Raw genomic sequence first — 128,242 nt, forward strand, 5'->3', positions numbered from 1 at the left:
TTAAATTTTCTATCAATTTAAATTTTATTGAAAAACTGAGGAAAATGTTTTTGAAAAAGGTCATATTATTTTTAAGCCATTAAAAACTTTTAACTCGAAGAAGTCTAAGTACCTTTAAAATTTAGATATATTTATGAAAATTAAATACACGTTTTAAATAAATAATTCGAAGAAACTGAAGCGGTAAGACATTGCTTGATTGAAAACGTCATTCGTTTCAAAAATTTATTCATGTCCGTTAAGTCTTGAAAACGAGTGCCTGTTTTTAAGTGCTTGATAGATGTCGACTGTTATTTCCAATTTGTATATTTTTGATGTGAAAGAAGTTTTTAATCAAGTTATAGATACATATTTGCTGTTTTAACTTTTGGTCAAACGGTAAGTCATACTTAAACGACATATTTTGTTGCATCACTAATCTTCATAACTTTTTTTAAAATTCATTATTTGAGAAACAAATTTCTTTATTCGTTTATTTATTTATTATTTATATTACATCATTTTGGATTAAAAGAATAGTGGTGATTTTGATATAATTACAATAATGTAATAAAACTGACAAACACAAGTGAAAAATTTGAAAATAAGCTTACGAGGTAACAGAGTCAGCGAAACGCAGAGTCAGCGAAACCCGGGCAAATTTTTAGCCAGATGCTCCTGATAAGTGGAGTAAAATCATTTAATGGGGAAAAAAAACTAATTTTTTTATTTTAAATTTATTTTCATTTAATAGGTAGCTGAAACTATTCTATGATAGAGAATGTATAATTTACAACAAAATGTAATTAATTTTTTCTACGATGTAAGGGATACTTATAATTTTAATGACTTGTAACTATGCTATATAATAAGTATAAATTCATAACTTATTATAAATTTATGTTAAAAATTTCAATTTCGTAATAAAAATTACAGTGATATAGGCTTAAAGATTTTGTACCCTTAGTCGTCGACAAAGCTAAAAAAAAGTTTTACGGGACTTAGGACAAAATTTATTGCGGGTTCCTTCTTCCAAGTACAAAAAGCCTTATTTTCCATATTTTGTGGAATTTTTGAAGACTCATTTAAGCGAAATTGTAGTTTTTTTTATAGATATAAAGAAATTATTTGCAATTTTCTTTTAAAATACTAATTTTTTGAACACTATATTTTTGTATGGGAATTTTACTGGGCTCTTCTCTTCTACCCCTTGAGTATAGTCTTGGTAATCGAATGGATGCTTTCTATGGCTAGATGCCTGTGCCCTCATCCTCATCACCCTCCACAGAACTGAATGGGACTACATTTACATAAAAACAAACTAGAGAGGGAGAACGAGGGAACAAAAGACTAACAAAAGAAATGCTGAGTCAAATCTAATCAGGAAAACTACCTGATCATTTTAATCTGATGAGGAAAACCAGAAAGATTTTCAAAAAAGGAGTTATGAGTACGATATTCGGCTTCCCTTTATACATCGGATCTAATTTCACTTAAACAGTTGATGTAGTCCTTGCATACGCATTTTTATTAAATCCAAATTAAGTTTCGTCATCAAATATTCGTTGCACTTTTTCTCTCTATATATATACAGGGCCCGCGCTAAGGACTTCAAATTATTAGCCAGTAAATTAGCTAAATATTAAAAGTATTCACCAATTTTCGAAAGTCTTCGCCAAATGCAAATCTTAACAATTTTTTAAGACTAATTTTTTTGCCATAGAAAACTATTTTACAGTAGTTTGTTTCAAGCTTATATTATTTGGACTCAATTCTAATTGGTTATGCGACGCATCTACCGAAAATAACTGTAATCGAATAAAAAATACTGATTTGTTTAGAAGAGTTCCTTTTGAAGTAATTTTAATTTCTTTCCAGTGGAAAAAATCATTCGACAATAATTTCGCCATAACACAATTTATTAGCCAAATTTACGATTTTATCGCATTTGGCGAGGTCGCGAATGCTTAGTGCTGGCCTTATATAATACGCAAACAGTGCTTCTACGTAAGGGCCGCTTTCATATTATGAACTTATAGGTCAGTAGGAACTTTCAAAAGGAGTTAAAAAATAACCTATTTTTAATGCCTACAATCCAAAAAAGGTTGGAATTCTATGGTTGATAATGGGTAAAATAACATCAGTTTTTGATCTAATGATTGTATAAGTGGTGCATTTTTCGAATAATTTATTATATATTATGTAATTTATTACATATTTTTTGACCTAATGATTGCAAAAATGGTGCCAATTCGAATAGTTTATTAATTATCTGTTTTAAAATTTCAGAATCGAATAACATAATGCATACGCAGACATTTAAGCTAAACTTTGCTCAAACAGCAATCGTTTGTAAGTACTGAAAATTTTGAAGACTGCAAAATTTAAACATGAAGGCAATAACTTCTTTAATCCGCTGCCTTATTTTCGTCTCCTTAAAATAATATAAATACATGACATAAACCACTATTAACACCCTTTTAGGAACAGAAATAATTTTACATCAATAGCTCATAAGTGCAAAAAGATTAATTTCGATACAGATTTATATTTATGGAAAATGCAAATTTTGTCTACATTTCAACATTAGAAAAAGACAATCTTAAGTAATATTAACAGTACATAAAAGAAAAATTAACAGTTTTTTTTTGTGTAATGATAATGTTTTTTTTTCTTGCTTGAATTGAGAAGTGCCCTCCCATTATGGTCTTGTTCCAAAGCTGAGAACCGAGATTAGGTTTTTATTCAGTGTTTATGTCTCCATCGATGACGCTGGAAGCTCATCTTTTATATGAAGAATGATGGGACTGGGAAAAACCTCTTGAGACCTGATCTAACGTCTCGCGCTATTAGCTTTCGTTTTTCCACCCCTTATTTTCTAGCAAATAAAAAAAAAGTTATGGTTTAGAAAAAAAAATTGACTTATTTTAAGAAAAAGGGGATAATACTGTAGGTTTTTCAACCTTTTTTTCTTTTCTCGGTAGTATGAGCAATAATTTTTTGTTATGAATGATGGTGCGACTATATAAAAATATATTTGAAATTGAGTTTAAAGCTGCGCTTATGGAAGTTATAAAGAATGTACTTTTATACCACATTTGTTCTTCATTAAAATATAGAATATTTAATGCATAACAGATAAATAAATTTAAAAGAATATATTTACACGAATTTCAGAACAAAACACGTTACACTTTCATTCTTTAAATTGAAAAAAATGAAGTAATCTAATGTCGTTAAACGAAAACACATTTTTAAGTTCTCACCCATGTGAAAATGACCAATTTCGATGTACCATTTCTCAGAAAATATGGAATCGATTTCAGATTTAGTTCCAATTCTAATGGTAAGATTATTCTAATTTCTAATGGCAATATTAAAAGACAACTATAGCAACAAATACGAAGAACTATATTGAGAAGAAACAAAGGGGAAAAAAACAAAGAGAAACAACTGTACCGTCATGTGGGGCTACTTTGTGCAAATTCGAATTTGGCACTTCTCAAGTGCTGCTATTCAGTATTATGCTTTTTTCACGTTAAAAATGTGCGGAATTTGAAGATAGAAGTCTCCTCTATTACTACAAAAAATTTTTCGAATTTTAAAAACAATCTCAGAGTGTGTTTTGTTCATCCAATGTCAACAACTTTCCAAGAACGTCGAAAAGTGTGCGTGGAAACTTTAGCTGTGAAATGCAAAGACGTTGATATAACAATTGGCGTAAGTGCAAAATTTTTTATTTATATATTAATAAACAATTATATGATGTTAGCTTTGAGAAAATTTGAAAATTAATAACAAATAAACTGAAAAAAAATGCACTTTGTGCAAAGTTTCGTTCGTTTTTTTTTCCGACAGAAAAATTGTCAGATGTTATAAAAAAAATACCTGGAACGAGAAACTACCGTGATTACACTTTAGAAAAGTTGCAAAAATGTTTGCAACCAGTTGCTGGTGGTATGTCGATTGCAGAAGCTTCTCGGAAATACAAAATCCACAGAAATACTATCTCTAATAAAATTCACAAGAAACACGTGCTGGTAAACTATTATTTTTCTTCTTCAAAGATTTTTCTAATGAATTAATCAAACCATTTAACACATAAAAATATATTTTATAGGACATCAGGTGATTTTGACAGAAACTGAAGAGCAAGTTCTGTCATGTTCATTCAAGCATGCTATGTTCAAATTTATCAATATTATAAATGTTAATGGATATGTAATAATTATTATTTTTGAAATTTCAATGCTCAAAAATGTATATGGTTTCCTTTTGTTTAAACTCAAATGTTTTGAAATAAAGATTCTTTTTAAGAAAAAATTCTTTATAAAAAAATGGTTTTTTAGCGCTGAAAATTATTTTTAAACTAATATCTGTACACATCTTGATGTTTTCGCTATTAAAAATGTCAACAATTAACTTTTTTAACGATTTTATATCAATATTTTACTAAAAACATGATTATTAAACTGAATTCCTATCGGTGCACAAAGTAGCCTCACTTGGGGGCTACTTTGTGCAAGGTATGTTTTGACTTATTATTTGTAAATATTACATACAAATAATGCCAATATTGATCAAATTCACTCGTCTGAGTCCAGTTATGAATATAATATCGATAAGTTTTACTAAAGTTTGAATTAACATAGCTTTTTTACATGTCAAAGTTCAAAAACTGCGAAATCCTGCACAAAGTAGACGGTAGCGATAGTCTGGGAATCCAAGATGCCTCTAGCCTCACAGTAACGGTCCACAAGAGTAGATTTGGAAAAGTTCGGCTAAGGATGAGATGGTCACCATTCATGACCCGTTTCAGATTACAGAGACAGCAGATAGGATTAGAAACTAAGAGGAAACGATGCACGTGTTTCGGGAGATAATCAGTGACGATGCCTAACACAGCCATTTTAAGTTAGGGCCATTTTGTGACATCAGATAACTTATCTTTCCCAGACTTTTTAATTTTTCTAACTGCTAGGTTCTTTTGAACTTCTCAGAGATGATACATTTAGCTAATCGTTTTATTGTTCCAAAAGATACACAGGAAGAAGAGGTTTGTAGGGTCAAGGCACCCTTTTTGGTCAGTGAATCAGCAAATTACATTACCATGGATTCCACGATGCCCACGGATTTACAGTAAAGCAATGACTTTTCGCCGACAGATAAGCTTTGTAATGGTCTCCATCCAATATTCAAGTATTGTAAAAGAAGAACTTGAGGTTGACATCAGAGATTGCAATGCAAGCCTATAATCAAAAAGTATGAATGATTTGGAGAATTTATTTAAATGGCGGGTCAGTCGAGAAAAAGTAATCTTGATCGCCATCAATTCCCTATCTAATGCAGTTGCAAACGCACCAGCTAGGTTTAAAAAAAAAAAAAAAAAAAAAAAAAAAAAAAAAAAAAAACGTTGTGTTCCTCCAGCAATCTAGAATCATCAATATAAATATTCAGCCAATCTGGCTCTGTATAAAATGTGTTTAATGCTCTCGCAAACGAGAACCCTTTAGGGGTGCGCAAGCTTTTTGAGTGAAGGGCCACTTGCACAGCAGGTTGGCTAACGATAGGGCCGCACGCGTATTTAGACATATTGGCGGAAAAATATAGTAATATTTTATTTAAACATTGGTGCTCTGAATGCTAATTTTTCTTTTATCAGTAATCTTAGTAATATATTTACAGAAAATTAAATGCTTTAATTATTAGAATTCGATCAATATAGAAAAAAACTAATATTTTTTTTAAGAACTAAATTTCTATTTTTATCTTATCAAAAATTATAAAGTGAAAAACAATCAATAAATTGTAATCTCTTGTAATACTTAAGTTCATTAAGTTTAAGTAAATTCTAATAACAAAAAAAAACTGTAATGCTTACTGATTGAAAGTACATAAAAAATTAAAATCAGATTAACTGAGAAAAATTCAAATGAAATATTTTAATTGAATAAAATTCATAAGGTTTAAATAACAGCCTAAAATAAAACCGCTAATAGTTCAAAATAAGATTCAAAATTCATAAGGTTTAAATAAAAGCCTAAAATAAAACCGCTAATAGTTCAAAATAAGATTCAATACTTTTTTGAGAATACCTATACTTTAGATATTTCTTTTTATTGAATTATTTCATTTTTAATTTAATAAACGTTTTCGTTTTTTTCTCCCTAAAAATCATTTTCGCAAGAAAAAAATTAAATCAAATTTACAAACTGTGAACAGTTTAAAAATTCACGTTTTCTTCCACTTTGTAAATTTCTCACGTTATGATGATATTGTATCAAAATTGGGGATGTAACGAGTTTTCAGCCCTTTTGTCAAAAATTCAACTGGCCGAATGATTGGCAGAATATTCAACAGAGTATTTAAAAGAAAAAAAAAATTCGGAATTTGTATAGATATAATAAAGAATAATCTTAATCGATTTTTAACTATATTAGATAAAGTATAGTTTATAATTAGAAATAGATTTTATAAATATTTGTTAACTTTGAAAATTCCTGTACTCGAGCACAGCTTTCAAATTCATTTTCTAGATCACAAATGGAAAAACGAAATTTAAGAATTGTGAATAATTTGACAAAAATTCTTGAAATTTCGTAATTATAGTTTTATTAATTATAGCTAATTTTTCGACACTTTTTGTTCAAAGAATTGAGAATGATTTTATTTTTTCTTTAATTTTTGCTGTATAATAGCGTGGCACTTTAACGGAACGCTTCAGATAGACTATTTGTTCATTCTAACCTTTTTTCCTGTATATATATAACCGGTAACATAGAAAACTGTGTTTTTTAATGTTAAAGTTTTGTTCAAAGAACAATTTTTGTTGTTGTTCTTTTTAATTAATTTTTCTTTTTATCGGCGTTTTCATTATGACACAGCAATTCTTAAAGAGCATTTCAAATAAACTTTATTTTATATGAATTTTTTTCTAAAAATACGACAATGTAGAAAAGTTAAATTGAAATTTTCAGCATTAGGATGTTCATTTTAAAAATTAAGAAAGTTTTTGGTTTTTGTTTCAATCTAACGCAGCAATTTTTAGAGTGCTTCTGTTATACTTAAATCTTTTTTCTTCACTTTTTTTTTAAAAAAAAAATACGTTAATTGGAGAAGTAAAATGTTCAGCTTTAAAATTTCCTTTCGAGAATTAATATAGATTTTTATTTTCCACGTTTCATGTTCGTATATAACCTATAGTTTTTCTGGGCATTTTTATGACAGCGTGGCAATTTTAAAAACGTTTTATGATAGGCTATATTTTTCAACGTTTTATGAATACGTTTTTCAGGAATATATTATTTTTAGTATTAAAATTTTGGTTTAAATGTTGCTAAGGTACTAAAAAATGTTGTTATTTAGCCCCGAATGAACGGCATTAGATTTTTTTTTTTGCCGAATATTCAGTATTCGACCGAATTACAATTCATTCGACGACCAAATTACAATCGTCGCCGAAAAACCGAAGGTGAAATAACTTGGATTTACGATAAAATCGTACCGAACGATTTTATCGTACGATAAAATCGTACCATGAATTCTATCAAAAAGTAATTATTATTTAAATCTGAACCTCGTAGGCTGAAGACTCAGGACGGCTACCTTCAAGCTGTATTAAAAGTGATGGATGAATTTGATATACTTTCCCGGATTGAACCTTTGCTTCCCCCCTTAAATCCTATGGAAGCTAGCAAAATATTATATCACCTGGATCTTATGAGTCCTGTCTTAAAAGCCCAGGATTGTACAGCAGCTTTGTTCAGCGCGGGGATGGAGACTATCCACAATCGTTTTCCTCTAAAAGCATGGTTGCACATATACACAGATGGCTCAAAGCTTGAGATGGATGGCGTTGCCGGTGCTGGTATTTTTTGTGAGCATTTCTCCCACTATCTTTTGTTGGAAACAGCCAAGACCGCTTTTGATGGTGAGGTTGAGGTAATCAAAGTAGCTTTAACTCATTTAAATGCTCGTCCTTCTCTTTTCGATCAAGCTGTCATCTTCTCGGATTCCCAAGCTGCGATTCTGGCCATTGCCAACTACTCTCAAGCCCCTAGCTCTTTGTCCATTGTGAAATGTAGATCTTTAATGACAGAGATAGGTGAAAAATTTAAAACAATTGCCTTACAATGGATCCCATCCCACTGTGGTATCCCCGGCAACGAAAAAGCTGATGCACTGCCCAAAAAAGGTTGCTTTGTTAATCAAGCCCCAAATAACTTGGTTAGCTATAAGTCCACTTCATTATTGATTAATCATGCAATTAAGACAACACATATATCATTGCTAAAAGAACGAACAAAAGAAAAATCGTGGGGAAATGACATCTTTAATCTCCCCGATTGCCCAAGAAGCAGTGCTGTAGCTGCCTTTCGTCTTGCTACCAAACACGATTGCTCATACGACCATCTTTTCCGTCTTAAAATAGTGGATAATCCTGCCTGCCCCCTCTGCCGCAGTGGTGCAACGATGAATGCTGGATATCTTCTCAACTGTTCAGTTCTAACAAAGAACTGCATCTACTCCCGATAATGGGAGGCCAGAGAACTTTTGTTCAATTTAAGTTCTTGAATTAATTTTTGTGTTTGATGTTTTGCTTTTTTTGTATATTTCATCTCCTTCTGTATTTGTATTTTTGTTTTATTTTGATCTCTGTACTGCGTTAGGATAATGTCCGTATCGCCTGCTGCATTGGAAATAAAAAAAAAGTAATTATTTAAATGCGAGATAAGAAGTTCACGTGTTGTGATAACATTGTAGCGAAAATAATCCCGTAATAATAATCAAAATCCCGTGGAAAAACATATGGATGGGTGATCGTGTAAAGCTAAGGGTGGTGGCGCTAGTGGTAAAATTGTTCTTTCAAGACTTCCGGGTTACTGCTTCCGATATATTTTTACGCCGCAGATGGAAAAAACGCGCCATCATATTATTGCATCATATCTTTTGCAGTATTTCACATGCACCGAGTTCTTTCTTTCAGCCTTTAAACTTCAGCATTATCATACACTGGTTATCATAAATTAAGGAAAATTCACAAAAATCGCGATAACTCAAGAAATTACACATGGAATTTTATGAAACTTACCCACAATATACAACACATAGTAAGGTATTAAACAACATAAAAAGAAATTATCAGACATTAATAGTAGTATAGAAATTAGCACATGTATAAAATAAACAAATTGGAAGTATCGGTTTGCAATAGAAAAAGTACCTTTAATATGGAATATGATTGCCTCTAGAAGCAATACAGCACAAACAGCGATGTGTGATGCTTTCAATTATGCGGTCTATCAGTTCAATAGGAAGTGAGAGCCATTGCTCTTGTAAAGCAGTTGCAAGCGTGGCAAGGGTCTGAGGGGGCGGATTGATGGCAGATACACGCCTCCCTAGAGCATCCCAAACGTGCTCGATAGGATTCAAGTCCGGGGATCGAGCTGGCCACTCCATGCGAGTAATTGTTTCCTGTTGAAGATAATCATCAACAATGCGAGCTCTGTGTGGTCTTGCATTATCGTCCTGTAACAGGAAGCAATCACCAATTGCCCCGGCATATGGGCGCACATAAGCATCAAGGATGTTGTCTCGATAAACCTGAGCATTCACGGTTCCCCTTGGAAAGACATGGAGGTATGTGCGCCCTCCTAAGGATATGCCTCCCCAAACACAGACACTGCCTCTTCCGTATGCATCTCTTTCACGGATGTTTGATGGATGATAACGGGTCCCAGGTTCTCTCCATATCAAATAACGTCTACTGTCACTTTCTAGACTAAACCTGGACTCATCCGTAAAGAGAACAGGCCTCCATTGATCTGACGTCCAGTGGACATGTTGTCGGGCCCACTGCAAACGGTCTCTCCTATGGCGTGATGTGAGCGGCACGCAAATGGCTGGTCGTCTCGCATACAGACCACCTTCGTGGAGCCTTCTGCGCACAGTTGACGTTGACACCAACCTTCCGGTGGCTGCAGCAAGAGAGGATCTAAGATGTGTCGGAGTAGCGGTTCTATTCCTGCGTGCACTTAATGTCAAATATCGATCATCGGCACTGGTCGTAACAGTTGGCCGTCCTTGACTGAACCTCCTAGATGCCGAATCTGTGGTTTGAAATTGCCTCCAAAGTCTATGAACCACAGATGGACTCACATTTAGCCATCTGGCCACTTCTGATTGACTCTGCCCTGCCTCTAGTCTCCCGATGGCTCTCCATCGTAGTTCTTCAGGCAAATGATGCCTAGAGGTCATTATTACGAATTGGCTATCTCAGATTTTCAATGTCGCAATCACAGTAAAATTTGTGTGCTTTCTCTCAAACTTGGACTTTTATGCTCCAGGCAGATGACGTAAGCCGAGTGCAGCGCCACTAATTTGCATATTGCAATTTTACTCAGCTACTCTTAGTGGACAACATATGCAAATTTTGCACGGTTTGGCTTACTTTTGAAAGAGTTATCGCTATTTTTGTGATTTTTCCTTAATTTATGATAACCAGTGTATTAATATTATAATCATTAGAATATTTTCTAATTAGGCTAACTTAAAAAGATATTTTTGGCGACATTTTATTCAAATGTAGCCAAATAAGGGATGAAATGCAAAACATGGCAAACCTTAAGAATTATTCACAATGAGATATTAACTTTCCAAAAATTTTTTTGGCCTTACGACCTCTGAGAATCAATACATTTCTGAAAGCTCTTATGAATGGTACAATTATGTTTAGATTTGAACCCAAATTACAATAACAAAACTGCATAGAATATTAGGCTTGTTCACACATCGCCTCGTAGTCATAACATAAGCGGAGGGATACACCGGAAATTTTCTAAATTTCTTCCGGTTTAAGGACGCTTGTTATTGTTTACATTAGACCACCCATCCATAAATAATCAAGATAATAAAAAATTTACTTAAATTTGTTATGAAATCAGCACACATAAAGCGCGTCAAGGACGCGATTAAGAATTCGTATGTCGTAATAAAAATATCGGAATTTTAAAAATTCCGGAAGAATTTTTTTCCTTCTTTTTGCAATGCCCAACTGGATAATGATCTTGGTCATATAGGCACCTGAAGGGCAGATTTGTTGGCACCATATTAGGTGGGCCAACGTTGTTCCCACAGTAAGGACAGATAGTACAGAGAAGGAAGGAACTTCGATGCCTTGACCGGGATTCTAAGATTTTAGATCATAATAAAATATAATTGGTTGATTAAAGTACCGCATTTGATGAAAGTACAGATATTGCCAGTCAATTAATACTGTTCAATCCTTCATAAAGCCATTATTACTTAAAAATATTTTTGGTATTTAGATTGATTTATAAAAAGGAAATCATTTAACTTATAAACTAAAATAGAGTTGATTTTTTAAAACTTTTATTTGCGAAAGTAGGTGAGATTTTCACAATTTTGTATAATGCAAAGAATTAACCATTGAACTTCTGTTCTTATAAATAACCGTAATTATGAATTTTATTTTTAAAACTACAAATATACTCAATCAGAAATGATCAAATAACTGATTTATAAATTCTGTGCTCAAAACTACGAATAAATTCAATAAGAAATTATCAAATCAACAGGGAGGCCACAGGAGACTATAAATATTAGAAGTGGTAGTAACTCAATTCATCTTATTTATTTAATTATTCAATCGTAACTATCACCATGACGTATAGGCCGGGATAGCCTGGTCGGTAGGGCGCTGGGACCATGTCTGAGAGTTCGTGGGTTCGAACCCCGCCGGCCGAGGACTCCCCGTGTAGTAAAGTGACAGATGCAAGTTAAATCTGTCGAGTTGTAAAAGTCCTCCATGTTCCCATAACAAATCAATACCTCTGGGGGTATTGGGTTGGAGATCGATCGTTCTCTGATTCAGGTCAAAATTACGATCTGTGGATGAATGAATGGGTCCGCCTTATAAACGGGTGTGACGTAAGGTGTGGCAGAAGTTGAATTCTTGGCCATAGATGGCGCCACTGGAAAACAAGAACAATAGCACCTTCTCTGCCTAAACAGGCATACGTCAACAACACCATGACGTATAAAGCAAATTATTCATATTTAAAGCGAAAACATTATTTGCAGCCATTTTTAATAGTATATTGAAAGATATATGCTAGAAAAAGTGGTTAATTTTAAACCCGTTTTATAGAATTTTGTTTATATTTATTAATCACCATTTTTTAGATTTTTAGTCGCCTGTGACATCCCTGAATAAATAAAGCATGATGCAAAAAAAAGAGTAGATAGCTGCCAACTTGTTAAAAACAAAAATAGGAGCATAAAGAATGATAAACCAATCAGAAGTAATTATGACACAAAGTGGAAAACAAAGTTCCAAAAATAAAAATGTCGATATCAAAATATCAATTTATAACATTTCATATTTAACATAATTTTTTGAGCAAACAGTTTTAAATAAATTACTTACTAATGAAGAATATGACACCTTTAATTAATTCAAGAAAAAACTTACTTCTGACAAGAATCGTGATATTGGATTTGAAAATCGCGTGAATATGAATCGCGATATTAAGTTTTAAAATTACGTGAATATGAATCGCAATGTTGGATTTTTAAAAACGCGTAAATACGAATCACGATGCACAATTTTTAGGTCGCGTGAATACGAAAGTAGATGTTTGATATTACAACTGAGTGAATACGAATCGTAAATATTAGATTTTAAAAATGCGTGAATACAAATCGCAACATTGGATTTTTTACTCGCGTAAATACGAATCGCGATATTGGGCTTCAAAAACGTCTAAATACAAATCGCGATATTGGATTTTTGAATTGCGTGAATAGGAACCACGATGTACGTTTTTTAAATCCCTTGAAAACGAATCGCAACGCGTAAAAGTCCACTAACCAACGGTCTTGAGATATGCAGAATTCTGCGATATTCGCAGAAAAATCACATGCCATGCTTCTAATTTTTAGACCTGCCCTGGGAAGTAAGAAAATCGCCATAAGGAGTAAAAAGGTGCTGGAATACCAAAAAATCAGAGCATTTTGACCGAAAATCGTACTTTCGGAACAAGGCTAAAAAATCGGAACAAATACGATTTAATCGGAACAGTTGGCAGCTATGAAATAGCTCCCCAGTATTGGTCTACTTTCTTGACCTCACGCAAACCTTTTTTGTTACCTACATTTAAGTAAACAATGCCCTTCCCTTTTTTCCCCATACTTTTTGAAGTTATCAGCAGATGGTCGTGAAAATAACAGGTGGATAAATAGCTTCCCACCCACATTTAAAAATTAATAAAGTTAGTGGGAAGTATGCTTACCAAGGCCCTATAAAGGGCTAATCAGGCAGTGCGAACAGCCAATATCAAGTCTCCAATCCAATCACTCTTTCTACTTACTGAAGTAAAATGGCTTTCCAGAGAAAAAGTTTTAACAAGGCTATCTGAACTGTATGGCGAGCTTATGGGTTTCCTTAAGGGTCAACAAATTTAATTTCTACATACGTGATCCATGTAGAATTTAATTATTTCACGAAGAACAATGCCTTCTGAAATTAACATATTTGGTCGTCCAACTCTAATCTGGTTTCGCCTCAAGAAGGTCGATCCTTTAGAGTTCCAAAGCTAAAAAAAATTGGGAACCACAAGACTAGTGAAGCAGAACCACTTGTTAACTATCGATCACCAACTCCCGTGATAGTAACTAACTGTTATTGTTTCAATAAAATTAGAAAACGTTTACTAAATTATTCTTTTTTCTCATGTCAATACTATCTTCTTTTTTCCAAAGATTTGTAGCATGATTTCAGAGTTTTTTTTAAAAAATAAGATGCTTTGGTTCATTCAAATCACTTTACGTAGTTAACATTTTCGAAAAAAAAAAAAAATAGCTAATGTCATAACGAATTTCGTTGACAGTAATTGATAATTTCGTTTACCAAAATAGTCTTGTTTAATATTTTATGTCAAAGAGTATATTTGTCAAACCTGGAAAAAACATTTTCCAATCTTTATTTACTTATATTGCATACATTTTTATTAACTGGACTTTATGTAAAAGAAATTTTCTTCTTAAAAAAAATGCAGATATAATTTCCAAAACATTATATGCATTTTTGTCAGTTAATATGATGATGATGATATTTACTACATAGTGGTAAAATTTTTTCTCCCGATTGCACGAGATTTTTTAAAACAAATCTTAGATACTTTTGTATCGCTTATTTCAAATCTGCAATCGGTTTCTTTTTACAAGCTACAGTTTTTTAACACATTTTTTTTGCCGAAATGCACGAGTTTAAAAACGTTACATATAACAAGGGGTGCAATAAATGCTGCGACAAACCTTTACGGGATATAGTACACATTATCAGGATTAAAATTGCATAGGAACCCATGCCCAGAAATGCCATCATACGATTATAGGAACGCTTCCCTTTTATTCCCTTTGAGTGCCTATGAACAGGTCATGATAGGCCCGGTCTGACAACAATTCCAGGTATGGGTTTCTATGGAATTTTAATGTTGATGATGTACCTTAACTCCCCTAGACATTTGTCGCAATGTTTATGCAATCCCCTGTTATATACATCGTTTTTGAACCAGTACATTTAAAAAAAAAAACTCAAAATGTCACAAAAATATCTGAGTTTTAGTAGCAAAACTAATTTCAGATTTAAAATCCCCACACCTGAATTAAACAAAATAAAGTATTTATTTAAATGCAACAAAAAATTTCTTCCCCATGGTTTTCTATTATTACTTGATAAGCTAAATATTAAAAATAGCAGTAATAAATAAAAAAATTCAAAATTCCATTTTAGAATCTAAATCCTTTAATATTCACTCTTTTTTTCTTAAAAAAAGATAATAAAATTTATAATGTAATCATAGCAGAAAATAATTTTATAGTATCTGAAAATAACGAATAAATCACATTAATTTTAAATTCTTGTTAATGAAAAGTTCACATACGTGTATCTTCTTTATTCAGTAACAAATCATGAAACTTACTCTTTGATGATTGGTCCTGTGTGATCATTTCATTAGATTATAATATTATAGTAAGATACGTTTCAAACATTGCAAACAAAGCTTTGATATATTTTGCTATTGAGCCAAAAGACAGAAAAACTTATAGGAAAAAAAATCTCAAAAAGTACAGAATAAGTTCTATGTATCCAATTTTCTTTGACACTGAAATTCCATGAATAACCTAAATTTGCTTTCCTTCCAAATTTTCTTGATATCAAACATTATTCAAATTGACATTAATTTATTTACTAAAATTCAAACCTCTATTTCCATTGTATAACTTTGAGTAGTATTCTGAAGGATTAATTAAACTAGAAATAAATCAAGGTTAGTAGACAGAAAAGGATATGCTTTTCCTCGCATATTTTTCACACAACACTTAGGTAACCAATTTAATAGTAATGTACAAGATAGTAAGTAAGAAGAAAAAGAAAAGAAAAAAAAATTAAATTAATCTAAAATTAACATTACTAATAATTATGATTCAAGTGTGAATTTAGAAAAGAATCTAAAAATACTCTAAAAAATTATTGAATGATAATCACATAAGTATTTCTATTAAAAAGAATTAAAGTTGCAGTCCCAAAATTTTATTCAAGTTATTATCTATATGTTCGAAAGAACTACACATATTTAATTTTTTTCAACTTTAAGGGACTAAAAAAACCTACTAAAGTTATTTAACACTAAAAGCTACTTAGCTTCAAATAAAAAATAAATTATTAGATGAGTATTTATATGAGTAGAACAAAAGATTTCATTTATCAACTAGAAAGCTTAAAAAAAATTCTCAAAAAGGAAAAAATAAATTATGACAAGTGTATCCAAATGGCATTTAATTTTAAGAACTACAAAAAACTATTACTTATATGTGATTATTCACCTGAAAACAAATGTCTGACAACAATAGTTTCGTTGAAAAGTAACCTTTTAGAATACGCTAAATAAATATTAAATTAAAGATATATTTAATCCCCAAAGATTAAGCCCATAGGAAAAATTGTTCTGAAATTTCCCTGCTACACATTAATTTGCAATTAAATATCACAAGTGGAAAGCCAAAGCAGGAAATCCACCAGCTTCAATTGATTTGAGAAGTGAAATTCAATGTTTACTTAGTCAAAATCAAACTTTGCATAGTTAAATTATTGTAAATGGAAAGTTACGTAATGGAGCATAAAACAAAAATACAATAAAATGCCTTAAAATATTAAGGCATTTTATTTTGCATATTTTTTTTAATTTTAATTATTTATTTTATTTTAAATTTTTGATATGACTGAAAGTTTTTTTTAAGCTTATATGACCATAGTAGAATATAATAACTATTCATAAGTATAGAAAAATATTTATTAAAAACATTTTAGTTATTCACATTAAACATTTTCATTATTTACATGTCACAACAAAAGATGGTATGATTGATTTAAAAAATTATTACAACAATAATAAAAAATATATTCAGTAAAAATATGCAAGTTTTTGAGAGGAAAAAATATAAACACATAGGTAGTTCCTGTACAATATAAAATAAGTAATTGCATGTTTTCAATTGGTAGTTTAAAGTTTCCTTACACATTTTTCAAGTACACAGCTATCAATTCTCAGGGTATTACAATTCAAAATGCGAGAAAATATGTATTTTTGGCTTTAAAATATTTCTGAATACAGTATGAAATATTTACCCCGACCTGCCCCAATTTAGGGCATACGGGTATTCTGAATACAGTATGAAAATTGCTTAATATGATTTAACCTGAACCTGAAGGTTTTCTTTCAAACAAGCGACAGAGTTCACCAACAGAATATACTGTTTTGTAATGATGCTTTTTAATATATATTTTTAAAAATTCTTGTCAAAAATAAAGATAACAAAGTATACACATCAGGGGGAACAAACATAATATTTAACAGAGGGGAAAAAACACAATCAAAATCTAAGAAAATTTCTATTGAAGAAGGCGTGATTGAAAGAGTCAAAACCTGTTCGATTACCGGGAGAAACAGAGGCGAGCTAAAAGAGGCGATTATTAGAAAAACCCTTTCCAAGTTTCAGCATGCAATTTAACTGGTTTTTACGTATCTCGGTCTCCCACTTTATTCACTAGTTTTTCAATAGATTTTGATAGCCCTTTTTTTTTTTCTTGTTTGAAAATTAATTTGTGATTCTTAGTTTCGGATTTCATCTTTGACAACGATTCTAAAAATATAAATTAAGAAGGGCTAATATGAAATCCTCACACATGCATAAAAAATGAGATTGTACTTCCTTAGTTTCGCACAGCATTATGAGTATGAATATACAATAAGATTCAATAAAGCAAATTAATGAAATTTAATCTTCAGTTAGAAATCTTAATTAAGTGAAACTATTTTAATCCAAATTCAATATTAAGAACGTTGAAAATAAAATTCTGAAGCAAATTAAGCCCATTCCCTTCATTCATTCTAAGTAAAAGAAAATTCCTGCTCCTGACCCCTTTAGTCAGAGAGTTAACCAGTTACCCTAAATTATTTTTCACTCACATTTAACCCACATTTTCTCCAGAGTACTGAAAATGAAAATAAGGGTGATTTTGTTATACGAAAGGACGACATTGTTGCAAAATATTGCTGTTCGGCTCCAGCTCAATGATCCCACTCTCACTCTTTGTAACTTTTTATGAATGATTAAGTTGTTTTGGTACAGATATCCAGCAATTCCTAAGCCTTATTACCAAAATAATTTTAATGTTATCTATCATATAAAAATTATGCTCTTTTAAATTTGATGAAAATAAATAACTGATTTCACTAACCAGTGTGCTTATTAACCAGCAGGCACTGTATAATCTTGAGTAATAAATAACTTTAAAAGTGAAAAAAATTCCTCAATTCTACAACTCTTGTTGAACAGGAAAAATTAATGATCTTCTGATGAGAACGCTTCTGAATTCCATTAAAAATAATGACAAATTTTTTTTTTGTTTTTTAATTTATACACTGAATATCTTTACCTTGCACCATTAGGTGATATAGGCCACAATTAAGAAATTTTATTTGGACAGTTGTAACCTTTATAACAGGGTTCACTTTCTCAAAAATTGAAAATTTTAAATGATTAAAAAATTTATATTACTAATACAAGGTATTTTTTCAAGAATTTCTTAAGACGTAGTAAACATAACGAGCTTCAAGGTTCATATCTGAAACAATGAAAAAATTAAAGAAACAAGTGAAAAAAATTTCAGAATACTATAGAATATTTATAAAAATTCTATAATTATAAAAAAAAATGCACATGGTTTGCATTTTCAACAAAAAAGGACAGACCAGGTGGCGACTGGCAGACAATTTTCCAATTGCCATTTGCTATATTTAATCGCCTTGTGTTTAGTGTTGATTGTTAATTTTGCCCAATATTGGGTGACAAAGAAATAAGTGTGTATATGACAGTTTTTTAATGCATTGCTTTGAAGTTAACGATTTTCTCCGATGATAATACAATCATCAGAATAACATGAAAGAGAATGGACATACATTGACTTTAAAACATTTAGTTCTTCTATGTTGTATGAATCATATTTCTTCCTCAATGAATCTGGGCACTTTCCCCAACAATAAAGATAATTATCTGGAAGAAACAAAAAAACTAACTACATCTTGACCAAAACTTTGAATTGCTTTAACTCACAAAAAATTAGTCTAGATACAAAAGATTTTTTTCAATTTCGAAATTTAACAAACGTTTTCATTTTCTTAAAAAAAAGTTACACATCCTATATTAGATATTACATATCCTATTTTTTACATTTCCTGTATTACCCTTTCTAGTGATGAGCTAGGGACAATTACCGAAAGCATACTGAACTTCACACTTCAGTTCGATAATTTTAAAAATGCTTTTTAACAGGATATTGTTTGAACGTTATACACCAGTTCAGTTTATAGTGCAAAAAAATTAGACATTTTCTGTAACTGAATTTTACTACCTAGAGGATTTTGTTAATCATAAAATATTCTTTTATTAGTTCACAGATGATAAATTAAGTACAGCCACATTAAAATTACTACTAAATCCGGGATAATCTGGTTGATAGGGCATTGAGCCCATGATCAAGAGGTCGTGAGTTTGATCCCCGCTGGCTGAAGACTCTGCGAGTAGTATATAATGACTGGTGCACCTCAAATCTAACGGGTCACAAAGTTCTCCAAATTTCCGTAACAAATCAATACCTCTGGAGGTAAGGAATTGGAGATTGATCGCTCTCTGGTTCAGGTCAAAATTACAATCTGTGAATAATTAAATGAATTTATGAATGGGTCCGCACTTTAACTGTGACGTGTTTGGGCTGAAGACGTATTCTTGGCCAAAGATGGGGTCACTGAAAAACAAGAAACGCACTCTGCCTTAAATTTGCTTGGCTTCACCAAGCAGGCTTGCTGATATTGGCAAGTGGCATTGGAATCAGCAACAAAACTATTAATATGTAACTTAAAGAAAACAAAAAGAGAAAAAGAAATCAAGTATATTATAATGTTGATTCAAGAAAAAAATACTATTTTTTGCAATTAAAAAGTTTTTCCATACTTTCATTACTAAAGTTGGCATCGCTAATTAAACAAAATTTAACAATATGTTTTGCTGTTAGTACTTAACTAAGCACTTTTATAATTATTTTTGAAATGTATGATAAAATGCAAAAAAGAATATGTATTCGGAAAAAATAACAATGGACAATTTTTATTTCATTAAAACTTTCAAGAGCTCTAAGAAAAATCAAAATAAGTAAAAAATTATTAGATTTTATAAAAAGAGTTAAATTTTCCTTAAAGAAAAAACTATACTTACCATTGCAAACAGCCAATGTATAAGAGTTGGCACAGTTTACTGATAACAATTTTATGCCACCAAGTTTCTCAATTCTTTGAGGCATGCTATAATCTAATGCTGAATTTCCCCAACCAAGTTGAAAATGACGATTGGACCCTACAGAATATAATTCATTGTTTTCTGGAATTGAAAAAACTTATTTGAAAAAAAAAAGAAGAATTTAATAATATGTATTAGTATTATATAACAATAACTTATATGCAATGATAATTTTGTTTCCAATTATTAAATTAATTATTTTCAAAATATTAATGAAAATAATTTCAAGATATTATTTAAAATCTAGCTGAGATATCTGTACAGTGTTAGAAAAATGAAAGTTATAATTAATTAAAGAAGTCTTTTAGATTCTTGCACAATTCAGCTATTTGAGAACTACTGGTTGGCACCCAATATGTTGGAAATTTGTTTCTTACTTTTTTTTAAAAGAATATATTCAATAACAATATTTTAGGTGATAAATCCTTTATTACTTCAAAACTTCTAGTGAAAGAACCAATAAATGTACATATTTTTTAACTTGCAATAGCTTAGATAAGAATTTTTTACTATTTACTACTTTATACTGTTAATATTAAGGGAATAATGAAGCACTTAAGCTTTATAAAATAATTTATTTTCATCTTCAGTACAGTATAAGAAAATAGTTATAGATATATTCTAAAATGAATTTTTTTTCTATATAATTTTCAGGAAAGAAAACTATTTTATTTAATCCCTTTCTTCAAAATCCAAAAAGGGGATCATACAATCTCCAATTGAATCATATAACTTTTAAGACACCTCAACTCGTTTATTTTGCAAAAGAAGCTTTTAACACCAAGCATAGCAAAGAACAACCTTACTATTTAAAAATATACTATATTAAAAAAATAGTGATCGGGTTTAGGTTATGAGCATATTTTAATGCTATGTACTATACTTTTTTTAAAAAAATATAATATATTAGTTGATTGAAAAAAAAATCACAAACTTAAAAAATACATTGTGAAGTAATTTTTAAGAAATAATAGCTTGAACATAAGCAAAAATAAACATGCTCAGCACCTTGCCAGAAATGTTTAACTTCTTATTAAAAACAAAAGACACGGACTTCACAGATAAAAACTTATAGTTTAAGTATAATTACATTGCTTCAATCAAATACTCACCAGTTTGAAATACAGAATGAGATTTTCCTGAACTAATGGATGTGATTTTTTGGCATGACAGTGGCTCTGAAGCAATTAAAGTAAACAGATGCACATTTTCTACAGGAAACCCTTCTCCTGTATCCATTGCTAATTTGTTATGTCTGATAAAAAAGGAGAAGAAACGATTTAATCATTGGCTTGCTTATGTTAGTGAAATGACATTTAAACAAAATTTACAATGTTTAAAAAACCTTGGGGGGAAAAACATTATCTAACTTATTATTTTTTTTTAATTTCTTTTTTTTCATTCACATTCAGAGAACAGTACAAACTACTATTAAGCAAAGGTTTTAAAATAATACGTTAAAACTATAAGTAATAAAGTGCCTTTAGAATACTTTTTTTTAAATAAAAAAATTAGAAAATAAATACAGAGGAGACATTTTATAAATAAAAAACAACAACATATAATATAATGTTAAAATAACATTAATAACTAAGCATTAAATATTAACTAAACATTACTAACTGATTTAAAACAACATTAAAATATATAACAGACTATTATATTCATTAAAAAATGGAAAAAGAGAAAAAACACTGGAAATGTATTTTAGGAAGAAAATGAATTCCAAGAAAAATATGGGAAATAATAAGTACCTGTTACTTCCACAGGCCATGACTGACAGATCTGCTAAAATTACAAAAGAGCAGTCCATCCCACAAAATATTTTTTCAGGTTTAATTTCACTGGAAATAGCTACTAACTCTGGTAAAAGTTTCACATCAGTAGTATCCAAACTTAAGCGTCCTGGTTTCAAAGTATTAATTAATAAAATAAATTAATTAAATAATGTTACATATAAGGAGATTAAAATATTGAAAGTAATCATCAACGTTTTTAGTGCCACAAAAACTAATTTAAAAAAGTCAGTTAATGCCATACAAATTCAGTTAAAAAATAAATAAAATTAATGCTTCCACATCAGAAAAAAATGATGACAAACTTGGGACAATGGAGGTTCTTGGAATGAATGTCTATATATATATCTATGACAAGAAACTTGAACCACAATGTCAACAGCGGAGAAATGAAAGTCCCAGCAACAATTAATCAACATATGTTTACATGAAGTTAGATGTATTTCAATTACTTATTATAAAACACAATGGATGACTTTCAAAAATATCCAGTGCACTGTAAAAAGTTTTGGATCAAATTATGATAAAAAGTACTGCCAACATGAATAAAACATCCTTAAAATCCATTTTAACTAAAACAATTTATACCGTAATTTTTACAGTAATATTTATTTAATTACAGTGATTTTACAATAAATATTACTGTGCAAAATAACATTAATATAATATTTTTCTAATAGAAGAAGTTTGATTTTGTTTTTTAATTATGTCAAAAGTTATATGTTCATAAATGTCCTTTAACCTGATATGCTTGTTATAAAATTGTTATAATATATTATTTATAATATTTGTTGTAATATATTGTTTTTTTACTTTATTATTTTCAGAGAAAGCTTTTTTTGTATAATGGGCTGATAAAATAAAAAATTACTCTGTTGGGACAATCTTAGCTGCAGTCATAAAAATCAAAAGTGTATTAAGATTCCACTTGAAAATAACATGGATGAGACTTAATATGTAAATCCAATTCTCAAATCTGTGTTACAAATTTCAATGCTCTGTGACAAGAACCTGGTATAAAATTCTCATCATGCAGTCAGCACTGAGTATCAAGCTAATTTTGCCTACTGTCCTGATTACTGAAGCACTCTATTAGGCTTGACATAACCATATTATTATTTATTGTAAACTCAAAACTTTTGATAAAAACATCAATAGATTTTGAAACTCATACCGTCCATCAGTTTCTTAGACATTTAAGCTGATATTACTGGTATATGCATGATTGATTTAACTATACAATTTTAGTATTTATTACTTTATTAGAAGGAAATGAAATAAATGTAATAAAATACATTTAAAATCAAATGAATTGTGTAAGCAAAATTGTATTGAGAGTGAAAACACACAGAGTGATCAGGGGATTATATTGGGTAGGGTTCAAAATTGTAAGGATATAGAGCTGCACTATAAATTCTCTTCAATGTTGGTAATAATGTTGGATATATAAATTTTCTTCAATGTTGGTAATAATTTCCAGCTGATTATGTACAATTTAAGAGCTTGTAATAATTTAATTATATTTCTAATAATCTATGTAAAAGAATAACATTAAAAAACAGCTTATAATTAACAGAGGTTATATTAACAAATGCTAATAAAAGTTTAAATATATCAGATGATAAATTATAAGCCCTACATCACAACGTCTTATGACAATTGTTTTACATGTGATTATTTTCATAAAAAAATATTAAAAATTTCTTTTATAAGTACAGTAGAGAACCATTTATCCGGTATCCAGATAACCGGGAAACCAGAAAACCGGGAAAAATTTTGCTCGAATTTCCCGCCATTTTAAACAAGAACGAAAAAAGCGGAAATTGGACTCCTCCTTGAAGTTGAGTAGAGGAAAATGTAAGGAAGGGGAAGATTTTTTCCTCCGTGACCTTGAAGGCAGGGAAGGGAGGATTGTTTTATTTTTTCCTTTAGGCCGTCAATCAAACTCAAGGGTGTGGCATGCTGATTTCGTTTTCTGCTTGATTTACGAGGGGGGTGGGGAAAATGCATTGCATGCATATCAGTGAACAGAAAAAGAAAAAGAGAAAAATATATTTATTTGACATCGACTAATAAAAATAAAATCTTTTTCTTTTGAATAAATTCTTATTCTTTGGAAGTGCGGTATCAATTACAAGTTTTTCTTGGTGTGGAATCACATCTGCTGCAATTAAAAATCTTATTTTATCAACAAAAAAATAAAATAAAAGGAGAATTGTTTATTATTTTAAACATAGGATTATTTTATGAAGCAGATTGCAGTTTTGTTTTTTTGATTCCACTAGGCTTGATTTTTTTTTTCTTTTCGCGATAAATTTCGCACTCAATAAATTAATTCTTTTTATTCATAAATTTTATCATTAGGTTTTTTTTATTTAATTTTTTTTTTTTTTTTGAATTCCGTTGATCTTGCCTTGTTTCGGGTTTTAATATTTATGCTAGTGCCTTTTTTAACTATCGTTTCGGTTCGATAATTTTCAAGTGTTTTTATTTAGATTAATAAGTTTTCCTTTTATTTTATCGTTTCCCCCGTATAATTAGGTATGAAATATATTGCGTTATTTAATCATTGGTTTTGTTTATATTATTTAATTTAGGAATTGTAATTATTTTTAAAAAATAAATATGAGAATTTTGTATTTTTTAAACTTGATTTTCTTGTCAAAACTTGCAAATTTTTTTGTTCTTTTAAATGTTATATTTCTACCATTTTTTTTTCTTTTTAAAGTTAGGAGTACCTTTCTTTTTTCTCTTACTTTATGCAGCACACTTTTTCCTTGTACTTCGGGTTCGATAAAACATCGATTAACGACACTTTTTGGTCGATCCAGAAAACCGGGAAATTCAGATATCCGGGATAGCGATGGTCCCGAGCATCCCGGATAATTGGTTCTCTACTGTATTTTTTAATTATAGCATAAAACATGCATAAAACGGAAAATAAATATGTGTTTTTATTTATAATATTACACATTGTAAATTTACAAGAAAATGGAGCTTGAAGATATTTGTTAAATAGAAAAACTATAAGATTTTTAAATCTTTTTGCGTAAATATTTTGATATTATACTGGGTTATAGATACAAAGTTTCAAGTGGGAAATATTTGTCCACCTCCAAATGGTCTTGATTAAGTACTTAGGAATTAACATTTGTTATTTTCTTTTAATTTTTATTAAATAATAGTTCTGTACTTACAAATACTTTAGTAAGAACAGTTGTGACAATACTTTTTCTTGGAATCTATATTAACTTTAGATATGAATAGCATTTTAACATTTTGCATTACATTGAAAATTTTTTAAAAATTTTACGCACTTTCAAATAAAAAATAATATCCTTCAGGAATTTCTTTTAATGATTTTTCAGTTTATTTCATGATACACATTATTAATATATTTACTACAGAAAATTTGTGTATTAATATTGTGTATTAATTGTGATTTATGCATAAATTGTAAAGATAAAAAATTTATTTAAAAAAAGGATATGATTATTAGAATTATTATTTTTTATAAAATAGTTACTTGGTGATTTACATATAACAGTCTGCTGAAATCTGCCTTAACAACACTGACGTAAATAATCCATTTTCATTAGCCTTGCGTTTTAAATAACATTTTTGGAAAAAAATGAAAATAATCTTTACCGTGATCTCCATGGCCCCAAGAAAAAAGTTCATTTTCATCTGTTAGAGCAAGCACATGCTTTGGGCCACAGGCTATATCTCGAATGTTGAAGTTAAACAATGTATCAATGATTTTAGGCTATAAATAAAATAAAAAAAATGAAATGGATTCATTTTTAAAATTCAAAGTTACATAAAAATAGAATATATAAAGATGCATTTACTTGTTCAATATCTCTTTCAGTTGCATAACCTAAGCAACCTGATGAGGCTTTACCAAAACTGAAAACTACACCATTGTCTACATTAAAAAAAACCTTTATGAATCTTTTTTTTCCTAAATTAGTAATTATACAAAACTGTAAAGGTAAAACATTTTAACAGAAATAAATTCCTTTGGTAGTTAAAACTTTACTCTAATAGCAAAGAAATATGCTACGTTTTTTTTTTATATAAAGATACTAACCAAGCAACATATTTTTATTTTATTTTATAACAATACTAATACTAAAGATAATTATAAGAAGAAATAAATAGTAGTTATAATTTTTATTTACAATTAGAAATCATAAATACAGTTAAAAATAATTAGGTTTCACATTAATCAACACCTTTTTTTTTAAAAAATCAATTAATTTTAATATGATAAGACACTAAAATGAGACAACCACAATAAAGTATGGTAAAGTAGTTAAGGCACTATAGTCTAGATCACAAAAAATATTATTTCATGAAACTTTTTTTCTCAACTCAAACAATTATTCATATAAGTTTCATCAAACAATAACAATAATAAACAAGCCAGAATGTAGTTTTATAACTAATTATCCTCACCAGAAAAAAATAAATAAATTAAAAGTTTTACTCATAAAAGTTTTACTCACTTTAGTTGTCACGAAAAAATTAAAATGCTTATTTTATTTTATTATTTTCTACACTTTAGTTTAGAGTATGTAAGTTTATGTCAGAAAGTGGTCAAATAAATTCAGTTTGTTGATAAAAGTTCTGTTTATCACAATAATGAAATTATCTAAACTTTTTTTCCTAACCTTATTTTTTTCCTAGCCTTTTTTAACCTAATTATCTAAACTTTTATAACTCAGCAGAGTTTTAAGTTTTAAAGATCATTGATTTCAATCATAACAAAAGTTATTTAATATTCCAAATACAGTAATCCAATTTATGATGTTTCTAAACAGTGAATTTCAGGAGTAAAATCATAAAATAATACATTTAAATTAAAAAAAATAGCAATTCGAAAATTAAATTTTTTGTTTGCAACACAAATGTAATAGTTGAAATAATAATAATAAAATAATAATAATAAAATAATAATAATAAAATAATAATAATAAAATAATAATAATAATAAAATAATAATAATAAAATAATAATAATAATATAATAATAATAAAACATACAATTTCAATTTAGATTTAATAAATTAAATATTCTCAGGTGGATAAAAATATTTTTACTAACAAGATTTATGGTTAATTGGTCATGGTTGTTATAGGATCAAAAAGTAAAATCAAATGTTCTTTACTTTGAAAAAAGGCATGCACACATAGAAAATTTATTCATTAAAATAAAAAATGAACTTACTCGATAAACAAATTGTAAAATCTTGACCACATACCACTGAAATGATATTGATTGCAACACGTTCATCAATAATATATGGTATAATGGATGATGCTACTACTTTTTCTTGAAAATCTGTCTCCGAAATATTACTAACCTATGATAGAAAAAAAATCTTACTTATTTATATTTATAATTGCATTATAAAATAAGTTTTCTTTAATAATTTGTATAATTATGCATTATTATATTCTATTTTATACTGTTCAATAAAACAAATTAAACTGACAATTAAATGATCCACACTTTAAGACTACATCATTTGGTATTATAAACTGGTAACCAAAATAATCTAAATTGATGCCTGCTTTCCTTTCATATGCAGTAGATTTTATTGTGTATAATCAAGCTTATCCAATATTAAATTACATAATTCATTTTTAAATGATTAATAAATAATAGAAAAAGGAATTAATAATAACTATTATTATTTTTTTGGAGGGGAGGGGCAAATAGATTTGTTAAGAATGCAAACATAAAAAATTCTAAAAAATAAATGTGGAAATCTTAATCACACTAAATTTAAAACCTGACTAAATAACAATAGAATATCTCCAAGCAATCACTATTTTTTTTAACAAAAGCTTAATATTTAATTTATTAAAAATTTTATTATATAATCTATTAAATCTACTAAGCAACACATTAGAGATCATCTTATCCCGTCATGCACAAAGTTAAATTCATTTAAGTATGGGGAAAAAAAGTGGGAATTCCTTATTGTGCTTGTGTTTGGCATTAAACAACTGCAATATTCTAAACATCAAGCTAGTGAATCAAGTATCAAATTAACAATAATTTTTGAACAGCAAAATGCAAAATTACAAATATAGTGAATTATTAGACAAAGCACAAAACTAAATTTATAAAAGGTATTACATAAAATATTAATTTTAAAGATGCAGTTGTAAATTTAAGTTCATTTTCAAGTCCTTTTCTTTTTTTCCTCCTTAAAGTTGCTTTTATATAACTAAACGTTTTAACTAATGGAACTAAACATTTTGTTGAATATTGCAGAAGAAACAGATTCTTTATAAATTATTGAACTTTAAAAATCATGGAATAAAAAAATTTTCAACTAAATATTTTTGACTTAGCCAGATACCATTTATGTTTTCTGAGTGGAAATAACTTAATTGGAAAAATTTAAATGTAGCAAACAAAGAAAAGGGCTTACTTTGTGCCATTAAGACTAAAAAAAAGGGAATAAAGCACAAATGAAAGTGCATTAACTTTCAAATATTGTATGTTTATTTGTGCTTTATTAACGTAGTTTTTTGCTTTATTTAATTAAAGGTTAGATAGAAGTAATTAATTAAATAATTTTAAGACATAAAGACAGTCATTACTAGAAGTTTAGGTCGATTTTTCCAAGTCATCAAAAAACCATTCTCAGTAATTCCAATTTTTTTACTTTCACTCAAAGCTGCGCATATAACAACATTCTTGGGCAATGTAGGGAGCAAGCTATAGGTATCTTTATCCTTTTCAAAATACCATAAATATGGAGACACAGGACTGCCAATGCAAGAGGAAGATTTTCCCTTTTCTCCTATGGAGGAATCTATAGGAATAAAGAAATTTAAATTATTGGCAAATTTAAATATTTTAGACTTACTCTTTATAAAGGAAAAAGCATTGAAAGCATTATAAAATGATAGTTAAAAGAATGAAAAAATTTAATAAGTGATTAAAAACAGTGATTTCAATCACTTGATTTTTTATAAATCATTTACCATTTTAATCAATAAAGTAAAAAAAAAATGATTTAAAAATCAACTAAGAGATTTTGAGCAGTGAGAGTAAAAAAAAAAATATTTGAGGTAATGCAAGCACAAACAAGTATTATAACATTTACCAATTACCAACAAACTAACAGAAAAAGTGATAAAATGATACAGATGACAGACGTTGTAGACTACATTTACTACCTTTTCTAAATCTTGAATTCATATTTACAGTCAAAATGCATGTTTATATAACACTTTTTTATATTTTGACATATTTTAGACCTAAAAAACTACTAATAGTATGAATTTAGTAAGATATTTGTGATTCTTATGTTACTGATTACAATCTTAAAATACTTTGTGAGAAATTTATTAAATATTTAACTGTATTGATATGGAAAGGATATGCAAACGGTGAAATGTGTTCGTTTGTAACAATTGAGTAAAATATTAGTCACATATTAAAATTAATATGCATAAATTATGCTTCCTAAAATAATTTAAGTAAAATTTCAAGCATTTTAATCATTTATATTTGATATTTTTTTAAATGCTAACTTAAAGAAATCTGACTTAATACATAAATAAAAAATTATCTGCAATTGTTTTGACATAAAAAAAAACACAAAAAATTCTGATTACTAAATTTAAAACATTGGTAATTATAATAGAAAAAACTAGAACAAGTATTTCTATAAATATAATCATAAAAAATTGATGACTGGACATTTTTTTGACTAACAGTAGTGTTAATTCTGGGGAAACACCATTTCTTTCAACTGCAAATATCGTGAAAAACTTTATAAGTTAATTTTGAAAATCAAATCTTTTAGAAATGGCGATAATTGCACTCTTCTTTGTCCTATTATTTACTTATATATTGATAGATTTTTTTTACTAACTGTAGTAAACACAGGGAATATAAATTATGGTATCTTTTAAAGTTTATATTTTACTGTTAATAATGCACATTTTTTGTTTATTTATAGGGAGCAATATCTAATAGTTAGGCTAAGTGAAGTTAGCTAACCTATTTATGAAGCAAGAATTGCCATTAAATAATTAGTTTTTGAGAAAAAAATATTTCTAAAATTGCTGTTGTTATAAAAAGAAGAAAATGTTATAACTTTCCTGTTTACCGTAGTAAAAAACAGTTTTTATGCATATAAAAGCACAATTTCTTAAAGACTTGATAATGATCTTTTAATGATCAATAAATGGAAATATTAGTTGTAGAAGTAAGGAATATTGTTTCCATAATTTTAACACAATAGTAAGTATAAACTTGGCAGACATTGTACAAAGTGCAAAATGGAATGATATCTTTGTGCTGCGAGATATACAACTTAAAACACAATGAGAGAAACAAAATTCAAAATAGATGATCAACATACAACAGTCTCAATGAGGAAATAGAAACTGAGCATCATCATACTGAGAAATGAACAATTGTTGAGAAAGAGAATAATAATTTAATAAAAATGGCTCCTCACTAAACTCGTAAAATGAGGATGCACTTAATCAGGCCTTATGCAGAAAGTCCTAATACTTTGACGAAAATTTTCAAAGTTTAAAAAAATCCAAAATAAAAGTTCTATTCTATTTTTTTAGAAAAAAATCTTTTCACTTTCACAATTCCCAATTTATTTTCGAAACTGTGTGCTAGTGGAGAAAAGAAGGTTTATATTTTTGACATGAGGTGCGTCAGAGATTGGTCTGTGAAAAACATTCCAAAACTGTCAGAAAACTAAGATGACAGTCATATTGTCATAATGCAAATGAAGTTTTTTGAATATAAAATACTTAAAGGTGCGTCAAAAATTGGTTTAAACTGTGAAAAACAGTCAAAAACTGTCAGAAAACTAAGATGACAGTCACATTGTCATAATGCAAGTGAAGTTTTTTGAATGTAAAATACTTAAAACAATAAATTAAAATATAGATATATTTAAATGTATACTAGGGACATATTTATATATAATACAAGTAGATTATATTAAAGTTGAAATTACAGTATTGAGACGAAACAAATTTTTACTTCATCTCCATATTTTCAATTATTGATTCATTTCATTTCAGAGCTCTCATGTTCTCAAGGAATTTTGAAATAGATTCATTTCAATCTTTAAATGGTGCAATTATTGAAAGTTAGTTTTCATATTATTGAGAAGAAATTATCTTATTTCGAAATAATAACTTGAATTTTTTTTTTAAACTGTAGACTCTCACACTTCTTTACAGTAAACACATTAAATCCAACTTACAAAATTGTATTAACATATGAATGGAATCGTTCAAAGAAAACAAATAGTTAGTAGAATTATAAATTTTAACATTATGAAATAACAACGCAGCAATCAGCAATTTAAATTTTAAACTTATAGGTTGGCATAACCTTCTTATATGAAAGATGGCATGGATAATTATAAAAATGTTTAAAATTCTTCAATTATTTTTAAAATGTAGAATGTCTTCTTTAAAACAACTTAGCAGAAATAGAGTTTTCAGTATATCTTTTGTTAGCATAGGGTGGTTTTTATTTCAAATAAATTTACGTAATAAAAGTAGTTTTTCTTTGGAAAACATTTTTTTTAACATATGGTCAATGATAAAGAAATGAGCATTTAATATATAACCTGAACATTGGCTGGGAGGATATGCTATTTAAGAGATGAACCAGAAGCAGAAACCTACCAGCATGGCAGTGAGCACAATCGATTATCACAGAGAAAAAATTGCCAAGCTTTCTTTTCAAGGCATATTTAAACTAGTTTCTAATCAAAATTATATAGCTGAGTTGAGAGAACACCGAAAAATAAAGAAACATTTTTTTCCTGTTAGTTGATAATAGACTTATACTATATAAAGGTTTTTTACACCTTTTTATTATCATATTATAATTCAAATAAAACTTAGACAGCATAAGTTTTGCATGTACAATTTTTAAACTTGTACATATCTGTTAAATTAAGTTGAATTTTTACAACAAATAATCTTTGTCTGACTGTATTGGGATCGCAGATACATTTGTATTTATATCTGGATAATCAGGGTTGCCACTCAAATCTGGAAAAAAAAAACCTGTGTTTTCCCTGTACATATTATGCACAATATATGAAGAGAGAACAACTATGCACTTTTAGTTCATGGATGTCGACACACAATGATTCACAACCTTGGATATAGAATGACCATTCTGCAAAGATGGACTTGTTAGGAAACTGACGTGTAAATGCTTGTGATAGCTCAATAGAATCTGTTTTGCCTGGTGACAAGTTCAAACCTATGCTGGAATCTGATGATAACATAGTTGGCAGCTATTGTTCTATTAATTATGCCATATAAATAAAGATGTATGCCCCTGCTAATAAATAATTAATGTGCTTTTCCTCATTTTCCCAATGTTACAAACTCTGTTTATATAACTTTTAATTATGTACAAAACCATATGCATGTTTTAAAAAGTTTCATTTGTCACTGAATAAAGTCTTAATAAATTACACAAGTTATTAGTTAGAAAGCAATTGAAGAAATAACATGATTATTTTGAAAAACAAAATTATAAGATAATAATGTAAAGTAACTGTTGTTTAGGAAAACGGGAATTTTTTTTTAAATAGAAATGATTCAGTATTTTAAACAAAAATAAGATTTCCTAACAGATTTTATTAAATAAAAAAATATAATATCTATGAACTTACAAGAACCTGATGAAAGATACTCTTTTTCTTGAACTTTCAGATTCTTTGTTTTTCTAGGTGATCTGTAAAACAATAAGAAGAATATTATTTAATTTAAAATGACAAATTTTAAGGGTTCACAGTGTGTTTGAAAAACATGGAAACAGGCTAACATCTTGAGAAAAACTATTGGCTCAAAAATATAAAAATATACACATGAAACATTTTTAAATGATGCATTCGATGTATCAAACTAGACTCCCAACCACACACATAGCTATTTCAAAATCCTAGATGAAAATACACCAATTTTATTACAGGTTTTGGTTTTAATTTTATTTGGAGCTCTTTGCATTTGGTTCAAAGATGTCTCTCCTATCACAAAATGAAAATAGGATATAAATCGTTTAAATGGAGAAAGCTTGAGAAAAACATGCCAGATTGAAAAACTAAAAATATTTCTGTTAGATATTTAGAAAAACTTAACAAATAATATTAACTTTGATTCACCCCAATTAAGAAGATTAGGTTAAGGACAAGTTTGGCGTCATTGGCAAGTTTTCAAAATGCAAAACACAACTATTTTTATTTATTTTTTGATAAGAAGTATTTCTTGAGATATATGACTTTTTAATACTTTTTGGGGTATTCAGTACATATATGTATTTTCAATATTACAATTTTCCTGCTTAAATAAGTTTGAATTGCATCTTCTGAAATTGAGTGTAGTACATCAATAGTCATGAATAAGTATGAGATAATCAAACAGCGAAACTTAAATTAATCGAAAAATATATTAATCTGAAATAGAGATGTGATGTGAGAGAATATTTCTGAAGATTGAGAACATTTTCTGGAGGATGAAATCTAGAAAACAATTTAGATTATTCTGTTTCCCTATAGATAAAAAAGAGTTTTTCAAAATTTTCATATTATAAAAATTTTTATATACATAAAAAAAAAACATTTGTATATGAATAGTAGTTCATTTATTGTTCTAAAACAAATCAAAAATTATATTTAAGTATACTCATCATATAACAGATAATTGGTAGTTCCAAGAATTTTTTTTGACCTGTGATTCTAAAGATTTTTTTAACAGAACAAATAGTTTTTAAAATTTTTTTTTGCTTGAAAACAAAAACCTTCAACATTCCTAAAGATTAAAGCTTTTAATGTAGTTTTTATTTTACAAAAAAAGGGAAGGGGAAGAAATCTTAACTTTGTTGACAAAAAGTTGATAAAATTCTTGACAAAGCTTTTTTTAAAGTTTTGAAACAAAATTTTATATAGTTATATACTCAAGCTTAATGTAATACTCAAGCTTTGAAAATGAACTTTCTTTAGTAAGATTTGTCTTAATTTATTTTGTGATTGATTGTTGAATTTTGTAGCATGACTTTTAACAAATTTTTTTAAAAAAATTACGTCCTTATATTTGCTTGCGCATAATAAGTCTTGCAGTTCAATATTAGAAAAAAAAAGGTATCTCCAGAAGTAGAAAGCCTCTTGAAGTAGGTAGAAATGCAGGAGGGTAGAACAGTTCCAGAGATGCTCGCCATTCATGTCAACATATTCCTCACACAAACTTGCAGTCAGAGGAGTCAACAAGTCCAATGTGGTGTAGATGTGACAGTAGAAAGTAGCGTCCAGTAGCTTGAAACACAAAACCCTGAGAGTCGTAGGGAGGTTCCTGGAGATACGATTTAAAAAGAATCTCCCAAGAAGTTAATGTTTTTCAGGTTAGCAGGAGACTCGAGTGGGTCAAAGAGAGATGTTTCTTTTGCAAGATTATCTGCATTTTCATTACCCTGCAATCTACATTGGCTAGAAAACCATTGTAGAATTATTTCCTTTCCAGTAGATTGTTAATGAAGTGTTTACAATTAAGTTCAATGTCAGTACGCAGAGGGGCATAATTTATAACTGCATGAATTGTAGCTTGACAATCAATAAGGAGGGCAAATTTCTGACTTCTTCCTTTCTGACCTCAAAAGAATGAATAAAACTTCTATATTAAGAATAGTAATTTTAAGAGCATTATTTATGACTGAATTGTGCTTTAGAATTATTCTTAAAACAAAATTATCAGAATTGTTTTTGAGAATGATTTTGAATGTTTTGACAACAATTTTCAAAAGGAAAAGAAAATATGTTAGTTTTATTTTAATTACTACAACTACATCAAATATATTAATCGATTACATTTTTGCTTATTTCTAATATATTTTTTAAAACTTTATGATAATATCTTATAAACAATAATTATTTTATTGTTTTAAGAACAATTTTCAAAACTGTTTCTTTTTCATTTTGATATTTGGATAGCTAATTTATCTGAAAAAATAAGTCTTAAAAGAAATATATTAATAATTTTTAAATAATGAGATGAAATCAATCATTTGCATTTAAGCCTATTCTTAATGTGTTTTCTTAATTCTTAAAACATTAACTCATTTGTAAAATGTTATTAATTATGTAAATATTATCTAGGAGAATATTCTCCTTGATGTAAATACGTATAAGAATATTCTCCAAAAGATTATTACCATGAATTTTACATGTCTACAGTTGAGCTTGCTTGTATGTATTCTGTATGCAAGCCTCGACACGACAACTTTTAAAAACATATGCAATAAACAGTTACAAAATGTTTTTTATTTCATGGTTTGGCATAGTAGTACTCTTTAAAGGCAATACACATTTTTAAATTGGTCTGCAATATAATTAGAGTAACATATTGTGTATTATAAATAAATCAAAAATTAAATAAATCAATAAAATTAGAAAAATAAATTAAAGGTTAAAAAATTAATTTATAACTTATTACTTAATATAGTTATACTTTCCTGGCATTTTTCTTGATTAATTATATTTTGTGCTACTTTACAATTCTTATTTATTTAATTCTTATTAATTTATTAAAAAATATCTTTAATCAAATATTTAACCCTTAAAATATTAACATACCACAATTGTTTGGTTTTCATTTTTCATGTAGAAGATTGATTGTTTTGAAAGACAGCAAAATAAAAATGTTGGCAAGCATTTCACGGTTACTAACTATATAATACTGCTATTAATAAAATTTTAATCACATAATCAACCATAAAAATAATTCCACTATCCATGATAATATTTAATTGTATTATCAATTACAAGAAAAACAGGTGTAATTGAGAACTCTTTCACTGAAAAGAGTATAAAAAATGCCAAGAATGATAGAGTAAAATGCAAAAATATCAAACAAATCATAATTACTTGTTGGATAAAGGAATCGACCCAATTTCAAGATAAAGTTTAAAAATAACTTTTATCATAACAGGGTTGCACATAATTTGTGCAGCAGTGGGTCTTTGATTTGAATCTAAATTTAGCATGCTCGACAATAGCTTCCTCAGTTCCAAGCTGTAAATATTTGGCACAGGGTCAAAAGAACCTTTCATAATTTTCATAATTAGTGCTGGTAGTGTCTGGAAGTAAAAATAAAATTATTGATTTGCAATTAACAAATGTTGTCTATGAGTATATTTGTAAATAATGACAAAATGAATAAAAATGTTGACACTCAATTAAAAAAAACCCATTATTCAAATAAAAATCGATAAATCGATATTATATCATGAAACAATTTGGTATTAGCGCACAAAAAATAATGATAAAGCTCCCAAAAAGAAAATATTCAATGAATTTTGGAAATTTTTAAAATTGAGATAACTGTCAGAGTGGATATAGGAAAATAGTGAATTTCAATTAAATGAAAAAAGCTTTCAAAAGTATTTAAGATTAAATGTTACATTATTAAAATTATCTAACGCCTAAAAGGAAAAAACCTATTTACTAAGACATAATGACGGATATAAAATAATGCATATTACCATAAATAATAATATAAAATAATGCATATTACCATCGTTTTATACATATTTTTATCACTTGTGAAATTTGTTACATATTAGTGGCAATAACTAATATGTAACGAAAAATTTGGATAAAATTTTCAAGCAAGAAAAGTATGATTAATAGATTTATTTTTACTTTTGAACAGAGATTTACAATGATTGCAAATTAATTTTTTCAAACAGCAATGTACTCTAAATGATGAAATGTTTATGAAAATCTACTCAATATCACAAAGAATTCTATTCAATCACATATTAATTTTTAATTATCAATAATGTAAAGTGGTTAATATTGTAAGACCTTTTTGACAATGGATCACATCACAATCATCTAAAATAGGAATTTAGGGGCATTTTGCCACTTTTCCTACCTTCAAAAAGAACATGACATTCATGTAAATGGAATTTCTAGAAATTCATTTGATTTTTTTGCTATTAAATAATTTCTTTCAATGGAATTCTAAAGTCTACAATTCTTAAATCTAATTATATAATATTAAAATCCATGTTCTTTCACTTCATAATGAATTAAACAAATTGTTAATATTATGTTACATTATTAAATGTATAACAATATTAAATTTTCTATTTTTTTTAAAATTAAAATTTGCCGAATCAGATAGCATACCCCATCTCCGTCAATAAACAGTCTATTGTATAAAATTAAAGATAAGTTAACATTATTCATTTTGAAGAAATTAATTAGCACAAATCTAATCAATTTAGCGCAGACATTTTTGAAATAGTTATACATAAAGAATGTAAAATAAATAAATAATTTCTTAGATAACACATGAATAAAATAAAGAACTATACGTGTACATCTAAAATTATACGAATGTATTCAAATATTTTCAAATTTACTACTTACAGCTGCATCAAAAGGTCTTTTCAATGTCATCAGTTCATATAGAACACAGCCAAGTGCCCAAATATCACTCTTTTGGTTATATCTTTTAAAAAGTTAATGAAGAACTGTTCATCTGAAATCACAGGTATTTCCAATCTATTATGAGAAAGAATAAGAATAGTAGAGAAAGTGCAGAAGCTAAGAAATAACAAAGAAGAGAGTTAGTCAATCACAAATTAGAAAGGCCATATGCAAGAAGATAAATGAGAACTAATAGATCAGCATAAGCTTTTAATGAAGTTAAAAAAAAAATCCAACTACTGCAATATATTTGAGTATAAAGAGTACATAGTTTTTATTTTAGAAGTTCCTACAGCTTGATAAAGAATGAATGATTATAGTTGCATGTTTATGCATAAGACAGAAAAGTAATAAGCGTAGAAACAATTGTTGGGTAATACATAGATGTTATCATACCAGGAAGGTGTATTTCTAACAGTGTAATTACATACAATAGTTATCAGTTACCAATATATAATGTATACATATTTCAGGATGATGCTTGGTAAAAGCATTAAAATAACTTTAGATAAAACCACCACTTCCTTTCCCAGAGGAAATATAATTTAAGTAATTATTATAACAATTTATATCTATATATAATTATCATAATTTTATATATATATATATTTGGTGAGTTACACACAGTGTCTAACCTAAACCCAGATGCATGCTGCTTTTTCCTTCCCAAGAACTTTTTTATTTGATATATTATTATTAATTTAATTTTATTTTAAAGAATCCGTTTAACCTCTCCTAGAAAGACACATTAGAATTATTTCAAAAAATTTGTATTATCTCTTCTAGAAAGAAATGCTAGTATGTTATTTGATACTGTTAATTACCACTTTTGTTTTGTTTTTATCGAAAAACTATTTATTTTAATAAACGATACTAATTTTTTTATTTTTGAAGTTTAAAAATAAACAAAAAATATGGTGCATTAATATAGATTAAAATAGCTCATTAAGGAAGCATAAAAATCTGGTCCTCCAAGACGAACTTATAACGATAACATCTTTATAGGCTGTAATGGTAAGAACCATAGCTCTAAACATGAATTAACTATAAACCAGATAAATAACATGCAATGAAATAAAGCTTCCCCATAGCAACCAATAAGTGCAACTAGTAACTTATTGACCATTTGCATAATGTTGGTAATAGGACCAGCATTGTACACCAGCCACGGCATGGTTTCGAAACTAGCTTAGCTGGTATTCATTGAACTGATGCTGGGAGGGTTTCAAGCTGTCGCTTAGGTTAGAAACCCAATCATTTACAACAACAGCTCAGTGCTATAAAGTCAATGCGGCACTAATAACAATTAATTATAAATATTAATGAAGCTGAAATTTAAATGCTTTTTTTTCATACTATATTAGTTAAATGTTTTTTTTTCATACTATTTATTAGTTATTTCAAAAATAAAGAGCATGCAAGAAGAAAATGAATTGAAAGAAGTTAGAAATTTGAAGCAGACACCAAATAAAATTTGAAATTTAGGATACGGTTTTCCTTCACACAATTCAGGAGAAATATAACAAGGAGTTCCCACCACCTGGAGATAAATAGCAAATAATATGCAAACATATATATATATAAAATAAATAATAATATATTAAATATATATATACTTAGTGGAACCCCGATTTTATGTTTTTGTCAGATTAGCATTAAAAAATGTACAAACAGGGCGGGCAAGGGGCTGTCGCCCGGAGTGCCAGGTTAAGAGGCCACTGAACCAGAACCAAACTTTATGTTCACTAAATTATTTATTTCTCCTTTTTTAAAATATTGCGTGTTTGTTTAGAACAGTGGTGGATCAGGGGATAGAGTCTATGAGGTAAACCGGGTTCGAATTCCGACAATGGCTGGTCGATTCCATTTCCGCACTGGTTTACACCGACTACAGTGCTGACGTAAAAATATCCTCAGTGGTAGACGAATCTTGGAATAGAGTCCCCTTGCCACCAGGCTAACTATGAGAGGTTTTTCTCTCCATATAATGCTAGTTTTATCAAAAAGTTTTCCATGAAGGCAAATTTCTCTCAATACTTACACTACCGGCATTATTATAGATATTGAAGGAATTGAAGAGTAAATGGATGTGTGTTGCAGCCGATATATGCATAATCAACATTGAAAGGCCTTCGACCACGAAACTTAATTCTGAAAGGCTAATGTTTCCATTGGATACCAAGAAATAATTACCCCAAGAAGTCATATTAAACTCATTTGTAATGCATCTTAATCGACTCTATCTAATGCTGCAGAAATCGAATTCACAGCTTTCAAAACACTTACTTTTGTTTTAGAAGAATTTTACAGATCACCGAAATGATGACCTAACCAGTAATGAAGGAATGATTACCTAACCAATGTAACATTCATTAAATTATTAAATTATTCCAAAGTTGAAGTTTTCTGGAAAAATTATACTTGCAAATTTTACAATTTAAGCAGTCATACTTTCTTTAATTCCCCTTTATACCATTCCTACGCTTTGCTCATCCTACCACCAAAAAATTTCCTCTCATAGACAAAAGGATAGTATAGAATAGAAATATTGTCAAAAAGCTAGGAACAGCTAATAAACAAGTCTCTTTTTTTTAAGAAAAGTAAAGAAGAAAAAAATGTAAACTGAGAAGAAGTTTGTACGAGTTTTGTAGAGAAAAAAAGATTTCAATCTTTTAGAAAAATGTATAAAGCGAGATTTAAAAAAAAAAGGGGTAACGTAAAATCCGAGATAATTTAACATTATCAATACAGGCAATTTTCACGGACCAGCACAGAATGTAGGAAGTGGGATAACGTACAAAACACAGTAAAATCAAGGTTCCGCTACATGTATATATTTGGAACATTTATAACAAAAAGTTTAAACATTTAACCAATAAATTATATAGTTACAATTAATTCAAATTTATCTATTCATCTACATAGTTTAACTGTACAGATTGATAGAAAATGTTGTTGTGTATAAAAAAAATGTGATATATTAAAGGTTTTAAATTTTATTTTCATTTTTCTATTAATCAAAATCTATCAAATTTATATAAAATGAGAGAAGAGAAATGTTATTATGTATAAAAAAATGTAACATACTAAAGTTTTTAAATTTTATTTTTCTGTTTCCATTGATCAAATGTTTCTATTAATAAAATCAGAGTGAAAATTTAAAATATTATCAAACTAAATGAAAGTGGGAGGAAAATTAATGCAAATATATGTCTTCTTATATAATATATAAGAGAAGGGGAAAAAAAGAGGGAGAAAATCAAATGTACAAGTTCATGTGGATTTGATTAAAATATTACATAAGATAATATATGTAGCTGAGAAATTTTGCATCTCATTTGTATTCGTTAGGATACTCAAGAAAATAAAATAACAATGCATACTTACAGTGTAGGCTTTACTTTTGCTGGTTAGCACTTTAGATATTCCGAAGTCACCAATTTTTATAACATTTTGCTTTTCATTTAAAAGTATATTCTGAGATTTCAAATCCCTGTGAAGAATAAGCTTTCCATGCACATGCTGCAGAGTATACACCATTTGACCGAAATATTTAAGAATTTCCTAGGCGATGTCAGGAGAAAAACATTTTGATTAAAAAATGACAGAGTCCATTTCTAATTATAAGTAGAGAAAATTAACGTCCGAATAAAAAAGTTAAAAAATACCTTGTGGATAAAAATCATGAGAACAATATTTGTTTTTATAGGAAAATAATAGAATATTCAAGTGGTGAATAGGATCTGAAATTTCAGTATCCCATCGAATACCAAAAATTGCCTTAAATTTGTACACGGGATACTTAATTTTATTTAATAAAAAATAGTTTTATACTGTGCTGCATTAAAATGGAAAAACTATGTTAGTGAAGGAGTCAATAAACATACTTTGCTTTAAGACCATTTGTCTTTCTATGAATGGTTGACCGTGTAAAGCTAAGAACTGATTGTGCTAGGGGTTAGCATTCGCCGTAAGACTTCTGGATTACTACTTCCGATGGATTTTTATGTCTAAACTTGAAAAAAGAGCGCCCTCAAATATTATTGTACTTGTAGTGTTTACACTATAACATGTTTTTTAAGTTTAAATTTCAACAAAATAAACAACATAAGAATTTTGAAGACTCCGCAAGCATGTTTTGTCCTGCAAAATGCAACTCCTAAAAATAACTAATGGTTATAGTTTACACAGATATAGCCAAATAAGGGATACTCAAAACACGACAAACCTTAAATTTTATTTATGTTGTGATATTAATTTTTTAAAATTTATTTTAGGTTCACAGCCCGTTAGGATTTATCAATTACAGGAAACTTTTTGAAATGGTAAAATTACGTGAAAATTTAAATATACAACATATTAATAAAACTTCCTAAAATATTAAGCCTGTTCACACATCACCTCGTAGGCATAACATAAGCGGATGGATACACTGGAAGTTTTCTAAATTTCTTCCGTTTTAAGGAAGCTCTTTATTGTTTACATTCAGTCAACCTCTCATAGAAGGCTAAAGTAATGCATATAATAAATCTAATATCCCATACTTTGCTTAATAAATGCCAAGTATTCTATAAAATGCCTAGATAGTACACAGAATGTCAGAGTTTAATACAGTGCCAGTAACAGTGATAAAATGTTAAAAATGGCATGCATTTATTAAAAACATTAAAACTTGAAGATTTAAAATAATCAGGGGTGATTGTGGGCCCAACTCAAAAATCCTGAAAATTTCTTGAGTAAAATCATTCAAAAAATTAATATCCTTATAAATTTAAATCATTGAAATTTTCAAAACTTGATATTCTAAATGAATTATAAGCAGTATAATTTAAATGAATAATTATGAGCAAGTTTACTTTTATCTCTAGTTACATTTATTATTATACCAGAAAAAATATTAACAAATGAAAGCAATGCCAATTATAAATTCTTGTTCTAATATTTTTAAATAAAATATACAAGAATTTATATATATATATATATATATATGTGATAGATGATTTCTTGAAACTTCTGCACTTTGGATTTCCAGAAATTTTCGGATCGCATTTGGCGAAAAATCCGGATTTTTTCCGGAGCACAATCATCGCTGAATAATATAAACCTTAACTCATTATGATCCAATACTTCAAAAAATTACAAATGAGCAGTCATTAAGACATTAAAAAAAATAAAGTGAATCAAAGTGTCCTTCTAAAATAGATCTGTTGGAAGCTTTTTAAATGAAACATTTTTGTTTGTTTAATTTATTATGTTTATTTAATAGACATGGTTTACATTATCGAAGGCTCCCTCAAACAGAATCCTTTTACAAAAGACATATAATTTAATGAAAATAAACAAATTTGATAAACTACAATTAGAAAATTTGATAAACTACAATTATTTATTTTAATTCCTACTTAACTTTACAAGCTTCTTTTTTCTTTCCAAGTGTGTCTATCATGTTAACCAAGACATAACACAATGTTTAACAATGGAACAATTTTAACAATGGGGATAAATTATACAGAATTTTTGATGCAATGTACTATCTTCAGATAGAATTAGAGATACAGACGTCTATGGGAAAAACTGATTTTTGATTATAGAGAGAATGCATACATGTATGGATCAGAAGAACAAGCTAAAATTATACAGAATTTTTGGTGGAAAGCATTATATCTTTTTACATAATTATATGGGAGATACAGGTTTTCATAGTGGAAAAGCCCCCAGACTAATGTTTGGAAAAAGACTGGACAACTGTTCAAAGGGTCACAAGTAAGAAATGATTTGTAAACAAGTTTAAAAGAAAATAGAGTGAATAATTTTGTTTTAATGATTTAAAAGTGATTAACTTACTTCCTCAGACATGAGTTTACCTTCTCTACTACAAAGAAAATCAAAAAGTGTACCACCTAAATTGTTCAGAAAAAAAAATACAGAAAATAAAATTAATAAAGATAAACAACAACAGATCTTTCTGTTCAGAAAATAAAAATAAAAACATGATTAAGATATTCCAAATTTAATAAAATATAGAAAGTGAAAAACAATAGCAGATTTTTGTTTAGAAAATTAAAATAAAAACATTATAAAATAACACAGGATCATAATCAAATACTAAATACATTTCATAAATAAATTACAAATTACTTTTGTTTAGAACATTAAAATATGGTCAGAACCAGGGCTCGAAAAAACTCAGAAATTTTACCTGTCCTCGAGGACGGCTTGTCCAACAATATTCCCACCCTCCTTTGAAGCTAACCTCTAAACTAACTTCTAAAGAAATAAAAATACAATTTTCTCTTATTTACTACAAACATTTATATAAATTGCATAATGAATTAGTAGTTATTAAGGATTACATTCTACAGTAATTAAAAAAAAAAATACTAGGTTACTAATAGTAACCTATAGTATTTCTTTCATGAAATAATTTATTTCTTTTATGAAATAATTTCTTTCTTTTATGAAATAATTTGTTTCCTTTATGAAATAATTTAAATGACAAAGGTCAAGATGGGAAAATGGGCGTCTGTGCGGATGTCGGATTCGAGAAATTGGTTGTCCGTGGGGAATTTTTGACCGTCGAGGACGGGCGGTTTTTCGAGCTCTGGTCAGAACATAATGTACCTTGAACATATTCCATAACAATTATCATTGTTTTATCTTCTAAAAAATTATCATAATAAGCAACCACATTGGGATGGTCCAGCATAGCCAATACTTTAGCTTCATTCATTGATGTTTGTCTTTCATCTACAGTCATTTGATCTACAGGAATTTCTTTTAAAATTACATGTTTGTTATCAGGTTTTTGGTTGCAGAGGTACACAGTTCTGTAAAAAATAAATAAAATTGTTTAAAATATGTTAAAAATTCTTATCCTTTTCAATCTAGGTCAATTCATTACTATGACTATTTGTTTTCTAAATTTTGAAAACTTATCCATGAAAGGCACTTTGCTAGAAGCTTTATCTTAAGCGTAGAGTAATAATCATTGCTTCATTATTGTGATTGTTAAGATTCACAAGTAGAGAGGTAGGATTTTTTATAATTTTTTTTAGTAAAGTAGGGAACCGATTATCCGGAACGATCGGGACCATCTCTATTCCGGATAACTGATTTTTCCGGTTTTCTGACCTACGAAAAGCCGTTTTTTTTATTGTTAAACCCAACTAAAAAAAAAAAAAAACATTTGGAAATAATCTTAAAACGAAGAAAAAACAATGAAGTAATACACTAATATTTATATCCAAAATGATGGTAAGGTAAACATCTTCAAAAAGAAAGAAATATCCTAAAATCTTATGAAGAAAAAAAAACTTTTTTAAAAAAAGTGGCGGGAAAATGTATTGAATTTCGTTCCGGTTTTTTGGTTTTCTGATTTCCGGATAAAGGGTTCTGTACTGTTGAACAGCTCAAAAATAGGGAGATTTCCTTATACTGTGTGGTAAAAAAGTTGCCAAGTCTTGGCAACTTCCAGCCAGCGGCACACGAGAAACTAAAAAAAAAGAACATCACAGAAAGGGACCAACCCTAAAAGGTACAACTCATAGCCATCAAGGGCAAATCTCTACATGCATATTTCTAACATTTTTTCTCCTTTAAAATCAATTTGGTGCCTCTTCGATTTTAGTTGGCATGGAAGATCACGATACAGAAATATCCCCTTCTAAATTGAATTTACTTTCAGTAATGTAGTAAAACATGTGCAATAGAAAAGGTTATTTTCATGTTGGTATCTTCGCAAAGGCGACAAAAGGTTTTTCAACTTGCAAAAAACAAAAAAATGTTGTTTGCTCAAGAGTGGCTATGAGCTTTACCTTTGGGGATATTCTCACATCATGATCTGTCAACGCCAACTACAATCATCGAAGTGCCAAATAGATTTTAAACTTGCAATTTAAAAAAATATGTCGATGTTTGCCAGACGAATGCTACGAGTTATGCCTTTCGAGTTTATCCATTTCAGTGATGTTGCTGACAGGAAGTTGCCAAGACTTGGCTATTATTCTGCCACGGATCAAAATACGGAAATCTTCCCATACCTTTCAAATTGATTTTCTACATTTTTAAAAAAATTTATGTTGCTTGGAAGTTGACAAAACTTCGGTTGTTTTGGCGTAGATACCCATAATACAGAAATTTTCATAACAGAAATTTAATGTTATAAAAATTTTAAATGCTTAAAAAAAACTTAAGCTTGAATTTACAATACAGTATAAATTAATTGACTATCCAATTTTATTGAAAGAACATTGAAAAAAATACACAGAATAATACTTTATGTATTTTATTACTTAAATATTTAGGTTGCAGAAGAATAAGACTTTTACAGAAAATACTAATTGTAAAGGTACATCAAACATTAGCTTAGATGATGCATACAAAATTTCAAAATGATAATTTAAATCACACATATAATAACGGAAATGTTAACATTTTTAAATAAGTGATTAATAGTTTTATAAATAAAATTCAAAATAATAGAGCATTAGTTTTGTTAGGGAGAAGTGCAAAAGACAGTGGAATAAAAATTAGAAGATTTTCAACCCATGTGCTCCTCTTCCAACCAAGCGGATTTTTTCATATTTCTCCATTTTATTATTTAATTAGAACAAACATTAGAGCCAATTTTTATTTGCAATTCGATTCGAAATGATTTTATTTATCTACATTTCATAGGTTTCCAACTACCTATTTCTGTTGACCTAAAAGCTGGCTCATACTGAACAAAATAATATATACTCTAATTCAGTTAGAGGTTTTAGCTTGCATCTTTGAATTCAAATCCCCGATTTTTTCGCATACAGTGAGAATGGGTCTTAATATAAGAGATTTTGTTGTTGTTGTTAATTTACGTCGCACTAGAGCTGCACAATGGGCTATTGGCGACGGTCTGGGAAACATCCCGGAGGATGATCCGAAGACATGCCATCGCAATTTTGATCCTCTGTGGAGGGGATGGCACCCCTGCTTCGGTAGCCCGACGACCTGCGCACGAAGTCGAGCACTTTACGGTAGCACAGTTTAACGAGAACCAATACCGCACACCCTGGATCCTTACGCAGACTGATCCAAGTGGTCACCCACCCGCACACTGACCGTAGCTAGCGATGCTTGACTTCGGTGATCTGCTGGGAACCGTATCTTAACGATCAGTCCACTGCAGGACCTTAATATAAGAGAACTTAATGTTAGATTTGAAAACTGGGTACTTTATTTCTGTCGCCCTGGAGCTGCACAATGAGCTATCAGCCCCACAAGGATACACCTCAAGGATCTCATCTCACGATGAAGGGGTACTGGGAAGCATCCCTGAGGATGATCCGAAGACATGCCATCAAAATTAGGAATCACCGTGGAGGGGATAGATCCCCCACTGACCTGCGCACTAAGTCAAACACTTTACGGTAGAACAGTTTAATGAGGACCGATGCCACGCACCTTTGGTCCCTACGCAAGCTGATCAAAGTTTTCACCCACCCGTTTACTGTCCTTAGCCAGTGATGCTTGACTTCGGTGTTCTACTAGGAACCATGTTCTTACGATCAGCCTACTACAGGACGCTTTATTTGAAAATAACTTTGAAAATGAAATTTGAATAAAATGCGTTGGTAATTTAATGTTATCTTAAGTTTTCTACATCACACGCCATCACAATTTTGTGAGTCCATTTCTTCAATTTAGACATAGATCTGAAGGAGAAGGAAATTTTTGCCAGATCACTGTGATTCCAGATTCTTTAGATCCTTAATGCATCTCAGCGATGGACCACAGGACTTACGATTCCACAAAATTTACGAGCATGTATATCACATGTAGTACTCGGTTGGTCTCAGCGGAGTCGAAGATCAAACTTCGGTCCTGAGTCCGATTTCCAACCACTAAGCTAAAAATTTTAACCGCTAGTATACGCATCAAAGAAATTCAGTACTTTTACAGCAACTTTTTAAGCGAATTCAAAACAATCATAAAATTTGATTATTTCAAGGCCCATGCAAAAAATAATTTTTATAAGTTATTTATTATTTTTCATAATTTTATTTAATAAGAGTCGAAAATTATTTAAATTGTGAGGCATACGATTTTTTATATCATTTTAAAAAACGAAATTTGAAATGGCAGAAGGCAAAATTTAAGCGCTGTGGTCGAACAGTTTTTGAATTATCAAATTTTAAGAAGGTCACAAATAAAAATTTGATTTCTCAAAAACTATTAAACTAATTTCGTTCAAAAAATTTTTTTTCTATTTAAAATTATATTCTTTAAAATAATGTAAAAATTCAAATAACTTAAAATTAAAACTTTTTCGACTATTTTTAAATAAAATACTACAAATAATAAATAATTAGTAATAATTATTTTTTGCATGGAATTATTTTATTAGGGAATTGTTATTTTATTGGAATTTTATAATTAGATGCAAAAGTTTTTAATTCGCTTAAAAAGCTCTCGAGATTTAGCGAACTACGGAAAAAGTAAAATTATCATTTAAGGACTTAAACTTTAGACCGCTTTCTTGAACAAACTATTGGGAAAGCATTTATCTGGTTGCTGCTCCCCCCCCCCCTAATTTTGAGAATTGGGTATACTATAGCCTACGTCACAGGTCGTGTTATTCCTACTAAGCCTCCTATAATTCCTACTAAATTTAACTATACTAGAATGCAAAGTTTCTTGACAATGACGTCACGGCTGGCGGAGGAAGAAGGAGAAATAAGTTCAGTCGTTATATAGAAGAAATATAACTAAATAAAGATACCATTCCGCGATGCGCCGCTCGTAAATCTGAAAATATATAAAATTTTAAGAAAATTATAGCAAATTAACGCTATATATGTGTGGGTTAAGATAACTTATCATATTTCTATTGTGAAATGCGTAATTTACCTCGAAATGCAGACATCGCGCCGGGAACTATTTTCTTCGTTTTCCCTCAGCATATTTCTCCATTGTCAAGAAACATTGCAGTTTAGTATAGTAAACAGCATTTTCTGCGAACCTGATTTCTAGCAACAAGTAAACATTAAATGAAGTGTGTTGTTATAAGTCGCTATTCGGCAGGTTGGAATTGTATTACTCTAGTTCCTTTTGAAATAATTTATTTTGTTATATTATCTAAGTTTATGAATTTAGTAAACATATTTAAAACTCAGCTTATTAATTAAACTAAAAGGTAAATGTTATTCCTAGTAAGTGGAAGTAGTTGTGTTTTTTTCATATTATACCCAATTAAAAAATCCGAATTCGTCGGGAAAAAAAACGAAATGATTATGAAAGGAAAGTTCTTATTCGTGTCTGATTTCTTAATCTAAAATGTCTCTACTAATTAATTAGTATAATTGATTATATGAGGTCAAGCCATCGAACCACTAGGAATTAGTCTTGAAACATGAAAATACGATCATTAGATCAAAAGCTGTTCTAGAATATTCTGCTTTTCATTTTTCTCACTGACTAGGGTGGGGTGCGTTTTATCAATCGGTCCCTGCTCACCTCATTAGAAAACATTGCCTTTTGTAATACAATTTTAAAAACACTTAAATTTCTTTTCCAAATTTTTTTGGACACAAATTTGACTTAGTAAATACCCTTAATAAAAACAGAAGCAACAAACATCAATGCAGGTTAAATCTTTCTAATCTTTTCGATATTACCATTTTCTTCCTTTTGCTAATTATTTTGAAATCATACGTTTTTCGACATTAATTTGAGATTGGATTTTAAAAGAGTCTTTAATTAAAAGAAAAATAGCAAGCTTTAATAGAAAATAAAACTCACAAAATGTAACGCAGGCTAAAGCTTTTTAATCATTATAACACTATTTTTTTTAAAATTTTTTACAGGCTACTTTTGGGTAATTAGTTAATTTTTTCAACAGAAATTCGATATAGGATTGCAAAAGTACTCTAATTAAAACAAAAATATCAAGCAATTATAAAGGTTATTTTTTTTAATAATAATATATATATATATATATATTTCAGTTGGTTTTCTAACTACTTTTGGATAATAAGTAAATATTTTGTGACAAAAAGTTGACATAGGATTACAAATTAGTTAAAACAAAAATAGCAAACATTAGTGCAGATTAAAGCTTTTTAATCTTCATAATTTTATTATTTTTATTTTCGACTTATCTTTTGTGTTTACTCAGTATTTTTGACTGTTCTTGTCGCGAAATGCTAATTTAAATCTCTTATAACTTCAGAATCGTTACGGTTCTGAAATTTATACATCGACTACAAGGAGCAATTTTAGATCCTTATATAAAAAATTGCTTCAAAATCTTATTTATTTCGTTCGGGAGAGATGTTTGAAAAAAAATTTTTTTTCGCATTATTTTAACATTAGTCATTGTTATAAACAAAACTGTAGACGATTCTGTTTAAGGCTTTATTGTACGCTCTTTAATGTTTAATTACTTTTAAAAACCTAAGTTATCAGCGTGATTGCATGTGGATCGGTGCTACGTCACTAAATTAGTATTCTTAAAATTATCTGAAACCATGAGTTTATTTTGTTTCTAGTACGATTTTAAAAAGTGTTTCATTTAGCAAATTGATTTTTTAAATTTTGATTCTTGATTTTAGTAAATTTTGACTATCCCGAGATGACCTCAAGCAACAACATCATGTCAATTGATACTGATTTCAATTTATCTTTATTTTCATGAATTAAATTTCTAAACAAAGTATCACGCTTAATCTTATAACGTAAAGCCACGAGCAAGAGAGTAAATAAAAATAATCAAAATATTTTAGCATTAATTGTGTCTGTGTATTACTCAGTTTTGGGTATGATTTTTCAGTGATGATTAAAGCTACGGAATTGGTTAATGAAATGATCGAATCCAAAAACTCTAGACTTGAGTCCGTTTCCGTCCTGTACTTAAGTAAAATTCCCACCGTATTCCAGGAAACTATTAATTATTATGATATCAATTAAATTATTAATTATACGATAGCGTCTAAATTATTAATTGTTACGATATCATCGAAAGTATTTATTGCTACGATATCTTTTTTGTATTGCAACTGAATGAATATTATTAATTTAACTGATAGTTTGATTGCTATTTCAATAGCAATTCTAATAGCAAAAAACCTCTACTCTCATTTTCTATCTAACTCTCTTAATATCAACTCTATTAATCTACTATTCTATTCTATCTACCATGCTAATAATAATGTAGATAAACACAATTATACAAGCTTTTCTCTCAAGTTATTTGCGATACAATTATGTACAAAAAATCTCATGTCGAGGTCAACAGTCAGTACTAAATTTACAAAGATTTGAAAATATTGAGAAAAAAATAAAATGCAACTTTTTTTAAAAAAAAAAAACTTAACGAATCCTGAAATGAAAATGCATGACATAAAATAGTTTTAAGACATTTATCAAACAGCTTTTCTAAGGTTTTGTAAGAAAAAAATAAAATATTGCGTGTAACTTAAAAGAATCGAGTTACATATAGTCATAATTAATTTTTTAAATATTACGTTGATTTTATATAATTTTTATCTTGAAATGTATTGCAAGAATTTCTTATAAAATTTTTAAAGAAAACAGTTGAAACGTTGTTGATTTTCTAGTAACAATAAATAACATTAAATGAAGCATCGACTTTTCATCTACTTTCTTTAAAAAGTTTTATAAGAAATTGTTGCAAGACATTTTAGGAGGAAATTTATATAAAATAAGCATATTTTCTGGAAAATGAACTAAGACTATATCAACTCGATTCTTACACGTTACACTCAATATTATCTTTCTTTCTTTTTTGAGTAAAACCGTAGAAAAATTGTTTTCTTTTTTTTTTTTTTTTTAATTTTTTTAAAAATAATTTTGTTTTATGACTACTTTTAGAGACTTTACATTTTTTGACTTAAATTTGACCCAAGATTACAAAAAAGTAATAATAAATAAACATTAAATAAGGATTAAAGTTTATTAATCGTTACAATGCTGTTCATTTATTTTATTGAATAATTTTTGTTTAAAAGAAATGACCGACTATAGTGCAATTATTTATGAAAAATATTGTGAAACAAAATGTTTTCATAAAAAATTAAATAAAATTAAATTTAAGTAAAAGATTTCGCAAAACTCTAATACCTTTAATTTTGAAAATACATAGAATTGATAAAACTCAATAATATATAGAATCCCTCCCATTTCTTTAGGAAACATTTTACCCAATGTGCGTTCTTAAAATCATTGTTTTGATATAGTATTATTAGCTAAATAATTAATGTCGCACTTAGGGAAAAACATTTTCAATTGAATTACAGTGTTTCCGCTAACATAATATAACTTTGATTATATGCACCATTTTTAATGTTTATATCCGATTTAGAGAATGGATCGAAAACACTTAAAACTCCTTTTTGAATTTTATTTTAGTTTTGTTAAAATAAAAGGAGTACTTTTAGGATCACATGAAATTTTGAGCAATCTGTTACTTTAAAAAACTATCTGAGAAGGAATTATTAACATTAAGATAATAGAATTTATGACGGGACCTTTAAAACAACGATAGGTATGAAAAAATGAAAGAATGTTTCGAACTCTTGATTTTGCCTAATTTGGGTGTGGGGATTTGAATTCTGAAAATAGTTTTGCACCTTAACTTAAAGATTTTATTTTTTAAAAAGATGTTTTTAGTTTATTTGTTGTCGAAATATACAAGTTTAAAAACGTTATGCTTTTGGCTGATTAATTTTGCGATAAACTTCTAGGGGAGTGAGGGCCCATTCCAAAGTAGCACAGGGATATTGTAATAGCTTTAGTCTACATCGACCTACATTGTCAAGATTGTGCGATTTCACATTAAAAGTCTGTTTGTAAAACTTTTCATTTTAAACATTATTGTGTTCTTGAATCAAAATTAATTATTTAAAAGACAAAAAATGACGTCAAATTGCTATAATTCCAAAAAATAAATTTAAAATATAAATTTAGAGATATCCGAAATGCTGAGAGATATCATAATTCTGAAGCGCCCCTGCCCATAATGATGACATTTCCAGGCATGGGTTCTTACGAGTTCTTATGCAGTTTTAATCCTGATGATGTGCCCTGATTCGCCAAAAAGTTTATCGCCACATTTATGCAACCCCCTGTTATATGTAATCTTTTTATACTTGTGCATGTTATTTAAGAAGTATGAAACGGAAACTAGATTAAATATAATATTCAAATGCCTAATGAAAATACAAATATATTAGTGCTGCTTTTTAATATTCGAATTATTATTATTATTTTCTTTTAAATGGCGGGCACTTGTGATGTATTGTCCCATTGACCAGGAATGCCAGAACTACTACTCTCTTCTCGTTACCCAGTGGGCACCTGTGGCGAAGCCACGGCAGTGGAACAGCGTCTCCCACGTCACACAGCCTCAACCCGATTATAGGGTGGGTCACATTCACACACAGGAGAAAGGACATATAACACAGAGAGAAAGAAACATCCATGCCCTGAGCGGGATTCGAATCCGTAACCTTCGGCTCCGCAGTCAGGGACGCTAACCACTCGGCCACCTGGTCGGCATATTCGAAATATTAGAAAACGGAATTCTTCAATTTTTTTAAAGAGGAAAAAAATAAATAAGTAAACAGTAATCTTATTCTCGAGTACTAAACATAATGCTATGTTTTGAATTATTTAAAGCAATATAATGTCAGCCCAGCATTGTGAATTTAGCGCAACATTTTGTGACTTGGAAAATCATTGAAATAGTAGTATAGTAAACAATATAAATATATTTCATTTTACTTTCCGGTATTTATGGATATGGATCAAATGATGTGACATCTATAATTTTATATGTAATGCGTCGAAATTTTTACTTTTGTTTTTGGTGATTTTAGAGGATTCTTGATTTCTTTAAATGATCATCTAATAACTGTAAAATATTCGTTAAGATACATAGTAGAAATCTGCAATCCAGTAATCCTAAATTTCATATATTTCAAACTGATATTGCTATTAAAATTCGTAAATGAAAATAATATTTGTAAAAATGTTCATAAAATTACTAAAAAAGTAACAACACGGTGAACTATTCAATCAGAAGACAAAATATGAATTTTAATTTAGGTGAGGAATCGGACGATAAAATAAAGTCATGTTATTAATACTTCGAGAAATAGTGTTGCTAATGTGCATGATTCAAAATTTATACAAAATGTTATGAACTATAAGTGGGAAAATAACACAGATTTTCTTTGTGATATAATAACGAAAATATTATCAATCATAAGTGAAATTCATAATTCATGTCTATACGAGTCTTCTTAAAACATCATAAAAATTATGACTCTCATGCGGGTTCTAATTTAATTTATTTGTGACATGAATACATAAATTGGCAACATCACATAGTGATTACCTAACAAAATGATTTGCTTTTATCTCTGGAACGATATAGCGCCAGAAATGAAAAAGTTAAAGTGTAAAAGCCCGAATTCTGGAAATCCTAGGATTCACCTAAATAGTTTGGTCAAAGACAAAAATAGAAAGAAATAAGAAAGAATAAGGAACGAAATTCTGATGCTTCGCGATATAACACTCTTTAGAACTTTTCCCCCAGATTGTGCCGGCAAAAGAACATAGATTACATTCAAAATTTCGAACAATCCTAATTTTCTATAATCCAAATAGAAAATGGTCCTAACTCCAATTAGTTCGGATTATCAGTGTTCTACAGTATGTATTCAAAAATTTATTATCTGAAATATATGATGGATGTATGCTTCATAACATAAATAAAATCCGAAGTTTATAAATAATTATTTATAAGTAGTAGAAATTAAATAGATGATTACAAATATCCGAATTATTAGTTTTCAATTTTACTTTAGACATACTCGTTCAAAAGGTTTTTGGAAGATTTTATTTCAGACGGAAAGAAAATTAAGCATTACGGAAAAAATTAGGCGTTTTCGGACTAATGTTGAGTGAAGTCACGATACTTAATAATTGTAAAAATAACCAATCATAAAAATTTAAATTTAACGCATGATTAAGCGACATTTTGTTTATTTATATCTCTGTATTAAAAATTCGTAAGGGCCGACGTTGGGTGTTCAACTTATGGTCACATTTTTTTTTTTTGATTTGAAGAATGAAAAAACATTTTTCATAAATCTTTCTTAAAATAGAGCCGTGGTGGCTCAGGGGAATGAACACCAATGATGTGACCCGGGTTCGATCCCAACAATTAGTCCCGGGTCGATTCGAATTCCTCACCCGGCTCGCACCGACCACAGTGCTGACGTAAAATGTCCTCAGTGGTAGACGGATCATGGGTTTGAGTCCCCTTGCCGTCAGGCTGACCGTGGGAGGTTTTCGTGGTTTTCCTCTCCATATAACGCAAAGGCGGGTTAGTTCTATCAAAAAGCCAACCACGATGGCAAATTTCTTTCAATACTTGATCCAGGAGTTCCCTTGTCTTCTGGATTGGGTTTTAAAATTGAAACCAAGTTGATGAATATTAGTTATAACCTAACATAACTGTTTAAAATCAGTGCCATAAGAAAGCGTGCTAAGCATTTTAAAGCATTTCTTAAAGTTTTTTTTTTCGTTTAAAACTAAGTGTTCAGAGTGTCACTTACTACCTTCGTCATTAATATCGTCACTTAACATACTGCCAATTTTTTTAAGCTCAGTTAATCAACATTTAAAAAAATGCATATAATTCAAAGTTATGACAGCGCCAAGCTACTATTGTTATAACTGGAAAAAAATTTGGAGAAAATGTAAATTAAAACAAATTACTCAATAGGAAAGAAGGAATGCAAAAAATTATGGTAAATTTTGAATGTGACATTTTAAATAATACTATATGTGCAGTTTCTTTTCGTGAGTGAAACTTTTAACTCAGATTATGATAAATCTAATATTATAAAGCCGCACTGGAATATGCAACGAATAATAAAAAAATAAAGGTTGCATATTAGATGCCATGTATATGTAGGATGGTGATATTAGGGTGCTTATGCATTTCGGACTGTGGTAAAAAAATTATTACCATAGTATCTATATTATGCACTTTGGTGTAATAGATTCCTATTATCACAATACTTATAACGGCAATAACAGAAATATTTAATACAAAATTTAATTTAGCATTTCTGGCGCAGTTGGCGAATTTTCACAGCCTTCGAAAAAGTACCTGTTTTAGTTCGATTTTCAAAAATTATTATAAAAATATTAGAGTTACTATTAATTCTTTTTGAGAATAACAATTAACTAATTTCGGAAACTGGTATAATTTTGAATTAAAAAAAATGTATCAAAATGCTAAACTAACGGAGAAAGTTACTTATTCGAGTATATTAACAGTAAGAAATTGCCATATTATTATTGACGCCACTGATAATTAATTTTAGTAATGGGTAGTACTGCACTCCTGATTGGTGTTTTTTAATAAGTACAAAATATTCTGATATTGGTACTAAGATACCTCTCTAGAAATAGGTTTTTACGCTCCCCCCCCTAAAAAAAAAATATTGATTTTTTGATTTCTTACTTTTTTTTCGACCCCATACGAAAAACGGGTATTCAGCTAGTTTTTTTAATAAGGAGTGATTAGATAAGCTTATTGAGTAATTTAACTTAATAAAGAGCTTATTAAGTCACTAAAATGGCATTCTTGAAATTAAATTTTTATTTTATTTTTTTGAACGATTGTCTGGATTTGAAAGATGATTATTTTTCAAATCCAGACAATCGTTAACAAAACTTTCTTACAAAAAACTACAATACTTGAATATTGGGAAACCAAAATGTTTTGTGTTTTTGGAGAAAATGTTAACATTTAAGGGAGAAAGAAAAACAGTGATGAATGAGAAATAATCACGGGTGATGGTGAGTTTAGAGAGCTGCTGGGGGAACCTCCCAATTTACTTGAAAAGCACAAAGATAATGGTTGTTTTGCTCACGTTAGAAATACTACTGTAATTCCCTCTAACACAGAATTTGTGACACATTATCATACGATTGTAATCCTTTTTAGGAGTTGTAAACCTTTTATCTATTCGTGTAAACATCAATTATTGGATGAATAATATATATTACATTTTGCAAAAATAATTTAGTGTAATCACCGTGACAGAAAATAATACTTCGGAGAAAATACTCAATTTGCTTTTATGTTACTTTTACAGAATTGTAATACTGATATTCTATTTTAAAACTATCTCAGGATTTCGTTAGAAATTTAATCATCGCTTTTGTTAAAATCATTAAAAACCTCAATTTAAAGAAGTAAGTTTGGTTTTTTAAAATTGGTTTAATGGAAAACACATTTTATTATTAAATTCAGTGGTTGCCAACCTCTGTTTTATAAAACCAGCTTGTCGCATTTATTCTAATCACTAAAGTACGCTTAGAACTTATTGTTTTATTTCGAGAACATTTAATACTGCCATTATTAACTTGATGTTTCAGTTCGATTTTTAATTTATTTCTGAACTAGAAAAATATTTTGAAATTCTTCATATTAGCATATGCTAATTCTGCAAAATCTTTTTCAAACTGAATGAATGGTTCATTTTATGTTTCCTGCCTCTGATATAGCTATTGTAAAGAACCAAAAATATAGTGAGTTTATTCTTTTTTTGTGAAATACAAAAAAAAAAAAAAATATTATTCACAAGAACTAGAAATTCTTTTAAAAATATAAATGCAAAAATCGGTGGTTTTATCAACGTGTTTGACATTAGTCCCATTGTTTTGAATATATTTCCTTAGTTTCAATTAACCTTATTTTCAATAAAAAATTTCTTAACTGTAGAATTTAAATATTTCAATGTTCTTAATAAACGTTTTTTTAATTGTGTTATATTGCCGTATTGTTATTTTTAAAGGCCTGCTTATTTGACTGAAATAAAAGACTATGATGCATCTACGAGTGGTTTCCATAAATGTAAGTTGGTGAAAATTTTTTTTGTTTAGCAAATTTTTGTATTATAATTTAGAGTACCAATACTTGTTTTACTTTATTATAAATATCACATATTAAAATAATAGTAATTTATAATATTATAATTATAGTATTAGTTACTGTAGTTTTGTATTGGTAAGTAGCATTAGAATTAAGTAATTGGATACGCGTTAAAAATAATAATAAAAAACTAGTGCTGAAAGTTGGTTCAATCACACTTTTAAGTTTTGTTCAAGAAATACTGGATCTCGCAAAAAATGACTGAGGATTTGAATAATCAATTTAAGAGAAACGAAAGGCATAGCCGCCAATTTTTTTTTTGATTTTCCATATCATTTTATTTACTTTTGTATTGGTTTAAGCAAAATTTATTCCTTCAATTTTAATTCAAGAATTAATAAATTAAGTTTAAAATGATTTCAAGCACCATTGCTATACATGAATAAGTTAAACATATAAATAAATGTATGACATTCATAATGATTGGGTGTCAAAATTCTTTAAAAAAAAATAAAATTAAAAAAGTTTTTTTTTTGCCGACATTTGTTATTCAATGGTGATTTTTCCATTACTGGGGTTAATCATACTTATAGATTCAAATAAAAGTTTGCAAGGAAATAAATGCGTTATTTGCTGCGTTCTGCTTATGAAGAATGTGAATTTATGGGTACGGCATTTATTCTCGCCAAGTTTCAAAATGCATCAGTGTCTTTCTTTTGTTAGCCTGTGTCCAGAGAGAAACCTATCATGTACTTATCATGTTCCGTCCTTCGTCATAAGCACTTTGGTGTGTTGAACTAGCGTTTTCATGATGAAAAATGATATCTTTTTCAACATTTCCTAGAAATTCAGCACGCATTTCAATGTTTATCTAGGTAAGTTGCTTACAGCACTCCACTTCAGTTCTTTTATAGCCACATTAAAAAAGATCATAAGAAAGTTAATTCTTTGCAATCCTGTAATAGTTTCATTGGATGCAACACAAATCGGGCACAGATTTATGCGGTCATCCAGGATATTTTCTCCGGAAAAATGAATTAAAAAATAAATACTTCGATACTTTATCAATTGAACAGCATAAAGGATGAAGATTCTTTAAATGAACTCAGTTTAGCATAAAACTTATTTAAAAAGAGAATATAACATATTGAAAATCTACAGCTTATTTACTTTTCCTAATTGTAAGACAATGACTAAATACCTTAATTAAAATGTTACTTAATAAGGTACTATCTAGCGATTATAATACAATAAAGGAACAACACTTTCAGTTTTTCACCTTTCACTTTAAGTAACTTTCGAAAAGCGAAAACGTGATAATAACAGAGAATAATAGGGGAAAGTTGGACAAAACGGAATACCATTATTGTTTTAATTTACTATGGAAAATCTGTTAAAGAGAACTACACATTATTTTTTTATAGCTACATCACTTATTGAAGCACAGAAGAAACATATTTTAAACTAATTTTAATGACTGTGAAATAGAAAAAAAATCATTTTCCAAACTCTTACATATCCCGTTTTAGCATACCTGGGTCGGACAAAACGGGATAGGGTTTACAATGTTTAATTTTTTGTGTAAAACTAACTAAAAACATAACTAATTGACAGAAAACTGTAAAGTAAAATTTCTAAAAACTGTATTTATGCATCATCCGTAGGTTTTGAGTTTTCCTTCACTCGAGGAAATGCAAACATAGGAGGGATGAACACCCCAGCTGCACTTATGCATGTTTCAACAGTAACCAAAACTCCTCATTCGGCTGAAGACAAGCTACCCACTTGCTTTTTGCCTCGTAGACTCAACACTTTTGAAGGCTTGTTTGGCACTGTTAGAATTCCTGTTTCATCAACATTATAAATATCATTTGGAGTAATCGTATGCTTACTTAATAGAGAATTCAAAAGTTCAAAAAACTGCTTAACTGCAGTGCGATTAAACCCTTTTTGCTCGGACCATACCTGTGGATTCTGGATTTCGGAGGCTAAGTTCTTCATGCCTGCCAAGAAATGATTACAACCAACACTTCCCAGCCATTTTTTCCCCTGTGTTAAAATTATGCTTAATATTGTTTCTTTCAGCTAACTCAAATGCTAGCATTCGTATGTCCGTTAGAGTTATACCAAATAATCTCTCTTCTCGATCGAATATCAATACATGCTCACGCGTTTTTCCTGTTCAGCATTGAATTCTGTCTCTTATGTGTCCAACTTCTTCACTGCGACTAATCCAGGGGTCAATGTATTTGTACGAGCCTTTTTTACCTTTCTTTCGATATAATAATAATAATATAGTAAAAGTATTAGGCCAACAAATAAATAGGTGGATAAAACGGGATACAAAAAAAAAAACTCTATCCCGTTTTATCCAACTCATAAGTATCCCAGTTTGTCAGACTCAGACACTTTTCAAAACAAACATGGCTTCTGCTTGAACATGAAAGAAAAATTAGATTAACTAGACATGAGAATGCTCGTTAATAAATGCTTCATCAAATGTACTACTCACAGAAATTGTAATCTTAGTACAATGTGAAAAACAACGCACGTAAATGCAGAAAGTGGCAAAAAAATGGAGTAAAAAAGTTCTGACACCTACAAACGGTACGCACTGAAAATGATATAATCACAGTCAAATAACAAGTTTCTGTCGTCATCCGCTAGATAGCTGCAATAGTCTGGTCCCTAGGCGACGTATCCCGTTTTGTCCGACTATCCCGTTTTATCCAACTCTCCCCTATTAAGAAGAAAAATCATTACACGCAAACAATATTAATTCACGTATTCAATATCATGAAAGATTTTAAATACATACTTTACGTTTTAGTCATCGACTTTGATGAATATACTGAAAGGACCAGATGGATCTTTGTACGCAGATCACGGAAGTGAATTGCTTTTACTCCAAATTTTATCAGAAAAAATACCTTTCACGTAAGTATTATTTGATTAAAGTTTTCACTTTAAATTTAAGATTTAAAAACTTGTGCTTTCAATCCTAGATTTTAAAAAAAGTTTTATGTTTTCCGATTAGGGAATCGGATGATCTGGTTATAGAGCACGTTTTAGTTTAGCTGGAGTGAGATGAACGGTGCTACGGCCATCTTGTAAAAAACTTAAAAGCATTTTTAGTTTTAATGGAGAAGTGAACAATATTAATCAGCTTTTTTTCGAAACAGATTTCTTAAGAATTTTTTTTAAACTTTAAAATCTAGAAACAAATCTACAAACATTCCTTTTTTTTCATTACTTTTAGCGAATACTTATCAGCTAAAATTTTATAACTAGAATTTAGCAATATAACGAGTTCCTAGTATAAACGTAAGTTATAAAAAACAAAAATAGTAATACATAAATTTCTTTCTATAAGTGTTCTCAAGTTTATTTTTGCTTATTTTAAGTGGTGAAGGTAATATTTTGCACAAATTGATATTAGAGGAGGTAGTTTTCAATAGAAAACAACTACACTGTAAAAAATTCCGGTAAAAAGTAGTGGGACTTGGGGTGCTGGAACTGAAACATCTTTCTGGACATTTTACTGAACATCTTACGAAACAAAATCATACTTTATGAACATCTTACGGAACAAAAATCTGATATGCAGTATTTTTTTCAGTAATAATTACCGTAAAAATAAATAATTACCGTATCACTGAATCACTCTAATTAAATAAATATTAATTCAAACATTACATTATAATATTATACCGTAAAATGAGCTTTACAGTAAAATGGATTTTACGGATGTTGTGCCCAAAGTGCAAGTACATTATGCTGTAATTTGATACAAGCTTTTTCACAGCGTTGAGAACCAAACTTCTCTAGTTGTATGGTAATTTTATCCATCAGGTTTTGAAGTTTTACTAAATGAGAGAGCAGTAATAGTATATTTGAACTCGAAGAATCTACTCTAAAGTAAGCCTTTTCTCAAGTCTTTGAAGTTATTTTCCTACTTCCAACTGACAGTGAAGTAGGTACGGATTTTTAATTGGAAGTTAACTGGGCAATATAAGCCCCGGTGATACTTGATTTATTGATTTTTTGTTTTTGACAAGAAAATGCGGAAATACAACTGAGTATTCTAACGAAATGGTGCAATTATTTTTTAGTTGTCTTTCTATAAAATTTTGATGATGTACAAACCAATTAACGTATTAAGTAGTTTGAGCAAGCAATTTTTATAGTCTGGTGTCAAAGCTTTTTTTTCTAGGGATATTGGTTTAACTTTTAAAAAAAATCATTTAAAAAAATTATCTTGTTACAAATGGAGAATGCTATCCGTTAATAGCTAAGTTAAAACTTTTAGTTTAGCTACTTTAAATAATAATAAAGCAGAAATATTTATTATGTTTCGAAAGAAAAGCTCACCTTATAAGCGATAGAAAACAGACAGAAGCTCACTTAGTGAATTTCTGTTACAGCACTAAATCACTCTTTTTATTAGAATTCTATAAAAGATTGAAAATAATGCAAGTGATATGATAATCGATATAAAAATACTAAATAATAGTTATGTTTAAAATATGCGATTTCGCATTCTTATTTTTTATATACAGGATGTTTCATTATAACTACCTTTAATACGTATTTTAAGAATCCTTTAGAAAAGAAGTAAAAAAAACTAAGCACATTGGAGGTTACCACTTATGAGTGAGAAATCAAAAATCATTCTTGTGCTCAGAGCACAAAGTAATTAAATTCATTTAATTTAAAAATATGTTATTGCTATAAAGCTGAAATGAAAAATCGATTGGATGAAGGTTGTAAGTGAAACTTTAAGGAATTTGAGTAGATTAGCATCAAAGCTTACATATTTTTTATTTTATTTTATTTAAACGACTTAAAACTCCTTATGCACCACAAAGTATAGCATGAGGCTTACAGTTGTAAGTAGAAAACAAAAAGAAGAAAAATTTACAAATTTACATTGAAAACAAAATTCCGCAAGGCCGCAAGACTTTCAATACTTTTGACCAGTTCTGATAAGACAGGTGGCCAACAAATAGAAAGACGTTTCAAATCAGTCTTTAAATTCATTCGGGCACTCGCATACAGACTACAATGAAGAAGAATATGTTCAGCATCTTCATCGGCATCACCGCAAGCACAAATTCCACTGGTCTGCAGATGGAAACGAAATAAATATCTCTTAAAATTTCCATGGTTTGTTAAAATTTGAGTCAATTTAAAATCAGTTGCAAAGAATTTACATTGCAAACGGTGAAAAATGGATGGAAAGAACCTTTTCGCCCAAAGCGACCGAGGCGAAGCAAGAAATTCAGCATCCCAGTCCGCAATGATTTTATCTCTAGCGATGCGCTTCCAGTGAGAAGCTGGAACAGACACCCTTAAGTCTATTTGCAGCTATAAAGCTTACATATGAGAAGAAATAAATAAAGAATACTCTTTATTTTTAATTCTAATCCGAAAACTGTAAGGTCTTTCTACTTTGACAAAATGCAATGCAGTACAAAACTTTAAAAAAAAATTGCGAAAATTTGGGTAACAAGAGCTTAAAACTAGATATTTAAAAATGACTTAAAAAAATTCGTAAGTTATGGAATTATTTTCTCAATCTATTTCTGAATAGAATTACTCACTTTAAGACACTTTTTAGAATTAAAAAAAATATATTTAAAAAAATGTTTTGTAAAGTGTCTGTAAGTTGGGCGAAATTTGCAAGTTAATAATTGGGGCATATTTCTTATAGGAAATATGAAAGCAGAGTTTTATGGTGAACCATTCTTTATTTTAGTTTCTTTTAGTGGGTAAAAGTGATTTGAAGTAAGGAAGCGTAATTTCTCATGCGATTTTGTCTTTTGCAAAGCTCTTGCTTGTTCTTTTATGATTTTATTACACGGATGAAAGCAGAGTGAAATAGTTTAATATCTCAAATTAAAAAATTCTCTGATAAAATTAAAAGAATCGTTGCAATTTGAAAGTACTTAACAAACCATAATTGAGAATTTCTAATGAGGATCGAGCTACAAAATCTTTAGTTAGACTTTGATTTACAATTTTTTTAATAAGCCTAATTCTTACTGATTCAAGAATTTTGAATTTTAGTTATTCTTTAATGAATAGAGAAGACAATGTTTTTGGAAGCATCGATTCAAATGGAACATGGTCCGGTATGATTGGAATGTTGCAAGGAAATGTAAGCTTTTAACCATAACATTTATTTTTTATACGATAATTGTCTATCAGTCATGAAGTTCAACTTTTTTTATGCAGAAATGTCGATAGGGAGCGATTTTGTTAAAAGGTAAAAATAAATAAAAAAAACCTAACAATATTTGATCCTGAAATCAATGCTGCAAAGCACGATGAAAAGATGGAGCATGATAAGATGGAACACGTCCCCAAAATGTTTTATAGTGCTTTATTACATTTTTAGGTGGCTGACATTGCTATAAGCTGGATATCGATCACAGCAGCACGCCAAGAAGTTGTGGACTATTGCTTTCCCTATCTTATAGATAGGAATCAGATTGTCACATCTGCTCCAAAGAGTTTTCATAATGAAATTGCTTTTTTGAATCCTTTTCATAATTTAGTAAGCATTCTCCTAAATGATTTTTATTAGTAATTTGCATGAAAATTAAACCATCTTTTGCATGAAAATTAAACCATTAAACCTTAAATTGTAATTTGCATGAAAATTAAACCATCTTCTATAGATTGTTATATTCTTAGATAGCAGGAATAAAAGTTAATCTGAATTAATTTGTAGCAGGATGAGTTTTAGTTTCATTTTCAAGTTTTGAATCATTTCTATTACATTTCTAACGGTTGGAGAGCATGAAAGAGAAGAATAGAAGCGAAAACCAGAAAAGGCTATAAATTAGACACACAGAGGATCAGGGGCGGATCCAGAAATTTTTCCTGGGGGGGGGGGTCATGGACTCAGATTCCCCCCCTTCACAATTTTTTTTTATAAAACTTTTCTTTTTAAATATTTTTCTTTTGAGAAAAAGAACTGGGGTTTTTAATGCTAGTCTTCTCATTTATTTTTTTCATAATGAGCAATAGAACAATACATAAATAATTCAAGTATTCAAAATCTTTAAATAATAAATGTAATGCGTTTTTTTAGAAACTTTAACAAATCTGTCAATGATTTTTTCAACATCCGAATCAATTGACGAAACTATAACGAATTTCGTTTTAATCTTTTGGATTATGATTCTTGAAACAGTGAAGAACATAATTAGATGAAAAAAAAAAACAATTTTCCGACCCACCTAGGTGTATATGCCCCCTTAAATAATTTCTAAGATATTTTATTTCTTTTGTAAACTATCAAAAAAAATTATTATTTTTTTTAATTTGAGGGCGGGAGGTCATGACCCCTATAACCCCCCCCCCCGGATTCGCCACTGCAGAGGATGTTGTCCATATATTTGTTTCTGCCATGTTGGGGGTAGGCAACCTCAGAAAAACGCCAATACCACACAGATCTGGTAAGCAAGGTAATAATAGGGAAAAAATAATCACTGTCACTCGTTTCTGATAAATAGGTACATCAGGTAATAAAATTTTTTTTCCATAGTGGTGAATAAGTCGATTCATTGAATCGAATCTCTAAATTAGAATGAGAGTTAGGGAGTCGGTTTATACATCGTCATTCGGTTTCAAGGAGGTTTTTCCAATACCTGGCCCAAAAAACAAAGTATTAGCCTAATCTATTAGTAAAATTTAAATATAATGAAAAAGCTGTACTATATGTAACACGATCACAACTTTTATCACTAAAAAAACTCTTTAGAGCATTCACATAAAATACATAAAGCATTCACTAAAATGCTTTATGTATTTTAATCCTTGCTGAAAATAATGTGAAATGTCACAGGCTGTCACACATATTTTTAAAATTTTCTTTTGTCTTTTCAATATAAAATTCTTGCTTACAGGTTTGGATTTTAATTCTGGTATCTCTCCTGTTTTCATCTCTATTTATGTCAGGCTTAAAAAGACTTAGTTCTCATAATAATACAGATTTCAAATCATTCACACGCACTTTTTTAGTAGAAATGGGAAACTTGATGACATTACTTTTAAATCAAGGTATGTTAATAGAAAAATTAAGAATTTGTTTGTTTAAAAAAGAGATTATTTTTTTTTCATTTAGAAGTATTTAAGCAAATCAAATTGTATGAATAAAAATTATCTTTATTTTCTTCCAATCTGTTGGAGAACCCGGCGTTGCTCTGATATTCAGGAAGAACAATATTGATCAAGTAATCTCTATGAATAATGTTCAATTCAATTCAATTAAAAAAACGACAAAAAAACACTTTATTATCACGCCGAATTAATTTTCTGTTCATAGTTAACTGGATACTTGCAGGCAATGTCACGCGTGCTTGGAGGCATCCAATTGTCATTCAAAAAAACAATCAAGATTTGTCGCATTCTTAATTGTAAATCTCGAAGATATAAATAATGATACTAATAATTTATTTAAAATTATTTGTAAATATCCAAGCATCACGGTTCTTGCAGGGTAATGATCGTTGAGCTATATGTAAGAAAACAAAACTCTGAAAGCATCTGAACTATTTGCCAGATTTGTTAAATTTTGACGGTTTAATGCATGTTACGTTTCTTTTATTAACATGCGATTTTTTTTTTAATTTATTAGCGAAATTTTCTTTTAGTGGGACACTTCTAGTGGTTCACACACTTTAAAATCTACAAGAAACTAATTTTTGATTATGGAGAGCTCTTAGACGTAAGACACGGGGATTTTATTTTTCAAGGGAGCAGAGCTCCTCTGTTTTTTACCGGTTATGACGCGTTCCACTATGTACAGCTTAATTACTTGACAAAAAAGCTTTTTTTTCAAAAGCTTGAATTATTCACTTAAATTGCATGTGATAAAGAATTTTTTTTATATTTATGCTCGTACTTTCAGCTTCCCACGCCCAGACACACTAAATATGATCTATTAAAACCTGTTTTCGATCATAATTTACTTTGCTTATTAAACACTCTCTTAAAATAGCTTTTGAAATTAAAGGTTTTTTATCTTAAAAATGCAGTCAATCATAAAGTAATAATTTGCACAATCATAATTTAATAATGCGCAATCATAATTTAATAATTTCGCTTACCTAACAAGCTCTTATAATTTGTGCAATTTACATCACTTTATACATGCAGCTGATCTTTAAGTAATAAATCATTTAACGAATCTCTTAGACTAATAAAATCTCTAATTTAAATTACATAATTTACTCTAAAACAACATAATAATTGTTAAACAATTAAAAAGTTTAGGTAGGTACCGAATTAAATTTGTTTATCAGAAAACATTTCGCGAAAAATATTATTCTAGGATTATGTTATAGTTAAGAAACGCCGTTTTTAGTTTTAAATTTTAATTTGAAATAACAATGTAAATCAAAAACGTAATAATAGCTGGGTACAATTGCTAAAATAAATATAGGAAGTAAACATCTTTAAATTAAGGATAAGAAAGTGTTTTACAATTAAATTATGCCTTTAAAACTTATATAAATTATATGCTGATGACAATAAAAAAAATATTAAAAATTCATGGGGAAAACTGGACCGATCCATGTAATTTTCTGGCAAAGGTACTTTTGGTAGGTAATTTATTTACGTCTCACTAGAGCTGCTCTATAGGCTATTGGCGACGGTCTGGGAAGCATACCAGAGGATGAAGACATGACGTCACAATTTGTGGGGCCACTTCCTCAATTTTGATTCTGAAGGGGGAGGAAATTTTCTTCAGATCTCTGCCCCCAGTGACCGACTACAGGACATTCGATTTCATTGATTTTACAAGCACGTACTAGGTGATTCTTAGCAGAGTCGAGGATTGAACACAAAACCCTCCAGACCGGAGTCCGATTCTCTATCCACTGGGTACCACAATGTGTGAAACATTAAGGAAACTGTTTTATTCCATTACATTTCTATGTTATGAAGAGAAATAATTGAAAAAAAATTTCTGTGGTTTAATTTTTTATATTGCATAATGCTTATCTTCTAAGAAAATTCGTTTTGCATTCAATCTGAACGGTTTGGATCAGAGTAGATTATTTTAATGTTGATAAGGCCTTTTCTCGTGGTTTGAACAATCAATTTACCAAATTTTATCGCAATCGGAAGAATTATTTAACACCCCGTACAAACAAACAGACTTTTAACAACTCGCGTTGAGTTAATTTTTTTAGGTAAATACAATATTTTTGAAAGCTTTTTCCCGGTTTCCTCATTTTTGACTTTCTGGCATTTTTGAGTTAGTTTAGATGTTATTTAAAAATTTCACATACACATACTATAAACATACATACACATACTATAAATATACATATAGCTTCCTATTGAAGCTATTGTTTTTGATGCAATGCAGCATGAAGTAATTTTACGTTTCGAAATTATAATCTAAATCATTATTTTTTATGGAACTAAAAACATTCTTAAAGACATTAAATGTTAATTCAGAAAAATTGTTTTGAGAAAAAAAACTTAAAATGATTGGAATTAGCTTAAAACAAGACTTTATTCTTTAATATTTCACCTTATTAGGCAATATGATTAAAAAAACACATAGCTTCTTTTTCGATTCGAAAAATTGTTTTTAAAATTTTCTTCCGAGTTTTTTCCTTGTGATTTTTTTTGTCTTTGTGATTTGTGAAGTCTTTAGCACTTTGAGCAATTAATTATAATTCTTCTGTGCGATTTATTTTTGGTATATATTGTCTTTTTTCAGGTAGTTATAAGCGATACATGAATAATTCAACAAGAATGTTCGTCTGTATGTATCGACTCGCAGCGGTTGTTCTGGGTCTTAGTTACAGCTGCACTTTGCTATCATTTTTGGTATACCCTCAGAAAGAAGTGCCTTTGAAAAGTGTCCAGGATTTGAGAAACGCTGTTGTCAAAGGGCAATACAAGTTCGGCGTACTCAATAACAGTTCTCATCACTTCAACTTAATGGTTTGTTTGCAATTCATCTTACCTTTCAAGAAATAAAATTGCTTAATATACAGGCCTCGTTTTACTGTTACTCAGTCGTACGGTCATTAGAAAGATTCTTACACGATTTTCTGACTCTTAAAGGGAATGCAATGCATTTTTTAAATTTGTTTTAATCAAGGATTCATGATAAGAAAATATGACAAGGGAACTAAATTGCTATTTAAATCTTAATCTCAGGTTGAGATTAATGTTACAAATTAATCAAAAGTTTCCCGACATAATGACAAACTTATCCGCAATAGGTTAGTGAAATTTTTGCTTTCCATGACTAATGCCATGATTCGATTTCCTGTGATAAAGACTGGAAATCTAATCTGATACAGCAATGTGCTTTAAATCATTCCACAATTTTGATTCGCCAGGTTTTAATATTTTTTTCCCGCATTTAAATATTAATTTGCGACTTCTAACGAGTATGATTCCTTAATTTCGTTTTTGACCAAATTTCAAGGATTTGGCAATGATTTATCAGAGGTCGTTGTTGCCAGAGTTGGCCGTTGATTACAGTAATCGATTACAACTGTAATTGATTACAGATAATTACAGCTATGTAATCAATTACTTGTAATCACGATTACAAGTAATCAATTACTTGTAATCGTGATTACAACTTTCAAAAAATTTTGATTACAGCTGTAATCATGATTACAATTTTGATTACAGTAATCAATTACTTGTAATCACGATTACAAGTAATCAATTACTTGTAATCGTGATTACAACTTTCAAAAATTTTTGATTACAGCTGTAATCATGATTACAATTTTGATTACAGTAATCAATTACTTGTAATCATGATTACAAGTAATTGCGATTACAAGTAATCACAACAAAAACGATTACAAGTAATTATGATTACAAGTAATCAAAATATATGATTACATGTAATCATGATTACATGTAATTTGATTACATGTAATTGTGATTACTTGTAATCAAACTATACGATTACAAGCTATTACGATTGTATACTATAGTCAAATTTTTTATGTAAGTATTCATGTGTTTACATATTTTTATGTACATAGAATGTACGCACGCATGAACGTACAATTTGCAATTCCTATACATACAATGTATGCTCAAACGTTGTTTGTACGTACAATATTCATAATTATATTGTAATATACTTAATGCAATGCGCATATGCTTAGTACATATAACTATGCATTTATGATAGACGTACGCATGTATGTTAGTTTGTACAAAAAGGCAATGTTTTGTATCTTTGTATACATAGACAATGTATGTATGAACGTATATGAAAATAATGTTTATGCGTTTGCATGCTTTTATGTACTTAAGTGCATATATTGTATAAATTTACGATAATAGCACGTATATACAATGTACGTTTGTATATAAAATTGTACGTATTTGCGTACAATATGTAAAAATGTTATTTAAGGGTACAATATATGCACATAGTTGCGTAAATAAAATGCGTACATGTATGCATGCATATTTATATGTACATCGATATATGTGCACGCAACGTATGTACTTATGTACAACTTACGCATGTACTTGTATAACTACATACTTTGTTAATACTTATGCGCATGTAATGCATGGATGTACAAAAAAATAGTTATATGCACAATGTATGCATGTGCATACAACGTATACATGTACATGATTACAAGTAATGTACAAATACGTGCGTACATTTAAATATATGTGATTACAATATGCACATACATTGTGCATACATTAAAAAAATTTATATGAGTAAAGTTATTAAAATTTGTTTTAAAATTATTCTAAGGTATATGAAACTCGACCTCATATTTTTTAGAAAGCAAACGATAATTTTATTTGGAATTTCTAAATATTAATTCCACACATAAAATTTACCGTTTTTCTTACCATTTAAAAAATTTCTATGAATCATGCATTATGTTATAAAAAAAATAAATCTGTATTGTCAAACATTTCATGAAAATACCTGAAAATAATTTTTTATTCAGAGAATTTCAAAATGATATAGAACAATTAAAGCTGAAAACTAAATTTAAATATCGTTTGATTTTGTCATTTAACTTGCTTGAGTAATTAAAAGTTAACTTACATGCATTTTATTTATTGCATTGTACACAGATTTAGACATAAATGTAATGTACATATGTATACGTGTAATGTATGGACGCATGTACAATGTATGTACATACATTCATGTATTGTACGTGCATATATAGTACATATGGATATGCATACATGGAACATACGTGTATTGTACATGTGTGGATACATTCATTGTACATATATACATTGCACCATATGCATAGATAGGGATAGCATGCATGTACACATGTAAAATTTGTACGAAAGAATTATGCCCAATATATTTATGCACATACGTACTGTATATGTACACACATATGTACATTATATGAGCATTATATGTTCATTTCATCATATGTACATTATATGAATATACACCTGTACGCTATATGTATATACATCTGTACGCTATATGTATATACATCTGTACAATATATGCATCTCAAATGTGTGTATGTACGTACGTTATGCATGTCGAATACATGTATGAATATATGTGAAATATAAATACGCCCAATGTACGTACAATAGTTCACAAATGTATAATGCATATTTGGATACTTAATTTGAGCATGAACATATTATGTACATGTACATAAATACACTGGACATGCATATCATGTACATGTATACATATATATTGTACATCCTACAGATATACCTATATTGTACATGCATACATATATTGTACTGTACATAAATAAATTGCACATACATGCATGGGACATACATTGTACAGACAATGTATGTTCGTACAAACACAAGTACTTGCATATAGATGCGTACATGAACATAGATATACATTTTACATACACAAATATTTGCATAAAATGCATATATTCATTGTGTATAAATGTACATGCCTACATTGTTTGCACATACATACGTAATTAGTATCTATATACATACTTACATATATTTTATACCTACAATATAAGTGTATGTACATGTGTGTGATACTAAAATGTCTGAACATATGCACTAGATAAAATCATATGTACATACATTTCCGTTACATTGTACGTATACAAATACGTACAAAATGCAGTACATGTTAATACGTGCAAAATGTATCATTATAAAATACATTCTACTATCTACTGTAAAATAAATCATTTATAAGAATACAATAGCCTTGTAATCGTGTAATTAGATTACATGTAATCATAATTACATGTAATCAAATTACATGTAATCATATATTTTGATTACTTGTAATCCTAATTACTTGTAATCGTTTTTGTTGTGATTACTTGTAATCGCAATTACTTGTAATCATGATTACAAGTAATTGATTACTGTAATCAAAATTGTAATCATGATTACAGCTGTAATCAAAATTTTTTGAAAATTGTAATCATGATTACAAGTAATTGATTACTGTAATCGACTATGTAATCATGATTACAGCTGTAATCAAACTTTGTAATCACGATTACAAGTAATTGATTACTGTAATCAATATTGTAATCATGATTACAGCTGTAATCAAAATTTTTGAAAATTGTAATCATGATTACAAGTAATTGATTACTGTAATCAAAAAATGTAATCGATTACATTTTTGGCCAACTCTGGTTGTTGCGATACACCCTATGTTATTCTTTGATTATAACAGCTTGTTCCGGACTCAGGTGCATATCCAGTATTAATATGTTTATTTAGTTTACTTCTTTTATCTTTCTTGTTTGGCAACACCATTAGATATCCTTTTATATTTGTTGACAGTTTGTATGATTAGGGCTTTGTTCTATGTTAGGTTTAAGGAGGGTTGTGTACAATTAAGAACACATACGCTTATGTACAATAAACAGCTGATAAGCGCTTTTCAGAACATTGTAGAAAACTTGCTATGTTTTTGAGAAAAAATAAATGTTTCTGAAGCGTACAGGGGAAGTTTTGTTCAGTTTGGGGGACATTAATGTTTCTTGTTTTTCTCCCCTTTTAGCAGCACGATGAAGGTGTCATGAAAGATTTAGCTGATCATGTGCGTTCTCACCCTGAAAATATTGTGAATAGATACGACGAAGCCATGCATCGAATAACAACGGAAAGATTTTCGATTCAGAGTTTTCGCTTAACCACCTTACTTGAGGCCAGTAAATATGATTTGAATGATTTCCATATTATACCAGATTCCGTCGGATTCAGTATTGTGGGCATCGCCTTCAGAAAACATTTTCCACACATGGAAAAAGTTAACAGAATGTGAGTAGACAGTTAACTATAATTAACCTAAGTTTAAGAGTAAAATATAGAAGCAAATAGTGAATTAATAAAAAGAGCTGGTTAAGGGACAAAATATCGCGGCCAAAAAATTTGCAATGTTAGACATCGAAAGAACAGTTAATGAAGTTCTAAAGTGGGAAATGGCATTCTGGCACGTACCCTAAACATGAGAGACTGCACATTGACTATTTAAACTTTTTTTTATTTTAATGGCGGGCACTTGGGGATTGTTCCATTGGCCACAGAAATGCCAGAACTGCTATTCTCTTCTCGTTACCCAGTGGGCATCTGTGGCGAAGCCACGGCAGTGGAGCAGCGTCGCCCACGTCACACAATCACAAACCTGCTTATAGGGCGGGTCACATTCACACATTCAATCACAAAAGAGAAAGGATCATCCATGCCCTGAGCAGGATTCGAACCCGTTGCCAATGGCTCCGCAGTCAGACAAGCTAACCACTCGGCCACCTGGTCGGCGTATTCAAACTTTATTACGATAATTATTTTTCAATGCTTGCATGTCATTCAGATAAAACATTTTAGTATACATATGAGAGTTATTCTTTTTACTTTTACCAAAAGCGGAACAAATGCAAATAAATCAGGAAAAAAAATGCAATAACTTTCGAACATGTTATAATTTTGAAAAAGTTCATTAACGTTCAATAATGAAAGTAATTCATTCACGTCAAATTTCAACCCTACGATTGCCTTTCTGCGAGCTGCAGAGTGGCTGCGTTGTATTTTTTACTACAAATTTAAAGTTAATAATTCTAAAAACTAATTATCGAATGCTAATAGTTTTTTTCTCATTGTACTCTTTATACATTTTTTTTTTTGCCTACTTTCATATTTTCAAGTGTCTAAGCTTATTTTTTTGCGAAGCAAAGCAAAATGTAACTTAAAGTTGAGCATCTGAAGCAAAAGTGACCACGAATTTTATGATTTTTTAATATAGAAAGATATTTTATGTTTTCAATTTTTTTTATAGAATCCATCGTGTTACTGAATCTGGAATCTATTATAAGAAGATTGAAGATATGATGTTTTGGGCGAAATTAAAAGGACGGCATCAAAGTCCTAAAAGAGTTGTACGAGCATTGTCTTTTGAGGATGTAGATGCACAGCTTATGGTTTTGATAATTGGTTTTGTATTATCTTCATGTTGTTTATTTGCAGAAATATTGTACAAAAAATATAGTGCTGCTGTTTAGATTTTGAATAAAATAGATATATATATCCCCATGAAATGAAATGTAAAGAAGTTTCCTAATTCAAGTAGTAGTATTAGTAAAATAAAGAGATAATAATTTCAGTTTGTTTGTAGCACCATATGCTTGGCGGATGATTTGTACAACCTTTAAGAGAAAATTTTCTTAGTAGAAGAAACAGTTATATTTTAAATGAATTAGCTGAAAGGGCTGTGGTAGCCCAGTAGTTACAGAATTGGGCTCCGATCCGGAGGGGCCGGGATTCGATCGCTCGGCCACTGAGTACATGCAATACGTACTCTAGTAAAATCTGTGGAATCGAAAGTCCTGTGGTCGGTTGTTGAATAGTACCATGAGTCCAGGGATTATGGTCTCTGGAGAAAATTTGCTTTTTTTTTTTAACATTTTAACAAACAGAAACTTTATTAGGAACAAAAACAATCACATAAATACAAAGAATATATATTCGTCGTCAAGAGGAAAATCCTGTCCAGGCGACAAAGAAAGGTAATACAATAAATTCAAAATAAAAAATTAGGAAAAAAAGGGGGGATATTACAATCATAAATTATTTTGTTCATCATAAGACATCATATATTGTTGAACACTGTGATAGTAGAAAAAAAATATATGAAACTATATAAAAAAAAAATAACAAAGGTATCATAAGAAATTCATTTGGATTAGCACAAGACTGGTATAAAAAATCGAATGCTTCCTTTAAAGTGAAAAATAGAGACCTAAATCGTCAATGTTCATCACAAATTGAAATAAAGCTCGCTTAAAAGAAGAATATATATTGATATTTTGCAACTGAAATGGCAATTTATTATATAATTTAGGTGCCAAGTAAAAAAACTGTTTTCGTGAAGTTTCCTTTGTAAGAAGGGAATCTCATATATTTCAGTTGGTCTCCTTACAGATACATTAGTTTTTAATTTGCATATCAATTTATTGTTGTGTAAATAAAGTAAAATACGAAAAATACATTATGGCGAAATGGTAATAGATTAATTCTTGTATATATTTTGGTAGTAGTTATACTTGAATTATTTATATTTCGAGAATTAATAATCTTGAAGCATTTATTCTGAACTGAGATTAAAGGAAGTAAATTAGTTTTACATTCACCGCCATATATTATTGCACCATAATTAATTAAAGAAGATTTTAGATACATGTTTGAATTAAGAAAGTGCCACACGAATGCTAATGACACGAATGCTAGTCTATCCACGTGGTTATGAGTCAAAATTTACTCTCTTGTCAAACGAAAAGCACAACTTCCTGACTTAATTCGCAAAAGGCTAATTGCTGGCGAGCTTGGATTAATCAAGTCAGTGTCATTCGAAACAATTAGCTGAATATTCGTTTTTCGCACGAAATGAAAAAAAGTAAAATAATTTCTAGATTGGCATTAATCAACAAATACGGAAATCGTTGGTAACAAAACAAACTGAGAAACATATACTGACACAATTGAAAAAGGTAAAACAGTTCCAATTTTTTAAATTATTATTTTTTGTATCCTCTCGGTGTACTTCTCCGTAAGCAAAACACGCTTTGGAAGTTCATCCCATCAAAATAAAGATTTAATATAACCAGTATTATTCAGAAAGATTTTGTATAATCAGCAATTCCTCAAGGCCAACTCCTAGTAATCAAAACCTAACATTATCGACAATTTTCTCTGGTACTTTTTCCTCTCCATCGATTTAGCATTTTAATACGAAGCTTGTTTTTTTTTATTATTCCAGTTTGTATCGATAACGAAAATTAATTGAACATCATTTCATCAATGAAAATATTTACCGTTCTCATATACGGTTCTCATATGGGTCCCTCGGCCGGTACAGCCGATACGAACCTGAGCCCCCTCTCCTGAGCTGGTCTGCCGCTGCGACGGGTCAAAACTTTTTCTCGTATGCCTTTAAATAGGGCGGGCCGTTACTCTAAGGCCCTTACGGTTCTCATTTATGAATATTTATCATTAAGTATTCTTGCATTAATTTGGCTTTTTAATACTCTTTTTAAGAAATTTTTTATTTCAATTTGTACAGATTACCAAAATTAATTAATTGTTGTTTTCGAAAATGATGCGTAACGATGCTAACTAATATTTTTATGATCATTTTCGGCAAACGAACTAATATTGCTTCCTATTTCGAAGACCATAAGAAATTGCCAAAATATTAACGCCACTCCTGCGGAACGTAATTATCTGAGGTATTAAATGCCATTGGTATTGCTGTTGTAAGTGCTGTGGTCATGAAAATGTTTTGCATGGAAATATCTTTGGGTAAACGAATTTCATAATTAGTTGCAATAACTTTTCAATTTGCTTAAAAAGTTCGTGAGATATGGCGAAATACGCAAAAGTAAAATTTACTTTAAGGGGTCCAAACTATTGGAACCGTATTTCGGTTACTACCTTTATTTTAGGGGTCGGAAATCTAAATCCGCCGAATCCAAAGTACGTTTTTGTGTCTGATTTCGTAACAAAATATCGTTTACTCTAATTAATTAGCATAGTTCAGGTCACCCCAGCAAATTAATGAGTCCTAAACAGAGAAGATCCGATCATTAGATCAAAAGTCATTCAGGGTGGTCCGTTTTTTCCACACTGCATGCATTTTAGCTACATTCATTGAAATCAGGCACAAAAAGGCTCTGGTTAATGTACATTTTTTTCGACCAATTCTGATTATTGACCCACAAAGTAAAAGAGTTAGCCGCAATCTGGAAAATATGGTCTCTATAGTTTGCTCAGGAGTTAGTTTGATTAAACGTGGTTAGTATGATGGTTCATACTCAGATTGAAGGCATTCGTTTGCAATGGTTTCTTGGTGAGGTGGAGCGTTTTTCACCATAAATATAAATTTTGTGCCGATGGCACCCCAAAACAAACATATATGTAGTTTCAGCATGAGCTCCAGATAAATTTATGATTGAGTCATGATTCCAATTTGAACACGTAGATCTATTCTGAAGCCCATTATAATTCTACTCAAAATGAACAATTCGGCACCACCGTAACGCTTTCGTTCAATGACAGTTTGGTGGTAACGGACCATAAGAATATACGGCGTGAATCTGAATGTAAACAAAACCTGAACTCGTTGGAAAACATCACACAAGCCAATTGAGATGCTGTTTTCATAGCATGTTCTCTACACCAAGCTAATCGCTGACAACATTGAGATGTTGTGAGCGGAACACATCTGATAGGTTTGCGAGCATATAGACTAACATTTCTCAAATTTTCTGCATTTAGTATTGTAACTCGAAGGAGCGACATGTACTGTAACGTCTACTGACATTTTAATAATCTTACAGTCGTTTCCAAAACCTATAGAAGTCACTATGGGCAATTGCAAGTTCCTCGGAAGCTTCAACCTGATTTCACCTCCATTCATCCTTTCCATAATTCTACCAAGTAAAAAATTATGCATATGCATTCTATTTACCATGCCTGAACGGTTTGCAGAACACCCGTGAACAACTTTATCGAATTTTTTTTATATATACTCCTATCTTATATTCTTGTCATTGTGACGCACAATCGACGTCATTTGGTGGCGTCCGGTAATTTGCATATTATTCTTGAAGATGTGTGTGATAATGCTACTGGTGAAATTTTTACTTTTTCTTTATGAAAGTTTAATTTTTACGTTTACTTTCAATTTCCGTGTGAATAAATTATCATTAATTTATGGACATGGACATCAATAAACATTGTTGATCACATTTATTACAAGTGAAAGAACTAGGTGTATTTTATTGGGCATCATTATGCTGCTTTAGTTTGTCATAAGGGAGAACTTTTAATAAATGACAGTTTAATTAGTATCGCTTTTTGTTTCGATAGAAATCCATCGTAATTATACTGTCATTTTTAAACGTATTATCATATTGCTCGTGATTAGAAATTTCTTTTACCTACTCTATTTCTGCAAAGCTTTGTATAAACTTTCAAAAAGCATGATTGTATTACCATTTGAAATCAGTTCTCGCCCATTGTTTCAGACGAATAGAATGTAGGTAGAAATATCGTACTCGATAATTTTCGTTCAATATATGATCACGAACACGAACACTGTTACTCTGTCAAAGCTTGCACTGAATTAATCAACGGCAGTTAGTAGCGAATAAATTCGTGATATTTACTGATGCATTGAAATAATGCTATGTGGGTTAAAACTACTGGAATAAAACGTTAACTCTGCCCTAGGCTGAAATATTGTAATGGATAAATGCATTAACTTTTGAAGCAGCAGAATAACACACGCAGCTAAATAACAGTGAACATTATGAAGTCAAATACCATGCAGAACATCAAAAAAATAAATAAATAAGATGAGCAATTTAATTAGCAAAGGAACTAAAATAATAATAAGTTAATAATTAATTTATACGAGTATAAATGTTTTATATTTGAGTTTCATTATAAAATGTTTTTTTATTATTTTAAAAAATAGTACAGTGAACAAAAAATAAATAAATAAATAAATCGTTACATAAATGAAGCATTTTGAATAACTTTTGATCCAATGATTGGATTTTCACATACTCAATTTTAATCGGTCAAGAATCTGACCTCAAATTTGCTAAATAGTTAATGCAAGCTATATTTCAAGTTACAAAGTTAGATGCAAAAACGTACTTTCTCTGAATAAGTATACCTTTTATCAACGGACTATGATTCCTTAAACCCAATCTAGGAAATGTGGTTAAAATAATTTTGGACCTTTTAACGTGAATTTTATTTTTTGAGTATTTAGCCATATCACGAGAACTTTTTAAGCGAATTGAAAAATCTTTACGCGCAATTAAAAAAATCGATTATCCAAAGTTTATTCTCTGCAAATAATAACTTTTAATAATTATATTTATTTTTTATTTGCATATTTGAATACAGCACATTAAATATAGTCCAAATTTATTTAAATAATTGTAACAATTTTTTTTCTGTGTTATTCATATATGCAATTCAGAAAATTCTGTAGGTACACAACACGTAGAAAAATTCAGAATAATTTTCAATCTCTCCGGATATCATGATTGAAAAGCTGAAAGGATGATATTTTTAAGCAACATTTTAGTGAATTTGAGAAAAGTAGCTTTAATGCTTATGTGTTAATAATAGGAACTGAACATCATGCCTTGCCTGTATTATTTGCCAACTAGCTTTCAAGTTAATAAATCTTTAATGCCCATTTTAACTGTTCGCGTTATAGCATTCGCAATCTTGACTTTGTTTCCATAAGAGGGTTTTTTCTCAGATTATTCGTCGATTGGATATTGCCAAATGCACTTCGAACCTTCTTTTACACTCCAAGACTATCACTTAATGCTTTCATCCATTGAGATCAGCGAAATTTAAATCATTAGTAAAATAAATAAAGGCTGTATTGTTAAATCAAATTAAAATAAGAATTTTCCAATTTTTTTCATAAATGTCTCGTGTTATATTCATGCACCATTTTTTTCAGTTCTAATTAAGGATAGCTTATATTAAATCCTAAAACATTTTGACTTTTATAAGCTTTATTTATTCATTTATTTTTATTATTATTATTTATTTTTTATTATTTTTTTAAGTACCAAAAAGAGAGAATAATTTATGTACACGAAGATCGTCAGAAAATTATACTTCAAAATAGAAGTGGTAATTACTTTCTGGTTTATTTTCAGAATACCTTCAATTACTGAAAGTGATCTACGATTAATAATCTAGTTCAAAGTATTGATAAATTGTGACCCTTTTCTCTTACCAAGTAATTCATTAAAAAAATCGTGCTTACTTATGACGGACGGAAATTTATTTTTAAATAATTAACTTCCTATTAGAAATGCTGATGTTTTTCTTTATTCAATATTCTTAGGAATGAGTTCTTGAAGGTTATGCTCCTTTAAACTTTCACCAATATTTCAAATCATGAATATTTCACCTAGCCTTAGTAGAGTAAAAATGGAATTTAAATAACGACGGTTGGAATTTAAATAGTTGCAACTAAAGGTTACCAAAAGAGAAGAGATAAACGTTACCAAATTTATCGCTTTATTTAGCTTTATTTATCGTCTGCCACAGTTTTGGCATTTTTTAGAAAATGCAAATTCCCTGTTAAACTCTTGATAACACTATTTTATAACCGTCGTTTAATAGGTGACCTAATTTTTGAATCGTACTAATGTTCAGCTTCGTTGCCTTGTAATTTTGAACCCAATCCAGAAGACAAGGGATCCTGGATCAAGTATTGAGAGAAACTTTCCTTCGTGGAGGATATCTGATGGAACTAACCATCATTTGCGTTACACGCAGAGAAAATCTTTGAAAACCACCCATATTTAGCCTAACGGCATGGGGACTCAAACCCATGATCTGTCTACCATTGAGGATAATTTTACGTGAGCACAGAGTGCGGGATTCGTATCGACCAGTCATCGCTGGGATTCGAACTTGGTTCACCTCATTGGAAGGGGAGCGCTCAATTCTGAGCCACCATTGATAACGCTATTGGTATAGTCAAATTAGGGGTTAAGGTAGACATTCAAAAAAACTTCTTTTTTTGTGTGCGTCGTATGCCTGTTTAAGGCAGTGGGGGTGCGATTGCTCCTGTTTTTTAGTGGCGCAATCTGTGGCCAGGAATTCGACTTCTGCCACGCCATTCGCACGACCACAACCCGTTTATAGGGCGGGTCACATTCACACACAAAGGAGAAAGGACATATAACACACAAAGAGAGAAAGAAACATCTATGCCTTGCCCGGGATTCGAACCCAAAATAACTATTGGAATTTGTTTAAGGATCACGGGTAGCCACACATGAAAATCCCACGAAATCCTGTGATGGGATTCGGTTGGAGGGGGTAAAGGGGGAGAAACTTAAACAACAATATTTCAGTAAGTGAACAATTGTTACCTATGTATTATTACACTCTAAATCGAATGAAATGAATCTCAAAACGATGGGACGAAAGGTTTAGAAAATATAAGGGTTTTATTTACAAAATGCCCTTGTTTGTACTTAAACAAATTTACGCATTTGACATTGCTATCTAGACTAGTGAAATACTGTTTCTAATGTATTTTTCATGCTCGCTGAATTAAATAAAACTACACACAAATCTATAGAATAAATAATTCAAAAGTTACAAGCATTTTTATGTTTGAAATGTACCTCTTTAGTCACCTACCTATGTGTACACATTACATTGCTGTCCAAGAGAAATCTGAACATGTTAGGTACAGTTTTTGATGATAGTTTTTACGCTGACTTGAATGAGATCTATCTCACAACAATTGGTAAGTTTATTAAGAACGTTTTTGTCCCTAATTTTGCAAATTAAATATTTGTTTGCTTTAATTAATTAGCATATGTAATATTACGCCCTCAAACCAGTAAGAGTGAGTCCTAATTCATGAAAATCCGATCATTAGATCAAAAGTTGATGAGGTTTTTCACTTTTCTTTTCCCCTGTATATTAATGAAAACAATTCCTCGTGTTATCTGGTAATGGAATGTAGTGTTATCACGAAGTTATTAATACTCTATAAAATCCTTTATAGAGTCTACAAACTGGGCAATTTTGTTTGACCGATTAGGCAATTTTGTTTTGATAGTACACACAAATTCTAATAAGTAAATAGCATTTGTGCTTTTTTAAAATAAAAAATAAACCATAATTTTGTTATTGCCTTCGTCTTCTTAAAATGTAAAAAACTGGATTAACTCAAAATCATTACAGAAAAAAAAATCACCATTTACCTGCAGCACGTTTATTACTTATGGATAATTGGGTACGCGTAATGCGTCATAAAAACATTATTAGGGCGAAAGTCGTATAACGGCTCATCATTATTCTGTCCGTTTAGTAACGAGATTTTGACTGAGTGCTTATGAAAATTGACCTTTCTCACAAATTGCATTAAATAAAGAGATTTCCTTTTATATGTTTGACTTCCTCAAATCTTTTCCCTATCTTTCTTAACTATGAATAGTTATTTAATTCACTTCATTATTGGGCTACTATTTTACTTAAATACGGACATAGCTGCAGACATTAATTTGATAAATATTTACACAAGTCTTGTGCTGTTAGGCAACAATTCGGACAATTTTATAAAGCAATTGATTTTCAAAGCTTTGGCATGTTTGAGAATTGAAGTTAAATTTGTTTTTGTTTCGATATCCTAAAGCACTAATTTCATGATGATTAAAATTTTGTCATTTAAGGACACACAATTTTCGAACTTTTTTGACATAAATGTTACGTTAGCATTTTTTTTTATTTTTGTATGAATAATTTAAAAATCGGCGTGTTTGTTTATTGCAGATAAAGGTATGGATTACGAAACTGAATCTCTTGTTTATGAGGAGTTACAAATAATTAATGAGGTTTAGGTTTTCTCGCAAGACGTTAAAGACTACAATTTTTCTTGAAAATGATCATGAATCATGATTATCATTATCATGAATCATGTTTTTCATTAAATGATCTGATATTTTGAGTTTAAACCATCTTCATGTATTTATCAATTAATAAAAAAAGAAAAAAAAACATTTCCATGTAAAATCTGGATTTTTGAAACAATTGTTACTCTAAGCTGTTTTGAGAAAGGTTTTTCAAATGTAGCTTTGCTGTAGCAAAACAGTTTGAGTTAGAACGGTAAAAAGTGCGTGCTAAAAATAAACTGAATTGCGTTGAAGACAGTTTTGTTTAGATTAAATTCTTGTTCGAGTTGGTTTGCATTTTATTCCCTAAACAAAGACGAAAACACTGCAATCCAAATTAAAATAGAACATTAATAAGTCAAAACCAAAGTTTACATGTTATACAATTAAAGTGCCTCACTATGCTATTTATATTAAAGTCAATTGGAACAAAACATAATGGCTCAGATCGGTTTCATACAAACAAGCATCTTCTCCGGCCGCTTTTGTATAGAAGTGCAAACACTTTAAATCTTCACAGTTTACGCCCTCAAAACAATGATGCTAAAATATAATCCTCTCAGTCAGGTGCATCATGGGATATCTGTTTTGCATGAAGAAGTCTTGCTTAAACATCCATGCGATTACGATGGAGAAAGTCGGACAGCAGGAAGATTTTTATCACACTCCATTATGCCATCCTTTCTTGACAAGTAAGAAACAATAGGGTTTTTCACTCTTCCTATACAATTGTTGACCATTGGTAAAAACTTGACTTTCCCTTCATAGAAAACCGTTGTTTGCACAGAATGTAGACCACGGCATTTGACCATAACTGCAATGTTTAACATGACGCTAACAAGCTATGTGTTAAGTGAGATCTTGTTTGATATCATCCTCTTAACTTTCTTTAAGAGAGGATTGACCTACCAGAAAGGACAGACCTTGTTTTTGATTCCAACCATATCATTGAGTTGTGTTTCATAGTTCGTTTTTGTAAATGTTGTCATGGGATTTTTTTTTCATTAATTAATAAATGTTAAACAGCTAGGTGCCTCAAAAATATATTTAAATATAACTATAATGCTTCATATAAAATGACTTATTACTTATGTGAATACACATGATATTTCGAAAAGACCCCTCTAAATATATATATTTAGATTCCTTATCAAAACTGAAAAAGCTTTTAAGCTATTCCAAGGCCTACGAATTAAAGCTACATCCGTTCTAAAGCCTAGGTAGTTATTTATGGACAAATGGTTCACGGAGAAAATTGTATGGTCACAAAACTACCAAACTTTGGTAACATTTACAGTGTTTCTGGCTCTTTAGAAACACCAAAAAGTTTAGTAACTTTAAATCGAAGTGCTTTGCTAATGATTTTGGAGAAATTAACTATTTAATATGAATTTATATAGGTGATAAAATTTGGTAATTTTCTCATGATTCTTTAGAGCATGGCATTAAAAAATATTTATTCGGTTAAATTTATTTTTCATTTATGTATTTTTAATATATGTTTGGTAATAAGAACAATTTTGAAAACCAGAATTTCCGATAAGCCGTTACCATATGAAGAGAAAATTTACCAAATGAATAGTTTAAATGCCGTATATTTAAGTTTTGTTAACCAGAATTCTTTTTCTGTTTACTAGAAGCGTAATTACTATATTGTACGGCAATTTTACCCAAATTTTCCTTTCTCCTTGTATGTATAGTTTAAAATTGTAGTTTTTCATCAAGTGTAAGACATTTAAAATGTGACTTTTTTATTTTCTTTGATGAAAGTGCTTTGAAAAACACTGAGAAGTTTCATCTTGCATCGAAGTTCTTTCACCGAGGAGAAAAAAAAAGAAAAAAAAACTTCAATTTAAAAGTATCTTAAAAGTTAGAATGTTGAACTATTAAACCATTTTGCTGTAAAGAACTATTTCTGGTTTGGGACGGACAAACAGTTCATAAATTTAAAAAATTATTAAACTTTTTTAAAATTGTCAATTTGGTGAAAATGTTCTATTTAGATTGAAATTATTGAAATCGATACTTTTTAAATCAACAGATTCCAATTGGAGGAAAATTTTGAATAACCTGTGTAACAAGTGTAAGTGTAACAATTGTATACGTAGAACTTGAAATTATAAAAATTCGAATTGAAAAATAATTCATTTCACTCTTTCGTTCTTCTAACGGTAATTTATTTATAATTGTTTCTTCTTATTATTAGGGGGGGGGGTTGAAGATTGTTTAACTTGCAAAATGGGTGAACCAAAAATGTAGGGAACTTATGTTCTAATAGTTTTTGAATTATGACAGTAAGAAGCACGCTCTGTGAAAATTTTTTGAGACAGCGATGTCTATGATAATATCTTTTTGTGAAAAGTGTGAAAGTGATCTTTTTCTGAAAATGTGATCTTTTTGTGAAAGTGAAAAGTTTCTTTTACTGATGGTGTAAGCTTCATTTTAAAGTTGATGTTAGGTTTAAAAAAAAAAAAAAAAAAAAAAAAAAGAAGAAGAAAAAGAAAAGAAACTTAGACGTTAACAGTAGAAATATATTTTGAAATGTTTATTCTAACGAAGAAAAGATTTCTTTTAAAAAAATACTCAATAAATTTGTCTTTTGTGAGACCCTATATTCTCGATACAGAAAAAAAAATTATTTGTTGAGCAGTAGTGAATGTAATTGCATGATTTATTCATAAATGTTTTTCATTGCCCTATTTATACTTCATTAGCACTTTATCGTGACAATATTCTTTTGTGGGTGTAATCTTTCAATTAAATGTCGAAGCTTTAAGTAAAGAATTAGATGATTCTAAAGCGGTAATTATTTTTCACAAACAAAACTCTAGTTAATTTTAAACCAGGTTTGACCTAGATATTTCTCCTATCTTCGGAAGATCAGATTTGCCTATAAACGCCTGTCAAGAAATTCTACGTCAAGGCGTTAGCGTCAAAAAATTGCACAAAAAACAAGTTCCATATTGACAGCTGGAAAATTTCTCTTGAAGACGGTCTTTAGTTTTTTCTTCTTTTTCTTGCAAGGGTCATAATGCCACCGGACCAGTCTAGGTTATTCACCCGCTATTTGAGTGGCTTACTTAAATCATCGGTAATTGTCTTGATTAAGCTTTATGTGGTTGCCTTTTTTTAAAGATGGAATTTTTTTTCAACTCCTACTATTAGTTCACACTCTCCCTATATCTTCTTCAAACTTTCAATCGTTCATAAAATACTTTTCATTCATCCACTCAAGTTCAAATACATTTTTTTAAACTTGTAGTGGATGACATTTGATGTTAATATGGTTTTTTCAAACATTAATTCATTAATTAAATTTAACTAATTAATTTTAGCTTTATATGGGAGAAAGAAAAAACTCTTTTACAAGATATTTAGCGGGATATAATAGCATTACTAGAGATGAATAGAATGAGAAATTATAGACCATCATCAGCTTCATAAATTAGAAAAAAAAATGGAAAGCGAATTAATAGTAACAAACAATAATAATAGTCCAACACAATATATAGTAAGGAAAATTGCAAGAAGATTTGCTTTCTATTTTGTCACATGTGATCCTGTCATATGTATATACACATTTATATTAACTGTAATTATTTAATAAAAAGTAACTAAAATGAAAATTTTCTTTGTTGAATAAATAAAAATTAAATCATAAGTAGAAATCATATATATGTCATTTTCACCATAGGATTATATTTTAGATTTTGTTTGTTTAGAAACATCATAATGTCCGTTAGAAACGAAAACAGAGATTATAGCATTGAGTACATAAAACTAAACTAAACTCAGTGGCGTGACAGCTCATAGAGGGCCAAGGCCTACTGTGTCCACCTCAGTTTTCTTGACCTTGGACTCTGGGGCTGCAGGAGCAGATGTTTCGATCAGGTGGTCAGCCGAACGCGGAATCCCCAGTGTTTAGTTCCCAAGCATGCTTGGTACTCATTTATAGACCCACTGAAGAGATGAAAGGCTGAGTCAACCTTGCCCGGCCCGAGGATCGAACCAGCGACCTGTGGCACGACAGCGCGAAGCGCTACCGCTCAGTCTAGTACATAAAACTTTAAATAAATTATATATTTTTCATGAAATATACATGCATTATACATAAAATATTTTATATATTCTACATTAAACATCGCAAATTATGTATATCTGAAATACTGAACATTGTAAAAAAATTCGGATCAATATAATGTAAAAAGGACCTTTTTTCCGTTTTATTTCAAAGTGTTGGAACTTTAACCATAATTTGATCAGGAACTTTTAACATTGTACATGATATGAAAGTACTCGAAAAAGTAATTGCTTACGCACTTTCACTTATAAAACTTTAATGCTAGGAAACATTGTTGAGTCTATTACTATAAAAACTTCAAAATTTATAAAAGTTTCGGAAATTAATATAATTTGAAGTGATCAAAATCTTTAAACTTGAAACTTATTAGAATAGATCCTTAATGAGTTAAAAAATTGAATAGAGAAACCTACTTGTATGAGATTTGCTTAACTTTGCCACTGAGTGGTGAAGGGGTGTATGGGTAAGAATTCAAGAAATGATGCAAGGCCAGAATTCCTTTTATAGAAAAAAAAATCATTTGTAAATTGTAAAAATATTTAAAATTGGAAATAAAAAAATTGCATTTTAAAAATATAATCTTGCCTTAGCATTAGGGAATAGCGATTGCGAATTGTTAATTTGTTCTGATAAGGTTACAGGAGCGTTCAAAACCACCAACTTTACAGTTACGGCCCCTCTAAAGTCAGAAATCGCTTTTTCAAACACAGAAATTTATATTAAATTCTTTAAAAATTACCAATATCTTCTTGAGATCTGTACCACTTTCACATTTTTCACAAAAGATATTTCCATCTACATCGCTGTCTCAAAATTTTTTCGCCGAGCGTGCTTCTTACTGTCATAATTCAAAAACTAACAGATCGTAAGTTCCCTGCCATTTATGAATCACAGAAAACACGATTTTTGTTTAGAAATATGTAGCTTAGAAGAAAGCAAAGAAATAAATGTAATAAAATATCTTTTGAAAAAAAAAAAAACACTCTGCCGGTACCTATTATCGCAATTCGATCCGGAATTTTTTACAGTGTGGAAACGATCAAAATTTTTCACGATTTTTCGAAATCAACACACCGGAACAAATTTGTGAAAAGCGCATTAACTTTCATTGATTGTGATACGTTTAAAAAAAATACATATCACCCTAAAAAGGGGTAAACTTTAAAAAAAAAAAAAAAAAAAAAAAAAAGAGATTTACTTCTCACGCTTCTAATTACTGGACCGCAGTTCCTTTCACTTCTCTTCAATGATGATTAAAATACCCGTTATAGGAACCGGTTACTCTTTGAAGACGTCGATCAAAACAATTGAAGAGGAAATCAAGATCAAATTCAAGGAGATTATCGTGTGTATAGGTCCGTTACCTCCCATGGGATTCTGTTTCTCCTTTCGTTCCGAGTAATATTTTTTAGTCGATTTAGGTCATTTTTTTACTGGAAGATTTAAAGTTACCAAGGCCACGGACAAGGGTTTTATTTTTTTATCTTGAAGCAATTAACTTTAGGTCAACTTCCATCATGACTGACATGGTTTCAGCTCATTCACTTTCCGAGCATAGAATTCTGAAAAAGATAAGAGAATTCTTATCGTTTTCACGCTAAAAGATAAGATCTTCAATATTTCGCACTCATATAAATTGAGATTTTAAATGTTTATACAATTGTAATAGAAAAGCTTCCGGATTGCATTTGAATGCTGAAAGCGACAAGCGTATTATTTTAATTGATTTATCACATGTAGGGCGTTGGAATGTACATTTTTCCAGTATTCGACATCTAAATATTAATGACTTTGCTGCCTGTGTTCTATGTAGATTACATAACAAGTTAATTGCTCACAATCCATGCAAATTACTATTTAAACTTTGCTTGTAGAATTACTTTAAAAGAAATCTGTGGTATATCATTATAAAAGGGAAAGTAGTGTGTTTCGAATAAAAAAATATAAGCAAAATATACATACACTCTAAGAAGTTTCCGCACTTTGATTCAATAAGCAAATCACCTGAGTCTCAAAAAATGTCAAGGTCTAAAATGAAAATGTAGTCTTGACGATCATAGTCTTAATTTATGGTTAGCTGTCGCTTATTTTTCGACAAAAAATTTACGTACAGACCTGTATTTTTATGGTCATTATTTTACGGGCATAATTTCATTTTTACGGTCAGTGACTGGAACAGTTTTTGTCAGTCGTTGCTGCAATCGCTTTGAGTGTCGATTCAATATTGCATTACAATATTGTAAATACACCGGAAAAATATGGGTAATGTTAATTACTTTGGATATGGTGATTGGATTTGTTTACATAAAGATACTAAACGGTTAAGCCCCCTGTTCGCTGCAGCTCACCAGTCTCGAGGATTTTTTCTTAATAATTGCTGTTTTTTGTGTGCATAAAGCAGTTTTTTCCACGAAAGTTGAAATATTTCACTTACATGTGCAATTAAAAGAATTCTGTTTACTTAAGCTTGTACCCTCATTTCGCTATATGATATCATTAATTTATTAGTGCCCATAATTAATTTTCAAAGTAATCATTTTTTTCAAACTGACTTTTGAAATTAAAATTATATTGCCATAACGAATGTGGTGAGTTCACAACCATAATTTAATATCATATATCACATTGTGCATGAAACGGATATCATATATCACATTGTGCATGAAACGGATATTATGTATCACATTGTGCATGAAACTGATTGTTAATCGTTTAATCGTTCCTGAATCATGTTAAATCGTTTCTGAATCATTTAATGATTTTTTTAAATTTAAGTTTCTAATAGTATTATACAAATTGTACGAAAAATAATAATTGTAAAATGGTAAATAATATTAGACATCGATTTAAATAAATTTATCTTCCTAATCACTATTGAGGTTGGGAAAGGATTGCGGACAAGAAGAAAAGTTCTCTTTTATTTATAGATTTTTTGTTCTGAATTTTTACGCTGATAAAAATCACTGTACTATTAATTGAAATAATTCATTGACAATACATTTATATTCTCCATGTTCATTCAATCTACAAACACATCTTGACAAAGAAAGGAAGAATAAAATTGCCGGAGGCAGCTACCCAACCATACATGCAAAGTTGTTAAACAACCGGTTCACAGTACCTTCTGACTGACATTTTCTTATGTGCATACGCTAGTATACATGGTGCTTTGCTAAATTTAAGAATGTTGCTCTCCCTGTAAGTCGTTCTTCTGGTACAGCATACCACACGGAGCAATTCCCCGAGTTAGTTACGTATTCGAACAGCTGGACTTCTCTTTTCTACATACGTTGCTTAAAAGCTCCGAACCAGATGGAATTAAAACTCCGAATCCAAGTATTTACCGAAAACGCAAGAAAAGCCCCCATCCCGAAGTAGAAAACATCCACCCTCCAAAACTAGTCTAATATTAAAATAAAAATAAAAGACTCAATTTCTCTGAAGTATGCACCTACACTGTTTCCCCACCACTTGTTGTCTGCATTTTCCCCCAGCAGTGTCAGAGCTATCTCAACATATTCAAGTAAAACTTAACTACTTTTATAATTGAAATTCTAACATTCGTATCCATGTTAAAAATGCTAATCAGTTTCAGCTATCATAAATATTAAACTTATTATTTAAAATAAATATCTCCCAACATACAATAAACATACAACATACACTAAATAATCGTAAAACCTAGTGACATTTTAACTTCCATTATTTAAAATACTAGCTTCTTAAATTTTAGTTAAAAAATAAACTCTCAACACACCGTAATAAACATCTTAATTTTACTCTAAGTTTAATTTTACTAAATACTTTAATTTTACTTCTATTCAAATTTTTAAACATTTTAACTTTCAATCCTTCGATTTTTTCATAATAAAAACAGTTAAAAATTTAATTCATCATATTCATACTTTATTTCACAACACTAAATATTCATTACTTTTAAAGCAAAAACTACAATTTCATGACCTAACAAAAATTTAAAATACAAATGCATCACTAAATCGTGAAACTGCAATTCAAATACTCAAATACTTAACTCAAAAAAATTTATTTAATTTTTAACTTCTTTGAATTCCAATATAACTTTCTTGAATTCCAATATAACTTTTCACACAAAAGCTACAATTGAAACAAATCTAATTAAATATGAAAAAAATATTGTCTTTCAAGTTTTGCACATTTGTTCCTTATAATAAAACAAGGTAGAAATTATTATTTACTTAAAAGTTTGCGTGTATTAGTATTGAACCCTTGGTAACAGAAACCATTCAATAATTAATGTATTCTATTCAATTTGAAAATTACTAAAAAAAAAAATAAATAAGTTACATTACATTATAATAGTTAAAATAATCAAATGAACAATTTTAGTTGTTTAAAGTTTTAAACAGTATTGAAGGAAATATTCTTTAAATTGTGAAAATTAAGAACAAAAAAAAAAATAATTTATTTGAAAAATTTAAATTTGATTAATATGAAAACAAAATTTAATTTATGACATCTTCTTGAGAGTCCCTCTTTAGGGATATCTTTTAAAATTATATTTTATTTAATAGTCAGAGGTATAATATTTCAGTTAAAAAAGAACAGTACATTGAACAGCAAAAGAACAGCTATATATTATTTTATTTCTTCACTAATCTTAGCCTGGATCTAACTCAAAAGATTCATTTAAAGTATAAGTTATTGATAACGAAAAAATACAAATAAGCAATATTGGATAACTTACTTGTATTAAATTACAGTCCTCAGATAAATATTAAGTTGAATCCTTGCAAAACTAAGAATCGGACGTAGAACACAAAAGTTGAAGAATCGTTTGAGTTGCCTAGCAACCAGCCAGAGTTGCAGTTATTATATTTACAAGAGTTGGCAGACGATTTAAAACAATTACTTAAACTAACTATTCATTTTGCGATCGCAACGAACTATAGGGGGCGTTGTTGTATGAGACGAATACCTGCGATTTCTATATGAATAGTCATTCAGTTACTCTGGAGACTTCTTTACTGTAGCGTTTAGCATTGTAACGTTCCTTTTTTATCGTGGATTATTAAATTTAAAAAAGAAAAATGTTTGATATTCTTTCTTATGCAAACAAAAACAAAATGATATGTCTTTTTTTTTTTTTTTTTTTTTTTTTTTTAAGAGATGGAACATCTATAACACATCGGAAAAATATTTGTAAATAAACAGAAAGAAAAAAAAACTATATCATTAGAGTTAAAACCTAATGCCTGTGAAATCGTTTTACTGAATTTAATGATACAACATGAAAGGCCTATTTAAACTTTACATTCCATAGTTTTAAGAATCATATTACTTCAGCATCAAAATAAGCAAAAAGTATACATAAGCGTTTTATGTAATTTAATTAAAATAAAATTTTATATAATTTAATTTTGTAAACAAAAGTTTTTTGACAACAATTTTTATCAACAAATTTTAAGTTTCAACTAAAAACCGTAAAATAAAGAATGCTTATGAAATAAAAGAAAAACAATTCTGAAATTTCCTCACATTAAAATAAAAATTTTTTGTTTGTCTGTTTGTTTTTTATTCATAATTGGACGTAGAAAACCATTCTATAGAAAATTATCAGCAAATAATCCTGGATATCATCTTTTGGATTCCTTGTTGCTTTGTTGTTTGCTGATTTTTGACGCCACGAAAATGCTACGAAATTGCGTCTTTGGGATTTGCCAAAAACAGAACAAGATTTTATTTTATTTTTTCAGGAGCGAAATATTTTACCAAAAAAAAAAAAAAAAAAAAAAAGCGAAAATGTACCAACTCCCATGACATGAAACTTTATCTTGGTAAACGTACGTTTTGGAGATGTTATTTCATTTGGAATCTTGTTTATTAGAGTTCATATGGTGACAGCATTAGGTGAAAGAAAATAGTAATTGTTCCGAATCTATGTTAAACTGCATATCTACCCATTTTCCACCGAAATACGATTGACTACTTTGATTTTAAATAAAGTGTTTTGAATTTTGAAAGTGTTTTGATTTTAAATAAAGTGTTTTATTTTATAAATTGTCGTAAAAATTTTAGGTGTAGATTGTCGGCACTTAAAAACCACCAAATTTGTAGCTGCTGTGGCGTTAATACATAAGTACTGAATTTTTATTCCTTACTTTTCTGAATCATATTACTTCAAACGTAAGAATATGTAAGAAGTATACATATGCACATAATGTAATACCATTTAATTTTTCAAAAAAAGTACTTTGACAACAATTTTTAGCAAAAAATTATGAACTAAAAAACGTAAAATAAAGAATTCCTAGAATAAAAAAACGATTTTAAAAATTCTTCATATTGAAATAAAAAACATTCATATTGTTTCTTATTTTTATTCTTATAGTTCTTAATCAGACATTCTGTAGAGAACTAAAATCAAATAAGAAAAAAAAATTATTTACAAGCAAAGTTCTTATTATAAAAATTGTAACACTTACCTGCTTTATGAATCCAGAGAATTCTAAAATGAAATGTTCTTCGTTTGAAAATTTTATTTTCAAATAATATATACATAGATTGTCCTTCCATTACTTTAAGATGACACACCACACAGCAAAATTTTATAATTGTAAGATCTCGATATGAATTTTAATATGTAGCTTAAAAGCAGAATAGCTGAATTCTAGGTGAAATTATTCTTTCAAAACTAAAAAATACTTACCAAGAAAACAATAAAAATTTATTAATAATCAGCACAAATGATATTATTTCAAGTAATTCAGAGTGATTCCTTATTGTTGTTTTCCGAATTATATAGATACAGAAATATATACTATTCTATAAAGAAGAAGAACATTCTATAACTATTACAGCTCTGCACGTTCTGAATTCACATTTATTGATTGGAATGAAGAAGGCAATGGTGACTTCACTTTAATTTGTAATGAATTGAAGACAAGAAAAAAAAATGTATTTTACCGTAATACATTTTACAGTAATGCGATCCCGTAACAGTATGCGATCCCGAAATCGGAAGTTATCAGTTGCAAGTTTGTTGATAATAGAAGTTAAAAATCATTAAGGAATTTTTCTTCAAATGTTTGGCGTGTTCTGTTTCTGAAAGATTTACCAATATTCTGGAGAGTTTTTTCAAGTTCTTCGGCCTTTTCCTTGGGGAAATTTTGCTTCTAATTTGCTGCTTAGAAAATGGCGTTTGTCTCTGCCAATGATTCTAATGAAACTAAATGATAACTTAATATATAAATGCCTGATATTTTCAGGCTGAAGCAAGAGGGCGTACTCAAGCGTTGTGATCGCGAATACCTAGAGCCGTTTTTATGTTTATAGGGGCCCTGGGCCTGTCATTATCTGGGGGCCCTTTATGAGTAAATTTAGAGAAAAAATTTTTATTTTGAATAATTTTTTATTTATTTTAAGAGTAAAAAGCATATAAATTAATTATAAAAACTTATATACATTATTTTTATCGAAAATTTAAGGTAACAATACTTTTCGCGCTTTTTGAGAGGCGAATCTTCTATCACATCATCAAAATCAATTTCCTGTAAGACATACAGTTTGCTTTGCAGCTCAAAATCTGTAAGACTTAGAAACATCAAATTATGAAGGTGTGCAGAAAATATGCTAGGAGTTAGAAAGAATACAAGAAAATACAGTTTGATTATTAGTTTTTTTTATAATCGTTGAAAAACTGACTCAATTTTGAGCCAATGTTTAACTACGTAGCCTTGAAATTTTAAAACCAATCCAGAAGACAAGGAAACTCCTGGATCAGTTCGCAGAGGTATTGAATTGTCATAAGAACTTTGAGGAGTTTATGATCCCGACAGATTTAACATGCACCAGTCACCATTTTATACATGGGTATTATTCGACCGACTGAATTCGAACTTCCATTCTCACGAGCAGGATTCCATAGCCCTACCAACCAAGCTATTGTGGCCAAGCTATTAGTTTATTTTATAACAGCCCAATCAATTTCGAGTTTACGACTACTAATGTTCAGCTCCGTAGCCTTGTAATTTTGAACCCAATCCATCATACAGGAGAACTCCAGGATAAAGTATTGGAAGAAATTTTTGCCTTCATGGAGGACGTTATGATGGAACTAACCCGCATTTACGGTACATAGAGAGGAAGAACACGAGTGCCTTCCACGGTTAGCCTGACGGTAAAGGGACTCTAACCCATGATCCGTCTATAACAGAGAATATTTCACGTCAGCACTGTGGTCGGTAAAAGTTGGGTGTGAAATTCATATCGACCAGCCATCACTGGGATTCGAACTCGGTGCACCTCATTCAGAGGAGAATGCTCTATTCCTTGAGTCCATCTTCATTGTGTAATAACTCTGCGGCAGGTGCCAATTTTCTAATTTTATTAATTGGTTCCAATTTTATTGATTTGCCGAAATTTAGTCATCTTCAAAATATAAATGGTAATTCAATCGTAATTTTTGTAGAAAAAAAAATGGAAATAAACTGTTCTTATCCATCTGTTCTTAACTTCGTATTCGGCAATAAATGCAGAAGCAAATCACGAGGGTTAATGAGCAAAATGAACAGGGAGCGGAGCCTTCTAGTTTTTTAAATAATTGTTAAATTTTTAGTTTTTAGCATGCATACTTAAAAAAAAAATAAGAAAAAAATTTTTCAGTATTAATAAATTGTAATTAAAGACTGTCATCAGATGGAATAGAACCCACGATCTCACAGTTTTGTGTTAGATTTCATAATCATCAGCCCCAAATATACACACCTGCCTTGCGGATATTTTTTTAATAATTTTTTTTTAATTTAATAAATAAAGTCATTTGAATACTTGACATTCTGGAAAAATGCTTTCCAAATTACAATTTTTAACGTTTATAACAAGTATCTTCAGTTCATTTAGAAGTGAACCATAATTCGGCTTATCTTATTCATTTTCAGCTTATGTATATGAAACCAAAAATAAATTCAAAACTAGACTAGATATAACACAAGGACTGCAAATTTAACTGTCGGATATAAAACCTTATTTAAGATTGATAATGATAAAAAGATGAAAAATCTACATTCCTCTAATTAAATATTTTAAAAATAGTCTGGTTTTTGGGTTATAATATTACCTTAATCGTAATGTCGGGGTTCCGCCGATAGAAGACATATCAATGAAACACACTAAAGCTTTATATCGTTTAGCAATTAGTTTTAGAATTACAATTATAGAATAAATATTTTTATTATAGAATGAAAGGTTTTAAAAGACAAATATTTGTTAATGTTTAATCAAAGAAAAAACATAACCCATATTGAAATCTAACGAATAGCCCCTGATAAATTTTGTGACTAAAAAATATTGAAACCTGATTGATTTCCGGACTTTAGAAACACCTTCTAGTTTTACTATTCAATCAAATTGGCTTCGATGTCTTTCCTCCCACCTATCTCATTGGTGATTCAGCATATTTTGATATCATTTTTGTTTCGTTCTTACTTAATATTAATTTGTTTGTGACAATTATTTTTTAAACACATTTTTGCGAGAAGCTTAAAAATATAAAATTGAGGGCATTAACTGAAATATTATTATTATTATTATTATTATTTGTATGCTTCTTTTACTTATATCATCCACACCGACAAGTAATTGTCTGCTCTAAATACTGTGATAATGTAAAATGAGATAGCCAAACAAAACGTATGCAGTTATTTAAATTCATGTTCAAAAGTATTAATTGTTTTTTTGAATTGACAATTTCAGTCATCTTTTAGGCATTTAAAACTGCAGCATATCACATGAAAGTATTAAATATATTAAACAATAAAGTAAAATAAAAGAGAATTCTGATCCTTAGGAACAGATATTAAATAGTCTCATCATCGAATAATGGAGCACAATTACCTTTTAAACAAATTTAAAAAAAATTTACCTTTTAAACTAAAAATTTGCTTTTCTTATTATATAAAACGCTAATATGTACGTATGTGTGTATCAATAAAACCGATGATATTTCTTTTCTCGCGCTGGCAACAGTTTTCATTTTTAATTGATTGGATTCGGCGCGCAAGAGCACGTAGTGAGCATCATATGGCTAAAATAACCAGAGTGAGCATTATCAGGTTGTTCAATTCAGATTCATGCACTAAAAACATGACAATATTTAATTTAAACTCAATTAGGAATTAATTAATTAATTGAAGTGAGAATGCTTTAAAAGGCCGCTGTTGAATTGATATTTTTCTACTGGGAGCTACCTAAACGTCTAAAAAACGTTTAAGTGTTTGTATTGAATGCATTGAATTTTTTTATATTTCGCGTTTATTTATGCATTGAATTTTCACGTTTTAAAATGCAGAATATTAGTGAAGCAATATTTGATAATTTATTTTGCTAATATGTTTCTTATTTAGCTAATGTTTTAATTTTTTCACCATGTACAATCTAAATAGCTAATATACTTTTTAAACGCCAATAAGAACATTGGTAGAATTCTTCTACATAAGTACAATACTATGTCTTTGATGATAAAATACTATGTCTTTGATGATAATATATTATGTCTTTGTGCTAGAACATTGTGTTCATTGGCGAGCTAGCGCAGCGAGCCATGGTTCACGGCGTGAACCGCATAGGATTGCGTAGCAATTCTCGGGGGTTAGCGAGCAGGGGGCGGAGCCTCCTAGTTTTTATATAATTTATTAATACTCAAATTGTTGAAAAGATGATATGATAACGAAGCTTTTTTTATTTTATTCAGGCATTTATTTATATTTTTTTCATTTATTTTTATTTTATTAAATTAAATGCACACGTTTAAAATAAAAACAAAGCTGTCAAAATTTCATATATAGTTTCGATTTACAATTTTAAGAAATTGTTTCGACCTTGATTTGGAAATTTAAAAGGCTTATTAATTAAAAATTTGAGAAGCCTTATTAAATTTAGACACATAATAACAACAAAAATCAGGGAGTTAAAAATAGAAACGAATATGATCAATAAACAATAAAATAAGCAAACTAAATAAATTAATTTTGTGTACGAAATATAATATTACAAATTAAACATATTTCATATTTAGGGGAAACGTGGAAAATTTGGTCATACAGGAGTTTTAAAAAGTTTTTTTCTCATGTTTAAACATTTGTTTAGTTGATGATCATTTGATTTCAATGCTCGATTAAGCAAAATCCTATGTCGTTTCTGTCTATTAGCAGTAAGTAAATTAAAATAAAATTACATTTGTTATCTCAATTTCATCCAGAACAGAACAAATCAAGAGTTTTGGCAGACAGGCCAGTCAAAGAGGGAATTGAATATTGGCCGGCCATTTAAATAAATAAACAAAAAAATCACAACGTATATATAAAAAACTGCGCAAACCTTTCATGTTTTCCCTAACCATAACCACAACCAAAATTGATATAATAAAAACATTTGCTTACCTCCAACGTGAAAGATTTATGTCTTCTTAATATCCAACGAAAATTTGATGTAGAAATTCCAATTCACGGATTCTCTTACGATTAATTTGAAAAATAACAAAATAAAATCAACTACAAAAGTTAAGCAAATAAAACTATTAGGCTAGTTGAAATATTTAAGATGATTAAAAAAAAATGCTTTTATAAAAAATTAAAAAAAATATATACATTTTCTATGAAGGAAAATTTAGAATTGAACGAGGCCCAATTTAAAGGCACTATGGAAATCTCAAGACAGAGTGACCCAATGGAATTCTAAGAAGACTCTCCCCCCATTTACAGCCCAAGAAAATTTTCTTCCTACAAATTTATGAGCAGAAATCAGACAAAGGGGTGTTTCTGTGGATATCTGATATTTGAGCCCCGAGGCAATATAAAGAAGCTAAAGACATTTTCCCACAGTGTAAGGTGAGAAGGCTATTTGACAACTCTGTGGGTGGTAGCTACGAAAGTGGGGATATTTTCATTAGTGGAAAGAGCTTTTTATTGCTCTTTTAGTTAGAAAAGTGAAGAGTAACAATTTTATATTTGTAAGCACTGCGATTAGATTTTGAAAAGAATCCAACAGTGTAAGAAAGAAAAAAATATGTATATTCAGAGGGCCTCAGCTCTGAATAAAACTTTAAAAAGAAGAAGAAAAAAGTGGGGCTTGGGGGCCCTCTTAAGTTATAAATAATAATTGAGTTAGAATTTAAAAAAAAAAAAAACAATTAATGCAATGAGATTTTAGACTTTTGGGGGCCCCATTAGAACTCGGGGCCCTGGGCCAGGGCCCACTTGGCCCATCCTTAAAAACGGCTCTGCGAATACCTATGGGACTTCTATTAATTTTATGTTAATGACAACCAATACACTATGGGAATCAATGTGAGAAAACTGGATCCTACCACGTGATTTTCTGACCAATAAAAAGGCACAAAACAATGGAAAACAGTGTTAGACCATTATGGTTTTAAATAATAAAGAGGGAAATTTTAGTTGCAGTTGTTCACTTAGGCAAACATAACAGCGAGTAAAAAAAATTGTAGAAAAATAAAGCATAATCTTAACTTTCTCTCTCACAGATTAGAGCAAAATTTAAATTTGAGGCTAATCCACTCAAATTAACCATTGTTCTATAACTCTTTCACGTTATGAAACCATTTCAGGTAATGTTTTTCGCGGGTTCTTGGCAATGTAGATAAAGACTTAATTACAAAATAAACACTTATAGTGCATTTTCAGATCAACGGAACATATTCAGTTCATAAATATTAACCGATACCATAAAAATGGAATACATGTTTGCTTAATACATCATTCCAATTTCGAGATTACCATCTACAAATAACACGCGGCGGTAATTACCATGTCTACTTTCCAATCTAACACATTACACTCTAAAGAAAAGATAACAAAAAGAGGTAAAATTAGGAAGAAAAAAAAATAAGAACTCAATTTTCGAAGGTGTTCTACTTCTCTTGAGGGGGTTCAAAGGGGACCCGAAGATTTGGTTCATTAGAACATTTTGATTTGGCGGAAAGGATGCTGCTTCCCTGATCGAGGAAGAAGATTCTGACAGCCTTCAGGCAATTGGAAATGAAATTACAAGACGTGATGGTTTGTAGGTCCGGTTAGAACTAATTCTCTTGTGGGCAGTAATTCACATTCTTAGAAAATACCGCATTTGTATTCTGTGTTCTTCGTAAATATTGTTAAAATAAATAACGATTTGGTGCTTCATTATGATTTTATTCGTTAGAGCCCGGTTAATTAATATCTATCCCGAGGTGGTTTGCTTCCTGAAGAAAGAGGATGTAAGGTACGCTATTGGAGAATTAATGAGTAAATAAGTGAATTCGTTCACAGTTTTATTCGTTTGTAGTTAAAGTAAAAACAATCGTTGTAGTTACATTCGTATTTTTTATAAGAATATGCTGTATTTTATCTTCAAGATAAACATATTGTTAAACCGATTGATAATAGCGGGTCATAAAATTAGCACGTCTTTGTCTTACGGAGAAAAATGAGCAGAAATCAAACACATTGTTTTATTTCTTTACATGCATACTTATTATTTCCTTAATACATTCTTTTACAATTCGATATGAAACATTTCGTACGTCTTGCTGTTCAGTTCGTTAGGGAGTAGTTCAAATCAGTCCAAGGGGTCACACTACTTAATATCGCTATTTTAATATAACATTTCCAGTAATATTTATTATTTTATATTATTTCATAACCGTCGCTTAACAGTCGATCCAATTTTGAGTTTACGAATACTAATGTTCCCCTCCGTAGCCTTGTAATTTTGAAATCAGAAGACAAGGGAACTACTGGATCAAATATATGGAGAAATTTGCCTTCGTAGTGAATTTTTTGATGGTACTAACCGGATTTGCGTTACATGGTGAAAAAAACAATGAAACCCTCCCACAACTAGCCTGACGGCAAGGGTACTCTAACCCCTGATCCATCAACCACTAAAGGATACACACTGTAGTTGGTGTGAGCTGGGTGCGAAATTCGTATTTACCAGCCATCGTTGGGATTCGAACCCGGTTCACATCATTGGAAGGCGAATGCTTAATCACCTAAGCGTCCACGACTCAATATTTGTGTTTTGTATGTAATATTAAAGTCATCTCAGCAGGACCGTCTTTGTAACATACAAAGCCCCATGGCTCATAAATGTTTCGAACCCCTATAACATGCTATACTGTTTGAAATCGAACTAAAAACTTCACATACATAAAGTAAAGTACTTTTAAGATATGCAATAATTTTAACAAATTTAAACACATTTTGATTACCCAAAAAAATTCAATGAGCACAAAATAAAACATTTTTAAACTGTGCATAATTAAAAAGCAAATTTAGATGCTAACCAGTTGTAAACCTCAAAAAATAATAAAATAATTTTCAAAACCGTGGAAGCTAATTAAAATAATTAAAGTAAGAAGAAAAAAAAGATGAAGGTACAATATATCGAAAAAAAATTCTATTTAAACGGTATAAATTATTTAAGTCAAACTAAGCAATTATTAAAACATCTTTCAATGCACATCAACCAAAACCAGTTCAAAAGTTGATGTCACACATTGTTATGTAATTCTAAACTCTTTCAAATATTACTTGAACTAATTTTAAAAACTAAACAGAGTTTGTAGTGGTCAAGCATTTTTAGAGACATTATGATTTAGCATAAAATTTGGTTGCATTGATTTATTTTACATAGATATTTTTTCTGGAACACAATGATAGGTAAACATTTTAAAATTACATATTTATGTTTGTTTACAGTGATGAAAATTCTCTCCAGCATTCAAACTCAAAATTGTGTAAAAATTTAATTTTTAAAAATTAAAAAAAATATTTATATAAAAATTTTTTGTTAGAAGGAGTTTTTTTTAAAAAAAAAAATCGTTTAGTTTAAACCAACCAGCTCAACTTTGTATTAAAATAATGTGCTTAGAGTCATAGGACACGAAATAATTTTTTCGCTAAATACTTATCTTATTCCTTAATATTTTATTCACATAAAATAATTATTGTATGGCACTGAGATTAAAACGACAACACTAACTGTGAGATATCAAAAATTTAAATGAAACAATCTCAGGAAACAAAAATGATTGAGTAGATCTCAGAAAATTTTATTTTCCTCTTAGCCTAAAATTTTAACATTTCAAGAAAAATATTCATAAAATAAGATTTAAAAAATAAATAAATAAGAATCACAAAATAAAATTACTATAATTTCTCTCTTGCTACTGGTCTAGTTTTAAAACATATGGCTTGTAAATCAGCGACATCTCCTTTTCTTGAAATTGCCCCTCTTTCTATTTAAAGTTCATTCAGTGACTGTAGATAGGTGATGCTGCCCTGAGGAAGAGGAATATCTTCAAAAGCTAATGCTTCGAAGGCGCTCTTCTTAATTTATTAATCTTCGTATAAATAGCTTCTTGGACTAGTATAATTTATGGCTGTGTTCCTTTGATTACTTGCCAAAGAGGGATCCTAGAACACTTTACTGTTTTTGAAAGTGAGGACAATCAAAGTAAGAAAATACATCAGGACAGGGTTCGTACTCGCCTAGAAAAAAAAATTAAAAAGTGGTATAAAAATTATATTAACATTATTACCACTTTTTAATTTTTTCCCAGGCACTTATGAACCTTACAGGCGTACATTGAACAGGAAGTCAGAGTCGAGTACCTAAAAACTTGAACGTAGAAAAATAGATTTCGGTTGCCTTTTTAATTTTTCTTGGTGATAAACTATTCAAATTATTGGTGTTTACATGATAATCAATCATTATTTGTAGAAAGAAAAACAAAATATACACTTTATACAATAGAATATATTTATTTCAAAGAAAAATATTTATAAGGCAATATTATTTATTCATAGTTCTTTTTTTAACACAATTTGAAAAAGAGTAAGATTCTCAAGGGGCCACCTGAGTGCTTAGGGTTCCCAGGCACTGCCCATGCGTGAAGACGGTACTGCGTCTCTCGGAATAAAACTCGGCTTTCTTCAGCTAGTAGTTTATATGTTGCCAGTGCTTGAAGAGGATACCATACCACGGGAGAATTCAGCCAAATTCTCTTTCACCTCCGCAATTAATTGAAAATTTAAAGTATAGGAAAAATGAGTTCAGACAAACCTAGAATAAGCCATGAAATTTCAATGACTGAAGAAAAAGTCTTTAAATATGAAAATAAATTAAGAGAATATAACTTTGGATTGCGCAATGGAAATGTTTTCTTCCAATAACTTGTTTGCATTTTGAATTTTTTCTTTCAGCAATTGAAAATTCATGACTTACTTTAGGTTTGCCTGAACTTACTTTTTCTTTTCTTTAAATTTTAAGTTAGTTATGGATGAGAAAAATCGACTTAATACGAGACATTGGCTTAATGGCAACATTAGCAATAATATTACTTTATTCAGCTGATGACATAATTTCAACAGTTTTAATAAATATAGTTAGAGAATGAAAATTTTTTGAAAGCTATTTTTACTCTAATTTTTTTCTCCTTTTTTCATTTTCTGAATATGATTTTTTTAATGAAAACTATTCCACTGTATTTCTTTAAGATATAACAGAGACGATTTTTAAATGATTTAATTATAAAAAAATAATTACACCCCATTTCAAATAATCACAATTTTTATTTATATTTAAACAATGTGATGATTGCACTTTGGGACAGTAAAGCATGTTGCATCTTAGGACGCGTCTTAATGCATGTACAACCTAGGCTTACTTTTCAATAATATCGGGTCTTTTGCTACAAGTGTGCTTTGCGACAAGTGGTCTTTTGCTTGTGTTATAATCTGTGGTGTTTTTTTTAATGCAAGAAATGTTAAATTCTATAAATGTATTGCAATTTACTGTATAATAATTTTATTTATAATTTATGTATTACAAATTTAGATGCTGTGAACTTATCTTGTTATTTTCGTTATTACCTATAATTCTTTTTACCGCACAATTAGTAAAAATTACAAAATTGAAAAGTAAATTAACCGAATAAATGATTTTTATGCCGAGCTCTAAATGTATTACGATATAATTTCCATATTTCACCACATTTTACCGAATTTCATCACATATTATAAAATTATATTATATTTTTAATTCTACCAAAATCATTACAAAAGAGTTTCGATAACAATTACCCAACTGTTTGGTGCTCCCATAGAGTAAGAAATACGGTAAATTTTACCCTTTTCTGGTAGTTTTGGCTATATATTTTTTTCTGTAAAAATACTTCAAAAAAAATTTTTTTTTCACGCTAGAATGAGTTTGTAAGTTCCTAAACTTGTCCACTTCTATTGCTGTAGAAAATTATCTATCTACATCCTTTGTAGCAGGAAACAAAGTTCTTTTTTTAGGTGTAAATTACTTCAAAACGAAGATGTTTTTGCAGTAACTACTTTCTTTCTTTAATTATAAGTTATTTGGTGAAGCATTCACTGAAAAGAGAAAGTTTAAATGATCTTGAAGAAATGAGATTCCTTTTGATATTTTTACGCACTTCACTGTTACTTCCCTGTTTCATTTAAATCCACATCTGTATATTTCATGCTTTTTTTTGTATTTATGTGATACTTTTGGAACAAGGGACAATGAATGTGAATTGCTAAAAATATGTTTTGGTTTTTAATATTAAATCGAAGTAGAGAACTTAAATTTATAGTAGATAAATTAAAATTCGAACAATGAATTTTAATATATGTGCTCATATTTAAAAATGCCGCCTGTAAATTATGTTTAAGGTAGTAGAGAAAAAAGACTGCTTCAAATTTATTTTTCAAATTTCGGATACTGTAATTAAAATAGTAAATTTTTTCTTATACGAAATATTGTAATAAATAAATATAACACGATATAAGCTATTTTCTCTTTCCATTTTTACCTATTATATGTTATTTCGCAGAAATATTTGACATGGTTTATTCTTTCATTATACTACAGATCTAAACAGCAATTTTCGATTGTATTGAATATTAATTTGAAAAATAAATAGCGATTTGTTTTGACTTTTTAAAGATTTATTAAACTAGTGGGCTGCGCCCCTGCTTGCTAATGCTCGCCAACCCCCGAAGATTACTACGCAATCTTATATGGTTTGCTTCGCAAACCAAGCTCGCTTTGTTCGCTACTAACTTGGGTGCATTGCATATGTACAAAATTCTAAGAATTCAAAACAATCATTCAAATCCATATAACAACTTTTTTTAAGAAAAAAATTACATCTTTTTAGTTAATACTAAGTCATTAAAATAAATTTGAATTCAAATAAATGACATGCAATTCGTTAAACCTTCACATTTGGTGAGAATGCTTTCTTCGGTTATTTCAGTTTCCGTTTTTAAAAGCGCTATATGTTGAGCCACCTCAACTAGATTTGGCATGTGACATTTTTAGTGGCAATCATTGGTCGATTTTCCAGCGTTGCCATTCGGGGAGTTGTAATGAGGCTTTTTTTGTCACCGTGTAAGAGAAATATATGTATATATAGATATCATTACGCCTTAATGATCAGTTATTCAAACCAACCAAAGTTCAGTTAACCAAATACTTATACGAAACAGTAGGGCATTCTTATCTTCTACCATTTTTCGTATTCATTTTTTTTAAAAATCATCCTTCCTTTTTTGGACTCACGACGTAAAAAGTAATATATATTAAAAGTCTTAAGGTACATCAGAAATTAAAGACTGTTACTGTAAAATAAAATGGAAAAAGAGAAAAAAGTTGGGTTATAAGTCTTTAATAAAATCTTTAAAAAATTCATTGACTATTTTACAATCTGAAGAACTGGCATTTTGATTCCCAGTGGCAGTTTGATGCCCAGCCATCTTCGCATCGATGGGAACCAGCTTGTTTGGGAAATAAAGGCGGCCTGTGCGCAGTGTTGACCACATTGCCACAATTATTCTGTTGCTCACGAAACGGCCTTAACCTCCATGAATCCTGTGTCCACAACGAGCTGCAGTGAAAATACTTTACCTACTTTTGCTTTACCATCTACTTTATAAATCATGCATTTCAGAAAAGCATTTTCTTCCTATATATGGTAAAGCTTTATTTTTCTTGTATAAATTGAGAATAATTTTTTAAACAAAATTTAGTGTATTTACTTACAAAGTCTAAAGAACATTGATCACACTTTCTATAGTAATTTGAAAAAAATATTAGGGGGATCAGAAAGTAATGTCGTTTCGGTGCATTTAATATTTGTTATCAAGATTTCATTTTTAATCAATCAAGTATTCACCCTCGTTAGCAACAACCTTTCAATGCCAGATTGAAAATGAATCGAAAAAAAAAATGAATTGGTTTTTAAGATTAACGAATATTTAATGCACCGAAGCGTCTTTACTTTTCGGTCCCCCTAATAGATAATCCAGTCCCCTAAAATTGGCAACAAATTATCATTTTATAAAGTTATATGAAAGTTAAAAAAAATTAGATTTTTATGATCTCCATATTGATTTTTTGTTTTTGAATGCCTCTCGTTGCATTTACTGTTTTATTATAAATAACTGAACATACTCGTAATAAACTTAAAAGAAATGTAGTAATAATTAATTATTTAAGTCAACCTTCTTTTTCAGTTCATTATTATCTGAGTTGAAGAGATCTATTTATACTATACAAACCCATATTTTCAACTCAAATAATTAAGTTCATTTTATTTTTTATTAGAACAATAATTAATAAATAAAAATAAAAATTATTATCTCTAAAAAAATATTTTTCTATAACTTTGTTTATATGTGAAATACGGTTTTTTTCAATCTATAAATGCATAATAAATTATTATTTTGTTTGTTAAATTCACTTACTTGAAGGAAATGCAATTTGTTAATTTTTTTTTGTTGGGGTTTCTTCTTCCAAAATAATTTACGTTTTACGATTTTAATTAAGTAATTCTTCATCTTTTTAATTCGAAATTATGTTTAATAATTTAACGCAACTTACAAGTTCAGAAACAATTTTTAATGTCAACCCGGAACCTTTTGCTACTCAGACACAAAATACCAAATAAATTCGACAATTAGTGTATTATTTCATAACTCGCAAATCTCTCATTAAAGCATGAAGAGGTTACATTTTCTTAATTTCATCTTATCTTCAAAATGTTCACAACCATTCCTCACGATTTGAGAGTCGAGACCTTGAATTCTTTCTTCTTCATATGCCTCTTAAACTTGATGTTTAAAATGAAAAGAAAATTGAAATGTCCGAGAAGAAAACAAGGCCAGTTCCAAGTCTACTTCGAAGAGATGAAACAAAAATTACAAAAAATAAAAAAAGAAGAATGAGATGGCCTTGTTCATCTACGAGTCTTTAAGATACCAGCTTTTTTTGTCCGAAGTCAACTCTAGAAATGATCTATTAAACAAAGCAGTAGATTACAATAGAAATGGCTTATCAATTTCTTCAACGCTTGAATGAAAACAGAATAAAATTGTTCGAAAGTAAATAAATAAGAATAGAAATAATTTGTTTTTAAAATAACTCCAAATGAAAAGGATCGTACACATATATTATATAATTGGATTTTCTAGCTGATATTTGGTGAGCTTAAAAGATTAAGGTTTTAGTGACATTTTTCAAAAAAAAATTGTAAAAATAGTCTTACTTTACGAAGTTTTTAAATTTCACAAACATGAGAGGATGACGGTAAAAATGACGATGTTTCAGTATTTTTGGAGTGGAAAAAAGGCTCCTAGTATATTTCGTAATAAATAGCTTTCGAAAAACACATTTAAATGACAAGCTTGTGAACGCTATGGCACGAATAGTTTAAATGAGTGATAGGGGCTTACAGATTTTACCAATAAAAAATTTGCGGATAAGTAATAAAAGCCAAGGCATGATCTGTATTTCTATTGTCAAATGCATTATCAAACGCATTATCAAAATGCAAACAATAAAGCTAATTTACTCATATTTACTAAACATCACTAATAACCCTCATCCAATAGTTGTTTTTTTATCCTCTTAAACAATTAAAGAGTTACCATTAAGTATGCTATAAATTTTTTTTCCAGATTGTATCAATTCTGTTGAAAAATGTTAACCCTAATTATTCTTTAATGGATTTGTTAATAATATTGCTTATTCATATTTAATGTTTCATTGCATGCAAAACTAAGTCACTATTGTTGATAATTTCAAAAATTCTGACTATTGCTTATTCATAATTTTTCATATTTTGTTGATGTTTGCTTCATGCAAAAAAAAGGGGGGGGGGAATTGCACTCGTATATAATGAAAAATGTGTGCAGAAGCAGCATAACTTCATTGTCTTATTGCTTTATAAGTGTTACATAACAAAAATTCCTAAAGAATATATTGCTATTATATGCGTTATTAACGAAAGTATTATGCATAAATATTTTAAAAATAATAATAATTTAAAAGTGATTGTTTTGAGTCTTAAAATATCATATATTTAAATGCTTTGAGAAAAATAAAATAAAGGATATCAAACAAGAGTACACATATTCGTCAATATAATTATATTATTTAAAGTGGGAGATTTTTGGAATTATATCATTAGATATCGTACCGATATAAGGTTAATGAAAAAATAAATAAAATAAGCAGTAAAAAGTAAACACTGTCATCATTTTACAATTCCCAATATCAAATATTTTAACTAATTTTTAGAATTCAGCAAATCTGTGAACTAAAATTCCGAATTAAGTTACGGTAAACACCTTGAGTGTAGCATCTGTAAAATCCTCTTTACCGTATAATTTTAAAACGTAATTTTTAAAGTAATATTTATTTAATTGCAGTGATTTAGTGAAAGTTTTTGTAAAAATTAATGTACATCAGATTTTTGATCTGCAAAATTTTGCTGTAAAAATGGATTTTACTGTAAAAAGCACCAACAGTCAGGGGTGGGGACATTACTTTTGATCCTGAGCTTTTTACATCGTAAAAATTATGGGTTTATTGCATTAAGTTAGTTCTAGTTTTTTTCTTCTGATTTAGTAAGCTTTCTTGTTTTTCGAGATAATTCAATATAAAAGTAATAAAATCACTTTTAATGTCTTTATTTAGTAAACTCGTTTATGTTATCTTTATTTATTGCGGTTATTCTCATTTTTATGGAACATCGAATGTGAAAAGTTTTGCTTTTGTACTAACCTCAAAAACTATTTTTTTCTTTGTATTTGTGAGTGCATTATCCTCTTTATTCTAACTTTTATAGTTAGTGGATAAAGAAGTGAACTTTTGTTTTTGAAAATTATTTTTCGATTTCATGATAACTTTCTTATAATAAGCTATTTCTGGAGTATTATTATAAATTCTTATTTTGTAATCAACTTATTTGAAAATTCCTATCATACTCATTGTGCCTCAAGTTACTACCTTATACATACTCATTTTGCATTAGAAAGTTGAATGTTTATCTTCCGGTTTGTGTTTTTCATTCCGATGATATTGCCTCAAGATGAATGTAATATGCTTAAAACCATATTATAAAAAAACAAAAACAGTTTGAATGCAATTGTTAACAAAATTTCAAGACATTTAATGAAATAATATATTTGTTGAACAAAACATATAATGGAAAATAGTTAGATGCTTTCAAAAACAAATAATCGTATCGATTCCTTCCAAAGTGCAATAAAATTAAATAAAATATAGTCTTTTTTCTCTGTCTAATTATAATTTTAAATGCTTTAAAATCTATTTGATAATTATTCTTAGCAACTAATTAGTTTGACATTACACAAAAAGTATTATTTTTTTTTGCATTATTTTAAAATGTATTCGAATTTCGAAATAAATATAAATTTATAATTAAAAAATGTGTATAACCCCTTAAAAATATAATTGAAGCATTTTGTTACAAAAAGAATTGACAAATATATTTATGGAATAAAAAAAATTGCTTTTTAAAAATAAATTAAAATGTATCAATGTCTAAAACATATATACTATAATCAAAATGAATTATTTATAAAAATTAATTTTATAAAATTATTTGATAAAAATGAACTAATATAGTTAGCTACCGAAATATGAAACAAAATTAAATATTAAAAATTATTATAAATTATAGTCGTACAAAAATTAATAAATTAATGAATATTGATTTACCCTTACAAAATATTTGAAAGATAATTTTTTAAAATTTTTATACAATAGTGAGAAATTTGTCTAAAAACTATAGTGTTGAAATTCATAGAAATGAGAAAGATACAGAGCTATTTTTATTAGTACGAATGAGCCTGAAATAAGTTTTTGTAAAATTTTACGATGAAATCTCAAATAGGTGTTTTATTTTTTTTTTTATATTCGCAGACAAGGTAGCTTCCCGTATTGTCTACTGATGTGTTTATTTAACAGCACGTATGCTTTAATCCTAGATTTTGGTGCAAGTAGAATTTTTTTAAGAATTTCTCTTATCATTTTATTATTATATTATTATCAAATTAGTAAAATGATAAATATAGACTTCGATGAAAATTTGAATTAGTTATTCAATTATCTGGAACCGTCATGATAAAAAAAAATTAAACGTGCAAAGAAAAGTATTCTACAGCTGTGTATGATGTGATGATTGACGTAAATCAAATTGTTATAAAATATTAACTTTTCAAGCGGTAAAACTTATAAAATTTTCAAGCATAACTAAAAAAAAATGTCTCAATATTCAAATTTTAGTATAATTGATTAAATCAATTGTTTTGAAAAAATTAAAAACGGAATTTCCCCTTAAACAATAAAAATTAATCATCAATTAAAATGAAAATTTCCAGACAATAAAACAGTTAATAAAATTACAATAGCATAATAAAGAATCTTATTTACATTAGTATTTAATGGTAATGATGATTCAATTTGCCTAAATATTAAATACCATGCTACTAACAAACTAAAAGTGTAACTAAAAAATTTTTAAATATTGTTTTTAATAAATTTTTAGATTAAATTATCATGTAATGTTTTCACTTTATTACATTTTTTCCCACTACATTACACGAAGGAAATAAAGAAACTAGAAAATGAGCATAAATTCCAAATGGTATAATGATAAACTCTGCATATCAAAAAATGACATTTTTTTTTTTAAAGAAATGCAATATTTTTAATAGAATACAGAATATAATTAATGAATGCAGTTTGAAAGCTAATATATAGTTAAAAATGTAACGAAATAGTTGTTAATACAATAATTCCATCAATTAAATTTAAAAGTCTTTTGTTCTTAGAGTTATTTATAAATACTATACATGCTGAAAATCTTAAAACTATAGTTTTAAGAAATAGGAAAGATTATTATACTATTCTCTAAATTCTAAAAATCATATTGTTTTCAGTAATTTTCAATTTTAACTTATAAAATTGTTATATTAAGTTTCACTGACGGTTGTAGGAAACAGACAATCATAAATGGTAAAATGATTAACTTTGAAAAACAGAAAGCTCTTAAAAAAAGTGCCTTTTCCATAAATGCAATGCATGAACATTTGTGAATAAAATCAGTTCTAAAGAGAAAATGCGTTTATAACTTATTTTTCATTTCATTTTGTAATTTTTTTCTATATTTTGCTCATTGAGCATAAATTTTAAGATAAATAATGTGGTAAAGCAAAACGCTCGCTATTTATAATTTTTTTTAAAAAAAAGTACTACAAATGCACTTTATTTGAAGGAAAAAAAATTAAATTTAAATCAATGATTCCAATTTAAGTAAAGGTTTATCAATACATTTAATTAAATATTATTAATAATTGTTAAAGAAATCCGAAAAAAGTTGCAAACGCATTACACCAAGCAATCACTTATAAAGAAATCAATTGTAAAAAAAGTTCTAACCAGAACGTGACAGAGGTATCAACTGCCACGGGCAAAGTTAAATGTATCAGCTTCATTTTAAAAGCTCTAGCAATAAGAACACGTTAAAAATGTGAAAGAGAAAATAAAGCCGATTACAATTACAAATGTGAAATACAGATTTATAATATGCAACTTATAAAAATATGAGTATAACAATATTAATATAAATATGTAATTTCATGATACAAAATTAAAAAAAAATGAAATAAAAATTATTTTAAATCGTACCAATGAAAATGAATTGTTTTTTGGCAGCCCTAAATTTTAGCGGCCCTGGGCTCTTTGCTATAGTTCATTAGCACCCCAAATGACTATGATATAATACTCACCTGTTTTTTAGACAGGTAGTCATACTTCATATTTAAAACTTCTCAAAATAATGGCCGCTAAAATGGACAGGAAACAAAATAGTTTGAATTTTAATAAATAATTATCCAAAAACATTTTACTCCTCATCTACCGACACAGACCAATCAGACGTTACTCTTCCGTACTGAATATCAGTTATCATTTTCAGGAAACGACTATGTAAGCCATCTTTTCGTTCCATAGTCGGAATATTTATATCCTCTCCATTAAATCGAATTAATTTTACAGGACACACCACCAAAGCAGTACCACACACAAACATTTCCAGCAAGCGACCTTCTTTTTGAGCACTGATTATTTCACGCATATTTATTGGTCTTTCAGAAACACGGAATTCATTCAAGCTCCTTGCCAAGTCTAAGACACTATGACGTACTACTCCAGGCAAAATAGTTCCATCTAAAGGAGGGGTAACTAATTCTAGATCTCCTTTCGTGTCCTTCAAAACAAAGAAAACATTCATTGCTCCAGCCTCCGTTATTTGATGATCAGGTCCATACAGCCACAAAACCTGGTCCATTTGTTGCTTTTGGGCAAGTTTTTGAATATACAAGGTTGGCGCGTAATTTGATCCCATTTTGTAACAGCCAACACCACCAGGGCAAGCTCTAACATGTTTGGGATCAGCTAGGAGAGATATCGGTTCTATAGTAGTAGTAAAATATGGACCAACAGGACCACTGACGACATAAAGCAAGGCAGTTTTCGCAGAGGCAACACCTAACGTATCTTCTGTTCCGATAAAGTTCGGTCTGATGTATAAAGAACACAATTCACGGTTTGGTATCCAGCTCTTATCGATGGACACTAGTTTCTTTATGCATTTTAGAAGTTCTTCCCGATTGAAACCAGGTAAACATGCCCGTTCTGAAGTGACCAAAAAACGATTCATATTCATGTCAGGTCTGAACAAAGCGACTTTTCCATTTGAATACTTAAATGCCTTCATGCCTTCGAACACAGATTGGGCATAGTGTAGAACTTTTGAGCAAGGGTGTAATTGAAATGCGTGCACCGGTAGGATTCGTGGTTTACCCCAACCAGCTGATTCTGACCACTCTACCTCCAACATGTGGTCACTGAAATTGGCTCCGAATTTAAGGGAGCTAAAATCTGGTTTTGGTTTCAATTTATCACCTTCGGCGAGAGTGATAGTTAGATCTTCATATTTAAAAGAATCATGGGTATTCCTAATAGAGTTTGCTACAGGTGCCAACGCCTGCAGCAGCGGCGATTTGTGAGAAACATTAATTAACAATTTCAACTTCGACAGAAGCATTTTCACCTCAAACGCGCCAGCTGTGTGAATGAATGAATGTTCGTTTACAAAATGTTTTCAAGGAGAAGTTCAGAATCTTTTACGTCATATCGAATAAAAACGAAGACACATTATGTGTACTTATTTTTTTATTAGTTATGATCAATTACTCAGATGACGCGAAAATTCTCCGTTTGGCTTCAGGCCATTTACGGCGAAGGAAAAACAACTCACAAGAAGGCGTGTTGGGGTTCGCAAAATATCTTGAGTGGTTTTCTAATCAAGGTTCCGATCATATCATAACAACATCATACGATTCCGAGTAACCAGACAAGAAATGAAGGTTTCAAGAATATTTATGAATATAACGTTGTGAATAGATGAATAGGTAAAATATGCAAATAAGTAATCACTATATTGAAATCTGGTATTTTGTTTGCAACGCCGCTCTTTAGAATTTCATTTTTTCATCAAATAATTTTGATACATTGCAAATTTTTATGTACTCATCATAATTATGGTTAAATTTTTAAGAAAAATCCGTATACTGGACCTTTGTCTTTCACTATAATTAATTTGAAAGAGTTCCTAAGTTCTCAAGTTTTCTGTAGAATAACACTAAATTCAAAATCACTCCTGAAAGGTAAAAAGAAAAATATTACATTATTTTCTTGAAATTACGTAGAAATATATTTTAAATAATTTGTGTAAGCTATATTTCTTTTTAAATACTACGTTCTCCAACGAAAAAGAACAATAATAAGAATAATTTTCTAGATTTTCTAGAAATTTTTATTTGATTTAAGCATTTACAATTAGGTGATTAATTAGTAACTGCAAAACATAAAACTTCGTATTTATTTAGTAACTGCAAATTATTCTACCACCGCTAATTTAACTTTAGTCTAAGATTTCGTTGCAAAAAAAAGCATTTCAGAAAACGTTTAATTAATATGCATTTACTGAGCAATTACAAAATATGATAAAAAATGAATTTAATTATGGATGAGAAATGTTATTAATCAAAATTTTATTTGATTTATAAACTATATTTTCAAACATATTTTTTATATGTTTATTATGTATATATTAGTTTAGAAATAATTGTTTTATTTAGTTATATATTTTTGAAGTTTTTATTAATCGAACGATTATATTGAATTTTATTATCAAATATCATTTTATTATCAAAACGATTATATTGAATTTTATTTATTTATTATCAAACGATAAAAAATTTTTTTTTATGTATAAAGCAGTTGCATTTTTTTAATCGAATTTGTTAGAAAGCGGAAATGTTACTCGATATTTTAACATTTAAAATATTTTTTTAATATTTTTTTATTTTTTATTTCTACGTGTTTCTTTAAAAGGAATTAAACCGCATAGTACCATACTTATACTGGTGAAAAAAGTCTTTCTTCCTTTTTTTCTGTTTTTGATATTTATTCTTCAAAAATTTTGAATAACTTTCGTTAATATAACAACGGAGTTTCTTAATTTACCCGTTAGAGCGTTTTTTTTTATATTTTATTTATTTTTTATACAATATGCTTCTTTAAAAATCAAAGAAGGTGCAATTTAGGAAACTAAATAACGCTTTGTACAGAGTGTTATTTCATGCCTCAAACAATAGTTAGATAGCAAAGAAACAAGATGGACATTACAATGCTTTACTAAACTATTATATGATAACCTGTACATTACTTTAGTTCTGCTATATATTTACACAGAATGTTCTTAATTTGCATCGATAACATGTAAAACAGATTAACATGAACCAAAACTTTGCGCAAGAACACAGCAACTTGATTCTTCTGCATGAATCTCTAAGAGAGAAAAGCTTCCTAATTTACCCGTTACAGCGTTGTTTTTTTTTTTAAAAATTTTATTTATTTATTTTTTATTCAATATGCTTCTTTAGAAATCAAAGGTGATGCGATTTAGAAAACTTTGTTTACTAACCAAACAAATTTCCCTAAACAATTTAAGCGAAATTCCAACAAATTGGGAAACAAATTTCGAATTTAAAAAACGTTGCAAGTTTAATGTACAGTGTCAATATTTTGAAAAAAAAAAAAAATTCTGAACGTAAGAACTTTTGAAAGGAATAAAAATTAGGAATAAAAATTATTACAATAAAATTTTATAATGCTTTCTAAACTTCACTTAGTATCTACCAACTAGAATTAAAAAAAAGATTTTAACTTTTATTCGAATTGTAACAATTGAAAAACATTAAATGCTGGTAAAATATTACTTATATAAAAGTAATAATCATGAAATCATTCTGTATAATTATACATGAACAACTTTCATTTTCTAATTAATAAAATATTACTTTTTGAATTACACATAAATAAACTACAGATTTTAAATTTCGTAATTTATAAAAAATAGCCTTTTCCCGGTCATAAAATTAAAAAAAAAAAAACTTAGTTATTAGTGTAAAACTATTAACGGTGCAAGTGCATAAGACCTGTTTTGACAATACATATTTGATCATTATTATATGTGAAGATGTGTCTTTAGTATTTTGAGAAATTGATCAATCCTACGTTATTAAGACCTATTAATATTTAAATATATTGTCCAGAAAGATAAACCCTCTTTTCAAGGTCAATTGGGCTCTTCTCTATCTGTCCACCAGCATTTCATGTTCTTATTTGTGGGCTTCCGGCCCTTACTTTAATAAAATTATATGATTTCTGTATTTTCCTGCATCTTTTTCAATAAGCACGGGCTAATAAATATATATATATATATATATATATATATATATATATATATATATATATATATATATATATATATATATATATATATATATATATATATATATATATATATATGAACTGTAGAGCAGGGGTGTCAAACTCGCGGCCCGAGATGAAAATTTTTGTGGCCCAGTCAATATATCCGATGCAAAGTAAAAATAAATTAGAAATGTGAATTAGAAAGGAAACTAGCATATGAAATTATAATATACTTTATTTATAAACTATACGGATCATTTTAAATTGTACGCGAGGAGATGTAAAATTCTAATTGGCTTGCGCCACCTGCCATTCCAGGGATACTGCATCGTATCAAAAATACGCAGAAAAAATTTCGAATCTTCGAACGGAATTTGAAACGAGGTTTAAAGATTTTAATTCCTCGGAAAACAAATTTTGTTTGTGTTCGTCGATTTTCTCAATAAATATAGACTCAGTAGTATGTAAATGGAAGTGATTGAGATTCAGTGCGACTCAAATTTGAAGGCAAAATTCATTGAAGTGGTTATGCCTGAATTTTACAAATATTTACCTGCAAGGTTTGAAAATACTCGAAAATTCGCATATGAAATTATTTCCATGTTTGGAAGTACTTATCAGTGCAAGCAATTATTTTCTGTTATGAATGGAAATAAATCTCCTGTCCGAAACCGTATTAATAACGCTCATGTTGGTTCAATTTTGAAATCAGTCTCGGCCAAAAAAATTTCTCCCGAAATAGGAAAGATAGTAGCAGAGAAGAGATGTCAAGTTTCAAACAATAATTTAACTTTATATATGTTTATTACAATGTGCTATTCAAAATAAAAATATTTTTTTTCTATGAACATTGATTTTTTTTTTTTGCGGCCCACCTAAAGTTAAGCATTGTTTATTTGGCCCAAGTTAGCGTTTGAGTTTGACACCCCTGCTGTAGGGTATCTACCACTGCAAAATTACAATTACAATCCACAAGCACATAAACTCGATTCTATGATGGGGTACCTTTTCATAGATGAAGGTTGCCATTGTCGATATCTACTCGCCCTACATTGGTGACCCGGACGTGATGTGAACACGCTTACCTTGGCAGAAACGCCCACTTTGATATGAACACGCCTATCTTGACAGTAACGCCTACTTCGATCTGGAAACGCCTACTTCGATGGATGCTCCACATTGAACAGTTGACTTTCTACTTGCGACTGCGACATTATCCACCTCCTCGCACTGTTGCTACTCAGTCTCGTCTCAATCACGCACATCGTCGGCTAGCATACACTCGACTGCTAACGGCAACACAGGAGCAACTACGACCGTGAAGTTAATACACCTCTCACAATTCAACGCTCAAAAAGTACAATGATCTTAATATAGCTCTCCCGGCTTCTCACAAAACAGCAATGAATCAACTAGTGGTATCCGTTCATCGAATTCTATCACAGATATAATTCTGGTGGGGGAGTACTGTAGGGTATCTATCACTGCAAAAATACAATTCCAATTCACTAGTATATAAGACGTGTTAACTCGATTCTATAATGGGGTAACTTTTCATAGATGAAGGTTGACATTGTCGATATCTACCCGCCCCACATAAACTATAAGATTTCACCCATAAAATTGATAAGATTTCAGTAAGAGCAATCGGAAATACTGCTTTTTTCTTTTTCTTTGCTTCCTTCATCAAAACGCAGAATGTGTCCAATTTCATAGATTAAATTCTTTAGGATGAAAGTCATGATATATACAGGGTGTCTATAAAAGAACTCCGGGGTTTTGAGGCAAAATATTTTAATGAAATAAAAAACATACATACATGTTTTATACATGACTGAAAAGCTTACATTATCAAGTTTTTTTTAACACTTAGTAAAGTTCTATATGAGCCCCGTTAGTGGTACGGCAGACGTCTAAACGCTATTCTACCTCTTCCCATGTCCTGGCGAGCATGTCTGGGGGGACGGTTGCCACACAATTGACTATTCGTTCCCTGAGATCTTGGTAACCCCAACTCCAGGCTGCATCTTATCAACGATTTCTTAGGGCTTCGAAGGCATGAAGCTCGGATTCTGTCCACTTTCTCTTGAGACACACTCGGCCTACCCGGCGACTTTTGCTTCAAAACACTTCCTGTTTCCTTAAATGCACTGAACCATTGACGAATGGTTTTGTCAGAAGGCGGGTTAACACCATAGTACGTCGAAAGTTTCTTTGTACGATAACTAAAGACTTCGTTTCTATGAGCCAAATAACACATTGAGCCTTTTGTTGCGCAATCGCCATCATTTCAAATTTCGCGACGTCATTTCAAGGTCAACGCCCTGCAGCGCCGCCAACAGTTGATACAAACATTCCCAATTGGTATGAGTAAAACTTTTTGAGCTACTCTTTTCAGAGAAATCGACTAAATTTTGCTATCTTTTATAGTTAGTGAGATATGAATTTTTAAAACCCCGGAGTTCTTTTATAGACACCCTGTATTATGTTTTTTGCTATATATATATATATATATATATATATTACATAACACTGTTTTTCAAAACTAAACTATTAATTATTTTTAGGCATTTTTTTTAAAAGCTATAGTCTTGTAACTGTTTTTATATTAATACAAGTCATCAGTTTTATTACACTTCAGTAGAAGTTTTATTGATGTTTTAATACCTTTTTTTATTATGATAACCGCATGGAATGTGTTTTCATTTTATCTCAAACACATATACTCTAAAAATCACTACATCTATTGGCGTTTATTTTGGCTTGGTTGAGTTTATTTTCGATTTATTGAACGTCTTGACATTGTTTGCTGAGCGTTTTATTCCCATCGACGTATTAATGTTATAACATTCTTGAATAAATAAGTTTGAAGAACTAAAGGTGAGGACAACATTCACTGTTCTTGCCTCGAAGTGTTTTTCGGGGTTTGACGACGTTTTATGCAAACACAATTTTTTAGCAAACCTACCAGCTGTCTGTTGTATTTGACTTTTGGAACTGTTGTATTTATTGCTCTTGATGTAAGACCTTCTGTTTTTGTGTCATTCAGATGTTATTGACTATTGTAAAAACTATGATTGGAGGTTATTTTTATGAAAACTGTTGTAAAGCTATTTAAAAAATCTGAAATAGTTATATAAATATTTTGTATATTTTATTTAACTCAAATATTATCACATTAAAGATGCGCTATAAATTATGCTTTTCTATATACATTGTTTTAAATAGGAGGCCAACTTATTTATTATTATTTTATGTAGAAGAATATCACATGTCATAAGTGATAGACTGATGGGTCCAACAGATTATTTTTATAAAAACTGTTGTAAAGCTTTTTTTTTTTAACGTTAAAATATGTAATAAATTTGCATGCAATTTTTTCGGAAATGTGAAAAAAAAAGTATATTTTATTTAATTCAAATATTATAGCAGTAAAATAATTTGCTTTGAATAATGTCTTTCTAGTTGTATTATTTTATTATAAAATTAAAAAAAATAATTTACTCTTCTTATTACTATTCTTATTTAAAATATTACTGAGATATAAAAATATATCTGCCAAAATAGTATGGAAAACTGAGAAAAGATATATTTTAGTTTTCCGAATTTATTTTATTTTCCTTACAATATAAAGAGGTTTTTAAAATTTTATGAAATTGTTTTTTGCAAAACTCGTATTTATGCATTTTTTAAAAAAAGAATTGTAGTTGAATAAGTATTTTAATGTTTTACTATTATGTCATAATTTTACTTTCCAAATTTTTTAAATTGAATAAATTTGAAAGTTTATTTCACTTATTTTGTAAGTATAAATGAAATGATTGTTTCGACTTAGGCATTATGTAATTGTAGATTCTCTTATACAGCAAGGATTTTGAGAGATTCTTTCCAAGTTTTACATTATTTTTAACAATGAGAAATACCTGAATTTTATTAACACTGCGGAATTTCATATAATTTTTAACATTCAGAATATTTTTAACAATGAAAAATTCAGGAATTTTATTAACAATGAAGAATTTTATATAATTTTTAACTTTAAGAAATTTCATACTTTTCATAATACTTAGGAACTTCAGATTAGTAGTGAAAACTAATTTATGTGTCAATAATACTTAGACATATTTTTTCGTTATCTATGTAATGTTTCACTAATCCGGCAATACTTTTTTATATGATGAAAGCTTGTTCAGTTATTTTTTATATTCTAAAATAAATGTTAAAAGCTTTCTCAAAACGAGTTTGTAATTGGTTGATATTTTGTTAAAAGTTTTGGAGTTGAAACGAGGAGTTTTAAACGAGTTATTTACGTCTATCATTGAATTTCCTTGGTATAAAAATAATGAAGTCCAAAAAGAACTGTTATAATTTACCTAGGTACAGTGACCGCACATAATGATAGCAGTTTCTTAGCAAAGTATTCATATATGAAAATTATAATTGTATTTTTATTTATTTATTTATTTATTTTTTTTGTGTCCGGAGAAAAATATTTTGGTAAAATTATCGTGCACTATGGTAATGACATTTCTGGTAAAATACCAAACAAAATTCTGTTTAATAAAGCAAAAGTACACTGTTTTTAAACCATTCATTTGGTAATTATTTATTTGGTTTATATGAAATTCTAGTTTTGAAAATTATAGTTCCCAAATACCACACATTTAGTAAAACTACAAAGTAAATTTAATTGAAGTAAATTTAAAAGTGAATTTAAAAGGTAACTTTAATTGAATAAATGGCTTTTATACCATGCTCTAAGGTCTCATAATAAAATTACCAAATTTTACCACATTTATCACACAATAAAAAATGATGTTTTAATGCCATTTTTACCAAAGTCATTACCAAGGAGCTTCGGTAAAAATTACCGAGGTTTTTGGTGTTCCCATAGAGCCAGAAACATTGTAAATTTTACCGTATTCTGGTAGTTTTGATCATACTTTTTTTTCTCTTCTCAGTGCATTATTGTATAAATCAGGAACGTTTTCTTTGAAATTTTTCATTCGAATTTAATTTATTCTGTTATGAAATGTAAGGGTTTAGTATATTTGAAATGTTAACAAAAATAAAAACTTTTAATAGGAAATAGGAAACTATTTAATTAATAGGAAACTATTTCGCTTACCTGTATGTCGTGGGATAAAACCTGCAAGTTCTTAAGTGCCTCGTCTTCTCAAAAGAGTAATGATGCCAAATGCCACATTCAAAGTAGAAAACATAATAAGACAGCAAAAGGGGAAAAAAAAAGAAAGAAAAAACAGTGTATAACCTTCAGTCAGATAAAGGGAAGGAATTTTAAACACTAGTGGGGAGTTGAAAACCTGTTTACAGTCTTATAAAGAAAAATGAAGTACTACATGTGGGGATGGCCTTTCATAGGAAAACATACCTCTAAAAACCCCTAAGTTTGGAACAACCGAAGCAACCTAACATTACAATAAACAGCAGAAACAACCAAAATTTCAATAGTTGTCAGCTATTATTTCTCCTCAAAAATACTGAAATTAAGTATTTTTCGTACTTATTACGATTGTATAAGATTGATAGATAGTTTCTTTTTTCTTCCTTTTTAATGTTAGCTTTCTGCGGAAAATAAGGCACTCGTTTTACTTACTTAGTTATTCTTACAAAGGGGAATACTTTTGTAAATTTTTGATGAAAAAATTAAAATAATAAGATATATAGATTTAAATATGCTCTCTCGATGTTGCCAATTTTATAACATGGTCAATATTGCACACATGGTAATCTTGTCTTTCTCACACGAAGACACGCATCCAATTTCAAAACAGAAATGTGCAGTTACTTTTAGCGCACGCTTTTTTCGTTTTTTGCTGCAGGAACAACTCCTTCAATCATGGGAACAACTTGTGAATTATTGATGCAGCTCTTGTAAAACGTTGCTCGCATAGTAAAAATATTCTTTATTTTTGAAATGTTGGCTTATTAAACTAGATAAATGCCTGTGAAGGAAATTAATCAAAAATTAAATATTTTAAACGCATTAAAAATGTTATACTTTTAAATTTCGCAATTAGAAATAGTAATGGGCTTATTTTTATTAACCATGTTCTTGTCTTTTGAAGTTAGAGACCTCTATAGACATTTAGAACTCTATAGACATAGGAAGAAGACATTTATTTCCTATTTATTTTTTGTTCTATCTTAAAGAAACACAATACCTATAATGCTTTTTATTGTAGTGGTACTGTTTACAATATGGCTTGTGCGTTTTACCATTTAATTAGCATATCCATTTAACTTTTGCTGAAAACATTAAAAAAAAAATTGAAGATGACATTCAAAACATGGTAACCCTTACTCTATATTTATGTCGTGATCCCAATTTCCTTAAATCGATTGATAGCTTTACAAATTTATACTATACTGAAAAATCTCACGAATGGTAAAATTACTTGTAAATTAATTAATTAATTAATACGCTAATCTCAGTCATAAAACTTGTTAGAATAAGAAGCCTATTTGCATGATAGGGAAATTTCGCTCTTTTACGTTTTTTTTAAAGTTTTTTTAAACGCTTTTGCACTTAATTTTTTCTTCTTTTTAATAACCGACGTTGAATAGCTGACCGAATATTTGGGTTTACGACTACTAATGTTCAACTCCGTAGCCTTGTAATTTTGAACCCGATCCAGAAGACAAGGAAATTCCTGGTTCAAGTATTGGGTGATTTTTGCCGTCATGGAGGACTTTTTTTGATGCAACTAAACAGCATTTGCGTTACACGGAGAAGAAAATCGCAGAAACCTCCCACGGTTAGTCTGACGGAAAGCGGAGTTTAACCCATGATCCGTCTACCACAGAGGATATTTTTACTTCAGCACTGTGGTCGGTGTGAGCTCGGTGCGGAAATCATATAGCCCAACCATCGCTGGAATTCGAACTCAGTTCAAGTCATCGGAAGGCTAACGCTCTATCCCCTAAGCCACCACGGCTTGATGTAACTGCGTACAAGCACTTGAAAAAGCACATGCGCAGGTGAAATGCGCATGTGCCCATGAAAAAACTTAAATTTACGTGAATGAATGTAAAAGATTTCGCAAAGACCTGTTAGTTAAAAACGATGACGTAATGGATTTTCTCCACCAAATCAAAATAAGCAGTTACAATGGACGTGGATAGTATGGAAGTAAAATTTCTTCCAACTAAATTGTATAATTAAAATAAATATATTCGATAATTTTAAATAGCGAAAAAATGTTTAGTTTCTAATGAATCTAGCGTAACTAGGGAATCATAATTTCAAACTAAAACCAACAAAAAAAATATTTCTGTGAAATCTACAAATTGTTGTAAAATCGCAGGTTTCGTTTTAACCTTTTGTATTAATAAATCATAAATTTTCATTTTGTGTTGGCGTTCTTCTCGATCTATTAATTCGAAAGTAGACTTAAACAGGAAACAGCTATGAACAGCGTGCTTATAGCTTTGTAAAGCCACACCAACAAAACGTAGAGATACAAAGGATATAAAAAAATTTATTAATTAAAAAAATAATAAAAAAAAAACTCGAGCATGCGCAGTTGTTACAAATTTTACTCACGGGAGTGTACGGAATTTACAGTAAATTTGTGAAATCTGTCCCTATTGCCTCGTACACATAATTTTAACGATTGTCCTCTAACGGAATTACAGATTCGAACAGGTTTTCTATTTCAGTATTTGTGTATGCATAATAGTTCTATGTCTTTTAAATTTTAATGCAAAAAGCAAATAAATAGCTCTGTTTGATCTAATTAAGAAAAAAATATATCTGAATATTATGAACCCTGAAACGTATTGTTGTATATAATAATAAGTAAACAATTAGCACCAATTTCTGAGAAATTGGCAAATCGAAACTAGGTTGCTTCTACCTCAATTGTTTGACCTCGCTACTTTCATTATTATTATAAGGAATGAATTATTATAAAAAACAAAAATTAGTGACAGAATAACATAACAATGTTATGGAGAAAACAAGTGCCGAAGGTCAAGGTCGCTGAGGAAATTTTTCCTTGATATTGGATTCATTCCTATCCTTTTATGGAGTGAGTGACCTATATATTTACTAAAGATATATATTTACATTGACTTACGACTAATGTTGAAAATTGAAGAGAAGAAAAGAGTGCGTACACAGAGAAAAAAGGTATGGTCAAAACTACCAGAATATGGTAAAATTACCGTGTTTCTGGCTCTATGGGAACGCCAAAAAGTCCTGTAATTTTTACCGAAATGCTTTGGTAATAATTTTAGTAAAATTAATAATAAAATATGGTTTTATAATGTGTGATAAAATTTGGTAATTATATCATGATACCTTAGAACATGGCTTAAAAAACCTCCTATTCGGTGAAGTTTATTTTTCAATTCTGAATTTTTTCTGAATGTGATGTGATAAGAACTAAAATTGTGAAAACAAGAATAGTTCCATTACTATATGAACTTGAAATAACAAAATGAGATTTTCAAAGTACCGCATATTTAATTTAATTAACCAGAATTCAGTTTTTTTTTTTAATTCTTAAATTTTTTTAAAAATTTTATTAGAAAAGTCACTACTATACAGTGCTGTCCTTTTACCAGAATTTTTTCCCTCGAGTATTATTGAAATCATAATAATAAAAAAATTAATAGGAAACAGTGGTTCTAAAATAGGAAAATCTACATTATAAATAAAAAATCTACTGAAAATTGCTGGTTTGGTTTGTTTATCAACTATTTCAGTAAACTAAATTCTGCAGGTATTCAAATATTTAGTCAACTTTATACATTCATTATACATAATTTTGGTTGTGATTGATCAAATTTTAAGATAGCAACTCATATTAAAAATTTGATATTTAAAATACGAAAGACCTCGCGTAAATGATTTAACCATGACTTCAAAAAAAACGTCTTGCCTATTGTTGCTAAGATATTTAATGTAAATTTCACCGTTTTTTTAGAGGTAATTGTGAATCTTTATGATATTTCGTAATTTCAAAAGTTTCTTACATTCTCCACTTTCATTCCTCCCCCCCCCCCAATACGTTGTTTCAAATTTTTATTAGACTCATAATATGCAATATATTTTTATTGTAAGTTTAATAAATGTCTCCAAACTTACGCATCGTATGTTATACTTATCAAGAAAAAAAAACCTCTTTAAATTCGGGCTCCTTTTTATTGCCATTTTAAATTTTAGCGTCTTACTCATAATATTCAATTAAAAAACCCCATGCATATCCTTCAGTACACACTATTTAATATGAGTATTAACCAATAATATTTTGTTAGTAAGCTAAAATGAATAAATAAATACTTTATGTAACAGACATTCTTACTTTTGTGTTTTTTTTTTTTTTTTTTTGCAGATTCTTAACTATCTAGAAATAGAATCGCAAACTATTTTTTCAAAGCAAAGTTCATCAATAGATGGCGTAGTGAACTTGGAAAAATTATTAAACTACACTGCTTGCTGAAAATATATAAAAGAGCGTATGTTAGTTTTGTCCTTAGATTACACCTTGTTTTTGAAGTAACTGGTGGTTATTTTCAAGACATTGTTTTGTCTATCTTACAATACCATCTGTTGACAGATTTTGTAAAAAAGTTTGAAACTTATTGAGAGTAAAATATCTAGTTTCTTGAGTAGAGCGCGAACTATACATTTCTATCTCATCCGTCTTTCCCTAAATTATTTTTCAATGTCAGTCATTTTTGGGATATTCGGTGTTTGCATGATAATGTAGAACATATAGAAATTATAAATTTATCTCTTGACTAAAGGACTTGAAATCATAAAATAATTTCAAAAACATAAACAAATTTTTTTTTTCGTTTATTGAAAATTTGAAGTCAAATGTTTTATACCCTTTTTGAGTAACATAAAATACAATTTTTTCAAAAAAGAAAAGAAAAGAAAAACTTTTATTTAAGCAGAAAATAAACGCCTTATTTCATTTCTTATTACGTTCCTTTTCATAAACACATCAGACAGATCAATCAAGAACTTGAATCTGTCAATGAGGTAATAATAACTTTCATAATTACATTTAATCGTTCGGTAAACTTGCATTGTTAGAAGAAGTCTTTGTATAGAGTTTATGTAATTACAAATTATAGACAGTTGACCTGAATAAGATTACATAGACGTAAAACAGTTTATATGTAGTCTAATTAAAAGAATGACATAAAATTAATGTGTTATTATCAGGGCGTTAACACCTAGTAAAAGTATTGTTACCTATCTTATTTGTTGCAAAAATTGTTTAACAAAGGATTTGACAATTATATAGTCGTGCAAGACTTCTTTCTCCATATCTCGTAACTTTTTATTTTATTTATTGATTTGATTTGACAATTATTTGATTTCAAATATGTTTAAGGTTGATGCTCTAAGTATGAATTGTATGCTTGAGGTTGATGCTCTAAGTATGAATTGTATGCTTGAGGTTGATGCTCTAAGTATGAATTGTATGCTCTAAGTATGCTCGATTTAGAAATGATTCAATATCATTGTATATAATTCAGTATTGTTTTAGCAAACTATTCAATACTACCAACATTTTGCTTTGTTTAAACATTAGAAACGATATAGCATTGAACTAGCGTAACTCTAAAATCAATTTTAATTTTGCTTAATTGTAAATCTTTCCTCTAATTTAAGCATGATTTGCTATGACAATTTTTTTATTAAAAATTATTTTTCTTTTTATAGTTAGTAAAATGTGTAAAAAACGTAGAGACTATTTTTCCTATATAATATTTAAATGCATTTTTGTCAATTATTTTAACATTTAAAGACCACGGGGAAAAAACGGTCTATGCCCACAAAAGCTAATTCGGAAAAAAATTATTTTGAAATAGTCTCTTTCATGTTACGGCATATCTTCACTGAGTAATAACTGTCAGGGAGAACTAATTTTTCACGTATCGATTTGTCAAAACTTAGTAATTCTCAAAATGCAACAGATGATCAATGGACATTTTTGTGAAAAATGTTCATAGACCGTTCTTTTCCTTTTTTCTTCATTTGCGAAAAAAAAACATCAAATAAAATACATTATAAGCTAAATACAAACACCGGAATTCGTATGTATATTTTATAAGCAATAGACTGAAAAAAAACAAGGCGAAATAAGTTTATCAAAGCTAAGAAAGTTGCAAGTAGCTAACTGTGTCACGTAATAAATAAAATTATATTAGATAGTATGATTTTGTTTAAAAAAGAATTTTCATCATTATATATATATATATATATATATATATATATATATATATATATATATATATATATATATATATATATATATATATATATATATATATATATATATATATATATATATATATATATATATATATATATATATATATATATATATATATATATATATATATATATATTTATTACAGTTCATAACTATTATTTATAGTCAAAGAAATCAATCAGAAGTTTTCAAGTAATAAAGTGGATGTTGTGCCGTGTGAAAAAAATAGATTCAAGCGCGAAGTGCTTTTTATCAAGTTTTAATAGCATCCAGAAAGTTTTATTTTCTTAGATTTTTCTCAAATGATTTACTTTTCTTGATATCTTCAGAAATGGAAAGTAATTTGTTGCGGAAAAAATTGTGTCATTTGTTTTTATCCTCCATCAGTTTTCTCCTCTCTATTTTCTGATTGACTTTCCTTTGGTTTCCTCAAAAAGAGGTCAATATTAAAAATTTTATCCACTAGATGTTTTGTTATACGACATACATTTCTTGCTGACCATGCACACTGGGGGAAAAAAGGGAAGGAATCAACTGAACCGTATGATACACAGTATTTAATTTTACTATTTAACTATATAAAATATGTTTAGAAAAATACTTCTTAAATGCTTCCTAATTTTTAATGAATTACAGTAGATGCCTAATCAACTGGTTTGGAAAATAATATAAATCATTACTTACGTAGCTTAAACTGCAGATTCTCTCTAAAGATTATAGCAAACATTTTTCTTGTGTGATATTTGTAGGGTGATAGCTCCTCTACGAGATATATTTTCTTATGTAATATTTTATTCTTTGAAATATTTTGTACTGCCAAGACGAATTTTAAGGCAAAATTTAGTTAAATTGTTTTCTTTTCTTTCTTTCTTTTTTTTTTTTTTTTGCAATATTCCATACTACGAAATTTTGCTTTACGTTCTGTATTGTAAAATTTGTCTCCTCCTACAACATTAATGCCCACATAATGATAGTGGTGGTAAGATTTTGGTTGTCTATGATATATTTTTTCCCGTTAAATGTTCTATGTGTAGAAATTTGACCAACTATTAATATTTATTTTTTCCCCTTATAATATTTTATACTGCTAATTGTTGTTATGCGAGATGTATTGTTTTATTCCATGCGTCAAGAAAATGGCAGCTGCATGTTTTTTCTATTTACTATCCTAAACTTTTTTTGCGAGTAGCAGTTTTTTAATGTGATACTTGTACACCAAAAGAATGTTCACGAAATCAATTTTTTTTCCATCTGATATTTCGGATTGCAAAATTTCGTTAAGAGAGATACAATTTCTTAGCGAAATTCCGTCTGGCTAGAAAACGTCCACGATAGTTTTGTTTTCGCTTGCTGAAACTTTGCCCACTTGCATTTTTTAGAAGGTTTTTTAAATAGCGTGATTTTTTCATGCATTTAATAAGTTCTTTCGTGTAAGATTTCATGTTAAAAGACAAATTGTCCATGACTTTTTTTTGTGATATTTTATGAGCCAAAATTTGGTTGCTAGTCGCATTTCTTCCACACGATATTTTGCATCCAG

At 29.2% G+C, this 128,242-nt stretch overlaps 5 protein-coding genes across 8 annotated transcripts; 3 read left to right on the forward strand and 2 right to left on the reverse strand.

Annotated features, from left to right (window-relative positions):
- Positions 1-7,605: 7,605 nt before the first annotated feature.
- LOC147807168 (uncharacterized) lies at positions 7,606-8,514 on the forward strand. Its single transcript, XM_087168800.1, has one exon. The coding sequence runs from the start codon at positions 7,606-7,608 to the stop codon at positions 8,512-8,514; it is 909 nt and encodes a 302-aa protein (XP_087024926.1).
- Positions 8,515-16,340: 7,826 nt separating this feature from the next.
- On the reverse strand, positions 16,341-97,989 carry LOC107448798 (serine/threonine-protein kinase Nek8). Of its 4 annotated transcripts, none has more exons than XM_087167890.1 (16): positions 97,654-97,989; positions 43,849-44,054; positions 43,072-43,127; positions 40,615-40,791; positions 38,718-38,767; positions 37,168-37,249; positions 35,656-35,867; positions 32,416-32,477; positions 28,334-28,548; positions 26,946-27,081; positions 25,565-25,641; positions 25,362-25,479; positions 21,672-21,822; positions 21,030-21,172; positions 19,837-19,998; positions 16,341-18,618 (listed from the first exon to the last, which is right to left on the reverse strand). In XM_087167890.1, exons 2-16 carry the CDS (start codon positions 43,982-43,984, stop codon positions 18,464-18,466), a joined length of 1,932 nt encoding a protein of 643 aa, XP_087024016.1. In that variant the 5' UTR covers positions 43,985-44,054; positions 97,654-97,989; the 3' UTR covers positions 16,341-18,463. The 4 variants fall into 4 exon arrangements, with proteins under 4 accessions (XP_087024016.1, XP_087024015.1, XP_087024017.1 ...); XM_087167889.1 differs by lacking the exon at positions 97,654-97,989 and adding an exon at positions 90,963-91,240; XM_087167891.1 differs by lacking the exon at positions 97,654-97,989 and adding an exon at positions 45,895-45,986.
- LOC147807169 (glutamate receptor ionotropic, kainate glr-3-like) lies at positions 57,102-63,767 on the forward strand. The gene is made up of 4 exons (XM_087168801.1): positions 57,102-57,160; positions 60,009-60,115; positions 63,248-63,338; positions 63,579-63,767. The coding sequence occupies exons 1-4, from the start codon at positions 57,131-57,133 to the stop codon at positions 63,765-63,767; spliced, it is 417 nt and encodes a 138-aa protein (XP_087024927.1). The 5' UTR covers positions 57,102-57,130.
- Positions 65,037-73,802, forward strand: LOC139424866 (uncharacterized). Its single transcript, XM_087167887.1, has 4 exons — positions 65,037-65,248; positions 67,926-68,152; positions 72,207-72,466; positions 73,479-73,802. The coding sequence occupies exons 1-4, from the start codon at positions 65,140-65,142 to the stop codon at positions 73,699-73,701; spliced, it is 819 nt and encodes a 272-aa protein (XP_087024013.1). The 5' UTR covers positions 65,037-65,139; the 3' UTR covers positions 73,702-73,802.
- A 6,952-nt stretch (positions 97,990-104,941) lies between the features above and the next one.
- LOC107448791 (branched-chain-amino-acid aminotransferase, cytosolic) lies at positions 104,942-120,733 on the reverse strand. The gene is made up of 2 exons (XM_043047386.3): positions 120,570-120,733; positions 104,942-113,321 (listed from the first exon to the last, which is right to left on the reverse strand). Exon 2 carries the CDS (start codon positions 112,704-112,706, stop codon positions 111,504-111,506), a length of 1,203 nt encoding a protein of 400 aa, XP_042903320.2. The 5' UTR covers positions 112,707-113,321; positions 120,570-120,733; the 3' UTR covers positions 104,942-111,503.
- Between the last annotated feature and the right edge of the window lie 7,509 nt (positions 120,734-128,242).

Source organism: Parasteatoda tepidariorum, chromosome 7 (genome assembly GCF_982258835.1).
Source record: "Parasteatoda tepidariorum strain Cologne lab strain chromosome 7, Ptep-v5.0, whole genome shotgun sequence".
NCBI classification, from domain to species: domain Eukaryota; kingdom Metazoa; phylum Arthropoda; class Arachnida; order Araneae; family Theridiidae; genus Parasteatoda; species Parasteatoda tepidariorum.

Coding starts and splice junctions, on each gene's coding strand:
- LOC147807168 (XM_087168800.1), top strand. CDS start 7,606: ATGGATGAATTTGATATACTTTCCCGGATTGAACCTTTGCTTCCCCCC.
- LOC107448798 (XM_087167888.1), bottom strand. CDS start 45,818: ATGGAGAAATATGAAAAAATCCGCTTGGTTGGAAGAGGAGCACATGG. Junction 43,128..43,848: donor TGTTATGGAATATGTTCAAG/GTACATTATGTT, acceptor TGAACAATTTAG/GTGGTACACTTTTTGATTTT. Junction 38,768..40,614: donor GCAAAAGTAAAGCCTACACT/GTAAGTATGCAT, acceptor ATTTATCTCCAG/GTGGTGGGAACTCCTTGTTA.
- LOC139424866 (XM_087167887.1), top strand. CDS start 65,140: ATGTCAGGCTTAAAAAGACTTAGTTCTCATAATAATACAGATTTCAAA. Junction 68,153..72,206: donor CTCATCACTTCAACTTAATG/GTTTGTTTGCAA, acceptor CTCCCCTTTTAG/CAGCACGATGAAGGTGTCAT. Junction 72,467..73,478: donor ATGGAAAAAGTTAACAGAAT/GTGAGTAGACAG, acceptor TTTTTTTTATAG/AATCCATCGTGTTACTGAAT.
- LOC107448791 (XM_043047386.3), bottom strand. CDS start 112,706: ATGCTTCTGTCGAAGTTGAAATTGTTAATTAATGTTTCTCACAAATCG.
- LOC147807169 (XM_087168801.1), top strand. CDS start 57,131: ATGATGCATCTACGAGTGGTTTCCATAAAT. Junction 57,161..60,008: donor TACGAGTGGTTTCCATAAAT/GTAAGTTGGTGA, acceptor TTTACGTTTTAG/TCATCGACTTTGATGAATAT. Junction 63,339..63,578: donor TTGGAATGTTGCAAGGAAAT/GTAAGCTTTTAA, acceptor TTACATTTTTAG/GTGGCTGACATTGCTATAAG.